Source organism: Eumetopias jubatus, unplaced genomic scaffold, assembly GCF_037043125.1.
Source record: "Eumetopias jubatus isolate StellerSeaLion01/CBP00866 unplaced genomic scaffold, mEumJub1_p1.0 scaffold_17, whole genome shotgun sequence".
In the NCBI taxonomy this organism is placed as follows: domain Eukaryota; kingdom Metazoa; phylum Chordata; class Mammalia; order Carnivora; family Otariidae; genus Eumetopias; species Eumetopias jubatus.
This window is the reverse complement of record NW_028274823.1, coordinates 667,645-778,273: the sequence shown is the minus strand read 5'-3', so window position 1 is coordinate 778,273 and position 110,629 is coordinate 667,645. Positions and strand designations below refer to the sequence as shown.

Below are 110,629 nucleotides of genomic sequence, written 5' to 3'. Positions count from 1 at the left end.
CTGGGTCACGGTGTGTTGAGTGGTAGGTGCCTGAGTCGCCATCGGCCGGGTATTTGTAGGCTGCATCGTGGGGGGCATACTCCGTATGCACTATTGTAAACCAGTGTTCCATCAGTGCACGGGACAGGAACTCGGGCACAATGCTGGTCCAGGGTCAGGGTCCCTGCTCTGACACGGGTGAGCTGCAGGCCCAAGCCCTGCACCAGGGGTCTGGAGCCTCAGGAGGACTGTTGGTTTGTCCCCAAGCAGGTATGTCCCGGGGGGTCAGTGTGGAGAGATGGTGTGCCCTCCACACAGCACCAGAGAGCCTGCCCCACCTCCCCAGCTGCCCGTGGGGATGGGAACCAGGCAGGGCTCAGGGCTCCAGGACACAGTTTGGCTCCCCCATACCCCAGCCCTTCTGGTCCATCAGCACCTCCAGCACCGGCTTCTCCATTTGACCTCAGCATGTTCAGAGGCCCGAACAAAACTCCATGGAGCCGTATATCTTCCCCTCAGTGAGGAAGAGTGCACGCTCTGCGCACTTGAAACTCAGACTTTAGAAGCAAATGCAGAAACTAATCTTCCTGATGCCAAGTTCAATTTAGTCCAAATTTAACCAGATTGAAAATTATCTAATAAGATTAAGAAAAAATCAGTTTCTGCACAATGAGTAACTTGGTGACCTTGGTAACTTGCCACAGGCCCCTGAATGCACTCAGGATTCTCTTGTGCTTGGAGGAGACAGGAGGCTGCAGAGCCCAGACCCAACCATGCACTGGTTCTGCACACCCTTGGACCCGGGGAGCCGGTGAGGACAGTGCCCTGGCGTCTAGCCGTGTCCTCCAGGGATGCCCCCATCCTCTGCCCCAGCTTCCTGCTCCAAGTGTGCAGGCGTCCTTCCCGACTCTCCCCACGCTGTGTCTTCCTTCAGCCCACCGGCTGCTCCCAAGCGACCCCCAACCCCACCAGGCAAACGGGATGGCCGTGCCCACCCTGGTGCTGGCCTCCTGGGGTAGCCATGCGCATTGTAAATATGTACGGCTCAGGAAATTTCAGTTCTACTTCAGTAAAGCCATAGAAACTATTTAATAGGCATTCAGCAAGAAACAAGGGAAAGGCGAGGGGGAGGGGGCCACACCGGGCCCTGCTGAGTTACTGCCTCAGCTGCCAGGACCAAGGACCAAGGACAGACAAGGTGAGGGTCATTGTGGACCGGAGGCCTGGGGCCACCCTGAGAATGGGTCCCCAGTGGGAAGTGAATCCAGATAAGCCTGGGACTGTGGTCTGTCTCCCGGGCCTCAGATGTGTTGGGGTCTCCTGCCGTTGGAGCTGGGGTGCACAGCGGCCTTCCTGCCTCCTGAATGCTGCGGCCCCTGGGCCTTCCAGCTTTTCCCATCTGGCCCCACACACTCTACCTGCCGATGGACCATCACCTTACACAACTTAAGACTCAGGTCCCCTGCCCTTCTCGGCTGGGGCACAGGACAGAGCAGTCACTATGGGGATCAGGTGAGAGGAGGCAGGCAGACCCTAGAGAAATGGGCCTCCTGCCTGGACCCAAGCCACTTGGCTCAAGCTCTGGTGAAGGATGGGAGGAGAAGGGGGGCAGGGCCAGCTCAGGCCAGGCCGCAACGGGTTGCCCTCATGGGAAAAAGTGGGTCCTGGAGTCAGTCTATGGCCCTCCTGGAAGGAAGGACAAAACACCAGAAGGTCCAGACCTGGGGGTGGGGGAGGGCAGTGTGGGCAGTGGGCGAGGCCCTGGGCTGGGTGCTCTGGGGCTCGCCTTCACCCTTCTGGCCTCCCTACTGTGTTCAGACAGAGATTAAGCTCGAGTCCCACTGCTGGTCAGGGACGGAGCCAGGACCTGTGAGCCGGAACCTGCCGGAGCTGACTCCACAGCCTTCTGGAGCACTTCAAATGCGGCATAGTGTTTGGGGGCCTCCCGGATCTCCACCCTGCTGCAGGGTAACCCAGACATCAATAAGGACACGGCTTCCTGGGCTGGTTTTTTGGAGGAAATGCGGGGCTAAAGCATGGCCTGGGGGTCAGTCAGGCCATTACAGGCCCCGCACACCCCAGGTGCCAGCCCAGGCTGAATGGTGGCCACTGCTAGGCCTGGTCCACTCCCCAAAAGTTCCAGCTCCACAGAGAGCCGGCTCAGGCCAGAGTCTGGACAGGAGACAGACACCGGGCCAGTTACAAAGCCGGAAGCCCCTGGCTGCACTCCACCACTCTCCTGGGGGCAGGGGTCCAGCCGGGCCCCCACAGGCTGTGTAATAGGAGGGCTCTGCAGACACATAGCAGGACAGTCTTCAGGTCACGGGGTGGGGTCACGAGCCCAGGGTGACCATCTGGCCCCAAGGGCCTGTCCTGGGTGAGGGGCCCTAGCAGGAGACCCCACTGGGCCCTGCAGATCCTGCCTGACTTCCTAGGGAGGGCCGAGCTGCTTGTCCTTTTATGTCCAGCACAATGTAAGTGGGGTACACAGTAGGAGCTCAGTAAATGCTTATGGAGTTGCAGTAGGGCCCACTCTGCCCAGGCCGATACCAACCACCCCGGCCCCCGGACAAGCACTACTAGCAGGAAGAGGCACTCACCCCACTCTGTCCCCAGACCTCAGGCTGCTACTCTCTCCTGGGCACCAAACACAGGGCTGAGGAGGGTGGCTGCCGAAGACATAGGGAAGCTGAGTCCCCTTGGGGCAGGGGCTGCCCCCTAGACTGGCTTGGAGCACATGTCCCATCTTTGGGCCTCTGGGGACCTGAGCACACGCCCCTTCCCTGGGAGCACTGGGGGCCCCTGGGAAGGAGGAATTATGTCATGACATTTGTTATAGAATGAAAGTCAGAATTTAATCAAGGGGGACAACGGTGGGGTCTTGCAGCAGGGGCAAGAGATGAGGCTCACCCCCCAGCGCAGCACAGGCAGAGGGGAACCTATGGCCAGAGAGCAGGGTGGGTCTGCCCAAGGTTCTCTGCTTGGCCAAACCCCAGGCAGGCTCCCGAACCTTCTCCTGGGCCCACACCCGCACTCACCAAAATAGAACCACCACCTGGCTAACCTGCTCCTTACCCAGAACTCGGGGTGAGAAGATGCAGTGGGCGGGAAAGGGCCCCCCACCCACTGCGATGCCCTGGAGGGCAGGAAGGGAGTGACAGCATAGGAGGCCCTGCTGGGAGACTCTGCCTCTTAGGAGGACCAGGGAGCATCTGCAGCTGCGGCACGTGACCGGGGAGGGCCCGGGGGAGGCGCTATGGGATCCAGGTCAGCACAAAATGTCAGGGCACCAAAAATTCCATCATCAAGACCGATGCACTATATTAAAAAACCTAAATTGTTGTAAAACATCCCTTATGAACGGCATCCGAATCTTCAGGAAAGACAGGCTCTTCCCCCACCTCAGGCTCCAGGGTGCTGCAGGGGGCGCTGGCCGACAGAGGGCAGCGCACCCCAGGGAGGGCAGCACAGGGCCGCACCAGCGTGGGAGCCACATGGGTCCAGGGGACAGGGGCGGCAAGAAGTGACCCAGCCTGAATGACGACATTCAGGGCCGACCGCGCCAAAACCACCCGCAAACAAAGAGCAGCTGGTGCCTCGCCTCCTGGCTGCAAACACACATTCCAGAGCCCCAGACTGGAAACTAGCAAACAGGAAAGTTCTAGCTGGAGGAGAGCCCCGCCAGAAGTTTCCATCATCCCTGTCCCAACCCTGGGGCCCAAGGGCCACACTTCACAGTTTACAAAGTGCTCCGTGGCTGTCCCTGCAGCCTGAGCTGGGACTCCAGGCAGCGAGGCACTGGGGGAGGGGTGACCCGCTGGGCATGCAGGAGACAGACTGAACCCACAGCAGACGGCCGGGAACCACACAGGGCACCACTCGCCCCCACAGCATCCACGGCAACCAGCTCAGTGACAGACTGCTTCCCTGATTCTGTCACCCTCCCACTGTCTTATAGCTCAGGACCAATGATGGGAAAAAGCCAAGCTCCCCAGCCCATCAGAGGACCCTGCCCCCAGCCTCCATCAGGCACCTGAGCCCCCTTCCCACTATGATGTCTCCCACTCCCCTGCCACACATACGTGTCATGGACCCCCAATTTGGTGCACTCTGAGGAATCAGCCTTGCTGTTCTCATCTGGGCGGGAGAGGGGGGCTTCCTTGATGTCCCCATGCCATGTGCCAAGCATATACTGAAGACGTGTGCAGGCCAGGTGCCTTGCACACATCACTTGTCAAATGCTGATGTCACACCCTGTGAGCAGACTCAGAGAGGTTGAGTGCCCTGCCCCAGATCACTCAGCCAGGACAAGCCAGAGCCAGAACATCCATGAACCACATGCCCTGGCATCTAACTCCCTCTGGCCTCTCTGAGGGAGCAGCACTGAGACTGGCACCCTCCGCGGGCCTAGCCGGCACCCCCAGCGGCACCTGCGTGAAGGAGGGACAGATTTCACACGAAGCACCTGTGGCCCTCTCCGCTGACTTCCTGCTGCGTGGGCCTCTCTCCCCTGTCTGTGTCTGCTCCCCACGGGATGCACACCCTCACATCCTGAGCAACGGGGGCCCCAGTGACCACCATCACCGGCAGACACACGGGTGTGGGCAGAATGATGTGGAGGGAAGTGGTATTAGTCACGTTCTTAAGGTAAAGCTCTTCCAATTCTCCAGACTGAGCTAAAGACGCCAGGATGAGCAAAGACAGAATTCTCTCACTTCCTACAGATGCACCAGGAATTGAGGCAGGTGAATATAAATGTCTGGACTGTTCATAAACACGTGGAATTCGTTCCAGAGCTGTATGAAAATGTCAGCCTCAGACCCGGGGTGGGGGCCAAGAGCACATCCCAGAAGAGGTGAATCGGCACATCACGGCCAACCGTCCTCAGATGAAGTCAAGGGAAAAGCCGACCTGGTATCTGGGGGTAAATGATAAGATGAACTCCTGGTAGAAAAGGAAAAGCCCGTTCCCAAGCCCGGCATTGAAAAACGCTGACTGTTGGTGGCTGAGTGGACCTCTGGGGAGGCCGCGGAGCTTGGCCTGGGTCCTGGGGCTCTGTGGAAAAGTCACCAGAGCCGTGGCCTGCGGAAGCTTTGGGAAAGCCGGAGAGGACACATCATCGGACGTCCACAAAAGGAAGACACCTGCGTGCAGTTTGGAGCAAAGAGGAGAGGGAGACGCCAGAATGGAAGGAATGCGCAAGCCCGGGGCTCCCGCCACCGCTGCAGGGCCCAGGGCTCCCAGGCTTCTGGACTGTTGCCTGTGCTCATCAGCGTCTGAGTCCCAAATCTTTTCATCTTTTTCTGAGAAACATTCCCCACTGAAGTGAGTGAAATGGAGTATTCTGCTAGTTTTTAAGAAGTAGAAGCAACTATCCAGGAAAGGTGACAGCATTTTAGCATTTTATTTATAGGGACCCACCATGTAAAATCAATTTTGCCCTTCACGCATTAGGGAACAGCATAGCCAATAAGCTCCTGGCAACGTCTCATTTAAACTGGGCTTAGTTGAATTTATTCTGGAACTTTGTTTTTAAAGATCAATGTTTGTTTATAACGGATTAGTGTTAGTCTACTAGCCAAGGAATCTCAAGGGGCCCTGCCTTGCGAAGGAATGAGCTAACCTTATGTTACAGAGTGGCCATTGCCCCCTCTCTGGGTTCAGAGGGTCCCAATAACCCATAAAAGCTCTGTTTGAAATTTGGTTCCATGAATAGAAACAAGGAAAAGAAGCTCTAGTTCCCAGGTGAGGGGCTCCCTACTTACACACCCAGGACAGAAGCTCTAGCCAGTTCCCAGCTGCAGAGAAGGGCTAATCCTCACAGGGACCCTCCAAATGCACCTCAAAGCCCACGCTAAGGAACTGAGGGCTTCTTAATTACAGAGAATCTTGAGCAATGGAGGAGGGGGAGACATGCCGACAGTAACTGTGTGGGGGAGGCACCTGGTGCCGCCACCCCCCCACCCCCCCCCCGCCCCGCGCAGGCAGTCCCCACCCCACCTGCCACCGTCTGGCGTTGGAATGTCAGAGTCAGGCCCTAAGCCGCCCACGCCTGCATTTGTCCTTGGCAGAAACCATCATGAATGGCACGCAGTGAAAACACAAGAAAACACGCTGCAGTGGATTGTGATCATTAAACCTGCAATTGGCACAGCAGTAGCCCAGCTGGGGAACCAGGCTGGGGCGGGGGTGGGGCGCGGGCTGCTGGGCCTTGGAGCTCCAGTCCACACCTGGGCTGTCACGGGAGCCAGCCCACACCCCACAGGACAGTCGTCCCGGCTGCTCATAACTGCACAAACCAGGACACTCACTGGCCAGGGTTCTCCCGCCCAGGGAATAAAAGCCCCCAGCCGTGGGCTACACACACTCCCCCAGGGGAGGGCCCCACCTGCCCCAGAAGGCTGCTTTCTGAAGCTTTCACAGCTCAATGGAAACACACACCTGCACAGCCCGCCCAGGCACTTGCCCAGAGCAGCACGGGGCAAGCCACGAGCCGGGGGCTGCGCCCCGCACTGCACTCCAGGGCATAGACTGTGCTGCTCTCAGCCCTCGCAGAGCTCCCAGTCCAGTAAACAGGCTTGCAGGGGTGCTAACGAGGTCTTTATGGTTACAGGGTCAGTTCTGAGGACGCTGTGGTGGGTAGAATTGTGTCCCCAAAATGACATGTTGAAGTGCTAACCCTGGGCACCTATGAGTGTGACCTTATTAGGAAATAAGTGCTTTGTAGCTATAACACAATATGACTTGTGTTTTTATGGAAAAGGGGACAGCCACAGGATGACAGCCACAGAGTGACAGCACAGAGTATTAGGAAGGCTCAGGCTCCCCCAACAGAAGCCACGTTAGTAATCCATGGTCCTTGGGTGTGTGTTCCCCAGAACAAATACGGTTGTTTACTTCAACAAAAGACTTCAAGACTGTAGAATAAGTCTTATGGTTCCTGGAAACAAACAAACAAACAAAAAAAAATTTAAATTTTCTTATTTATTGAATATTTGATTTCCTAAAACCTACATGTGTATTTGTTGCAAAGAAGTGTGATGGGGCATCTATGGAAACTTTCAAGCATGAAAAGATATCATAGTAGGATAAAATTCTGGCCAAAATTTGATGTCTATAATAAGTTTAAGGGAAAATGTTCTGATGAAGATTTTGGACTGGTAAAGAACATGTTTATGTGATTTTTTTTTAAATGACTGACCATGGGCATCAAAACCATTTTGGTTATTGGGGCGCCTGGCTGGCTCAGGTCTGTGGAGCACGCGACTCTTGATCTTGGGATGGTGAGTTTGAGCCCCACGCTGGGTGTAGGGCATACTTAAATGTAAAAAAAAAAAAAGCCCAACATTTTGGTAATTAGCTTCTTGGATACGTTGACAAGAATAACAGCTTTACTTCAAAATATCAGTATTTACCACACCAGAAATTCCATTCCTTGCAATTATTTACATTTGTGATTTCTTACAAAATTTAAATGTTGACTTCAAAATGTGCAAGCAGTTTGACAACTTTTCAAAATTCATTCAGGGAAAATGAGAGCCAAGACTCTGAAGACCCCCACTCCATTCACATCAGCCACAGACTGGTCAGGCTTAAGACAGGAGCGAGCCCCCCCCACAGAAGACGCGGGGCTCAGAAGAATGAAGCAAAGTCCTGCCAGTGTCTGAGAAGGACAAGGGTCCAGAGACAAGCATGGAACTTTGCAGGAGACAGTATCCGTCAGAGGTGTTCTGACCTGGCACTGATCAGGAGCAAGGTCTGTGGAGGGCAGGGGCCAGAGGCAGGGAGGGCAGCTCAGGCCAGGATCTACAGAATGGAGGGTCTTGCCGGGAAGTGAGGTGGGGCAGACAGGTGAGCAGAGTGTGCTCTGATGGGTCAGGGACCACTAAGAAGACTGGGGCACCACCACGTCATGGCCTCACTGTGGAGCAGGATTCCGACGTCACCCGAGGGTCCTCAGGAAGAAGGCGGGCTGGCTGGGCGTGTGCAGGACACACTGGTCTGGTGGGAGGGGCAGGCATGCAGGCCAACGCTAAGAGGCCATTCCAATGTCTGTTCATGAGGATTCTTGGCACGGTTTGAAACTGGGTTGGGAGTTAACTTTGAATGGACACCCAGGGGCTGCTTTGATGTCCTCACACATATGTGGGCTCATCAGCTCTGGAAGATCTGGAGTGCCTAATCAAGACTTGCTCTGATGTTAAGCATCATGCCTCATCCAACCACATTAATGAAGCCTCTACTTATGTTCAAGGCACCAGAACACAGGGCCAATACCAAATCCTTTCTTGGAGCAAAGCTTGCCACAAAAGCAAGTAAGTATGCAAACACTCAGACTAACAAAGCTTCCAGTGGAGATGACATCATGCCACTGAACAAGAAAGACCAAGGACCACAAACTTACAAACGAAAGCAGGGGGGTAAAAGAAGGACCTGTGGGGTGGCCCCATGGGCTCCCCCTTGGCCCTTCCGCACTGGCCCACGTTCCTGGTCCCTCTCCATGGAGCAACAGTCTGCCTGACCCAGGAGATGGGAACTGCCCACATCAACAGCCTGTTCTGCATTTTACCCAAATTGGATGCATCGTCAAATAGATGATGTGTCATTAGACCCAGAACACTTAAAATACGAATGCTCCTCAGAAGTGGGATTATCTTTGCCCCTCCCATTCAGTGCCTAAGCGCCCACCCTAAACCCTGCGCCCTCGGCCAGGTGCACACTGACCAGAGAACCAGGTGACAAAGCCCACCTCCATGAGGTCCCTGCAGCTCGGCCTTTGTGCCCCCAGAAGGGCACTTAGGCTGGGTGGTGAGTAAGGGCTGGCCACATCCAGGCCTCACCAGCTCGCCCCCCCCAACCCTGCAGCAGACGGACCCAGCAGCCGGGGTGCCCAGCTCTGTGGACTGGGTCTGAGGGGGGTGCTGCAGCCCAGGGCCCACCTGCCTCCCTCTGCATCCTTCTGAGGCCCTGTGTGGTGCCCACAGAGGCAGCTCACAGACAGCTGGCCCACACCCCACAGCTGTGAGGTGGCTTTTCTTCGGCTCCAGCTACCTCCACCCACCCAGCCCTGGCTGCTACTCTGAGCTTCTCAGCACCCCCAGAAGAGGAGAAACCGCACCCAATTTCGGCTTAGTTGACTCGGGTGGCCTCAAGGGCCAGCGTTTCGCACAAGATGAGGCTGACCACCCAGCTACCAGCTTGAGGACTATTTCTCCCACCACTTCCACGCCCCGCACATGCTTGGGCGTCACGTGCCGGGGCCCAGGGTCACAGTGACCTGACCCAAGCACAGGATATTGGGAATTAGTGTCCCAGTGGACGCTTGGACTTTGCATGCCTTGCCACAAGCCCTGGCTCATTCACACAAGGAGCATTTATGGAGCACCTGCTGTGTACCTGGCCAAGCAAGGCTGTGAGGATAGGGCTGGCTACATGTGGAAGCTGATAGCCTGGCCAATAGCATCTGCTACTGACTATGGGGCTCTGACCCAGAGCTCTGCTGGGAGCAGGGAAAGGACCATGCCCATCTCCTGTGGAAAGGCTGGTAGGGGTGCTATCTGGCCGTTTGCCAGGTTTGGGAGAGTATCTGGGATGTCCAGACAACCATGGGCCCCAGCTTGGGGCAAGGTCACCCAGGTGCTGGAGCAAGTCCAGCCCCTGGACCATAAATGGGGGAACGAAGGGGTTAATCAGGAGACAGCAGGACCGCTGAATTGTGGGGAGGGGTTGTCTGGTCTTTGGGGCTCCTCTGCCCCAAGGCTGGCTGGCAAGGTCGGAATGAAACCGTAATTGTGGCTCCCAGCACGGCATCCATGAGACCCTCGCTCAGGGGAGGAGGCAGACCAGACCCCAGCTGCTCAGACGGGCCCTGCCCGGTCTCCTGCCCCCTCTCTCCCCTCTCCGCTCCCCCACCCCCAACCGCGAGCCTCTGAGCCTCTGCAGCCGCCGCCCCCAACGAAGACTGCGGCAGCCCCGCCCCTGGGCGGCGGGGGAGGGACCCGAGGGCCCCCGCGGAGAGTCCACGACGCACCCAGAGCCCTCCTAGCAGTGGACCACGGCCCTAGATCTCCGGGGGCCCAGGTGGCAGCACACCAGTCAGCAGCCTGCGGGGGCGTCGCTCAGGACACCGGCCACACAAGGGGCCCCGCCTCAAACGGTGCCCGCCGCGCACAGGCCGAGCGGCCTGCAGAAGGCAGCCAACGTCCCCGAGGGACAGAGGCCCCAAGAGCGCGCAGCCCCAAGTCGTGCCCCAGCGCCCGCCAAAGTGAGCAGGGCCTTGCGAGTGCCAGGACCCCCGGTCCTCCCAGGCACCGGGTCCCCCGCTCGGGTGACACTGCGGCAGGCGCGCGGGCGGCACGCCGAGGGCGGGGCCGCGGGGGGGCGGGCGCGTTGCCATGGCGGCCGGGCGCGCGTAGCCGGAGCCGGAGCCCAAACCGGAGCCCGAGCCTGAGCGGCGCGCGGAGCGGGAGCCCGAGCCGGAGCCGAGCCCGAGCCCGAGCCGGAGCCCGAGCGGCGCGCGGAGCCGAGCGCAGGGCCCGCGGGAAGGCCGAGGCCCGGCGGGCGCGGCGGGCAGGGGCGCCGGCCGGAGCGCGAGGCCGCCGGCGCGCCCGCAGGATGCAGGCCGTGGACACGGCCACCGCGGATTCGTACGAGGAGGACGACAAGGACCTGGCGGGCTACGACTTCCAGCCGCTCCCCACTCTGCCGGAGGATGAGGTGAGCCCCGGCGCCCGCGGGGGGTCCTGCCTTCCCCCACCTTATAGGGAGCGTCCAGGGGAAGATGCCCCCGCCCCAGGCGTCCTGCCCCTGGCCCAGGTCTTGGCAGCCGCTCTCAGCAACCCCCCACCGTCCTTCAGCATCTTCGCTCAGAGAGGACAGGCCCCCTAGAATGCCACATGGGACAGCAGTGGATGGGTGGTCACTGAAGAGGTTGGTGCCCTGCGGCGTGGGGGGCTGGGGGGCTCCTGACTATAAATGTTGCGTGGATGAGTGTGGTTTGGGGCCTCGTGAGCGGGAGGAGGGGAAGGAGGCGGGTCGCTGTTTTCCTCCTTGCCAGTACCCGAGGAGGTCAGCCGGAGGCGCCAGCCAGCAGAGCCCAATCTGGCCAGCACGTTCAGGGGCTGGGGTGGAGGTCTGGGAAGCCCCCCCGAACAGAGGGCTGCTTCCTGCACGCAGAGGACAACAGGGGCCTCCACTCAGGATCCTGAGTCCTGAGGCATCCCCTACCCAAGGCTCAGAGGGACCAGCAGTCTCCATCACATGGAGCTTCTGGTCATTCAGTGGACAGGTGCCCACAGAACCAATTTGCCTGTAACTCTGGCTTCCCTAGCACACCCCACAGGCTGTGGCTTGGGGTCAAATGAACAAGTCAGGTCCCTCCATGGTGATAGGTGACCCCCAGAGGATGCAGCCACTCCCAGGAAAACCCAAAGCTATGGGGTCTGGGTGGATGAAGAACCTTCCAAGCCTCCAGCAGGCAAATGCCCCAGTCTCCGGGCTTCTGTGCTCACAGCTGAGGAATGCTGGCATCATGCAGCCATTCATGGGATGGGCTGTAACCAACATGGTGCTGATGAAGACCCTCCGATACCCACCTGGGCAAGGCTGGTGGCCAAGAGTTAGGCACGGCCACCATCCCCCTGGAGTATGTCAGGGGGTTCATAGGGGCCACAGCTGCAGTCGCCAGGGTCTTCCACCTCTGCCCCCCCCCGGTTTTGGGGGAGAGCTGGCTATAAGGACAGAGTTCATGCTGTGGAAGTACCATCTTGGGCAGCAGAGTCTGCCATAGGAAGCCAGGGGCTGGCCAGCCAAGAGCCACTGAGGCTGTACCTGAGGACTGGTGTTGCCTCCCCCCGCCCCCGCCCCACCACCGCCATGGTGGCCTCGATTTGGTGAGAGGCAAGGCTGCAGAGAGGAGAAGCAAGAGAATGAATAAGGCTTTGGGCATCTCCATGGCTTTGATGGAAAATGAAAGAGCACACCCAGCTCACATCCATCAGAGTATGCCCCCAGAGGACACATTTCAGCGTATCCGTTAGAAGACTCACCTCCAAAATCACCATCCAAAGCAGACATAGAACGTGGTTCTTCATACAGAACCTTGTGTCAGCCACCCCACACTTTGAGGGCCTCCTTTGTGCCCCGTGCAGAGTCAGTGGCTGGTGCCAAATAAACAGAACAGCAGGGCCGGGACTCAGACCCAAAGCTGGATCCCTGCCCATGGTCTACACTCCTGTGTGCACTGGCGCCTTCTCTGGGTGGGGTTCCCCCATGCCCCTCTGGGTCGGAGCAACCCCCCAGCTGTGCACAGTGCACAGGGCTGGGGGTTTCCATCGTCCCATGACCAAGGCCTCCAGGGGAAGTGGGATGCCACTGCATTAGTAGTGTCCACTGGGAAAGCGCAGATGGGCCCTTCGTACTTCTCCACCTTTTCTGGGAGACAGAGACACTGTCTTTGGGTATATGCTCCCATAAAACAGGAAGCCTGTCCAGGCTTGAGCCTTGGAGCCAGACCGATGTCCTGGACCTGCAAACACCCCTGGTCCAGACTTTATGCTTTCTGCACACACTCAGTTGGCGTTGAAGGTTTTAAATCTCCATCAGAGACACGTGACTGTGTCTGCTACAGCATTATAGAGTCAGGTTGCCTCTGAAAAGCCATCCTGTGTTAGATGAGGGGGGAGCCAGGCTGCATCATCAGCCAGGGTGGGCCATGCTGATGCAACCCCTGGAGAGAGCCAGGCCGGAGAAGACACAGGGCAGCTCCCGCCGAGGGACAGCGGGTGCCAGACCCAGGACATGGACAGCGGAGTTCACAGTTTGACAGCTGATCATAACAACAGCCTGTACAGCAAGGTCAAGGCACAGGACCCTATCCGCCCTGCCCAGGAGCCCCTTGGAATATTTCTCTGGTTGTAACCCTGGAGAAAATCCAGGTGGCCAATAAACATGAAAAATGCTCAACGTCATTATCATCAAGGAATGCAGAAGACACCCACCGTGAGGGCCTCTCCACAAGTGCCAGTTGGCAAGAATAAAAACTGGGCAGTGGCCGAGTCGGCAGGGCCTGGCGTGGCACCGGACACCCCCTTGCCGGAGTGAGTGTGCATGGAACAACCTCTCTGGAAAGCAGCTTGGCATCTGATAGTGACATGGAAGATGGCCGCTCCCTGTGTCCCAGCAGCTTCACCCTGGGTGCGTGCCCCGAGAAGTCTCTTAGCCGGAAACCCCCCGGGGCAGGTGGTGAGTGGGCCCCAGGTCCTGGAGGTTGTCACCCAGCCCAGTCTCTGGCTTCCTGCAGGTGATGAGGCTGCCCTGGTACCAGCAAAGGACATGGATGAGGGATCAGGAATAGCAGTGGCTGCAGGAGGGCTGGATGCCGGGCCTTCCGGAGGCCAGTGGTGCCACCCAAGGACAGGGGCAGGCTTGGAGATGAAGACGGTGCAACCGGTTTGGGCCTGGGGGCAGTGTGTCTCCTGGTCCCTAGACTCTCCTGAGTTTTAAGGAGGCTTCTCATCCCTTTCACATTCAGAGAGCACCTCCCCGGCATTTGTGGACTGGGTGCTGGGCTGGACCCAGGGATTTGTGAGGTGGGTGGGGTCCGTGTTGCCGCCGAGAGTAGCCCACGGCTCAGGGGTGCCCTGTGAGGAAGCAGATACTCCCACTGAGCCCTGCTGGGTCCATGTGAGGCTGCTACCCAAACAGCACTGAACCGCAGACAACTGGGAAGCCAAGGAGAGCTTCGTGGTGGGCGATAGTTATGAGTTGGAGGGGGGCACTTTAGGGCCGGGGGGAAGACCCCCAACAGGGTACTCTGCAGAGCCTCCCGGGCCTGGGGGTCTGGCAGGTTGGAGGAACCTGCCGGCGGGCCTGGAGATTGTCGACAACTGTTCTCAGCAGTAATCTGGGTTTCAGGTTGGCAGTTCCTGTTAGAATGCTCCAAGGTTGAAAACATTAATATCTAAGAGTACATTTGAAATCTGCAAGAGCGATCCATGGGTCCCCGTGGGTCCCCGTGTAACCCTGGCTCACACACTGTCTCTGAAGGAGGGCAGCGGGGTGTCTTCAAGGCACAGAATCTCCTGGATGGGCACCTTTTGCCATAACTGGACGAGGGTCCTCCGGTGGGAAGCCAGCCCTGCCCTCTGAGACCCAGAGACTGGCTGATGAGGGGCTGCCCTGGGGAGCCGCCCGCTCTGAGGGGTGCCCTTCCTCCCAGCCCACGCAGGGTAGAGCTTGCGCCTGCAGGATCCCTATGGAAGGACAGCTCCTTCCTGTCCTGCAAGGACCATGACTTAGGTGACCCTCACCCTCAGGCGTACCCCACATCCCACCCAGGCAGCGCCTTTCCGGGGAACGGAGAGCGGTGGGGCCCCAGGGCCCCGCACAGAAGGCTAGGTCGGTACTCGGGAGGTAGAACCACCAGGGGCTGCCCAGCAGTGACAAGGTCAGGCCGCATTGGCAGTGGCAGGGACAGCTGCCGTGTGGGAAGTCATGATGCCTCCGGCCTGCCAATGGGCCCTCACGGGTGCTGGGCGTGTGGGTGACCCAGAGGTGGGGCTACAGACAGGCGTCAGTGGGCGCTGGGGCCGGCTTTACTATTCATAGCATGTTACCTCCTTCTGAAATGTCTGCCTCAGCCTGTGATGCTCTTGTCCATCCTGCGCAGACCCTGTGGTGTCCCCGGGCCATGCAGGGCCGACCTGGCAGCAAGGCTCAGAGCCCCGGCATCCTGGAGATGAGCACCAACATGCAGGATGCCCACGTGGCTCCCGTCTGTTGGGGTGGCCCAGGGGGGTGGGGGTGTCCCTGGGATTCTGGATATGCCCTCATGGCTCCAGTCTGTCGGGGTGTCCCCTGGGATTCTGGTGGAGATGGACTGAGGAAGTCTGAGCAGCAGGTACAGGCTTCCCAGTCTCTCATCCTTGTTCCTGCTGGTCCACTAGCCAAGTCTCGTCCCGTCCGCCCTCCTTGGGCCACGGCTTCAGGCAAGGGAGGGTCATTCCTCCAGCCAGGGTGAACTGGAAGGGTGGGTATCAGGTCGCAGAGGACAGGTGACCATGGGGTCCATGGTTCAGGGTCCCCCAGCACTTGGTGAGACTCCCCCCAACCTTGGTGTGCCAGGAGAGCCAGCAGCAAACCTCAGCTCTGTCCTGGAACCATGCCAGCTGAATCCTGCCTTCCCGGCAGAACAGCTGGGTTTCAGAGGGGCTGAGAGCGTCTTGTCCGTGAACTGGGGCTGCAGCCATGCGCCGGAAGCAATGACTCAGGACCCACAGATTCGCTCTATGAAGTCATGCAGACAGTCCCCCCCATTTAGATGCTCCCACCATGAATAGGCACTGGGGCTCCCCCACACAGGGCATCTTCCACTGGACAGGGCGGTGGGGAGGGGCCTTGAACAGGAAGCCATGCCCTGTGAGATGCCCTGTGGGCACCCCTGGCCTGGGCTCCCTTCTCTTGGGGAACTCCCACAGAGGGGCAGCAGGTGCCAGACCCAGGTCATGGACAGAGAGTTCACAGGTGGACGGCTGATCATAACCACAGACAACCTCCAGGACCTGGGGCCACAGCTGCGTGAGCGGGCGCATGCGGCCGGGGGAGGCGGCCACCAGCAGGGCGTCAACAAGGCCCCTGCAGTGGAAGCTGGCTCAGACTCACAGTGTGGGCTAGCTTTCTTTTCCTAAATAGCACAAAGCCACAGGGTCTCTGGGTTGTTTATTACCATGTGCCTGTGTGCGCGTGTGTGCACGTGTGTGTGCATGCACGCACTGCCAAGACACGCCCCTTTAATGGGCCCCACAGGCACGTCCTGGGGAGTCCCAGGGTGGTGCACAGCAGCCCCTAGATTGAGCCAAATCAGAAAGACCTTTTATCGGTGACCCTCGGGAACACGGCAGGGAGATGGGGACATTGAGATTTCCGGGTTTGCTAGCCCCCTCCACACCCCAGTCTAATCCGCTTTACACTCTCATTCTCCTTTTAAAACTCCCAGACCACCTACCTTCCCCACAGGGGTGCACATATTTCTGGAAGCTGGTTGGCAGCCCTCTGCTCTTGCATCTGCATGAACCCCATGGCCCCTTCTTCCTGAAACAGCTTCCAAAGGGCTGTGCTTCCCTCATCCATCTACCCCACAGAAAGAGCTAGAAGGGCCTGGGGGTGATGTGCAGGTCCAGTCCCGGGGTCCCCCTCCCAATACTCCACCCTGCTGAGCCCAGAGGCTTAGGAAGATGCCCACGGGAGCCACTCCCTGATTTATTTTCTCTCTCTCTCTCTCTCTTTCCTTCCTTCCTTCCGCTCCTTGTCCCCTTTGCCTGCAGTTGTGGGTAACCCTTGCAATGCAGGTGGGGTAAATTCGAGGGCAGGAGCTAGGAGACTTTTCATGACCAGACAACTTGGCCGCACTCGGAGAACAGTCCTGTGTGCTGGGAGGGGTGGGGCGGCTGAGGCTGGAGACAGGAGGGAGCTCAGTCTTCTGCACCATCTCCCCTGCTCCCCCTGCTCCCCAACCCCTCTCCTGACCCCACCTGCGTGCTCCCTCCAGGCTCCGGCTCCCCCCGTGCGGGCCTGTGGAGCACGGACACATGGGCACAGAGAGGTGACTAGGGCGTCGAACAGCAGGCCAGCTTAGGGGCTGGAGATCCAAGGTGTCTGATGTGTGAGAATGTGTGTGTGCACAAACTCAGGCACATGTGTGCATGAGCGTATGGGCGTATATGTGTGAATACACGTGGGAGTGTGTATGAGTCAGTATGGGGGTGTGTGTGAGTGTGGGATTGCACAACTGTGCATTTAAGTGAAAGTGTGGGTAGTGAGTGTGTGTGTGCATGTGTGTGGGTTGTGTGGCTCGACCACGGAGGGTGCATGAACCCGTTGTACCAGTGTGTGTGGAGTGTGGACATGTGTGAGTTCAGGCCTCCGTGACCGTGTGAGAGTCATGTGTGTGAGTACACGTGTGTGCCAGGATGTGTGCATGCACAGGGGAGGTGTGTGCACGCACGATGATGCACCAGGGTGTGGGTGTCAGGTGCATGTGTGCGTGTTGGTGACACGGTCACCACAGAGCTTGGTCAGATCCCAAGGGGGAGCCCAGCACGGGGAGGTCTGGGATCTGGCTGTGCAGGAGGGACCACAGTGACTTTGGGTCCTCTGTGTGCACTGCCCGGAGCTCAGGTCTGGGCCGCGGCTCTGCCATCATGTCCGGCGTTACCGTGTGTCACGTGGTCCCGTGGTACGCTCACACCACATTTGCTCTGTTGCGGGCACCACGGTGCTTCTGTACATACTGACTCATCTCCACCAGTGCCTACACCTTGCTCATCTGTGTATGACCTAAAAAAGTGAAGGCCGTCAGCATGCCCACCGAGCCACGTGTGTGAGCCGGGGGGGTTGGGGTGCGGGGAACCCGGCTGGACCCGGGGGCTGTGGGAGGCCGTGATTTCTGGGACAAAGAACCAGGTCCCGGCCCCCCGGGGCCAACACCTGCTCCTAATAGCACGCTGGTCATTCTGCCAAATGCTCTGTGGCTTCTGGCATCCAGGGGACTGTGGGGCGGGTGACTTGCTGGGTGGTTTTTTTAAAGCCTTGCCCACAACCCCGTTTCTGACGTAAAGTGAAACACCGCCGCGCGTTGTCTGCTTCCCTTGAGTCAGTTTCGACGCCATGGCGCCAGGCCTTTCCCGGGGAGGAAGGCCTGCTGTGGCCCGGGTCTGTCCCCACACCTGCTTCAGCTGTGGCCTGTCTTGGCAGGAGAACGTGTCCCTGGCCGACATCCTGTCGCTGCGGGACAGTGGCCTCAGCGAGCAGGAGGCGTGGGCCGTGTGCCTGGAGTGCAGCCTGTCCATGAGGAGCATCGCCCACGCGGCCATCTTCCAGACCCTGTGCATCACGCCGGACACTCTGGCGTTCAACACCAGCGGGAACGTGTGCTTCATGGAGCAGCTCAGCGGTGAGCCTGGGGCGGCGGCAGGGGTGGCAAAAGGTGCCTTTGGGTCGAAGGTGGACACAGGGTCCCGCCCCAGGCCGCCCGATCGCAGCGGCTGCCCTGGTGGGATCTCCAGCCCCAAGAACTGCTGAGGGAGAAGGAGGTGGGAGGCTCCCGCAGGCTGTGTCACGGCTCCTGCAGGGGGCCCGCGTGGGGCCCGCCAGCCCTGGAGCCGCCGGCCCGCAGTGAATGGTTGTGGGCCGTGAGGCCGAGGGCGTGGTGGCCCGCGCAGGAGGCCTCCGCTGCCTGCCCAGCCTCCAGGGTTCCCGCAGCCCCTCCCCTGCTCCAGGGAGGGCCAGAGACGGCCCGACTTTCCCCAACCTGTGCCTTCAGTCCCCTTCTCTGGGAGGCCGGGAAAACCCTTCTCCTTCCTCCTTGGACGGCTCCCCCGGGCTTCCCGTGAAGAACGAGGTCTTCCTGTTCAAGCACTGTTTCCTCCGACCCGGTCCCCCGGGGACGCCGGGAAGGAAGGGGGTGGGGGCGGGAAGGGGCCCCTGGGGAGCGGGAGGCCACGGCTCCTGCCCGCCTGGCCGGCGGGCTTCCTCCTCACCTTTGGGCCTCGTGCACGTGTGATCAGAGGCCTTCTCTTTTCCTTCCCCAGATGACCCCGAGGGCGCCTTTGTGCCCCCCGAGTTCGATGTGACCGGGAACACCTTCGAGGTGGGTGGCAGCAGGCGGGGGCACCCACGTGCAGGGCACAGGCTGGGCTCGGGGGCCTGCCTTTGGGGCACCCCCACCTTTGTCAGACTCAGGGTCCCCGGCGGCACCGTCAGCTCCAGTGGCCGCTTGGTGTGTGGACGCGTGCTTGTCGTTATAGTTGTCGAGTATGCTTCCCGAGTGTGAACGTCACTGTATTTTACATGTTAGAGGGGCCTGAAGTTGCTGGTGGTGGCTGGTGGGGAAGCGCAGCGTCTCCGAGGGCAAGAGCGGGGCGGCGGGGTGGCAGCACCCGGCAGAGACACGTGGCCTGTGGGCGATAGCCCAAGGCAGCCACGCTACCTTGCTCTGGGCTCAGGTCACCAGCCCCCGGGCACCCCTGTGTGCATGCCAGGGAGCGTGGCTGGGGGGCACCAAGAATGGGCTGGAGGACCCCGCCCGGCCCGCCTCTCCCCTGAGCGCCGCGCTGGGCTCCCCCGGATCGCCGTTCACAGCTCCCACCTCCGTGGAGCCTGCAATCTGAGATGGGCGGAGAAAAATCGATCGTTAACGAGTAATTACAGATTCAAAAATTTCAGGGAAAACCTATTAGCTTAGTGACATTAGGTTAAATTTTAACCCCAAAATAAGAGTTTGGGGATTGGCTCCCCCTCTGCTCTATTTTACTTTACCTTAAACTAGCATGCAGCCCCTTGCCCTGAGAGGCCCTCGTCCACGCTCCGGTGGCAGGCAGGACCACAGGGCCCTGGGTCACTGGTGGATCGGGTCTCTCTGATTCCCTAGAGTTCGGGGGCCAGAACCAGAGCCCGGGTGGTCTTTGGCTTGGGGCAGCTCCCAGCCCTGGTCCGTGCACAGACTTCCTTAGTTTACCTGCATGTTTAGCACCAGAACTGACGTGAAACTAAAGCCCTGGAATAACGAACATCCTCCCAGTGCCGCCCGCCTCCGTGCCACCGGGCTGTTCCTAAAAGCAGTGTTGTTTGGTGTGTGTTGGTTTTCACATCTGAAGAAGAGTGTCCCTACACGTTATCTTCTGGAACTTTCTCTTACGTGTTTCTGGACGATGCGCCTGAACCCAGTAGGAGGTCACGTGTAGCCCAAGGCTCATGGGAGCATTGGTGCCACCCTGCACACCCTTGGTGGATCTGGGCAGGAGCTCCTCCCGGGTGTGGACCCGGCCATGGGACAGCCACACAGCGGGACAGGCGGTGTTCCACGGTCTCCAACGGTGGCTGCACCAGAGCGCGGTCCTGCCAGCAGGTGCCACAGACCCCCAGCTCCACGTGGCTGAGAAGGCCCGTTTTCCATGCAGTTGTTATGCTTTTCTTCATATATTTCCACTCATTTTGTCAGGATGGCAATGTCTCCTCTGCCATGTGTCTTCACGCTGTCCGTAAGACAGCGAGCGGTTCTCAGGACCCTTCACTCTCCTGAAAATGAGTAGTCAGAGAGCTGTCCGTGGTGCAGGTTACGCCTACCAGTGTGTTATAGATTAAACTGAGACACCTGCGAAATGCTTACCTTTGAGTTCATTTAAAAGCAATAATAAGCTGTTGCATGTTAACACACACAACATATTTTTATGAAAAATAACAGTATTTTCCCCAAAAACACAGTGAAAAGAGTAGGGCTGTTTCAAGTATCTGTCCGCCCTTTAATGTGGGGCTCCATGGAAGCCAGCTGGTTTTCAAGGCAGCTCCGCCCTTGGTGAGGTCCCCGTTGGGGTGTCCCTGGGGCAGAGCCTCTGGAAGGTCCGGGGTCCACTCGGCTGGAATGAGAGCGTTGCTCTGGCGTGCTGAGGGTCAGGAGGGCCACTCAAGGGCCTCCTACGAGGGAGGAGGTCTCTCCAGTTCAACGGAGTCAAGTTTATTCATGTTTTCTTAGTATTTTTTGTGCCTTAAGAGACCTTCCCAACTCCAAAGTCTAATGGAGGTTTGCTGATATCTTCTACTAGGAATTTAAAAATTTTGTTCTTCACATTCAAACTGCTTAAAGATGACTTTCCTCGGTAGTGTGAGGTAAGGACCGGGTTTCCTCCCTTTCCGCGTGGATACCCGTTCCCACGGATGCTGGCCCCAGGCGCACACACAGCAGGCCCAACAGCAGGGCGGCCCTGTCCTCTCGGGGAGGACGCCCGCTCCTGTCCTTCCTCAGAAGTGTTCTCACCCTTCTTGGCCCTCGGTTCTTACACATAAGCGTTAGAATGAGTTATCCAGCTCCATGAAAAGCTGTTGGCATTTTGACTAGAATGGCACTGAATCCATCGATCCCTTTGAGGAGGAGGCAATCTTTATAATATAGGGTCTTCTGCATAAACCCTTTTACCTCCTCACTTAGTCAACACCTCAGTAACATTGAGTACTGTTTACTGTAGGAGGGATACCCTTTATTAGTTGATTCTCAGGAATTTGGTATTTTCTGCTTACATTCTAACTTGGAGGTCATCTTTGTGATTGCATTTTTCTGCTTGTTTGTTGCTGGTCTACAGAACACAATTCACTTTAATATCTTAATCTTCTGTCCAGCCATAGTGCTGAATTCTTTTGTTATTTCCCATAACTTACAGGTTATTTAGTTTTTCTATCTAACTGACCAGATCACCAGCCCGGGCGAAGGTTTTGCGTCACATTTCCATTCCTTCTCTTGCTGTGTGTCACAAAGCCGCTCACGTCACCAGCCGCGAGGTGTGGCCAACGCACCTCCTGCTTGGGGACATGGGCTCTGAAAGCAATGTTTCTCTCCTCGCCCTCAGCTAGGACGGTATTTGCTACACAAGGCCCTCTGAGCCAGTCATCGTGCTCTACCGTGAACGTACCTTGGGTTTTATGAAAGTGCTTCTGCATCCTTTGAAATGACCATTAAGATGTTTAAGATTTACGTACTTATTTTCTAATGTTAATTCAGTCCTTCTTGCTTAGAAAACCTAAAGTGGCCAGGTGTCTTATCTTTTTAATACACTGTCACGTTCGATCTACAGATGACTACCTTGGCGTTTTGTGCTGTTTCTGACCATGTCAGGGGCAGGACCATCCCAGGCTGTGCGGGCGCCCCTTCCTCTGCCCGTGAGAGTTTATGTAACAACGGGGTGCTCCATGCCCAAGGTCCGGTCACACTTACTCATCAGAACACCTGTCTCCTTGGAGGGAAATCTTTTCTTTGCTGCTCAAGTTTTAATAGTTACAGGATTAATCTGTTTTGTATTTCTCATTGAAAGCTCTCTGGTAAACTATGTATTTCTGAAGTTTATCCATTTTTACTTTTTTTTTCAGTTGTTGGCAGTTGGTTGCGGTGTCCCTTGTTGGTCACGGCACTGTCTGTGGGACATCAGAGGACTTAAATTCTCTTTCCTTCACTTGTCAGTCTCACCAGTGGGTATTTATTTGGTTAGTTTTTTCAAAGACCCCACTTCGTACCACATGATCTTTCCTGATGTGTCTTTGTTTTCTTTTCCCACTGATTCTGCTGGTACTTTTCATTTTCTTTTCCTTGTTTTGAGTGTGGCAAGCGTTCCTTCTCTACTGTTCTACTGTGAATCGGAGCCTCAGCTTCCCTGTCTTCATTCTTTCTTCCTTTGTAACGTGAACATTTATATCCAAGGCCATGAATTTCCCTCGAAACACGGGTTTTGCTGCGCCCTGTGAGTTTCGCCACGTAGCAATTTGTAGTTCCCTCTTCCTCTAAGTATTTCTTTTATTCCCACTGGGGTTTCTTCTTAGCCTGAGTTGTTTAGCAACAAGAATGGGTTGAGTTTTTCCTGACTTTTTAATGAGATCTGATACACATACCAAGACACACACATGTCACAAGCATGCAGCTAGACAAGCTTTCACAGACTGAGCACCCCTAATCCAGCATCCAGATCAGGAAGCAGAGCATGTCAGCACCCTGCAGGGCACGGGGCCAGGCAGGGCCATGACGGGGTCCACACTCCAGCCCGTCCACAGCAGCAGATGGGGGCTCCCAAGTCTTTAATTCTTCACATCTCTGGAATTGTCCTACGATAAAGTCTTGTTTTCTGAGTTGCCTTAATTCCCAGTGGGTGATAGGTGATTTTCTCTGGTTTTCCACCCACAGAGCAAGCAAGTCCTTCTTACCTGACGCACGAGAAGGGCCTGCCGGTGTGCACTGCCGCCTTGGGCCCAGTGTTTGCATGCACCCCCATCGGGCCTGTGATTCCAGGGTCTCTGTTCTGCTCTTGGATGAGCTTCATTCCAGTGTCTGGTCCAGGGGCTGTGAGGACCCCCCGAAGTGCTGCATAGTGGAGACTACAGGAATAGTTGCACATGTCACGTGGACTTATGTCTCCTCAGGTGCCCTTTCCTGCCTGCAACCTGGAGCCACAACCCCTTGCCCATGAGGACCACAGTGGCAAATGCGCCTTCTTGGTGCCACTCCCAGCAGGGTCAGCCCCTGCTGCTGTCGACCAGGCCACCTCCGGCCCCAACCTCTGGGTCTCTGGACAGTGGCAAGGGTGCAGCATGTTGGGTCGTGCTTGTTGGCCATGTCGAGACTGAGCCCACACCCTTGCCCACTGTCCCCCCTACAGAGGGGGCAGAGATAGGGAGCAGTTTTCCTGAGCCCTCTAGTCCTCACACAGAATTCCCCCTTGTGACCCTGCCCCACCACCCCACCCACTGTTGGGATGATGTCTCAGCTCCCCAAATCCCCAGATGCATGGAAGCTGGCCCTCCTGGGACCATCCCCTGCACATCCCAACCCTTGCCCAGGAAACCCCAGAGATGGGCTAGTTTCCAAAAGCTAAAACTATGACCATGGCCAGCATTCAAGCCCTGCCCCAAGCAAACCCCAGACCCTCACAGGACTCTTCTCTGAACCTGGTCACCATGAGCATGTTCAGGCTCCAGTGGAGCCCAGCCAGGATGACCTCGACACCCACCACCCACCATTACTGTCCATTGTCACTTGTCCACAGACATGTGTGTCAGGCCTCACAGTAAACAGAGCAGATGGGCTCCTGCCTCATGGGGATCATGGTCTTCACAGGGGACAGACTTGGGATGTGGGCAGTGGACGGGGTCCTGAGAGAGGAGAATGGGGCCTTTCAAGGAGATGACAGGGTCCTCATTCAGCTCAAAATTCCCTGGAGGCCATTCTGAGAAAGTGATGTTCAGGTTAGAACCTAAAGTGTGAGTAGGGTTCACCAAATCAAGACCAGGCAGGACTTCCCAAGACATCCCAAGGGAATGTGCAAAGGCCTTGAGTGGCAAAGGTGCTGATACATCATGGCTAGCACACCATGAACGATATCATCCAACAACCAATGAGAAGTATATTTGTTGAGTTACTGTCAAACTAAAAGATGGAATGATGGATGTGTGGGTAGATGGATGGATGGATGGATGGAAGGATGTGTGGGTGGGTGGGTGGGTAGTTGCTTGGATGGATGCATGGATAGATGGATGGATGTGTGGGTGGGTGGGTGGGTCCATGGATGTGTGAGTGGGTAGATAGATGGATGACTAGATAGTCCGGTGATTGGGTAGATGGGTGCCATTGTTCCTGGAGGGAAATAAAAGGTGGTAGAGGGCAGAAGCAGATACCCTGACCTTGCCGGTATAGAGCCCAGTTTTTATTCCCAGGACTGTGATTGGGGGATAGGGCGGTGCTCACTGCAGACTCGCAGCTCATAGTCCTAACTGGAGCCCTACAGGTGGTGGCTCATAAGGTTTGCCTTTCCTTCCACCCCAAGCATCAGCAGCCAGCAGGATCCCTAAAACAAGGCATCTGCCCTGAGTCCATGCAGCAGCTTGACTTAAGTTTGGCCTCTTCAGGAAGCCGTGGATATTGGCTGTGTGGGGACCCAGGCAGGGGACCTGGGGTGTGATTGGCATGGTCAGTGTGAGAAGGGAGGGCAGGCTGCCCTCCACATGGAGACCAGGGCTGGGGGTTCCAGTGTCTTCTGTGAGAGGTGGGGTAGTGTCCCAGGGACCCAGCTTTGGGCATGGAGAGAGTGGATGGGTTCAGGGGTCACCAGTGCGGCTCAACCATGTATGTGGCCCACCAACACTGAGTGGTGTGTGAGGTCGGGTGGCAGGATTGCCTTGTCTGTGGATGACAAGCTTGTGGGCCTGAAATCTAAGAGAGAGACTTCAGAGGCCAGCTGAAAACAAGATATATCCCCCAAAAAAGTAGCTTCTTTTTGTGTTGGTAATTACTTGTTAGAGATGAAATGGAAAATGTTTCATTTATAATAGCAATAACTATGGAAAGTCTGGAGTAAATATAGCAGGAGGGCTAGAAATGTAAAGTGAACCACTTTTCTAAAGATGAGAAAACAAGATGCAAGAAGATGAGGAGACAGACCCGTCCCTGCACCTGAGCGTCACCCCACCTCTTCAGAGACGTAACTGACCTATCACATGGTGTGAGTTTGTGCACAAACTAATGATTGGATACGTTTGTGTTTTGCAGGATGATTCCCACTTCTAGTAGTGTCAGTTAACACCTCCATCGGGCAATCGCTATTTCTTTTGGTTGTGAGAACACTTAGGATCTCCTCTCTTAACAACCTCGAAGTATGTAATACATCGTCGCTAACCGTGTCACTGAGTCACACATTAGATGCCAGAAGCTCACTCATTTCATGACTGCAGCCCTGGGTCCTTCCTCCAGCATCTCCCTGTCTCCTCCACCCCCAGCCCTTGGCAACCTCCACTCCACAGTCTCCGAGCATTCAGCTTTTTTAGATTCCATGCAGAAGTAGTATCATACGGTATTTGTCTTTCTCTGTCAGACTTGTTTCACGCAGCATAATGCCCTCAAGGGCCCTCCTTTCTTGTGGCTGAATCGTACTCCATGGTATCTCTAGACCGCATTTCTTTACGGCATCATCCAAAGACAGACACTTAGGCTGCTTCCACATCTTGGCTTTCGTAAATAATGCTGCAGTGAACACGGGAGCGCACATATCTCTTTGAGATCCTGATTTTATTTCCTTTGGATATGTACCCAGAAGTGGAATTCCTGGATAATATGGTAATTCTATTTTTTATTTTTAAGATCCTCCGTGCTGTTTTCCAGAGTGGCTGCACCAGGTTGCATTCCCACCGACAGTGGAGGAGGGTTCCCGTTGCTCCACATCCTCACCATTATCTCATATTCTCACTTATTATCTCTTGTCTTTTTGATAACAGCCACTGACAGGTGTGAGGTGACATCTCATTGTGGTTTTGATTTGTATTTCCTTGATGATGAGTGATGCTGAGCATCTTTTCCTGTGTCTGGTTGGCCATCTGGATGTCTTCTTTGGGAAAATGTCTGTTCAGTTCCTCTGTGCATTTTTTAATCAGATCGTTTCTTTGCTCTTGAGTTGTAGGAGTTCCTTATATATTTTGGATATTAACTCCCTTTGAGACAGATGGTTTACAAATATTTTCTCCCGTTCTATAAGTTGCCTTTTCATTGTGTTGACTGTCTCCTCTGCTGTGCAGAGTTTGGCAGTTGATGTCATTCCCACTTACTTGTTTTTTCTTTTGTTGCTTGTGCTTTTGGTGTCACATCCAAAATATCACTGCTAATGTCTTAGAGCTTTTTCCTATGTTTTCTTCTAGGAGAGTTATGGTTTGGGGTCTTATGTTAAGTCTTTTGTCCATTTTGAGTTAATTTTTGTAAGTGGTGTAAGATAGTCCAATTTCATTCTTTTCCAGTTTTCCCAACACCATTTATTGAAGAGACTGTCCTTTCCTCATTGAGTATCACTGGCTCCTTTGTCAAATATTGGTTGATTGTATAGACATTAGTTTATTTCTGGGCTCTCAATTCTGTTCCGTTGGTCTATGTGTCTGTTTTTATTCTAGTACCATCTCTTCACATTATTATAGCTTTGAAATAGTTTGAAATCAGGATGTGTGGTGCCTCCAGCTTTGTTCTTCTTTCTCAGGATTGCTTTGGCTATTTAGGGGTCTTTTGTGGTTCCATATGAATTTTAGGATTGTTCTCTCTATTCCTGTGAAAAATGCCACAGGAATTTTGATAGGGATTGCATTCAATCTAGAGGTGACTTTGGGTGGTATGGACATTGTAACAACACTAATTCTTTTTTTTTAATAATTTTTTATTGTTATGTTAATCACCATACATTACATCATTAGTTTTTGGTGTAGTGTTCCATGATTCATTCTTTGTGCATAACCCCCAGTGCTCCACGCAGAACGTGCCCTCTTTAATACCCATCACCAGGCTAACCCATCCCCCCACCCTCCTCCCCTCTAGAACCCTCAGTTTGTTTTTCAGAGTCCATCGTCTCTCATGGTTCGTCTCCCCCTCTGACTTACTCCCCTTCATTCTTCCCCTCCTGCTATCTTCTTTTTTTTTTTTAACATATATTGCATGATTTGTTTCAGAAGTACAGATCTGTGATTCAACAGTCTTGCACAATTCACAGCACTCACCATAGCACATACCCTCCCCAATGTCTATCACGCAGCCACCCCATCCCTCCCACCCCCACCACTCCAGCAACCCTCAGCTTGTTTCCTGAGATGAAGAATTCCTCATATCAGTGAGGTCATATGATACATGTCTTTCTCTGATTGACTTATTTCACTCAGCATAACACCCTCCAGTTCCATTCACGTCGTTGCAAATGGCAAGATCTCATTCCTTTTGATGGCTGCATAATATTCCATTGTGTATATATACCACATCTTCTTGATCCATTCATCTGTCGATGGACATCTTGGCTCTTTCCACAGTTTGGCTATTGTGGACATTGCTGCTATAAACATCAGGGTGCACGTACCCCTTCGGGTCCCTACATTTGTATCTTTGGGGTAAATACCCAGTAGTGCAATTGCTGGATCGTATGGTAGCTCTATTTTCAACTGTGTGAGGAACCTCCATACTGTTTTCCAGAGGGGTTGCACCAGCTTGCATTCCCACCGACAGTGTAGGAGGGCTCCCCTTTCTCCGCATCCCCGCCAACATCTGTCGTTTCCTGACTTGTTAATTTTAGCCATTCTGACAGGTGTGAGGTGGTATCTCATTGAGGTTTCGATTTGGATGTCCCTGATGCCGAGCGATGTTGAGCACTTTTTCATGTGTCTGTTGGCCATTTGGATGTCTTCTTTGGAAAAATGTCTACAACACTAATTCTTCCAGTCCATGAGCACAGGGTATCTTCCCATGTATTTGTGTCTTCCTTAATTTCTTTCACCAGAGTCTTAAACTTTTCAATGTACAAAACTTCACTTCCTTGGTTACATTTATTCCTAATTATATTTTTTGTTTTTGATACTATTGTAAATGGGATTGTTTTCTTTACTTATTTTTCCTATATTTCATTGTTAGGGTACAGAGAGATAGCTGACTTCTTCATATTGCCCTTATGTCCTGCAACTTTACTGAATTTACTGATTGGTTCTAACAGAGTTTTGGTAGAGTCATTAGGATTTTCTATATGTAAGACCATATTTTCTGCAGATAGAGACAATTTTACTTCTTCCCTTCTGATGTGGATGTATTTTATTTCTTTTTCTTGCTTGATTGCTCTGGCTGGGACTTTCAGTGCTGTGTTGGATAGGAGAGGGGACAGTGGGCACCCCTGTCTCGTTCTGATCTTAGAGGAAAAGTTCTCACCTGGTCACCAATGAGTGTTATGTTGGCTGGAGGCTTGTCATATGTGGCCTTTGTTATGTTGAGATGTATTCCTTCTATACCCAATCTCTTGAGAGTTTTTATCATGAAAGATGTTGAATTTTGTCCAAAGCTTTTTCTGCATCTCTTGAGATGATTATATGATTTTTGTCCTTCATTCTACTAATGTAGTCATCACGTTGACTGATTTGCTGTTGTTGGATCACCCTTGCATCCCAGGGATAAATCCCACTTGACCATGGTGTATGATCCTTTTGATGTGATGTTAAATTCAGTTTGCTAATGTTTTATTGAGAACTTTTACATCTGTGATCGTCAGGGATATTGCTCTATAGTTTTCTTTTGGTTCCTTACCTAACTTTGGTATCAGGGTAATGCTAGGCTCACTAAATGAGTTCGCAAATGTTCCCTCCTCTTCAATTTTCTGGAAAGATTTAAGAAGGATTAGTATAAATTCTTTAAATGTTTGGTAGAATTCACTAGAGAAACCATCTGGTCCTCGGCTTTTCTTTGTTGCGAGGTCTTTGATTACTGATTCAATCTCCTTACTATTCATGGTCTGTTCAGATTTTCTACTTCTTCATGATTCAGTCTTGATAGGTTGTATGTTTCTAGGAATTTACCCATTTTTTTCTAGGTTATCCAATTTGTTGGTGTGCAATTATCCTTATTAGTCTCTTAAGATCCTGTGTATTTCTGTGGTGTTACTTGTAATGTCTCCTCTTTCACGTCTGAGTCTATTAATTTGAGTCCTTTTTTCATGGCTAGTCCAGCAGTAGGGTCCACAGCCAGGACAGAAGTCTGTCTGCCTGTTACCTGACACACAGGTGGGCGAGACTCCCACCAGGTCCCTTGACATGAGGCACTGGCTCCCACAGCCCCCACGGAGGTGCTCTTGGCTGTGGGTGGAGGTTGAATTGCTGTTGAGGGTCAGGTTCCGGGGGCATCCTGTTGGCCCATCTTGGTGACTTCCTAAGTATTTTATTTTGTAAGAAGTTGATCCTTCCCAAATTCTGCAGTGTCAATGCAATTACAATAAAATTGCAACCATTTTTGGTTTGTTTTGTGAATGGGAATGAGAGAACTTATATTTGTTTTTTAAAACCTGATAAATGTGAAAATGATCCAACTTTTGAGGGAAAAAAAGGGACAACTTGTCCTTGGGATATGAAAATACACTCTGACGCTACTATAATTAAAATAGCACAGTCTGGACAGGACAGACACATGGGCCAGCATTAGAGGAGGCGAGGCCAGCTGGAACCCAGGGTCCCAGGGGAGCCAGCAGGATGGGCAGCAGCAGAGAGTGGAACCTTTTCTAAATGCTGCTGGGGGTTGCTCTCCACTACGAGGGAAACAAACCCAGATCCCTACAGATTGCCAGCATGCTGACAAATTTCAAATGGATTAGAGCTGGCTGTGTAAAAATTATAAAAATATTGGAGGAAACAAAAGCAAGCTGTTTTTATCATCTTGGGGTAGGGGAGTTCCTCCTAAAAGGAGCTAAAGAAAAAAATGTCTGATTTCACAAAGTAAACATGAGAATTTTTGAATGTCAAAAGATGCATGAACTACGTCAAAAGCTAAGTGACAAATGGAAAGAACATATGTGTGGCACACAGACCGGCAGTCAGATCCTCAGTATGCCAGGGGTGCACCCCAAACAGGAAAGAGCGTGGTGATGTTGCAAAGCCCATGAATGGGCATAAAGAGGAAAAGTTAGAACCGTGAATAGCAATGAACAGATGCTCAGTCTCATTCATAATTAGAGAAATGCAGACTTAAAAAGAGAAGACTGCCCTTCAGAGACACGGCCGCCATCACAGGTGGGGATCCTAGCATCTGCACACCCTGGGTCAGGGCTGGGGTGAGCCGGAAGCCAGCGGGGAGGGCACTGGTCAGTGCAGAAAGGCCAGTGCAGACCTCCCACCCACAAGCATGGGGCCCCTGCCTTAGTGTCAGCACAGTCACTGTGCTGGGGGAGGCACTGCCTTGGCTGCCCCAGCACAGACTGTCAAGAGCAGGGGTCCCCAAAAACACGTGTTCCTGGCCAGAGGAGCAGAGACCGTGTGGGGAGAAGCCGTGCTCCAGGGCACTGACAGTCTTTTGGGTGCCACAGGCTCACATCTACTCTCTGGGGGCCACGCTAAAGGCAGCCCTTGAGTACGTGACTGAGCCCGAGCCGGAGCCCAGGCTGAGCCAAGACCTGGAGGCGCTGCTGAGCCAGATGCAGGCAGAAGACCCTAGGGACCGGCCTGACCTCGAGGTACAAAGTCACCCCCAAGGCGAAGACCTGAGACCCTCCCCACAGCCCCAGTGCCCCGGGCGCGCGCGCGCGCGCACACACACACGCACACACACACACGCACACGCGCACAGGACCCTCCTGCCCAACAGCTCTCCCCTCGGTCCCATGGGCTCTTCTTCACCTGGGATTTGGTGGCATTGCATTTTGCTTAAATAAGAACTTGACCTTTCATTATACATTGTTATGATGAAGAGGTTTGGCTTATAATTCTCATGGACTGAACAGAATCGCCTGGTTTTCTGTAATTGCAGGATACATTGCTTTTTTATGCCAGAAAATAGACATGGAGGGGGGTGGGCTCTCAGAGGGCAGGGCTTCCTCCGTGGTGAGCTTTCCCATCTGAGCTGCTCACACGTGTGTCTACAGAGCATCATAGCATTGTGTGAAGAGAAGATGCTCTTCACGTCCTCCTGCCGTCTGTGCCGGAGCCTCTCGGCCATCGGGAGGAGGGTGCTCTCCATTGAGTCCTTTGGAGCATTTCAAGGTAAGCACGTGCACACATGTGTGCTTGCACACATGCATGCACACACAGATAGTCACACACACATATACACATGTATGCACGTACCCACTCACGTGTGCATGTGAATGTACACAAATTTTAGCACAGATCAGACACACACATGTTCACGCCATTGTACTCACTGTGTAAACACCCACACTCACATGCACACGTGTGCAAACAGATCACGTGTGCCCCTACAGGCACGCATGTGTTTATACTAACTTGCTCATAGTCACAGAAGCATACATGAAAATGCAAGGTCATACACACCTACTTGTACACATGCACACTCATCACATGCATGCACACTTGTGCACAAACATAGCACTGTCCTGCACATACAAACCCATTTTGCAGCCATGCACAGACTGACACATTCACCCTCACTCTCAGTCACCTTGCACACACTTTGCAGACACCTGGGCCACTGCGGGGTGTTGGGAAGTGAGAAGTCTTAGACCTCTGGTCTCTGTCCGGGTCTGTGAGCAGGTCGGTGCATGGACATGGGGACACTGTGCAGTTCATTTCTGTTTGCTGACACCACGTGGTGTCTGGCAGGCCCATTCTTTCTCTGCCGGAGAAGCTGTTGCTGAAGCATCTGGGATTTTCCCGGCTCGCGTGGGACTCTGGCGTGGCCTCAGGTCACATTTTGAGCAAATGTCAGCATCTGCTCTGCACTGTGCCTGCAGCAAGGAGCCCGGAGGGCCCTCAGGGGCGGCCCGCATGAGCCTCTTATGGCAGCAGGGCCCGCCGGCACACCACCCTGGGGACCACAGGCCTGAGGCTCGGCTCCCGCCGTGCAGCAGAGAGCGATCACCGCAGGAGGGGCTGCAGGCCACAAGGAGGGGCCTCCACGGAGACCACAGACACCTGTGTGCGAGATTGTGCGCCAGGACGTGGCGGGAGGGACAGCCAGACTCAGTGTCTTCCTTCGGGGACATCATCTGTGTACTTGTACTAGAAAGCAAAGGCTCTTTGGACAAGCTGCTTGGATGACCTTAGGAAGACTCCGAGGGGGCCCGTGCAGGCTGTGGAGGGGGCCCAGGAGCCTTTGGAGCCTCAATAGTTAGAATCAGCCAGGTTATGCGATAAAGGAGGCAGATGAAGATGGTTCTGGGCCGACACCGGGGGGAGGAGAAGGGGACCGAGGAGTGCAGGAGAGGTGCCCGCATCCCCTCTGGTGACGGGTGGGGTTGCTAGGGATGCCCACCCCGGGCTCAGTTCCCTGGCCACTGCCCCTGCAGCAATCACCTTGCTTTTGCCCAGATGTCACCGAGAGCGGCTGGAGCGGGAGACCTACTGCAGGAAGCACAGGGCCCAGGAAACAGCCCGGGGGCCACGCCGCGGACCCAGAGGGCCTGCCCCAGCACCCTGCCCGTGAAGCCCATGGCAGCCCGGAGCAGCCTGCTACCCTGTCCTCCAAGCCCCTGCTGTCAGCCCCTGTGAGAAATGGAGAGCGGCTGGCCAGCCTCATCCTGGACACCCAGCGCCCCCTGGGTGACCTGGAGAGGAGCCGCCTGAGGAAGGTGCAGACGTTCCCCAGGCTCCTGCCCGATGGCGCTGAGGCCGGCACCCTCTGCCTGACGCTGACCCCCACCAAAAACCAGCCACCCAAATCTGAAGTCTTCCCTCCAGACCCCAGGAAGGCCTTTCTAGATGGGAAAAATGGCCTTTCCAGCTACAAGTCACAGCCCAAGTCCAGACTGTGGCCAGAGCGGGAGCCCGAGCTCCAGCAGGGAGGACCTGGAGACACCAGCCGAAGCGGGGACAGAGTATCTGGGGCACTGGGCTGGAGCCCTGTGGAGGAAAGCGCCCCATCTCTCTCCGAGGACCCCAGAGATGCAGGCCCAGAGCCTGGGACTTCCAGTGCTGATGAGGGGACTCCCGACAGAGCTGGGGAGCCGGCTAGCACAGCAGGAGAGCAGGTGGGTGATTGCAGTTTCCATCCCACGTGGCCAGGAAGGGGCCCTGCACACGCACACACAGTCCTGTCTGTGGTCTCACACGCAGTGCTGGTGGTTTACCGCAAGGAAGGGAGTCTCAGCCTTCACTCCTACTCAGTAATTGACAAGTTTTAAGCAAGCTGCCTGTTTCTGAAAGAAGCTGTGAGTACAGCTGCGGCCCCAGGTGTGGCCCCAGGCCAGAGCCTCTCCTGCAGCCTCCCTGGAGGTGGGGCATCCCAGAGAGCACCTCCACACACCCAGGTCTCTCCTGGCCTCACCGGCATGTAGCACCCCACGCATTCACTGAAGGAGGCACACCCCTGCTTCGGGGTTAATGTTCTTGCCAAACGATGCTGCGTGCAGGGAGCAGTCTTCCCAGGGGGAGGCCCGGCAGCCCCAGGCCAGCAGGGTTACCTCTGCGGCTCTGTTCCCCAGCCATCGTGCTCAGGGGCTGCAAGCGTCTTCTTCTGCTGATGATTTTAAAGGTCAGGAACTGGGGCACCTTAGTGGCACAGTTGGTTGAGCATCTGACTCTTGATCTGAGCTCAGGTCTTGGTCTCAAGGTCGTCAGTTCAGTCTCCGCATTGGGCTTCACGCTGGACGTGATGCCTGCTCCAAGCTGAGCAGGGAGCCTGACGCGGGGCTCGATCTCATGACCCTGGGATCGTGACCTGAGCCGAAATCAGGAGTCGGATGCTTGACCGACTGCACCACCCAGACATCCCAAAACTCTAATTACTTTAAAACAAATGTCTATCCTGAAGAGCCCAGTGCACACACATGTGTCTCCACCTCAGCTCACATGGTCTCCACTGGCCTCCTGGATCCATACTGGCTTGTGCGTAGAGAGGTCCCAGCCACTGAGGCAGGAAAACCTCACACACCCCAGCCCTGGACTGGGCTCACCTTCCCATACCCAACAGCCTCACAACAGCCCACTTTCCAGATGGGTAAACTGAGGCATGGAGTGGCTGTGCACTGTTGGAGGGTGGGCAGCCACTGAGGGGCAGAGCTGACCTGGAGCCCAGCTACTTAACCACCAGGCTCCCCTGCCCCAGAGGCCTCATGGGACCAGGGCCCACCCAGAGCCCCCCCACCCCAGGCACAGCCTGTTGGGGATCAGGTCCCCCAGGCCTCTGCTGCAGAGCATGTCCTGGTTTCAAAGCAGGCTGCTCCAACCCCACATGTAGCAGGAGGCTTGGGGACGGCTGGATCATGGGCCTCCAGCCAGGCTTGCTGCACCCCAGGCGTGAGGGGGGTCAAGGTGGAGACAGTGCCTTGGGAACCTTCCCTAAAGCATGCACTTGTATTCCCACGTGTGATGGCTGTGGTCCTAGCTCTTCCCGTGGCCTTTAAGTAGAGAACTACCTTCCAGCGGAGCGCGTTTTTTGACTCTGGGAAAGTTCTGTGTGTGGCGGTGAGGGTGAGGTAGAGTAAAATACACATCACATAAAATGAGCCCTCCCCCACCAAGCACCCAGCTCAGCGGCGTCCAGCACATTCCCCGTGTTGTGCAGCCAGCCCCACCCTCCAGCCCCGCGACTCTCATCCTCCCAGACGGAAGCTCGGTCCCCATCCCCTCCCCCGCCCTGGCGCCCACCGTCTCGTCTCCGTCTCTGACGGTGCCGCCCCGGGGACCTCACGAAGGTGGGGCACGCGGTGCTGGTCCTTCCGTGTCTGGCTTCTTTCACTCGGCGTCAGGCCCTCGGGCTCAGCCCAGAGGCAGGTCGCCCGATCATATGGTGATTCTCTGTTGAATTCCTGAAGAGCCTCCATGCTGCTATCCCCACATTTCTGCCAGGTGCACTGGGTTCTGGTTCCTTCCCGCCCCCCCCCAGCCCGTCGTGGCCACGTGAGGACTTTGCCAGCCCACATCCGCAGGAGTGTGCTGTGCGGGAGGCACATCCCACCCTTATTTGAAGTGGTTCCCGCCCTGTCACCTTCCCAGTGGGCTGGGCTGAGCTGACCCCAGGGACCATTCTCACTAGGATGTGACTTCTGCCTCCAGGGCGTCTCCCTGCAGGAGCTCCTGTACCAGCTGGGCCGGCCCTTCAAGGAGTATGAGCTCTGGGCTCTGTCCCACGCGTGTCTCACTGCTCTGCGCGCTCACAGCGAGCACCCAGGTGATGCTTTGTCCTGAAGTTCCATGTTCAGCCTGCCCCCCCCCCCCACCGTGTGTTCCAGGGCCAGGACCAACAGCCTCACGTGGCCTCCATCAGGCGCATGTGGGCCACGGGGACAGCCTGGGGCCAGGTGGCTGGGTCCCCACTGTGAGTGGCTGGGTCCCCACTGTGAGCGCCTGTGCCCTGGAGGTGTCTGCTCTGGTCTCAGGACCACAAAGGTCTGGGGGCAGCAGTGAGGGCAGGTGTTTGGAATGTGGGCCTTGAGGCAGACAACCCTGCTGTAGAGTGAAGTGGGAGCTGTGTGGATGGCCCACATCCCCTCAACGGGGATGACATCGTACCCAGGGAGGCAAAAGTGGCCGGGGGAGGATGGGATTTTGGATACTGCCCTGGTTTGCAGCTCCCTGGACAGTGTGACAGGCCCACAGCCCCTTGATGTGAGCACGTCCTGGGGAGGACGATGAGGAGACATGCTGCCATCTGACTGCCCCCACATGCCTCTGGGGTGCAGCCTCCTCTGGGACCCCTCAGAGGGGCAGCTCTCGCTGCTGGGCCGTGACCTCCATGCCCCTTCCTCTTCCTTCATCTCCTTTCCATTTCCAGCGTGTTGTGTGTCGCGGAGGGCCCCCCCCGCCCTGTCCACCTGGCACTGCGCCAGGACCTCTGAGAAGGAGAAGGCGCCGACTGGCCCCTGGCCCCTGGGCTTTGCTCCCTGGGGGTCTGTGGGCTGAGGGGAGGGGCTGCCCAACGCTGTAATTCCTGGGAGAAGAGGGTACCCCAGCGAGTCCCACTGCCCTGACCCTCATCTTCCTTTGCAGCCTACCTGTGCCTGGACTCTGTGCTGGTGGCCGAGGACGGGGCCGTGCTCTTCAGCCCACCCCCTGCCAATGGTGCGTACATGGAGTCACCCTTAGGAGCTGTGCTCCAGCACGGACACCCAAGGCTGAAAAGAGAACTCAGAACTTGGGCTTTTCTCTCTTAGGCACTTACGACACATTTTTTCTGGCTCCTGAGGTTGCAGAGCAAGAACTGGTGACTGAGAAGGTAACTGGCCCTCCCCATCCCTTCCTGCAGCTTCCTGCCCCCACATCCCCAGTGGGGCCCCCGCTTCTGCCCCGAGAGCCTGGGAGTGGGGAGAGAGGCAGAGTACCCTCCAGCAGAGCAGTGGTCACATCCAGAGCCCTGGCTCTCCTGGCCTGGGCAGCAACCCCCTAGCAGGTGCCTCCCCAGGAGGTGGCAGGGGCTTGGCTCTGGTGGTATCATCCCAGGATGGGTGGGACTTCTGCATGGACAGCTCTGGGCACACATGCCGGCTTGGGAGAGCCCAGGGCTAAACTTTCAAGAATATTTACAAGGCACTTGTTAAACACAGCCATTATTAAAAATTAAATTGTACAAACTTCTGGGGTGCCTAGCTGCCTCAGTCAGAGCGTGCAACTCTTGATCTCAGGGTCATGAGTTCAAGCCCCACACTGGGCATAGAGCTTACTTTAAAAAATAATAATAAAATAAAATAAAATTGCATGAACTTAAAATTAGGTAAATGATATTCAAAACCGAGGTAGAACTCCACTTCCCTACTTGCCCAATGTACATCTAGAAACCCCACATCCCTAACACAAGAATGAGAAGTCTGAGAGGTAGAGAGCAGAAGGCAGCCTGGCCGGGGCCTCAGGCCGAGGAAGGCACAGTAGCGAGGGCCCTGCTTCCTCCCTCTGCCTCAAAAATGGGGACACAGGAGCCACACTGTCAAGCCAGAAGACATGGTAAGGGAAGCGGTGGGCCCACCCAGGCCAGCAAAGACCCCGCCAGGTGCTGCCAGAGAAGGCTGAGTATCCCCACCAGGATGTAATGAGCACCCCTGCCCATGAGGCCAGTGGGGACCATGTGGGGAGCCGGGACCCACACCACGCCTCCCCCCGGCAGTAGCAAATGCCCCTCCCAGCCAGGTGTTGTCGGAGGAAGCCTCATGGAGAGCAGCAACCAGGCCACCCCCACCTCCTGCTGGGAACAGAGGCAGGGGAGGAGCAGAAAGGATGCACTCCTACACCCCCAGCCGGAGGCATGTCACAGGAGGCCCAGTGGAGGCCCAGTCTCCCACCCCCTGTCCAGCATGAGGAGGAGCCCCCTCCTCAGATGTCAATTGGAGCCAAATACAGAACTGCATTCTGCCCCCACCTGGCGATAAGGAGACGGCACCCCTCTTCCTGACAGGTTGAACAAGGTCGAGAGTCTGACAACATGGAAATGTCCAGGTCTCAACCAAAAACCACTTGCCATACGAGGAACCAGGAAGATTTCAAACCGAGTGAAAAAAAGACAATCAACAGAGGCCAGTGTTGGCACTGTGGGGCACAGCCAAAGCAGGCCCAAGAGAGAAATTCATAGCACTAGATGGCATATGTGAGAAAAGAGCAATACTTAGATTGCTCAGCTCAGCAATCTAAGCCACTGTCTCAAGAACCTACAAAAAGAAGAGCAACGTGGACCCAAAGCAGAAGGAAGTAATGAAGATGGGAGCAGAAATCAGTAAAAATAGAATAACAATAGAGAAAACCAGTAAAGTCAAGAGCTGGTTCTTGGAAAATACCAATAAAATTTTAAAACTTCCAGCAAAACTGACAAAGGAAGCAAGCAAGAAAGAAAGAAAAAAGAAGAAGAAAAAGAAAAAAAGACACAAATTACCAATATCAGGAATGACACAGGGGATATCCCTGTAAACCGTTTAGACATCAAATAATGGATGCCACAGACAACTCTTTAAATCTGACAACTTAGATGAAATGCACCAATTCTTCAGAAAACATGAACTACCACAACTCACCCAATATGAAATAGATCTTTGAATAGCTCTTGACTATTGAGGAAATTGAATTTATAATTTTAAAACTAAAAAACTAAATCTCTTGGTCCAGAGTTTCACTGGAGAGTTCTACTCAATGTTTACAGAAAAATCAATACCACTTCTACACAGTCTTTTGCAGAAGACAGAAGAGGAGAGAACACTTCCCAGTCTATTTTATTAAGCCAATACGTATACTGTCAATGTATACTGATAGATAGATGATAGACAGATAGAGGAATATATATACCAACATCCCTCACGAATATAAACGCAAAAATCCTTAACAAAATATGCAAATAGAATTCAACAATATATAAAACTATGCACCATGACATAGTGGAAGTTATTCTAAGGATACAAGGCTTGTTTAGTGTTTGAAAATCAATTAGTCCAACATATTAACCAGCTAAAAAAGAAAAACCCCATAATCACATTAATCGATGCAGAAAAACCATTTGGCAAAATTCAACACCCATTCATAATAAAAATTTTTCAGAAAAATACAAATAGAAGAAACTTTCTCAGTTTAATAAAGAGCATCTATGAACACACACACACACACACACACACACACACACACACACACACACACACCCTATAGCTAACATCATACTTAATGAGAAAAGATGATATGCTCTCCCCCAAGACTGGGAACAATGCAAGGGTGTGCACTATCACTACTTCTACTCAACATAGTGCTGGAAGTTCTAGCCACGACAATAATGTAAAAAAAAAAGCAAGTAAAAGGCATAAAGACCAGGAAGAAGAAATAATACTATTTGCAGAAGACATAACTGTCTATGTAGAAAATTCTAAGGAAGCCCATGGGATTAATAAGTGAGTTCTGAAAGGTCACAAGATATAAGATAAACATTCAAAAATCAATTGTATTTCTGTATGTTAGCAATGAACATGCAGACACCAAAATTTAAAATACAGTGCATTTGCTCTCAGCATTAGCACCATCTTGGAAACCTCCGGGCCATGAACCACATGGTAGAAGAAGCAAACGCACAAGGTGAAGTTGAGGCAAAGGTCCAAGTGAAGCGCTCGCTTATGCATCCATGAAGCCGCAGGAGCAGAAACAAGGAAAGCCAGAGGCCAGGGATGCTGTTACAAATTGTTGGACAGCACACCTACTTTCTAGAATTTTCTCAGTGGATCTAAAACATCCATTGCCATCTGATCACAATGACCACTTTTGAGAGACCCACCTGTTCATACCAAAACAGTCCCTTATGGTCCTTTGTCCTGAACCTGTGACTTTCAGGACTGATTCTGTTCTCAGTTGTGGCTGAATGTAATGTGCACAATAAATCATCTCTTCTGTTGTCTTAGCTAAAGAAAAAATTTAAAAATAAATATAAATTTAATTAAAATATAAAATGTAAACTTAATGAAAATGTACAATGACTCAAAAAAAAAATGAAATACTTACATGAAAATCTAACCAAGCATGCACAAGACTTACCTGCTAAAAACTACAAAATGCTGATGAAAGAAATCAAACAAAATCTCTGGGATAAAGGGCCAGGCAAAGAGTTCTTAGACTTGACACCAAAAGCAGCGTCCATAAATTTTTCCACAAAAGGAAAAGTGGGCAAAATGAACTTCATCAAAATTAAAAGCTGACCAAGTGGGATTTTTTCCACATATGGAAGGCTGACTCAACAATGGGAAAGCAATTAATCTAGCACATCACATCAATAGGCTAAAGAAAACAAATAATGTTTATGTCAACAGATGCTAAGCTATTGACAAAATCTGCCTTATATTCAGGATACAAATTCTCAGCAACCTAGGAATGGAGGGGAACTTCCTCAGCTTGATAAAGAATATCTACTAAAACCTACAGTTCACATAATTAATGGTGAGAAACTAGATGCTTTCCCTCTAAGATTGGGTAAAACTCGAGAATGTCCCTCTCACCACTCCTATTCAGCATCGTACTAGAAGTCCTAGCTAATGGAATAAGACAAGAAAAGAAAGGAAAATGTGTACAGATTGAGAAGGAAGAAATAAAACTCTCTCTGTTTACAAGTGACATGATTGTCCATGTCGAAAATCCCAAAGAATCAACAAAAAATCTCCTGGAACTAATAAGCAATTATAGCAAGATTTCAGGATAGCAGGTTAATATGCAAAAGCCAGTTGCTTTACTGTTTACCAGCAGTGCACAATTGGCATTTGGAGTTAAAAATACAATTTACATTCACACCAAAAAAATTACTCATATATAAATCTAACAAAATACATATAAGATCTATAAGGGAAACTACAAAACTCTGATTTAAAAAATCTAAATAAGGGGCACCTGGGCAGCTCAGTCAGTTAAGCAGCTGCCTTCGGCTCAGGTCATGATCCCGGGTCCTGGGATTGAGCCCTGCATCGGGCTCCCTGCTCGGCGGGAAGCCTGCTTCTCCCTCTGCCTGCCACTTCCCCTGCTTGTGCTCTCTCTCTCTTGTCAAATAAATAAATAAAAAATATTAAAAAATAAATAAATAAAAGATCTAAATAATAGAGAGATATTCCATGTTCATGAATAGGATTCAATGCTGTTAAGATATCAGTTCTTCCCAATGTGATGTATAGATTAAATGCAATTCCAATCAGAATCCCAGCAAGTTACTCATGGATGTCAGCAATCTGATTTTAAAGTATGTGTGGAAAGACAAAAGACCCAGAGTAGCCAACACAATATTGAAGAAGAGAGAAGTCAGAGGACTGACACTGCCCAGTTTTAAAATTTACTGTAAAGCAATAGTAATTGAGACTGTGTTGTTGGCAAAAGACAAATACACAAAACAGAACAGAAAACTCAGAAATAGACCCACACAAATATAGTCAACTGGTTTTAACAAAGGATCAAAGGCAATTCGGTGGAGAAAGGACAGTTCTCAACAAATGGTGCTGGAACAACTGGACGTCCACATGTTAAAAAAAAACATAACAAAAAGAAACGAATCTTAACAAAGACCTTGCACTTTTCACAAACATTAACTCAAAATGGATCATAGATCTAAATGTAAAATGCAAACCATAAAGCCCCTAGAAGGAATCTGGCAGTAACTTCTGGGCACAACACAAAAGCACGGTCCGGGAAAGAGACAGTCCATGTTAGACTCCATGACAACCTCAGACTTCTGCTCTGCAAAAGATACTTTAAGAGAGTGCAAAGATTGGCCACAGGCTGGCAGAAAATATTTTCAAAACACATCTGATAAAGCATCTATATTCCAAATATACAAAGAGTTCTTAAAAGTCAACAATAAAAAACTCAAATTAATTTAAAAACCAACCCAGTTAAAAAGTGGGCAGAAGATCTGCACAGACCCTCACAAAGATGTCATATGGTAAACAAGCATATGAAAGCCGTCCGACATCATGTGGCACTTGGGAATTGCACATTAAAACAAGGAGACACCACTCCCCGCCGATGAGAATGGCTAACACCCCAAACGCTGACCGCACCGGATGCTGGCGAGGACGTGGAGGAACAGGAGCTCCTGGTCACTGCTGGTGGGCACGCAAAAGGGCGCAGCCCTTTTGGCAGTTTCGTCAGAAACTCAACATGTAACTGCCCTGCAGCCCAGAAGCCGCATTCCCAGGCATTCATCCCGGAGAAATGAGACTTACATCTGCACAAAATCCTGCACATGAATGATTACAGCAGCTGCATTCAGAACAGCCCCAAACGGGACACAACCCAGATGTGTGGATGGTTGAACGTGCAGGGGTCCGTCCACACCATGGAATGCTACTGAGCAGTAAAAGGAACAGAGTGTTGATAAGGCAGCAACCTGGGTGCATCTCCATATAATTATGCTCACAGCAAAATGCCAATCCCAAAAGGTCACATATTGTATAATTCCTTTTATGTGAAATGGCACAACCATGGAAACGGACAACAGATTCGTAGTTGCCAGGGATTAAGAACATGGCTTCGGGCAACCGGACACATCCTGATGACGGAAACGTGCTGTATGGTGATGGTGTCAATCCAGCATCCGGTTGGGATGCCGCCCTACAGTTTTGCAAGATGTTACTGTTGTGGGGAACTGGGTACAGGGCACACGGGATCTCTTTGTATTATTTCTTACAACTATATGTAAATCTATAAATCATCTCAACATAAAGAGTTAAATTTTTTTAAAGGTCAGTAAATATCTAGAGCTAATAATTCCCTCATTATGTGACTGTCCTGCACGGTGATCTGTGCTCCTAGCTGGTGGGGCCACTCTCCCCACCCCCGTGCGCCCGCACCACCTGGGCAGCTTGGCGTTGGCCACGTGGGAGCATTCATGCCTCAGAGATCGGCACACGCGGAGACCAGGTTTTGTCACTTGTGTCGACCTCACAAAGTGATGAGGAAATGTTCACAGTGTGACTGAACGCAGAAGTGTGCCGTGTCTGTGGGACCCACCCGAGACCTTCAGCAGCCGTGGCCAGTGGCGGAGAGCCCACCCGCTCACCACAGCGAAGCTCCAACCAGGCCTTCCACATTCCACTTCCATCTCGCCTATCGAGTCAAATGAAAACACCAACCAGTAGGCGTGTGGCAGCCACCTGTCTGTCGCAGGCGGATTCGGATACAAGAACTGGGTAAAATCCATGAGCACATCCAGGGAGATCCCTTGGCTCTCCGGAACTTACTAAACAGAAGTGTGACACCTTTCCTTATTTCTAAACTGTGTTGCACCGGGGACATTTAGAATAAACAGATGTGTGTACGTAGAGGCAGGTATTTTTGTTTAGAAGCCTGGGGTCTACCATATAGCAGCAGCCCCACTGGTTCGGGGGCCCCTGACCTCAGACCCCCGAGCTGCGGCCTCCACCTGCCTGAGGACCCTGAAAGTGGGAGGGTCCCCGCTGAGGCCTCAAGTCATAGCTGTTCACACTTCAGGGTGAAGACCATGGGTATTTGGTAAACATGCAGGCCCCAGGCCAGGCCCCTGGGAGATCTGACTCGGGGTCTAGCTGGGGCCTCCAAGCTCCAAGGATGTGTGCGGCGGGGGTCCCCACAGGAGCAGCTGTCCTGCTAGTGCCCGGGGTGCCCCTGAGGGGAGCCCAGGGTAGGGAGGTGCTGCTGAGCGGGGCTGGGCTTTTCTCCACCCAGGCCTCCGTGTACTGTGTGGCCGCAGTCCTGTGGACAGCAGCCAAGTTCAGCATCCCCCGAGACCACAAGCTGGCCCTGCCACGCAGGCTCAAGACCCTCCTCTTGGACATGGCCAGACGCAGTGCCCAAGAGCGGCCGTGCACAGCTGAGGCCATCAAGGTAACCACACTGCCATTGGGACCCCAGGTCACCGTCCAGGGCCTGGGCGATAGCTGACAGAGTGCCCAGGTTCCTGCTCCCGGAAAAGTGGGCGTTGGACAGGGAGAGCCACGGGTTTCATTTGTGGACAGGTGGTGGACAGTGTCTGCTGCTCACTACCCTGGCCCCTGCCAGACCACCCGGGTGTCGCCAGTGCATTCGCCCGGCTGGAGTGGGCAGGGGATGTCCTGGGGCCAGCCTGACCCCTGCCCGTATGCTCTGCCAGCAGGGAGCAGAGTTCTCCCCAACAACCCAACCTCCCCCACGCCCTCTGAGGGCCCTCTCGCCTCCCCTTCCCTGACCCTCCCAAGAGCCGCACAAGTGTGGAGCGGTCCGCGATTGGTTCAGCGATCGCGGGAAGGCCACCCCCGGAGGGAGAAGCCCTGTGCGGCCTTCTCTGCCCTGGCTGCTCTGTGGCCTCAGGCAGGTTGCTTAACGGCTCTGGGCCTCTCTGACCTGCTCAGCCAGGTACGGGTGAGCTCTCCTCATCTCACCTTCTCAAGAGAAACTCCGCAGACGTTAGCTACAATGCTGAACCAGTTTACTGAGTAGCTACGACGGATGGACGGACGGCAACGGGAGGAGCTTCGCTCCACTCCAGATCTGCACGGAGGCGGCTGGGTGTTTTCAGGGAGAATGAGGGACGGGGGAGGGAAGTGGCCATGTCCTCGGTCCCACGGACACTGGGGGCCCGGGGCCCCACCCTTCCTGAAGATCGAGGTTCAGGGCATCAGGTACATCCTGGGTTGTAAGAGGCACAGACACCTCAGGGGCAGAGGAAGTTTCACGGTCGTGACCTTTGATAGTAAATGCTCTAAGGCGGGGAGGTCGCAGCCTGTGCCCGGAGTTGGCTGGAGCAAACAGCTTTCCAGACAGGAACCCAAGGGGTCTGGGCCGTCCCTACACTTGGGCCGCGCAGCCTCCGTGCAGAGCTTGGAGGGGGGCATTCTCTGCCGAGAGTTGTTTGTGGTTCTCACCAGCAGTTAGGAAACGGTAGAGGTGTCCATGGGGGGCGGGGGAGCCTTAAATGGTGGCTTAAGGGAAGAATCTTTATCTTCACATTCAGTGCATCCATAACCCCAAATGAAAAATAGAAATTCTCGTCGGTGACATTCTGTCCCCAAATATCAGAATGTCTGAGCTTGCAGAGGGTCAGTTTGTGGGGGTCAGCTGCATTTTCAGTGTCCACCCCTCACCCCAGAGCCGGCCAGCGAACAGCTCAACTGAGGGCACAGAAGGAACGGCAGACCGTGGGCCTCAAATCTGCCTAACGCCCCAGCACATGGCTCTGGGGCCACATCCACATTCACCCTGCAGGCAGCCACTGCCCTGTTGTCAAGGTCACAAAGGACCCAGGCAGCTGGGTCAAGTTGCAGTTAATCCTAATTGTCTCCAGAATTGTTCTCTTGCCTGTTTTTTAGGTTGCAGGCTGGGGGGCTGTTGTCTCGTCTGCGCATGGGGGGGCTGAGCGGTTCTGCCCTAATTCTGCTATGGGTCTTAACATCTCCCTTTCTTGGAGTTCTTAGACGGACCGGCTGGAAAGGTCATGTGCCCTTGTGCCCCTCCTCTCCAGCCCCGGGGCCCCCGCCCCCGGAGCCTGAGGCTCGCCCCTCGCCCCTCCATGCGGGTGGCTGTCAGCGTGGCAGGGGCCTGGGGAGGGGCTGTGGCCATTTCTGTTGGGTCTTTATCCCTTCCACGTGGGGCCTGCTTAGCTCTCCCCAGAGAGGGACGCCTGTGGGGTCCTCCTGTATAGGAAGCCCCCAGGCCCTCCTCCCTGCCACCGAGCACTCTCTGAAGGGCCCCAGCCTGAGGTGCACGCCCCTCCACATTTGGATGACACAGGGCCGCTGCCCAGCCTGCGGCATCGCAGAGCACTGGACACAGGGCCCACCCTTCTTGCAGATATGCAGCACTTACCTCCTCCAGCGGGGCATGGACAGCAGAAGGATCCTGGCTCACCTGAGGGCGTCCACCGGTAAGGTAAGTTGGGGGATTCCGGAGCAGGGGTGAAGACCCCTCCTCCTGCCCTGGGGCCCTGCAGAGATGAGGGTCCCTCCTTGCTTTTTGCTGTTCACTGTCCACGTGGAGTGAGTTTAGGAAAGAGGTGGTAACTTCTCCTTCGCTGTCAGAGGAGCTCCAGCTGGCAGCCCCGCCCTCTGCGGACGGCCTGGCGGTGTGTGGGGCGGGGGCCTATCCCTCAGAGTGGCCCCCAGGTAGCCAGCATGGTTTGTAAATGTGCCTGCTGGCCTCCTGGGCATACTGACCCAGGCGGGGCCCTTGGATGGCAGACGCACACACAGTCCCCCCGGCAACCTGTGGGAGTCTGAGTTCTGAGAAGCCCAGGGTCTCCGATGGTGCCATAACCCTCCCAGGCCCTAGAAACCTCCCAAAACCTTGTTGAATTGGGAAGCAGTATGCCCAGAGCCCAGCTGCGTGAGTCACTGTGGGCTGGGGGTGCCACTGAAGGGTCAGGGAGTGTGCCCAGTGTCCAGTCTGCACCTCTGGGACCCTGGTGTCACCTTGACTGGGGCGGTCCGTGTCCTTCTGCCTCAGGTTGACCAGGAGGAAGAGACCATCGGCCTCCAGAATGCTCTCTCGGTGGTTGATCTGAACCCCAGCGCCCCCAGTCCCCGCTCAGGTGGGCCGCCAGGGCCCAGCGTCTCCTGTCCCCCAGCCCCACAGCCGCTCCCACTGCTGACCCCCAGCCCTGAGTGGACACCCACAGGCAGGCACCACTGGGCCCCAGAGCAAGGTGTCCGGAACACGCTGGAGGCCTTGCTGCTCACTCTCCTCCCCTGTTCCAGCCGCCCAGTCACGCTCGTGTCACCAGCCTCCAGGGCAGGTGGTGTGACCCCAGCATCCCTCCACTCTCTTCTCATGCCCACACGCACGTCCTGCTGACCGGTTCCTGCCCTGTCTGGGCGGTAACCCCGTCCTGCAGCAGGAAGACGGCCCCCTGGTCCTGTCTGTGGCCTCCATCGCTCCTACCCTCCCCCACCCGGCCCCGCCCTCCCAGCGCCATCACCCTTGCCTCCGGCCCCCTCAGGGCTCTGGAAGTCCCCTTGGAGGCACGTGGGGGGGGCACAGCACCCGATGGGGGGTGGGGAGGAGCCACCACAGCTTTGTGGCAGAGGTGGGGGGTGCTCCGGGGGTCTGCAGGGCCGGCCCACACCGCCTGCACTCACGCAGAGTTTATCCCAGGTTTTGTTCGGGTTGGCGGCGACACCAGGCTGGTGGCGGTGCGGGGGCCTGTGCCCTCTCAACCCCCCTGCTGCGAAGGGGCCACGGTGCTGCCAGCCGCCTTCACCACCACAGCCACACACTTCCAGCCCATCGTGCTGGCCACAGATGCAGGTGACGCCAGGTGAGTGCCCCCGCCCCAGAGCTGGCAGGGTCCCTGAGCCACCCCCGAGTGCTCCCTCCTTCTCTCTCTGCTCTCAGGGACAGGGAGGGCGATGGGAAGCAGGCTCCCGAGGCCCATGGAGCCACCACCAGCCAGAAGATTCCTGACCAACCAGTACCTGCTGCTGGACCACAGGGAGCAGCTGCAGAACCGCTCAGGGAGTCAGTGCCGAGAGACGCAGCCCAGGGGGTCCCCTGCACCCCACCCCCTGGCCCTGGGGGGGCTTCACCAGCAGTGCCCGAGTCTTCTACAGCTGCCCCCCTCCTGAAGGCACAGGCACCTCCCGTGGAGCAAGGGCCAGACCAACCAGCCCCACCTAGAACCCCAGTGTCCAGTGCAGCCCACCACGACCCGAGTCACCCAGCCAAGCCACCCAGGACCAAGGCCACCGAGGGCACAGGCCGGAAGCCTCGGGGTCCCTCATCAGCCCCGTGGGACCCCTCCCTGGCCAAGGCAAGTCCAGACAGCCCCAAAGGCACCTCTGTCCCAGAACAGGATGGCCTGGCCCCAGACAGTCATCCCGAGCGGCCCCTGCCAGCAGACCACAAGCTCTGTCTGCCCGGTGTGGACGCCTCAGCCCTCCCGAAGAGGACAGCCTGCCCGTCGCTGCAGGAGGCCATGCGCCTCATCCAGGAGGAGTTTGCCTTCGACGGCTACTTGGACAACGGACTGGAGGCTCTGATCATGGGTATCATGGGGGGGTGGGCACAGGGTTCCCCAGAGAAGTCCCAGGACCAGGGAGAGGCTGGGGGGAACACAGTGCCCTGGGGGAGGATCAGTGTGAAGGGGGCCTGGGGCCCCCACTCATCCTTCTGCATGAAGAGCTCGGGGGGCAGGGCCGTGCCCCAGGGGGTCGGCCAGCAGCAGAGCCCCAGGCAGGAAGAGGGTCTCAGGGCCTGGTCCCACTGCCTCGGCTTCCCCCCCACCCCGATCCCCAGCTGTAGAGAGCAGGGAACCCAGAGGGGATGCTCACCCACATAGTGACTGGCCGCTACCGTTTTGCAAACCCAGGGGAATATATTTACGCCCTGAAAGACCTCACCTACGCCACTTTCTGTGGGGCCATATCAGAGAAGTTCTGTGACCTCTACTGGGGGGAGAAGTTGCTGCAGAGTCTTTTCAAAGTGGTGAACGGGAGGATGTCCCCCTCTGAGAAGTGAGTCCCCCTTGTCAGGCCCCAGGCTTCCCCCACCCTGGGGTCCCCTGCCAGGCCGGATGGCCCCGGTTCTGCCCCGTCTGGCCCCTGGCTGTGTTCCCTGCACAGCCTCCTGTGTCCCCTGAAGTCCAGCTCCCCACACTGGCCACCCACCCAGGTCCCGCTCACTGGGCCTGAAGCCCACCCTAACCCACAGCTCTCCCTTTGGGCACTGGGCTCCTTTGGGCAGGAAGAGAGGGCTGTGGGCTCAGAGGACGTGGGAGGCACATCCCCGCTCAGCTACCAGCTTGAGGAGGCAAAGGGACCGGGAGCCCAGAGGGGCGGAGGCCCCCACAGGGAACAGCATCTGCCCCCCACTCAGTCATCCAGGTCGGCGCTGGGTGACAGCTCCCCTCCTAACAGCCGACATGGGGTGATGGCCGCTGGAGGACAGGCGGCTTCCCCTTCCCGGGGGCGGGACTGTGCCTGGACCCCGATGTCTTGACACCAGGCACACCCACAGCCCTGTGTCTGCCTCCAGTGGCCACTCCGGCAGGTAGGACAGGGGGTCACTTAGCAGTTGCCGTGGGAGCTATTGGGGCACCTTGCTGTGCTCCCCTCCTGTGCAGACAAGTCAAGAGAGCACCAAGACGAGCACCCCACCCCTCCCGCACCCCCGTGTTCTTGTCGCATGGAGAAGGGCCATCCAGGGACCTCCAGAAATGAAGGCCCAGGAAGCCCTGTGCCAATGATTTGGGCCCCTTAATTACTGTGGAAGGACGGTGTTCTGTACCAGCCGGTGGCCTGTGGTCGGGTTGTCCTTGGGAAGCTTGGATGGGGCCTCTGTCAAGTGGTGTGGGTCCGGAGTGCCGGGGCGGGGTCACTGGAGGTCCCCACTGCAGCCTCAGTGGGGCTTCCGCTCATCCGCTGGAAGTTTCCTGTTGGAAGGCAGTAGAGGTGGGGGGGCCGGGGGGCACCTGCAATGTCCTTCCTTCTGACAACAGTGCTTCAGAGGAGGCTGGGCCACAGCCCAAGGGCGGCACGGCCAGCACTCCAAGTGGCTGCTCACTGTCCAGCAAAAGGCCATCACTGCACGGAGCAGGTAAGAGACGTGGACTCTGGGCACAAGGACTCTCCACGGCGGGGCCCGTGTTGACCCTCTTACAAGAGAGGCTCCCGTCTGCCCCTGGGGCCCCCCAGTGTCCCCTCAGAGACCCCAGAGTAGGGTTTGTGCTCCCCTGGGGGCTCTGTGCTGTGAACAGGGTTCTCCCAGGCCAGCAGGCGGGCGGCGAGGAGGAGCCCAGTGGGCGGGGGGCTGGGAGGGCGCTTCCGCTTCCTGGAATCACTGGCCAGCAGCTTGGTGATAGGGGACTCTTTGCATCCTTCCTAGAAACATGTGCCATTTAAGGACTCTGAGCCTTATTTTCCTGGAATGTTAGTGCAGGCTCCAAAATAACTGGTCTCTGTAGTTTCACAGAATTCCGTCTGAATGGGACATGGCTTTAGGAATCAGGCTGCATGACTATGATCACACATAATGGCCATTGGAGCAGGTGGACAGGCACCCTCCTCCCACCCTTTCCACCACGTGCACGCCCCAGGAAGTTTAGGAGCAAAGTGACCGTGCCCAGTGAGCCCCTCTGCCCCTCGGTCCAGCCTCGTTTGTGCTCCTCTCTGCACAAGCAGGTCACAAGCCCTGGGGTCTCCTCCCTGGACTCAGGCCCCACGGGACAGCCTGTGTTTGGGAGGGGATCTGAGGGACCCTCCTGGGACGCAGGACCACCGCCCTGAGCTCTGTTGGGCCCCTAGAGAAGCAGGGGGCACCCGGCCGTCTCGAGGGGCCTCGCGTCCCCAACTCAGCACGAGCAGCCTCTCCGTAAACAATTAGTGATGGACTCTGCCACACGAACTAGAGTTCCGAGCGAAATCCTCCTCCTCTGTGCAGGGAAGGAGAAACTGACCACCGCGCGGGTCAGCCGAGCCCCCTGCCCGTCCCCGGCGCTGTCCGATGTGGACGCGGACGAACTCTCACGGGGTAACTTTGAGGTGGGATTCCGGCCTCAGAAGTCGGTCAGAGGCGAGCGGGAACAGCAGCAGGAGGCCGGAGAGCACGGGCAGCAGGGAGGGGGCCCGGGGCCCGAGGCGGTGGCCCAGCTGGCCAGGCCCAAGAAGGGGGCCCCGGCTGTGCACTCGGGCCCGGCCGAGCTCCAGAGCTGCAGTCCCGGCTGGTGCAGCGCCTTCTACGAGGCAGACTGCTTCGGTGCCGACGTCTCCAGCTACGTGAAGGAGCTGGTGAGGCAGAGAGCCGGCAGGGCCACAGACACGGACGCCCAGAGCCCGGTGAGTCCCGGGCCGCTGCCCGCTGCTGGCCGTGTCGGGGAAGAGGGTGCCATGGCCGCAGAGGCGCCCCGGGCGGCAAGTCCCACATCACAACAGGAGCTCCCAGTCACTCAGGCAGTGGGGGGGTGCGTCCAGAGCCCCTCCCTGCGTCCCACGTCTGGGCCCCCACCCACCACCAGTGACCCCCGCGCCCGTCTGGGCACCCTCCATGGGAGTACTGTGCTCATCTGCGTGTGTCCTCCACATTTCGGGAAGGACATGGCCTTTCTCTCTGTTAGCTGGGCACATGGGCGCCAGGTGACTGTTGGCCTCAGGCCGTGTCTTGGGGCTGGGCAGGCAGGTGGAGCCCCCTCCTCCCAGGCAGTCTCCTGTTCCTCGTGCCTTGCCCGCGGCGGTGCGTTCTGGCCAGACCCCGGGGTCATCTGGCCTGGGCTTCTCTGGTGGTCAGCGTCCCTCCAGCTAGGGCAGCCTACGCTTCTTCCTGTTCAGCAGGGTGAAAGGAGCCCACAAACTTGAGGGTGGCCAGGCCAGGCAGCCCCTGGGTGAGGGCACCCCACAGAGCTCTGGACCCATGGTCGCTGCCCCTGCCATTGAGCCGCTGCCCCCCATACCCAGCGGCTCTGACCTGGGCTGCAGCCTTCCCCTGTGACCAGGAGCCCCCACTTGGGCCTTGGCGCACAAGGCCTGACCCTCCAGGACAAGTCGGGAAAGACTCCATCAGTGCTTAAGCACTTCTCCTGATGAGTCTACCTGCCCGGCATGACACTTCCTCTGGCCTCCAAGCAGAAGCCACAGGACTGCAGCATCTCCCCAGCCCTGACAGCACCGTCCGAACCTTCCCCCAGGGCCCCCCCCTTGTTCACTTCCTGCCACTGCCTGAACTTGGCGTCCCTGCTCAGTCCCAAGCTGGAAAAAGAGCAGGGCCTTGCCCCCGGCCTGCACATGTGAGGATGGGGGCCATGCCCTGGGGACCCACCCTGCCCCTCCTGGCTTCATGCTGTGATCCCCTGCATGTGCCATCATGGGCACCAAACTACGGGGCCTGGCAGGGACCTCCGGTGGGGCCCTGGCATGGAGGGGAGCCCCCATGTAGGCTGTCAGGGCAGGGAGCACAGAGCTCAGACCACAGGGCAGCTCCGTGCCACTGCATCAGAGTCCGGGGCTCCCAGCCCCTGACCGGCTCCTTCCTTCCGGGGGGGGCAGGGGACCTGCGGACCTCGCCCCCACTTCCTTTTCTGTAACGTGTATTTGCACACCATGAAGCTTACTCGGAGCTGCTAGATGTTCTCGCCCCAGCAGCTTTCTACCTGTGATGGCCTCTCCCAGCAGTGGAAAGTGAATAGCCTAAAAGAGGCAGAAAGCCACATCACACTCCCCATCGTGGGACCAGCGATGGGGCCGCAGCTCATGACAGCCCACCACACGCACGGGCCTCGTAAGCAGGAGTGGAACAGGTCCTCCACACCCTGGGCTGTCCTGGTGTTGGAGGGTCCTGAGGATCCTGACGTTCGTCACTGAGAAGGGCCCGTGGACAGTGAGTGCCATGACGCGGATTCTGAGGGGGCAGTGAGGAACTAAAATGCTTCCCTGAAATACGCACCGCGCGTTTCCTAGTTGTGTGGGCTGAGGGCCTGGAAGCAGAGACGGCCCGTGCCAGGGTCCTGGTTCCAGGGCCATCCTCCAGTCAGAGGGACCAGGGCTCCTGGGAGAAATCACGGACCCCGGGACTGGGGCAAAACCGGTGACAACGAGCTGGGGCCATCTTGGACCAGAAAGTGAGGAAATGATTAAGAACCCATGATGGGGGCATGTCGACGTTCAGAGGAGCCGGCTGAAGGGCCCCCAGCAGCCAGAGCAGTTTGAGAAGCAAAAGAAATAACACAGAACACTGTTCTAATTCAGAGTGTGAAACATCCGCACGTCCACACTCGTACAGATCCTGGAGCTGAAAAGAGCAATGACCCAATGACGGTTTTCCACTAAGTAGAAAAACTCATCCTAAAATTCATACAGACCCTCAAGGGACCTCAACTAGCCAAACAATCATGAAAAAGAAGAACAGAAGTGGGCAACTCACACTTCTGATTTCAAAACCTGCTACAGAGCTGCCATTGTCAACAGTGTGGTCCTGGCATGAGGACAGATGTACAGAACAGTAGGGTGGATAGGAGAGCCCGGAAATAAGCCCATAGTGAGATGATTTTTGAGAAACCGTCTGACCGGCCAGTGGGCCAAGGACAGTCTGCTGGGAAAACAGGGTGTCCCCCTGTGAAAAGATAAAGTTGGTCCTGTACCGCATGCCACTTCCAGAAATTAACTGAAATATCAGAGACCTAAACGTTAGAGCTAAAATTATAAAACTCATAGAAGAAAATGGGAGAAGCTTCATAACCCTGGACGTGGAAGTGATTTCTTGGATATAACACCAAAAGCACAGGCAACAAAAGTAAAAATAGAAAAACTGTACTCGGGGCACCTGGGTGGCTCAGTCGTTAAGCGTCTGCCTTCGGTTCAGGTCATGATCTCAGGGTCCTGGGATCGAGCCCCACATCGGGCTCCCTGCTCCGCGGGAAGCCTGCTTCTCCCTCTCCCGCTCCCCCTGCTTGTGTTCCCTCTCTCGCTGTGTCTCTCTGTCAAATAAATAAATAAGTTCCTTAAAAAAAAGAAAAGAAAAGAAAAATTGTACTCAATCAAAATGCAGACCTTTTGTGCATCAAAGGACGCCATCAACAGAGGGGAAAGGCAAGCCACAGAATGGCAGAAAACATTTGCAAATCATATATCTGAGAAAGGTTTAATCTCCAGAATGTATAGGGAACACAACAGCAACAACCCAAAAAGCCAGCTGAACAAGGAATGATGGACTTACATAGATGTCTCTCCAAAGAAGATACACAAATAGCCAAAAGCTCATGAATAGATGCTCAACATCACTGGTCATTAGGGAAAAGCAAATCAAACCCACAGTGAGACACCACCTCACACATGGTAGGATGTCTCTTACCAAAATTTTAAAAAGAAGAAAGAAAATATCATGTTGGGAGGATGTGGAGAAACTGGAACCCTCGTGCATGGCTGGTGGAAATGTAAAATGGCGCAGCCACTCTGGAGTTTCCTCCAAAAATTAAGCCTAGATTTACCATGTAAGTCAGCAAGTCCACCTCTGGGTGTCCACCCCGAAGAGCTGGGAGGAGGTCGTCCGAGAGCTGGTTCACAGCAGCCCAAGTGCCCATCAACGGATGGATGGATGGAGATGGAGAGTATGCATACGGTGGGACAGGCTGGCCCCTGCCACGTCACAGAGGAGCCCCGAGGGCCTGACGCTGAGTGAAAGCCAGACACCGAAAGACCAGGACTGTGTACCCCACCTCCATGAGGTCCCTGGAGTCACCGCGTTCACGGAGACCACACGGGGGCAGGGGATGGGGGCTGATCGGGACAGAGCTTCCCTCCTGTAAGATGGACATGGAGGGTGGGGATGGTTGTACAACGGGCTGAGTGTGCTTCATGCCACCGAACAGCACGATGAGAAATGGTTAGAATGGTAAATTTTATGTCTATTTTGTCACAAAAATTTTTTCAAAATAAAAATTTAAAAACTAGTTGAGAGCAGGGCACCTGGTGGTGCCGTCAGTTAAGCGTCCGACTCTCGGTTTCAGCTCAGGTGGTGATCTCAGGGTCGTGAGACCGAGCCCCACGTCGGGCTCCGCGCTCAGCAGGGAATCTGCTTGGGACTCTCTCTCCCTCTGCTTCCCCCCACTGTGCGCGCATGTTCTCTCTCTCAAATAAATAAATAAATCTTTTAGAAAAATAGTTGAAAACAAAACGAAGGAGAGGATGACCCTTGGCCTTGGGAACTTGAACCAATGCTTACAGATGTCATTCTAGTTGAATCCACGTGAACAGAGAAGAGACGGAGGCAGCATCCCCTCGGAGCTTCCTTTGCCCTCAATCCGTGCGCACCGCCCCACCAGCATCCTGTTACTCTAACCGCCAGCTGGACCAGGAGACAGGAGCCCCGCTGACCTGGGAACAGGGAGGCTGGGGGCGCCCACGCCCCAGTAACAGAGGACGTGGCCCTTTCAGAGGCAGAGCTCACTGTGTCCACACCGACTTCCCCAACAGCTTAATCCGAGAGTTGTGGGGAAGGGGGGTTGGTAAGAGTCCAGGTGTGTCCTCCAGTGTCATAGGTCATCCCCTGACCTCACAGGTCGCGCCTGCCGACTATAGTCACATCCTTAGGATGGACGGCTATGGACAGCCTGCCCTGTTGCCAGCCCCTTGTGTTCAGCAGAGGGTGGCTCTTGTGTGTGTGAGAGCCTGCTGTAGGCTGACGGGCCCTTTCCTCAGTCCTGTGCTCTCCTCAGGGTGGCGGCCCCTTGCGGGAAGATGCTCCCACTGGTGCGCCCGGGTCACCCCTGCACCAGACTCAGATTGTTCTTGAAAGTGGGCTCAGAGGCCAGCTCAGACCAGAAGAGTGCCGGCGGCCAGTGGCTGCCCTGGTGTGGACCATGACCCTGCGGTTGGGACGGGGTGCCCGGGGCCTCCCATCTCTGAAACAGGCTCGGTCCCACAGTCACTCTGCGGTCACTCTGCGGGGGGCACAGTCGGGAGGAGGCAGGCGGTTTGAGGGACGCTGTGGAGTGACCCGGAGTGACCCTGTTTCCCTTTTGTTCCTGCTCACCTGGGGAAGACGTCCCTCCTGGAACCGGAATGCAGACAGGTGAGTTTCCTGCGCCCTCGCCTGCATGGGGGGAGGGGGGGTGCGGCTGGACGAGGGCGCCGTAGTTTCGCGTTTCTCTTTGAGAACCCGCTGCGTCCATTTCGGGCAAACTCGAAAGGTGTAAAACAACTATTGGTCACACTTTCACACTCACTACCCAAACCGAGCGGGTGTGAGGCAGGCCCAGGCGCTGGGGTGGGCAGAGCGGCTGGGGGGCACCGGGTTCCCTCCATTGGTCACCGAGCACGTGCCCACATGCCCCGCGCACCCGCCGTGAGTGTGGGCTGGGTGCCCGCGTCTCCTCGTGCCGCACCCCAGGCGCCCGGGCTGTGAAGCTGCCCCGAGGGGTTTGGTTGCCCTTCACCGGCTGTTAAAACAGGCTTTGCTTTCAGTATTTAGGTGAGTGGTGCGGATTTTGGTTCCCCCCTCCTTTCTCTCTTTGTCTGTAAGTGCTGGCTTTCCCGCTTCCTTCCGACTGGGGTCCTCTTTGACCCCAGCGCTGGCCAGCTTTCAGGCCCGTGTCGACGGGGAGGGCCATGTGTGGTTGTGCCTCAGATCATTCACATTTACTTCTCTCCTAATTCTATGGGGGAAGTCCTTCGTTGGGTTAGGCCGGGGGAAGCACCTCAACGCAAATGATCCTAAGTATTTTATTTAGACCTCGCCAGTCCGAGTCAGCTGTGGTCGGGTTTGCTGTGCTTCTGCCAAGTATGGTCGTTGTGAAGCCCCGCTCGTGTGTGTCTTCTCCATTATCCCATCTTGTGTGGAGTTTAGTTCACATAGATTTAGTTTTAAAATCAGTCGAAACAGTCCTGGAGTCTGTGTGCGCCCTCCTTTCCGGCAGGAAGCAGGTGTGTCCCACGGGCCCTCTCTGGGGGGAGGGGTCTGGATCAGCATCTGGACAGTGTGCGAGGGGGCGACGGGGCTGGACAGAGCTTTGTGCAGGGTGGCCTCAGAGAGTGCCCTCTCCATGGCGGTCCTGAGCTGCACAAAAGGAGAGCCCTGGAACACAGGGCTCGGGGCCGTCCTTCCCCTCTTCAGGCTTTGGGGGACGTCAGCCAGGGTCATGGCGTCTTCAGAGAGCCAGGATTAGGGGCGCCTGGTGGCTCCATCGGTTAAGCGGCTGCCTTTGGCTCAGGTCATGATCTCAGGGTCCTGGGATGGAGCCCCGTGTCCAGCTCTCCGCTCAGTGGGGAGTCGGCTTCTCCCTCTCTCGGTGCTCTCTCTCTCAAATAAATAAATAAAATCTAAAGAAAAAAAGGAAGGGAGGGAGGGAGGGTCACAGAGAAGCATGCGTGGATGGGACTGGAGAGACCCTCAGCCTTGCTTGAACCAGAGGGCGGAGATGAGTCCACCTGTGAGCACAGCTCTGCGGGGCCACCTATGTGTGCCGGGGTCAGGGTTTGTGCCCTCCCACAGGACTGTCCTCAGTGATGACACACTCCAGATCCGTGCCACCCCCGGGTAGCCACCAGCCATGTGTGGTTGAGCACTCGAGGTGTGGCCTACAAGACAGAGGAATTGATATTTTCATGTCCTTTTAATACTACAGCCGCCACACACGGCCAGTGGCTCCCATGTCGGAGGCGCGTGTAGGTCCTGCACACACAGTTCTGCCCCACACACCCTGGGCGCTCATTCTGTCCCCCACCCTGACGACCAGCGACTGGGTCCTCGGGCCGACAAGCCGGGAAGGCAGATTTGGAGCCAGGGTGTGCAACGTCAGATCCTCACTCTCCTCACACACAGTCCCAGCCAAAAGATGTCTCAGCAGCTTTGGGGCAACACGAGCTGTGCTCAGCAGGCTTCCTCCCCAGACGTCTGCCTCACGTGGGGATCTCGCTGTGCTCAAAATCAGCATTCTCCACGCCTGTTTCCACGGAGAGAGACTGCCTGCCGTCCCAGCGTGTGACACCCCCACCCTCAGCAGCTTGCACGTGACCCAGCTGGAGAAGGACCTGGAGGCCTTGGGGGACCTGATTCAACAACAGAGACGTGGGAGAGGAAGGTGGTTCTGTGTTCAGTCTGCACCACGTCCCCCAAAACTGGCACAGCCCCTGCTCCACAGCTGCCCCAGGCCTGAGGTTCCTACCACCTGGCGTGACCATCTGCTTACCCCACTGTTAAAATAGAGGCATGAGGGGTGCCTGGGTGGCTCAGTTGGTTAAGCGACTGCCTTCGGCTCAGGTCATGATCCTGGGGTCCCGGGATCAAGTCCCGCATCGGGCTTCCTGCTCAGCGGGGAGTCTGCTTCTCCCTCTGACCCTCCCCCCTCTCATGCTCTCCCTCTCTCTCATTCTCTCTCAAATAAATAAATAAAATCTTTAAAAAATAAATAAAACAGAGGCATGAGGAAGAAGACAGCCACATGAACCACCTTTTCAGTAAAACCATCAGATAGAAGAGATTCCAATATTTAAATAAAAACACCACCTGCATTTTTAATTTCACAAAATTGTACAGAAATAAGTGCTCTACCAACAAAGCAAAGTCCCTTGTTGTAGTTAGAGGAGATCAGGGGAAAGCTTGTTTGGGTTTGAGCTGATTAGAAGTGCCCAAATGAAGACTGGAGTGTGTTTGGCTTTCAGATTAAGGCTCCTATCAGCGTGGCCATTTCAGGGCCCTGGGGCCACCTTGAGCCCTGCTACCAGGAAGTCATTTCCCTGGGAGTCTGAGAGGTCCCCGGGCCTCTGCCTCTTCCTCTGGCCCCTGGCCCTAGCCAGGTCCCTCACTGTGCCCACCCCACACCTACCCTCCTCCCCCAGGGACAGGCAACCTCACAGCCCCAGCTGAAGACCCGCAGGAGCTCCAGGCCCCCTCCCAGGGACCCAGCAGGCTTCCAGCGCCCTCACCGCTCCAGACTCACAGCCCTCCTCAGCCCTGGACCCTGCAGGGTTGGGAGCAGTAAGCCAGGCTGCATCTGTCTGCTCCTTCCGTCGAGGGAGGAGCCATGTCCGGGTTCTGGCATTTCTAACACTGGCTGCCCTGAGCCTGCCCTCCAGCCTCGAGGGTTTCCTGGTCCCTCTGGGTGAGAGAAGAGCCCAGACCCACCTCACTGGAGGACAGAGCTGGGGGAACTTCCCCCCACCCCAAGCAAGCTTGTGGACCCTCCTGGGAGATGCACATTCTCCAGGAAGGAGCTGGGGCCCCTGCTGCTGGGCACCCTCGCAGACCGTGACGCCGAGGAAGCCCTGCTGGCACCGCGGCTCTCTGGACTGCCCGCGAGCAGCAGGGGCCACGCGTCCTGGCCGCTGTCCCCGCGCAGCACCGCCAAGGGGCCCCGGTGGGAACAGGGGCTAGCCAGCCTGGGTCTGGGGCAGGGACTCCGCGCGGGGATCCCTCGGCGGGGGGCGGCCACGCAAGCCAGGCAGACAGGCAGCCGGGCAGCCGGGTAGCGGGCCTCACGTGGGATCCCCACCCTCGGGGGCCCAGGTGCGGGGACGCGGCGCCCCCGGCGGTCGCGTGGGGGTCCTGCAGGGGCCTCGAGGGGCAGCTAGGGCCTTCGGCTGGGAGGGGGGCCAGAGGGGGCCAGGGAGGCCAGAGGCGCGGGCCAGCCCCCCGTCCCCCCAACCAGGCAGAAGCGGTCCTGGACACCTCTCCAGAAGGGCAGCTCCTCGGTGGGCCAGGGCGGGGCCCAAGCCGCGGCCCCTGAACCCCAACCCCCTCCTCGTGCGGGGCCCTGGCTTTCCTGGGCTGGGGGACGGTCAAGAAGCCGGGACAGGCCACTAGCTGCCTCAACGGTTTTCTGCCCTCATTGTTTTAAGTGGCTCAATGGGATCTACTTTGCAAATACCAATTTACTGAGATACTATCTTTGCCCCCAGTTCTGTTGACCTTCATAATAAAACAGTTACTTTACCAGAAAAACAGTTTATTCAGGAAAGCGGAGAATTGCAACATACAAAAGCAAACTAGGGCAAAAACCACAGGCGAGACCTGGGAATAAAGAGGAGGCTCTTTTATAGGGGTAGTTGGGGCGCCTGTTGTAAACTAAAAGTCCATTGGAGTAAACTGGGGGCTGCATTGGCTGGGCCCTGAGCATCTCTCTGGCTGGGCCCTGAGCGTCTCTCATTGGCTGGGCTGTTGCGGGGGCCGGAGGAAACCTTCCTAGTCAATCCCCGGTAGTGTGTCCACCTGCCGGGTCCCTGCTGGGTCTGCCCTTCACCAAGAGTGGCGCTGCCGAGATGTCCCGCTAGCCTCCAACCCCCACTTCGGCGACATTTCCTAGTCCCCTCGTCGGAATTCACGTCCCCGTGGCGCACACAGACTGTTTCTGTGGCTGGATGACGACGGCGTCCCTGTGAGGTCCCGTGAGAACCCTGGTGTCCCCGCGTGGGACGTGTCCCGCACTGTGGTTCCGTGCGGGCCCTGCGGAAGGCCACCTTCTGCGACCACGCGGAAAAGCGCGGTGCGCGCGGGGGCGGGCGCTTGCAGGGCTCACGGGCTGTTTCGTGGCAGGAGCTAGAGCAGCAGCTCCTGATCGAGAAGAGGAACTACAGGAAGACGCTGAAGTTCTACCAGAAGCTCCTGCAGAAGGAGAAGCGCAGTAAAGGTAGCTCGGGGCCGGGCAGAGGCGCTCCGGGGGGCTGGGGCCCGCTTTGTGCCAACTCTGCCCGCCCCCAGGCTCCGAGGTGAAGACCATGTTGTCCAAACTGAGAGGGCAGCTGGAAGAAATGAAGTGCAAAGTGCAGTTCCTGGGACTGGTCAAGAAGTACCTGCAGGCAAGTCGGCCCGAATCCCTAACCCCCCTTGACCCCCCGCCCCCGCCCTGTCAGTAGCAGGGTGACCCAGTGCCCGCGTCCTGCCAGCACCTGGTGGCAGCAGGCCAACCAGACAGAGGCAGCTTGCTTCCCTGCACACACAGGTCATGTACGCAGAGCGGTGGGGCCTGGAGCCCTGCGCCCTGCCCGTGATCGTGAACATCTCCGCGGCCCACTGCGACACACTGGATTTCAGCCCCCTGGATGAGTCCTCGTCCCTCATCTTCTACAACGTCAGCAAGCACCCGCGTGGCGCCAAGCAGAGGAAGGCCCGCGTCCTGCAGGCCGGCACGCCTCTGGGGCTCATGGCATACCTCTACTCCAGGTGCGGGCTCCCATGCCCCAAGTGGGGAGGTGGGCCTGTGGGATTCCCTGGACCCCTTCATGCCTTTTGAAAGCAAAAGGGAGACAGAAAAAAAGAAACAGGCCCCCAGGAGGTGAGCAAGGTGAGAAGTCTCTGCCTTCCCTCATCTGAGATGGGTTTATACTTCTTTTAATTTAAAAATGTTTTCATCAGAACTTTAAGTGGCCTATGTCAGCTGCCATTTGTCCCCTTTGCCAAGCTCTTGGCTGGACCTGCACCTGGAATCTCAGGTGCGCCCCGGACAGGTGCCGGGAGGAGAGCCGGGGAATGTGGCCATGCACAATTAACAACCCAGGGTTCTTCTAAAATTAAACACACACAGGAGCCTCAGAAACATACCTGGATCCCAGCCACTTTGCCAGGTGAAAACACCCCACAATTAATCGTCTAGCTCCCCAGGGACCGCCAGGGAGGTTGGTCTCAGCACACTCATTGAATTACTTATGCAGCCACTGTCTCTGGGCATGAGCACAACGTTGTTTCATCGGATACCCTAACTGATGTGCAAGGTGTGCATGCTCACCCTGCAGCAGGGAGGGCCAGTCCCCTCACACCCAGGGTCACAGGCACCCTCAGGACACCCCCACCCTGTCCATCGGCACGGTCACATGTCCTGTGTGGATGGACCTCTAGTGTTCACCTGGTATGCAGGCACAGGACCTCCTGGCAGGTTCCCTTGACCCAATGGCCTGGCCCATTCCCAGGCACGGGGCCCAGCAGTTCAGGGTCGGGAACACACTACCTTCCCAGGCAGTAGTGGGAGGCCTCACCCAGTCTTGGCTTTGGGAGACCCATGACACACTTGGGAGCCCCTGAGGCCTTCTTTAAGCTGGAGGCTGTGGTGACCCCAGAACTGATGGTCAGGTGTCAGCAGGGAACACTGGGGGCTGTCGGGGAACAAGGGAAGTCCCTGAGAGCAGGGGCCTTCCAGGCCTCCCAGGACAGCAGCCTCTGCCCCTGTAGCCTGAACTCCTGAGGTGGACTGCACCTGGCTGTGCTGGGAGCCTTCCACTGGCCGGGGGCCCAGGTATACCCTTTGCAAGATGGGTATACCACACACACCGAGGGTTTGCTGTGTGATTACAGGAGACTTGTGTGTGCATGTGTGTGGGTGGGGTGTGTGTGTGCGTGGGGTGTGTGTGTGCGTGGGGGGGTGTGAGTGGGGTGTGTGCATATGTGCATGGGGTGTGTGTGTGTTGAGGGCTCTTGCATTGTGTGCTGTGTGTTTGTACACAGCACCTCCAACAAGGGGAAAGCCTTCACTCATGTGGTTTATCTTCACAGGCTGGGCCTGACCCCGGCCACAGCATCCCCAGCCCACAGAAGCCCCAGGGTGACTGGGTGGCTGACCTCCCTCATTCTTCAGACATCATGTCTGCACTCTGAAGCACCTTCCAGTGGCTGGGGAGGCAGCCTTGCCAGGACCCACGCACCTTTCTTGTTTCCGAGACTCAGTCACTGACCTGCATGGTGCCGCCCGACCTGGGGCTCTGTGGGGCATCCCTGAGGGTGGGGGATGCTCGGTGAAGCGTTAAGGACCCTCCTTCCCTCAACTACCTGGTTTTGCCATGAAGAAACTGAGAACTTTGGGGCACAAATTGCCACTCTCATTTCTAATGCAGTGAGTTCCAATTTGGGGGCTGGAGTTGCTGCCTATGCATAGAAGTTTTCTGAATAGGTTCTAGAAGCAGAGAGTGAGGGTGCCTTAAATGTCAGTGGCAAAGAAGATCCTCCCACCGGGTACGGTCGGGGGTCCCTGATGTTACCCACCCTCCACATGCACCTTTTACTCCAAGTGGTTTCTTGTCCGCCACCCTCCTGGCAAGGGCACACATGCGCACGCTCACACACAGAGAACACACACGCGTTCACGCTCATGCACATCACACGCTCTCTGTTTCACACATTTACCCCAGAACTGCTAAGGAAGGCTGCGGGGAGCCGGGCCTCCCCCACTTACCTGCAGCACAGGTAAGGTCTGGTGGGAGGAGAGGCCTGCCAGGGCTGCCAGGACTGGCTGCTCGGGTGTGGGGAGAACCTGCGAGCCGGGGGCCTGGCCCTGGGCCAGCAGGGCTGGAGGACGCGCTGCAGCCGTCCCTGTGGTCTGACCACTTCCTCTCGGCTCCAGTGACGCCTTCCTGGAGGGGTACGTACAGCAGTTCCTCTACACCTTCCGGTACTTCTGCACGCCCCAGGACTTCCTGCACTTCCTCCTGGACCGCATCAACAGCACCCTGTCCAGGTACGGCCACAGACCCAGGACCCCACAAGGGGTGACACAGCCACAGGGTGGACCCCATGGCACCTTGTTAGTGACTATGAAGGGCGAGGGGGTCCCTGGTGACCCTGACAAGGATGAGGGCAGAGCCTGGTGGGAGAAGGAAGAGCAAGGATAGGGGACACGGGGCCCCAGAGAAGGGAGCCAGCTGTGGCAGGAGGGGAGAGAGGCCAGAGAGAGGCCGCTGATGCTAATGGGGGAGGGGAGGTGGGGGCGGGGGCAGGTAGGAGACGGGTGAGTGCCAAGCCCGTCAGCTGGAGGAGGGCGGCCGAAGGGGATGAGGGTCTTGCCAGCCCTCAGCCTTCCTCTGCGACACATGGGCAGCCGAGGGTTGGGGTCAGTGGAGAGGCTAGATGGACGTGCTCTGGCCTGTTCTCTGAGCTGGCCTGGCAGCACCGACAGATTCCCTGTGCACTCCCTCCCTGGGGGCAGGGAATCACAGGAGAGACCTCCACCTGTGGAGCCAGGCTCCCACTCCACCTCCTCTGCAGCGCCTGCACGCTGCCTCCCAGACCCCTGGCATCTCGGGGCCTGGCTGCAGGGGGTGACAGGTGCTCCAGGACTGGGCGCCGGGCAAGGGTGGAGGAGAGGCAGCAGGCTCCTGTCCTGGTCACTGAGCCCGGGGCCCCGCTGGGCACCTCCTGGCTGTCTCTCCCATCCCCTGAGACAGGAGGGTAGGGCTGAAATCGTTCTCAAAGACAGAGCCACGCTCAGACCCCACTCACGCCCCCTTGCTTGGCAGTGTGCCCACAGGCAGCCGTCTGCCCGAGTGCGGCGTTGGGCGGCAGGTCTCACAGGGCCAGCAGGGGACCCTGCACGGCTTAGGTCTCCTCCTCTCTGCCTGCAGGGCCCACCAGGACCCCACCTCGACCTTCACCAAGATCTACAAGCGAAGCTTCTGCCTCCTGCAGGCCTGGCTGGAAGATTGCTATGCTGTGGACTTCACCCGGAACACCGGGCTCCTGGGCAGGCTTGAGGACTTCATCTCTTCCAAGGTGATCACAGGCGGAGCGCCTGAGCAGCCCCTCCTCCTCCGCGGGCAGCACTTGGGGTGAGAGCCACCACCCTCGTCTGGGTGGCAAGCGACTGCCTTGTGCTTCTGCCCAGATCCTGCCACTGGACGGCTCCGCGGAGCACCTGCTGGGCCTCCTGGAGGTGGGCACTGACCGGCGGGCCGAGGGCACCTCACGTGGCACAGACCTGGAGGACCCCAAGGGAGCCGAGGAGGACAGCAGACCCCTCAGTGCCCTCTGTAAGAGGCTCTCAGAAGACGGCGTCTCCCGGAAGGTGGGGGCCTTCCCCAGGGGAGGGCCTCCGGGGGCGGGCAGTGCAGCGCCCTGAGCCCAGAGAACACAGAGAGTGCGTGCACACGCACGAACACACGTACAGGCACACCGCCTGCATGTACCCACATGCTCCCCACGTTGCCAGTCGTAGGTACCAGCCCTGTAAGGCTGGCACCTCCTGCCCCTCACCCTGCTCAAGGACAGGACAGCCGGGGAGCCCAGGCCAGCTCCTCAGATGACCTAACATTCCTGACCCTCAGGCCAGAGGTCTGGGTGGGAGACACCATCATCAGGAAATGGCCTGGGATGGGGGCCAGGTCTGAAGGGGCCTGTCTGTACTATATGGGGACGGCCCCAAACTTCAGTGGCTCTGTCCATGGGGGACCTGCTGAAATGACCAGGACGGTGTCCTTGAGCCAACACGGCCACAGGCAGGAGGGATTTGCTCTGTGGCTCTAGCTGAGCCAGCCTGAAGAGTCCCAGGCCCAGAGCCAGCCTGGTCTTCCCCCTGCCCCACCCCCGCCAGGCTGCCCACCTGGAAAGGACCAGCTGTGCTGACGGCCCCTTTAGCACAGCCTGACCTTGCCCCACAGAGCTTCCCGTGGAGGCTGTCCCGGGGCAACGGGCTGGCACTGCCACACCACAAGGAGCGCCAGTACACCATTGCGTCTGCCCTGCCCAAGCCCTGCTTCTTCGAGGACTTCTACGGCCCCTATGCCAAGGCCAACGAGAAGGGCCCCTACTTCCTGACCGAGTACAGCACCCACCAGCTCTTCAGCCAGCTAACACTTCTGCAACAGGTGATGGGCCTGCACACAGCTCACCTGCAGGGGCGTCACGGGGAGGGACGCTCTGGTGCTCTGATGTGTGCTGGAGGGACACGTGGAGGGCCATGAATGGGGCCGGATGCACAGGCAGGGGGCGGGTGGGGACAGCGCTGGAGCATGGCTCTGGCGGCACACTGGCCACTCCCGCGGCCAACTTGCACCCCCGTCCCGGACACTCCCAGCTCGCAAGCGCTAGAGGGCGCCCTGCCGGCCTCCTCCCTCCTGGCGCCCCCGCTCCCACCCGAGCCCCGCCCCCAGGTGTCCCTTTCCCCACCATCCTGGGCCCTGCGTCGCTTGGCAGGCGACAGTAGTGATGGTGACTCCAGTCATCCTACCTGCTGTCATCACAGCCGGGCAGGTAGAGAATCCCCTAGAGATGCTGCCTTGTCCACAAGGCCCCTGGGAAAGGGCTGAACATCTGTGTCCTTGTCTCTGACAGGAATTATTTCAAAAGTGCCATCCCGTCCACTTCTTAAACTCACGGGCCCTGGGCGTCATGGACAAAAGTGTGGCCATCCCCAAGTGAGTGTTCACCTGTCGGGTGTCATCCCAGAGTCCTGGGACAGATGGCTGGTGGCAGGGTCTTGGGGGCTTCACCTGAGTGCCTCATGGACACTGGTGGCCAAAGGGAGACGCTGGTGTCATGAACAGCCTCGGAGCCAGGCCCTCCACTCTCCACAGAGCCCATCCTGCCGGCCCCACGTGGATCTGGAGAGCCCCCTGCAACCCCAGGGCTGGGCCGGGCCACCTCCACACGTCCTCGCTGTGATGTGCACCTGTGTCTCTTCCAGAGCCAGCTCCTCCGAGTCTCTGTCAGCCAAAACCTGCAGCTTATTTCTGCCCAATTACGTGCAGGACAAGTACCTATTACAGCTTTTGAGAAGTGCAGATGACGTCAGCACCTGGGTGGCAGCTGAAATTGTGACCAGCCACACCTCCAAGGTTGGTGCCTCGGCAGCTCCCATCTCAGAGAAGGGTTTGGGGTAGAGCCGCATGGACACGTGGTGCCTTCTGTGGAACCCCAGTCGAATGTTCTCCCAAGTGCTGGGAATCCAGACTCAACCCAAGGCAAAGCATAAAAGTAGTGTCACAGCTTTTGTTGGTGGTGACGTCAGACACCATCCAGCTCTCCAGTGTGTGCCGCCTGTCACACCCCCAGCCTGACGTGGCTCTTCACTTTATTGCAAATGCACACTGGCTCTGATCACCATGACAAGCCTCTCCTCCATGGAACTTTCACACATACGTGTGTGCACACAGAGTCACACGTGTGCATACACTCTGATACATGCACCCCTTACACAAATACACCCCTTCACACCCATACCCCCTCACACTCACACACTTCCTCACACTCACACTCCCTCTCACACACATACCCCCTCACATTCACACACGTGCTCCCTCTCACACATTCCCACACCCATACCCTCCTGACACACACTCCCTCTCACACACATACCCCCTCACATTCACACACGTGCTCCCTCTTACACTCACACCCTCCCTCTCACTCACACACACTATCGCTTTTACATACATTATCTCTCTGACACACAGAAACTCTCCTAAATAGTCCCTGTTACCCACATAGATTTTCTCACAGATTCCCTGACACACACTCCCTGTCACACACATGCCCTCTCTCTCCTGCAGTCGCACCATCCTGCTCACACGCAGCCCCTCACACACTCTCACGCTCACACTCAGGGTTCAGAGTGCACCCCTAGGGGGCTCCCTCCACACTCCTGCCTGAGCCAGGTCCCGGGGCTGGGAATTGTGACTCCCAAGTGTCCCACTAACCTGAACTCTCTGAGAGTGGGAACCAACTTAGTCACATTCCCCGTCACTGTCACATCCCCTGCAGGAGTACAGTGTGTGTTCTCAGCCGGTCTGTGGAATAAATGAAACACAGGTCAGCGGTCCAGTCAAGGTCAAGCTCTTGCTGTTCTCGGGCCTCTCTTGGCCTGGACTGTGGGTATCTCAGCCTGAACTCACTCACCTGCTTCAGGCAGGGTACTGGGCAGGCCAAGGACAGTCACCCGCCTCAAAGCCAGCGCCTCCTTCCAGGTTCCCACCCACTCAGGAGGGTTGAGGGAGGACAGAGCCCCCCAGTCCCTAGTGCACCTGCACCTCCACCCAGTCAACACCCTATGGCCAAGGCCTCCAGTTTCTTACTACCTGAGGCAAGCAGTGGGAGGGAGCATCACTGGAGTCCTGCCCACATGAAGAGGCCACACCGGCACACAGAGGAATGACGGTTGGGACCACGAGGGCTCCTCCTGTGTAACACAGCCCCTTCCCGTGGGGAGACACCCACCACTCCACAGGCGGCAGCTCCCTTAAAGCAAACTCTGGCCCAAATAACAGGTCTCCTCAAGCGTGATCCCCTCTGCTGCTGCCCCTGGGCAGAGCATCACAGGGGGCGCTCAGGGGTGGGAGGGCACCATTGTTCTGCCCCAGCTGCCCCAGAGGCCGCAGAGGCCACCACCTCCTCATCAGACAGCAAAGTGAAGATAAGTCTATTCCTGCATTAACAGCCTCTGCAATTTGTCTTTCTAATGTTCCCCCATGTTTCCGCTCACCCCAAACCCACAGGGCAACCCAAGGCCCATTAATATATGCAGAGTTTTCCACTTTTTCCCCCTTGGGGGAGAATTTTCAGGCTTTAGGGATTTGTTAGCCAACAGACTGACCCATCCTCATTTCTGCCAGGATGTGGGAACAGGGACCCTGGGCTTTACCCACTTTGTTCTAATCCACAACATTACAGATGTCATGAGTGACATCGAGATGTGGCTTCCCTAAATCAGGGTCTTCAAACAGGGGCTTGTGTGGTTGGGCTTCACAAGGACTTCCAATGAGAATTGACCAAGGACAGTCAACAGTCACTTCATGGACCTCAGCTTCCCAGGAGTATTCCTACATCGGAGCCCCCAAAAAGAGAGAGGGCAGGCCCCTTCCCAGCCCCAGAGAGAAGATGGGCTCCGTGTCCTGAGTCTGCATGTTCCCTGCCCAGCAGGTCAACACAGAGAGGCATGACACATTTACAGGCCTGCGTGGTCAGCACAGTGGAACAGATCAACAGATGCACACCCAGTTGTTGGCACCCAGCTTGGAAGGACTCATGGTGTCACCGGGGCAGAACTCCTTCCGTTGTCGTGAAAGGGCTCCCGCATCCCTGTAAGCAAAGGACAGAATTATTCAAATGAGCAACACACCCACATGTAGGAACCAACGGGAGAAAGAGTGGGAGCCGGGTTTCTAATGAAACTGCACGTGGACCTTGGACAAAGGTGTTTGTCACATTCCGATATGTTGTTTCACACATTGTGTGTTACTTACTGTAATGTCAGAACAATCCAGGAGACTTTCATTTTTGTACGCTGTTGTCAAGAAAATGGCTAAAATTCAAATTTTGAGCCAGAGAATACAATGGGCAGTCATTAAATGTCCTTGGTGGTAACCGTGCAGTCCATGGAGATGACACCCTTGGGGGCACAGAATGGAAAAACAGGTGAAGAAGAAAAAGAAACGGTGTGAAGCTTGTCACCTTAAAGAAAAGCTTGCTGACTTTTTTTTTAGATGAATAATGGTGGATTTGAAGGCAAAACTGGATTTCAGTTTAATCAGATAGTCTTTCAAGTGATAGAGCAGCTAGAAGAAAGAAGCAACCCAAATGTCCATCCACAGATAAATGGATAAACCAAATGGGGTTTGTCTGTACTGTGGAATCTCATTCAGCCTTAAAAAGGAATGAAGTCCTGATACAGGCCATAACGTGGATGAACCTAAAGGACATTACGCTCAGGGAAATAAGCCAGTCACAGAAAGACAAATACTGCTTGATTCCACTCTAGGAGGTCCCTGGAGTGGTTGAAATCACACAGCCAGAAAGTAGAAGGCTGGGCGCCAGAGGCTGGGGGGCGAGGGGTGGGGAGCAGGGGTTTGATGCTTGCAGTTTCAGTTTCACAAAACAGAGTTCTAAGCTGTGACACAAGCAGGAGAGTGTAGTTAACACTACTGAGCTATATTAAAAATGGTTCAAGAGTAGATTTTACATTACGCGTTTTTTACCACAAACATTTAAAAAAAAAAAAACAAAAACATGATGGAACAGTTTTATCTGAAAGTGCTGGAAAGTACATATTTTGCATCTGTTTAAATATATGAAGAAAAAATTGGGATGTCGACTTAAAAAGTATAAGCGAGCAAATGTTTTTCAAGATCCTCTAAGAGGCACGCAGCTGGACAATGGGAGGCCACCAGGGTGAATGAGCTTCCATCTGTGTGACCCTTGAGAGCATCGGAATCTGCGCAGACAAGGTCAAGCCCAGTGCAGAGGCACGTGGTTGGGACCCACAGGCACTGTCTCCACCTGAAGGGTGGCCCCCGGCCCGGGTGACAGTTCATAGGGTGAGGCAGCTCTGAAAGGGTGTGCCCCGTCAGGAATGAGAACCCTGTGGGGTGTTCCCGTCAAATCTGCTGACCCGTGGAACCAGACCCACCCCATCCCCACCCGTCAGGCTCTGAAAACTGGGGAGCAGTAGACTCCGCCAGGCAGAAAATGAGAAGCTGCCTGTTTGTTTCCCAATGGTCACCAGAGGCATCGGCTCCCTCTCCCCCAGCCGGGTGCCCTTCCGGTCCTGAAGCTGTGCCGCCTCCCCCGTTTGTCCTGCTCCTAGAGCAGAGGTTTGTCTTGGGAGTGACTTTGCTTTTGAAGAGTGAGGTTGACTTCTTTTCACATCTTTACGCTTATGGGGCACTTGCCTTGCTGTTTTGTGTTTTCAAGTCATGCCTGTCGTCCTGCCTCATCACGGCCACCGCCCCCAGACCTAAGCCCACTCACCACCTGCTTCCCACACAGGTGGCGGGGCCCTCACCGCCCGTGTGCCTGGCGCTGGGTTACTCTGACGGGTCCCCAGAGGCTCTCTACCAGCTTGTCTTAAATCCGAGGACCCTGAGTATGTCCTTCTCTGGTTTCAGTTGCAGGTGAATTTGCTGTCCAAATTTTTGCTGATTGCAAAATCTTCCTATGAGCAGAGGAACTTCGCGACAGCCATGCAGATTCTGGGAGGCCTGGAGCACCTGGCCGTGAGGCAGTCCCCTGTGAGTCACCCTGGAGAGCCACTGGCCACGGCGGGCATGTGGGCACTGTGGCCGCAGGGGGCTCACCTGTGCTTTAATTTCAGGCCTGGAGAATTTTACCCGCGAAGATAGCGGAGGTCATGGAAGAGCTGAAAGCCGTGGAGGTACTGGTGCTGTGCATGAGCTTCTGGCAGCTTGTGTCCACCTGGGGCGTTCCCTGCAGACATGCTCTGAGTATCTCTGGGGGGCTCACCAGGCAGAGCCTGCATCACGGCCCCCAGACCACACAGCCACCCACACCCCCCCCCAGCGCTGGCCCAGCCTTGCCCATCTCCCCACAGGGCACAGACTGTGGGGCCAGTGCACAGGGTACAGGTGCCCAGAGGACCAAACTGAGCTTGGCTGACCTGCTCGCCTCCTTGCAGCCTCCTGAGGTCACAAATGAGGAAACACTGGAAGGCTGGGCATTGCCCCGGAGGAGGCCCTAGGAGCAGACTGCAGCCAAGGCCCCAAACAGCTCTCCATGGGGTGGGAGGGCTGGCATGTGTCCTCAGTGGACACCAGAAACAGGTCCCTGAAGCCAGGCAGTCTGGGTCTTGGCCCCCTTGGGGCAGCTGGGTCACCCGGCTATTTTCTGGAGCCCAGAGAGAGTCAGTTAGGATACAAGTTTGCCATTTCTGGTGCCAGGAAGTGTGTAGCTTTCCAAGGGATGTCCGCGTTCCCCTGGTGTCTGCAGGCTTCAGACATCCAGACTTTTGACCCCGACCCAATCATCCAAGGCACAGTGAGGATCGGATGTAAATCATTGCTGTGTAGCCCCTTGCAGGGGGAGTACTAGCTCCAACCCAGACTGGCTGAGCTGAGTGCCCTGGGCTGACATCTCATCCGTCTCCCCCTCCCCACACCCCTGGCTGGGTCCTCAGGTCTTCCTGAAGAGTGACAGCCTGTGTCTGATGGAAGGACGGCGCTTCCGGGCCCAGCCCACGCTGCCCTCAGCCCGCCTCCTGGCCATGCACATCCAGCAGCTGGAGACAGGGGGCTTCACCATGACCAATGGGGCCCACAGGTGGAGCAAGCTCAGGTGAGGGGGCTATGCTCCCAACGACCCCATGGGCCCCTCGCCCTATAGCACTGTCTGCACAGCACCCGCGGCCAGTCTTCAGCCTGCTCCAGTGGTGCCACGATTCCCCTGCCCAGCACCCCTGTGGGCCCAGCACACCTGGGAGGTGCAGACTGGGGGCTGCTTGTGAAAACCACCTTGGTGACCCCTGACAAAGAGGGCCATGCTCATCTCTGCCTCGGAAGCCACAAGCTCCCTCCAGCCCTCCTCCACTGGGGGCTCCAGGCCTCATCGGAGATGCCCCCCCATATCTCACAGGCCTGGGCCAGCCCTTCTCCAGAGGCCTGCACCCCCACAGCCTGGGGCCACCTGCTCCCCTTCCACCTCTCTGCATCACCCACATGTACAGACGGGTGAGGCTGGTCAGGCCATGGTCCAGCTGCACGCCCCTTAGGGTCAAGGGCAGATCTCAGCAGGCACAGCCCAGGGGACCTGCAGCCCAGTGGCTCCAGCCTCCTTTTGGTCACCAACTTAAAAAGTTATTTAAGAGGCACACTGGTCCGTGTCAGCAAAATGGAAACTAACAAGAGGAGAGGCCACAATCCCGAAGGAGCGTGGGCAGAGGCCTAATGATGACTCTTCTTCACTCTGTTTTAGGTCTGGATATATATGCATGTTTGTCTTTATTTGAGGGAGAGAGATGGGCGGGGGGGGGGGCAGAGGGAGAGAGAATCCCAAGCAGGCTCCATGCCCAGCACAGAGCCCCCACGTGGCGCTCGACCTCAGGACCTGGAGATCATGACCTGAGCCCAAATCAGGAGTCGGGCGCGTAACCGACTGAGCCACCCAGGCGCCCCCGCGTGTTTGTCTTTTAATCACCAAAGTGCAGTCCTTCATTCTGGAGGTGCTGTCTCTTCATCCACAATCAGGATGAGAATGTGAAGTCCACGGCCTCCCTCAGGCAGAATTACCGACTTCTGCTTCGTGGTCCCCGCTTTCTTGGATGACACCCAGGGGTGTGTGGTCACCAACTTCCCGCTTTCCTGGGAAGTGAGTCCCGGTGCAAGCATTGGCCAATGCCCAGGGTGTAAATACTTTCGTGATGGTGGCTCTTGAGCCGTGATCATGATGTCCCTGAACACAGAGCTGGGGAGAAACATGTGCCCAGTGACCCCTGAGTACACCCTTAAGTGACCCTGCATCTATGTCCTCTACCTCCTCCATGGGCGCTCAGGGGCTGACACCGGGGTGTGTTCATGTCAGAACCCTCAGCACCAACCAGGCCCAACACAGATCTTCAGCACATGTTTATGGACTGAAGAGTGGCTGGATGGACCAACAGACAGAGGCACGAGCAGAGGGGTGGATGGGAGCGCGGGTGAGCAGACAGGCCTGGGTACTGAAATGAGGTTGGGCCTTGTGAATAAATACAGAAAACTCACCCCAGAGTTTGTACTGGGAGAGGTTTGGGTTAGACACTTCCCAGGATGCGCTGGGAATGCGCAAGCACAGGCTCGTGCAGACTAACAGTCCACATCTCCCCCCCCCACAGAAACATAGCCAAGGTGGTGAGCCAGGTGCGTGCGTTCCAGGAGAACCCCTACACGTTCGCGCCCGACCCCAAGCTGCAGTCCTACCTCAAGCAAAGAATCGCACGCTTCAGCGGGGCCGACATTTCCATTTTAGCGGCAGACAACAGGGCCTCCTTCCACCAGATCACCAGCGAAAAGCACTCCCGGAAGATCCAGGACAAGTTACGGAGGATGAAGGCCACGTTTCAGTGACGGGGACAGTGGGTGTGGTGGGGATTCCAAGGAGGCACCGCTTGCTGCCCCGGGCCCAGATGGTCCCAGCACACACCTGCCGCTGTAGACTAGGGAGCCCAACAGCACAGTGTGGGGCACGGGGCTCAGCCCGGGCAGCGGGGTACATGGCCGGGGGGCACCAGGAGGGGGAGGCTCAGGGCCTGGCTAAGCCGGAGAGGACAGGCTTCAGTGGAGGTCGGGGTGTTTCTGTTAGTGTAAAACTATATTTAAAGATTAAAACAGAAATAGAATAAGTAACCTCCCCAGGAGCCACATACCCATTTATACTTCTTAGAGATACACCGCTCTCCCCCAAGTCCCCAGGGATCCCGCCCCCCAAAAACCCACACCCACCCACCCTGACTCAGAGCAGTGTTTTCATGAGTCTGGCTTATGTCTGCCCAGCAACCAAGGACCAAAATGACCTCTGACCCCTATGCCAATCACAAGTTCCAAGGGTTTCCAAAACCTTCCACTGGGGCCCTGAGGCTTCCCAGTGGCCCAAGCCCCAACCTGAGTCCACACTCCCATGCCCGGACCTCCCCGCTTCCACTCAGACACCCCCAAACCTCCCCCCACACTCCTCAGACCTCTCCTCACACCCCAGACTTCCCCGCCACACTCCCCTGACCCCTCCTTCCAGACCCCCCTCTAGGGCCCCAGCTCAGCTCACCCCCATTCCAGCCCATGTGGGGGTGCCTGAGTTTTGTAGCCCTTGCCCCAGCAGGCCTGATGGGGTCTCTGTCCCGGCCCAGCTTCCTGCTGCTGGTGAGCACCTCACAGCTCCACACTGGCAGCCCCCAGTGCCCGTGGCCCCGTGTGCCCTCCACCGTTGCCAACCCCCACCACTTAGAACAGCTCCCGGTGAGGCCTGCAAGGCTCTGCTTCCTAGCAAAGCACACAGGTCACAAACAGCAGCTCCAGAGCAGGTTCAAGGCCTCAGGGGCCCTGAGAGCATCCCCCAGTCCCACCTGGGGGCCTGGGGGCCTCAGGCCTGGGGCCTGTGCCCCATCTGCCTCAGCAGCCATGCATGCGCTGCGCACACCTATGCCCAGGCTCCTGCCGCTTGCCTTCACTAGTGCTTTGTCCGAGCAGTGGAGGAGATGACGTGTGCTGCCTGGATGGTTCCAAGCTCTTCCCTGGGGCTCTGTTTCCAAACGGCCGGTGTTGGGCGTTTGCCCAGCAGGTGGAAGACACACTCGGCCAGATGTACTGGGACCAGGAAGGTGCAGTCGCATCCCTCACAACAGGGAGCTCAGACCCCTGGCACCATCCTGGGCACCAACGTTCTTACGCTGCAAATCACTGGGAGACCGGAGGTGGTTCTCTTGTTTCAGAATCAGTGATTCTTTAGAACAACCAGCTAGTGATATTTCTGGGAAAACTGTTACTTGTGATAGAATGCTGAGTCTGTAATGTCAAGATGGGTTTCCCACATAAACTCATCCAAGACATCCAGAACAGAAGAGGGACTCAGTGCCTCCCACCATGCAGATGCGGGGAGGGGGGGGGGTGGCTTTTGTATGAGGATTATGTTCTACTAAACACCTACATTCCCGGATTCTGAATTTAACAAAGGTAGTGTCACAGAGCCTGAAACTGAGTTAGAGTCTGGCGCAAATACACATTCCAGTCGTAACGATTTGTTCACGGGAAAGTGACTGGGCTTTCAGCTTAAGCACGACTGTCTGCATGTCGCCCGAATGTCACTGGCACAGATTTCTAAATAAAATCATTTCTACCACGACGGCTTCCATAGGCCTTATTTTGTTTGTCTCCAAAGTGACACTTGCTTTGGGGGGTCAGGGTGGGCTCCCCTCGTGGCCAGAGACAACTCCAGGGGTGCTCCTGAGGGCACAAGGAACAAGAAGTCCTAGCCACAGCCGTGTCCTTGGGCGGCATGGACAAGGGCCAGATCTGCCGATTCGCTTAATACAGGGCCCACCAGAACTGAACCCCGGAACCCCCGGGCCTGTGAGCAAGCAGACTCCTTCTGCTGCAGGAAACATCTACCTGCAAACCACCCAAAACCGCTGAGCCACCAAGGCCCCACCGCACCACAGCCCCAAAGCTACTCTGCCACAGACTCTGCCCAGCCTCAGCAGGGTCCCCCGTGGCAGGCCCCACGCCGCAGCAGGCCACCAACCTTACCCAGAGCCTCAGGGCAGGACAGCCAGCCCCTCCCTCCCCAGGGCAAGGCAAGGGTGTTCCTTGAGGCACCCACTGCGAAGGGTCCTGATAGAAGAGCTTAGGATTGGTGGGCACTGCAAAAGGAGAGGTGGAAGGCCAGGGGTTCAAAGAATTTGGGGACATAAATGGTTGATGTTTTCTGTGGCAGAATCATCTGGGAACATCCCTGTAATGAATGATGAAGCCCTCTGCGTGGCAGGAGAGTCCCAGAAGAGGAAAGTCACTGGACAGTAGCAGCCACCGTTAGGTGGTTCTGGTGTCCCCGTTGTGGGTGGGTGGGTGATTTCTGTCTTTACCCACCTTAAAATCACTAAACCCTGGTGTCTCTTCCTTCCTGAGAAAGGCCATAAGACCGGGGTCTCCCTCCACTTCACTGGTCCAATCAAATCAATGGGTTTTTCTTTAGGTGAATTGACAGCCCCTTAGGCCCCACAACGAGCCTTGTTTCCCAGGTTCCCCCCACCCACCCTGTGCAGTCCCTTCCTGCGCCAGATGGAGGCTGGCTCAGTGTACTGAGGCTCTGGGGGAAGCCCTCACTATGTGCGATGTTTGACTACCCCCAAGACCACCATGCTGGCACAAGCCCAAGGTAGCCCTAGTGGGCTGAATAGAGATGGAGAGAGAGAGATGTCTGGCCAGCCGGCCCATGAGCCGCCTTCTGGAGAAGGCCTGCGGAGCCCCGGGCAGCCAGGTCCTGGCCTGGGAAGTGGTGTCCAGTCAGGAGGGAGTGCCCAGCAGCCCACCTGCACCCTGGTGCCAGGTCTGACCACAGAATCACCAGCATAACCAAACAGCGTCAGCCCTGGCCACCACTCAGAGTGCTGGGTTATACTGTGCTAAACAACTCAGTGGTCCGTCCGTTCGTTGCGTGCTGTGGGGCGGATGCACTCCCTGCTCTGAGAGGGGCTTCTGGCCTGTGAAAGGGGACCCCGTCAGCTGGCCCCCCACCATGATGGCCCTGCAGACAGGGGTAGTTTGGGGTCGCTTCCTACGGCCGCTATTGCTGTTTAAAGCCTGCTCTACAGGTGGGGGGGGTCTCGGGGGCACGCTGTGGGAGGGGCTGCCCTGTCTCTTCACCCACCTCCCACCGCTTTAGGGGGCTGACCTACTTCACCATGGGAAACAGTTGGTTTGAAGGGAAAGGGCGAGGCCCAAGACCACATAAGGACTGCACTCCAGTCAGGGGACAGACTTCTCACCAGAGTCCAGATGAGCAATCCCAAAGCTACTTTCCTTACACACAAGGGCTCATCAATAAGTACGTCATAGATAAGGTTGCCGGCCTCCTGCTTGTCAGAGAACAAAGCTGCCGAAAAGCTGGTGGGGAGGCTAGGTGTGTGTGGACATGTGGGTTGGTACACACATGCGCTTCCTAGCACACCCTCCGCAGGGCCGCGTGGGGCTTAGCTCTCATCGGACCATCTCTGTGGGCGGCCCTGGGCACTGCAGGGGCAGCTCCCAGCACCTCTGTTCTCTACCCCCCGATGCCAGCAGCACCCCCAAGTTGTGACAACCAGTGTCTCCAGACATCACTCAATATGCCCGGGGGGGCAAACTATTACCCGAGAACCAGTGGCCTGGAAAGAGTGACACCCCAGTAGCATCAGGCACACCCCGTATCCAGATATTGGGTTGCAGATACCATTCTCCCAAAAAAAGGGACCAGAGATTTTTGGAGAAATGGCAGAATGGCTGATTCTAGGGCTGGAGTGGAGAAAGTACAAAGCAGAAGTATCTGGTAGTGCCACAAAGCAAAGACCTGTGGGGGTGGGGCATGTTGAAAGGACACAGGACAGAGGGAAAGGGGAAAGAGCTGGGGCGACCTGAGCCCCTAAACACGACAGCGTGGGCCTGCACCCTGGGAACAGAACACCCACGAGGCCACTGAACAGGAAGAATTACAGGAGAATCCCAAACAACACATGCAGGTGCCCCCCCGAAGGGTGGGGTGCACCCACTGACTGGCCCCGGCTGCAGGGCAGGGAGGGCAAGTGGAGAGATGGCGGGCACTGCTTGAACTCCTAGACCTTCCTCCCAAAAACCCATAACCAGGGTAATCATGAGAAGGCCCCTGACAAACCCAAGTAGAGGGACACCCACAAAACACCCAACAGTCTCCTCAAAGTGCCAAGAACAACAGTGAGAAACTGCCAGGGTCCAGACGGGACAAAGGAGGCACAGGACGACCAAACGCAGAGCAGTACCCTGGACCGGGTCCCGGGGCAGAAACCCCCGGGGGTTTTGCACATCGGTGCAAAACCTGGGGAAACCTGGAAAAACCCTATTACGCTCTGTGGCTCAGCCAGTGGTGGTGTGCCAACAGGAATTTCTCAGCTTTGACAAAGGTGCCACGGTCCCATGAGACGCTCAACTGAAGGGACACACAGGGGCACCAGCACCTTCTCTGCCACCTGGCTGTAAACCTAAAACTGTCCCAAACTAAAAAGTTGTAAAAACTACTAGACCTAGTATACAGAAATACAATTGATTTTTGTTTATTCCTATATTCAGTGACCTCGCTAAATTTACTTATTAATTCTAATAATGTGCTTGCAGACTATTTTGTATTTCCCATGTTTACAATCATATCACCTGCAAATAATGATGCTTTTACTTCTTCCTTACCCATCTTTATAAACCTTACTCCTTTTTCTTGTCTTATTGCTCTGGCTAGACTTATAGAATAACGTTCGATAGGATCAGTGATGCTGGGCACCACCCTAATTCCTAATCGCAGGGGGTAATGCTCAATATTCTATTAGTCATGACGTAAGCTGTAGGTACTCTTTATCAGAATAAAGCACTGTTTTCTGTGAAGTGTGTGTGAATTATGACACCAATTCTGAACACTGGCCGTAACTCAGCATGTCCTACCCTCAGCCGGCTGCGCGCAGCAGCGACCGAACCTCCCGCGCACACACCAGCACCGCCGCAGGGGGGGGCGGGGCTCGCACACCACCGCCTCTGCGAACCACAGGCCAGGAAGCACCTAAGGCAAAAGGGAGGGGCGCAGGGGGGGGGGGCCCTCCTGGAACTGGAATGTTCCACGGCTTGGTCTGCGCGGCGGTGAAAGGGGACTGCACATGCGTAAAAACGAATCGACCCTTGCGCGCCTGAGGCAAGCTGCCGGACCCGTTTGTACCTCAATGCAAAGACTTTTTAAAAAGTGCAACACTCTTGTTTAGCGGGTTGTTCCCGGTAAGGGCCCGGGCCGGCCCAAGTTGAAGTTGGCGGGCAGGGGGGGCGGGGCGGGGCGGGGCGCGCGGGGGCGCGCGGGGGCGGGCGGCGTAGACCCGCGCTGGCTCGGGCTCCCGCTCCTTCTACAGCGAGCTCGCACCCTCCGAGGGCGTGTGGGCGGCCTCTCTCGGGCCGCGGCCCCGACCCCGCGAGCCCCGCCGGCCCCCGGGATGCTGCTCCGGCCGAGGCGGCCGCCCCCGCCCGCACTCCCCGCGCCCGCATCGCCAGCCAGCCCGGACCCCGAGCTGCGGCCGGCCGGGGGCGCCCCGGGGACCCCGCCCGGGCGGCCCGCCTCGCCCGGCGCGCTGGCGGCGCCCGCGTCCCCCGCTTCCCCCGGACTCCCTGGCGCGCCCGTGTCCCCGGGCTCGGCGCAGCGCACGCCCTGGAGCGCCCGCGAGACGGAGCTGCTGCTGGGCACGCTGCTGCAGCCGGCCGTGTGGCGCGCGCTGCTGCTGGACCGCCGCCAGGCGCTCCCCACCTACCGCCGCGTGTCGGCCGCACTGGCCCGCCAGCAGGTGCGGCGCACGCCCGCGCAGTGCCGCCGCCGCTACAAGTTCCTTAAGGACAAGCTCCGCGACGCTCAGGGCCAGCCGCCCGGGCCCTTCGACGCGCAGATCCGCGAGCTCATGGGGCTGCTGGGCGACAACGGACACCGACGCGGCCGCCGCCGGTCCCCGGGGCCCGGGCGCCCCCCGCGCGGACGCCGCCCGGCCCCCGCCGCGCCCCTCTCGCCCGCCGAGCCAGGTAAGGGGGGCGGGGTCCCGGGACGCGAGAGGGCCGGGGGTTCCTTGGACGCCGTCCGTGGGGGGGGAAGGGGCGGATCGGAGCCCCGGGGGCGTGAGGGCGGCGGCGGGCGCTCCTCCAGAGCCTGGCCCGACGGCCCCGCCGCGTTCCAGACGTCCCGCCGCCGCCGGCCGCCCGCGACCACGACGCAGACCCGGCCTGGACGCTCAGGTTCAGCCCGACCCCACCCAAGTCTGCGGACATCCCCCGAGTTTCCGGCTCCCCGACGGCGCTCTCCACGGTCGCCCCCGCGCCGGGCCGCCCCGAAGACCACGCGCCTTTCCGCGCCCCGGGATCCCCGCCGTCACCGGCCCTGGACGCCGTCCGGGAGGACCCCGACTCTCCGCCCAGCCGCCCCGAGGACCACGCGTCCCCGCAGTCCGCGCCCCCGTCGCTGAACGCCGCCCTTCTGCAGACCCTGGGGCACCTGGGCGACATCGTGGCCATCCTGGGCCCGCTGCGCGACCAGCTGTTGACCCTGAACCAGCACGTGGAGCAGCTGCGGGGCTCCTTCGACCAGACCGTGTCCCTGGCGGTGGGCTTCATCTTAGGCAGCGCGGCCGCCGAGCGAGGCGTCCTGGCCGACCGGCGAGAGTGAGGCCTGGCCTGCCCCGGTCCCTTCTGAAGGACCGTGTTCCCTCTGCCCTGACCCCATCCTGCGACCCTCCCCAACTCCAAATCTAGGTACGTTTAATAAAAAGATTGTTTATTCCCGACTTAATTCTGTGAACGTGTGTATGTCGTGTGCTAGGTGGGACAGCCAGGGCTGCCTGGGCCCTGGGGTATGCTGGGATGCTGGCCAGGACCTACCCTAGGAGGCCAGTTTCCAAGAGCACGTGAAACCCAAAGTTGGGGTCCTTGTAACATGCTGGCCTTCCCAAGGTCTCCCAAACCCTGTGCGCCAGCCCTTGGTAGGTGACCATTCTCACCTTCCCTGGGAGCCCTGCTGAGCAGTTGTCAGGGGTCCCCTCTACTATGCCCCAGCCTGACCTGGGCTGCAGTTACGGTGTGCCCAGAGTGCCACCTCTGCCCCAGGCAGGCCGGAGCCTCTCTGCCGAGCTCTGTCCGGGAAATAGGACTCCTCAGGTGTGACTGCAACAGGAGAGGCAGGAGAACTAAGGCACACCAGGAAAGGGGCTCCTTCTGTCTGCCGGGAAGCGACTGCTCTAGGTGGGCCCGGGACAGCCAGATAGAGGCTCTGAGGCTTTCGACTTTGGTCAAGGACCAGGTCCCCGCAGTTGTGAGAGGACATGACCAAAACCGCCCTGGGAGCATTTTCCAAATAGTAATTGTGGCCCCACCCTCTCACCAGTGGCTCCAAAAGGACAACTGGGTGGGCCTGGGAGGTGCTCCCGCCCCCAGGGAAATAAGGAAGTAGCCCCAGGGCACCTGGCCAGCATAACAATACAGTTTCTCGAGTAGGGGCTCATTCAGAGACTCAGGTGGTTGCCCTGGGCCACAACGCTAAATGTGGGATGGGTGTTCTTGCTAGCCTTGTGTTAAAGGTTCCAGCAGTTCCTGGGGCTCTGGGGCAGGTGATGGAGCATTGCCCCCAGGTCCTTTTCTGGAGACAGAAGAGACCCCAGTTGGACCCTTGGCCTGCAGGGATCCCCAAGTGGGAGCAGGAGTGGTCTCCCCGACCCCAAAAGCTGTGCACTGATGGTAGGTCCTGGCAGCTCTGCGAGACCAAAACCACAGAAGTGACTGGATGTCACCTCACTTGAGACACACTTGCCTCTGCTTCGCGGTCCATGCTGTGGTCCCTGAGGGTCTCCAAGCTGCCAAAAACCTGCTACGGGGTGATTCCAGCCTGCAGACTTACCCACACACCCCCTGCTCCTAGGTCAGAGCCCCAGGATGGGGCACATATGCGTATCCCCCAGGGGTAGATATGATGCCATGAGGTGTGTGCATCACTCGGGTCACCAGAGACCCTCTGCCTTGGAGAAAGGCTGTCTTGTGACCGAGAAATCTATGGAAGTCATTGAGTTTGAGCTACCAAGAAAAAACCCTCTGCCTTGCTATGCACGTTGCCAGTGGGGTGCATCCCATGGCTGCCTCCTCAGGACCCTTATGTCGAAGTAAGGAATTTGAACGTTCCTTCTCTGCTCATCCTTAGTGTCTTCCAGGCTGGGGAGGGGAGGTGTTTTGGCTGTTCTGGGCCAGATAAAAATCTGCTGTTGCTAAAGCCCTGAAGATTCCCAAGTCCCTTCTTGCTGGCCTCCCCCTCGTCTGTGGCTCTCCTGTGGGTCAGTGGGGTGAGCCGTGTCTTCACCCTGTTCTGTGACGTGCGTGTCTTATGCTAGTGTCCTGGGTTTGGTTCTGGGTGTGTGGGATGAACACACCATGGTACGAATGGCCTCACTGACCATGAGCACAGGGCAGTGTCTCCCGCAGGGTCTCCTGGGACCGCTCCTCAGGTTAGGGCCCTCTCTCATCTCACCAGGGGCCCTTGGAAAACAGATTCATACCTTTTTAAGATTTTTTAAATTAAAATATACATTAAAAAATGAGCCCTCTCCCCCACCAAGCACCCAGCTCAGCGGCGTCCAGCACATTCCCCGTGTTGTGCAGCCAGCCCCACCCTCCAGCCCCGCGACTCTCATCCTCCCAGACGGAAGCTCGGTCCCCATCCCCTCCCCCGCCCTGGCGCCCACCGTCTCATCTCCGTCTCTGACGGTGCCGCCCCGGGGACCTCACGAAGGTGGGGCTCGCGGTGCTGGTCCTTCCGTGTCTGGCTTCTCTCACTCGGCATCAGGCCCTCGGGGCTGCTCCTCGCAGGGCTGAGACCCTCCTCCCTTCCTCCCTTCCTCCCTTCCTCCATGTGGACGCCCGGGCCCCTTCCAGCTGTGAACCATGCTGCTGGGAACACAGGGTGCAAACATTTGTTCCAGTCCCTGCGTTCAGTCCTTGGGGGTGTGTGCCCAGAGGTGGGATCGCTGGTAATTATGTTTTTAATTCTTTGAGGAAGCTCCATGCTGTTGTCCACTTAGCTGCACCATTTTACATTCCCGCCAACAGTACACAAGGGTTCCAGTTTGCATCCTTACCAACATGTATTTTCTTAGCTTTTTTTTTTTTGAAAAAAAAATGTAGCCATCCATGTCAGTGTGCAGCTCACACCTATTAATGACTGTTCTCACAGCACGCACTCTATGGCAATGCCACAGGGAGTCATGCCCTATTGTCGAATTGCCTGGTCAACCCGCCCAACTAGTATGAAGCTCACCTTCGTGCACATTCTGTTCGGTGCTGCACTGAGGGCCAGGAAGTGTCCACATCACCTGCGCCCCTCATCTGCTCAGCCTAGGAAGCTCTGTGGCCAAGGGTCCTCTCCTCCCTGCTGTGGGGCCTGCCCACCCAGCCCGGCACCTTTCCCTTCCCGAGTGAAGAGTGTGTTTTCACATTGTGCCGATCCATCAAGGACCGGTGCTGTCCAGGCCCTTGTGAAGTAACTTTCTGGTGATCAATACGTCGGTTTTAAGAGAACACCTCAATGTTAAGTGTATTTTCTCCAAATAGGCAAAGAACCCTATCAGTTTGGGTGCTGTTTCTATACTCCTCAATAGGTCTGCACTCGATAGATATCTCTCTGATGTCCAGTTGAGCCTAAAACTTAACAGAAGTAAACTTCCTTTGTGACTTCATTTGAAATTGCTGTCTTCTCAATTGTCATTGTTTATCTGTCCAAATTATCTTCTCTTCCATGTTTGTTCCTCTAATTACATCATCTATGTAATGCTCTACCGATAAACATTTTGGTGTTTGCAATGTTCTCAAACCCCTGCTGCTTTTGGACTCTGCTCTGAGTCAACCAGCCTCTGAAATCTGAAGTTTTCCAAGTCAAAGCAAACAGCTTAGTGTTCTTGACCTATTGTTTTTGCAAAGAACACATCCCTAAGATTTTGGTAAATTTATCTTTCATATGATTTGTAAGGAGATAGGACAGACTTCCTCTATATTCCTTCAGTTTTGCCAGAGGCCTGTGGTCTGCCTTGTTACCCCCTCCTTTCCAATTTCATGGTGTCTGTGATTTCTTCTGTTTTGTACCATGGAGGCCAACCACTCTGACTACATTACTGGTTCCTACTTGATCTCCCACACCAGTTCTGCAGCTAAATTTTCCTGTCTGTTGGAAAACATATTGCTCTATATTATGGACTGGATATTTGTGTCCTCCAAATTCATATATTGAAATCCTAACCCCCTGTGTGATGGTGTTAGGAGGTGGGGCCTTGGGACAGGCTTAGGCTCTGAGGGTGGAGCTTCATCACTGGGATTAGTGCTTTCTAAGAAGAGACAGGACAGCAAAGAAGTGACCAGCTGCTGGCCAGGAGGTGGCCCTCAGTGGAACCCCAGCACACCGGTACCCTGGTCTTGGACCTCCAGCCTCCAGACTTGGGAGAAAGAAGTATCTGGTTAAGTCCCCAGTCTGTGGTGCTCTGTTAGAGCCGCCAAGCGTCCAGACACTTGTCAAATATCACGCGAGCGCGTTTGGAATTCAATGCTGAGTCCACTCCAATGTTCCAGAAGTCTGCCCAGCCAGCCCCTCACTTTGTTTTCCGTGGTGCCCACCAGGGCTCATTCACGTGCTGCTGTCTCCCAGAATTGTCATTTCCGACAATTCTAGAGAAATCCTAACATTTTTTGTTCTTCCACTTTGTTCTGTCGGTGTGAGGCTCACCTCCTCCTGGCCTAGCCCAGATGCCAGCCTTGCTGAGTCCTTGGCTCTGTCCTGGTGCGCTTCCCAGGCCTCATACATGGATGCAGCCCCTCCTCTCCATCACCAGCAGGTGGGGAGTCTGTTTGGGGTCTGTCTGTTGACCCACAGGCAAGCCGTTCTGCCCATAGGGCGAGTCTGACTCTCACCTCCAAGACAGCCAGTGACCACTCCATTCCTTTCCTTATTTTCGGAGCCCTTGGTTCTGATACATTCCTTCAAGGGCCCTTCTGGCCTCCCCAAAAATGTCAGATCCCTGAAGGATCAGCAGTAGGTCTTACTCCCTGCTGTCCCAACGGAACCTGATTAACCCCGCCTGGTTTTCTGATTGCATCTTCTACCAAATAGCTACCTGTAGCAACGCTATGGTTCTCTCCCCAGGCCTGCCTCTGTAAACAGAGCTGGAAGGTCCTGTGTCCCTTGGCCCTGCCGCTGGTCTCCCTTCTCCATGGAGGGGGGCGTGGGAGGGGATGGAGGGTGCTCTGCCTCATCACACCTGCAGCCTGGAAAGCTGGCACGCCACCCAGCTGGGGTGGGGTCCTGTCCACCTTGTGCCACACTCATACCTAGGTTTTTTCCACCAGGAGCACAAACAGGAAGTTGGGGGGCTCCAACGGAGGAGGGGGAGGGAGTCCGGGGGAGGGGCGTGGAAGGACCGATGGGGAGTGTGAAGAGCAGGGGGCCCTGGAGCGAGGGCTAGGGGGCAAAGGCGGGGGAAGAAGGAAGGGGAGGAGCCGCCCGGTTGGGGATCCAAGGTCGTGGTGTGGCGGGCGGGGAGGGGTAGGGGAGCGCGCTGGGGGAGGGGCTGGCTGGCCGCACGGCCGTGGCTTTAATTTCTCCGGGAGCCTGGGGCGGCCACGCGGGGCTGGAGTGAATCAGGGCCGGAAGGACACTGGTGCGGCCGCACTGGATCAGCCTGCCCTTCCTAATGGGGGTGGGCGTGGAGACGGGCGTCTTGGGCGGGGCGGGCCTCCCTCGGAGGAGCGTCCGGGTTGGCCCTGGAGGCGCGCGGGGCGGGGCGGAGCGGAGGCGTCTGGGCGGCGGGACCCCCGGGACCTGGAGCGCAGGTGGAGGCCTTAGGTCCGGGAAGGTCCCGTGGAGGGAATGGGGGCTTTAGACATGAGTCGGGGGTGGGGCTGCCAGGGCCTCGGAGGGACAGACTGGACTCCGCGTGGGGAGCCCCCTCTCCGGGGCCAGCAGGTGCGGGATTCAGGGGCGAGGTCAGCAGTCAGAGCCAAGGCCACACTCGGAGGAAGGCGGCGGGAGCGACGGAGGGGCAGCAGCTCCGGGGTGCACGTCCCAGAACCAGGGCGGGGTCAGGGTCTGCAGCCCGAGTGAGGAAGCTGAGGGCCAGCGCGGACTCGAGCTGCGGGGGAGAGGGAGGGACCCAGACAGCAGCAGGGAGGGGAGGGGGCCCCCTGAGCCCAGGGCGGTGCTGAAGGGCGAGGTCCACCCCAGGCACTTTTGGCAGACGGGGTGGGGGGGCGGTTCGTGTAGGGGAGGGTGTAGGCAGGAGGGTCCCCTTAGGGAGGGCTCTCCCAGCAAGATGCGGGATGGGGCCCTGAAAGAAGTGAAGAGAGGATAAAACTGCGTTTGCAAAGGTGCGGCGCTGTGCGCGGCGGCAGCACTAATTTCTGCACTTCATCAGTGAGTGCTGCTGAGCTCACGACGCGCTCTTTCTCGACGAATGCTCCCCTCGAGGATGCTTCTGGGGCCGGCTCTGCGCGGCCGGATCGGTCGTGGGACGCCACTCCCCGGAGTCCGGCTGGTGTGGCGCCGCCCCCCACCCCACCTCCGTGGGTCGGGCAGGCCCCCACCAGCTGGGCCCTGTCGCCGCGGCGCTAGGAACCTGCCCCACAGGCGTCCTTAGAGCAGTCCCGAGGACCTCACTGTCCACACCAGCACACGCTGCTGGGACCCGCGGGGACCGGTGGACCAACTAGGGTGGCGCAGAGGCGTCGCGGTCCCTCCTCTGACCCTTCACGGGCCGGGGTCAGTGCCTGCCGGTTCCCGCTGTGCCCGCCGGAGTCGGCTCCCACATCACCCCCTGCCCGGCCCGAGAGGCTAGGAAGGCGGGGTTGGGGATGTTAATCCCGGCCAGGCCCGAGGGGCCTTTGATCCCGCTGCGCGGGGCGGGCACAGAGGCTGGCGGTCCCGCCCAGGCTGGCGCCGGCGCCCCCGGGAGTCGGGCGGTGGGCTGGGGCAACCACACCCGCTGGGGGGGGGGGTCGTCTGGACCCAGCACGCGCTGGTCCTCGGGGTCATGTCCTGGAGAAAGAGGTGGTGGCCACCTGAGGACGTGGGAGGGGTGCATGACCCCAAAGGGAGCCCGCAGCCTTCCCTGGAGCAGCGGTGTCCGGAGGCCTACACCCCTTGAACCTGGGGCTCCAGCGCCCCTGGTGGCTCTGGGCCCCTGCTGGCCACAGTGAGGGCAGCCTTGGGCAGGGGAGGACAGCGGCTCCTCGGTCCTTCCTGCTGGGGTCCTCTTGGGAGCGGCAGGGAGAAGTCCATACCCCCAGCGGGCAGACACCCCTCCCTCCTGTCACTGGAATCCGGCTCTATGGCACGAGAGAGAAGTGGAGGGTGATGGGGTTGTGGGGGGGACCACTGAGTATAATCTGAGAGGGAGGGGCCAGTTGGAGCCAGTGGGTCGTCCCTGTCTGCCTGGTTGCAATCCCCTTCCAGGAATGCCTGCCCTCTGTTCCTACCCTGCCAGACAGTAGTGGACACCTGCCCTGGGAGCCCCCTGTCCTAGGAACAATAATGCGGACTCCCCCTACTTGAAGCAGGTGTGCACACCTGTCACCTTTGGCACTGCAGATCCCCACGGGGCAGGAGACGAGGTGGCTCCGCACCCCCAAAGGACAAGTCTCCAGCATGGGTGCTAAACTAGGAGGGGGCCAGCCCTGGTGGGGGAGGGGGGAGATGAACGGATGTGACGAGTCCTCAACCAGCACATCTCCCTGACCGGTGGCCACAGCCCCGCCCCTCTCCAGACATCTTGGAGCCGGGGGAGGTGTGAATGGCCTCCTTTGTGCCTCTGAATTGAAGCAATTAGGTGCTACTTATCTGGGGGTGGGGGGAGGACTTAAGCCATCTACGCAAACCGGCCTCCCACTCCCTCCTCCTGAGCTTATAAACGCAGCCCAGCTCTGCTAAACCTGCGGAGGACCTCGTGCCTTACTCCCACAGTCTGTTCTGCGGAGGACCCTGTACCTAACTCCCACCATCTATCCTGTGAGCCCTGAGGCTGGCCCCACAGGCATGTCTCCCTCCTCTACCCTGCCCAGTGTCCGCCAGACATCCAGCTTTGGCTCAGTGGACTGGCTTTCCCAGAGCAGCCGTGTGGGGCCGTCACACACCTCCAGGCCCTCTGAAGTCTCTTGGAGGAGTCTCTCTGCTCCAGCCAGGGTGTCCGGCAGCAGGGAGCTCCCTCAGACCGTGGGCCTGGGGGAGAAGTCCTCAGAAGTGTCTTCGCCAGGGACGCCCACGGCTGGTAGGTCTGCGGATGGGTGGTGAGGATGCTCCCTTCCTTCCCAGACTGGGATGGGAGCCAGGGAGGGTTCAGTGGGGAGGTCTTACCTGGGGTTGGAGGTGGGGACATTCTTACAAGGGCTGGGGTTGGAGGTTTCACCTGACCCCTCTAGCAAGTAAACGCTTCCTCTCAGAAGCAAAAGCCAGCAGGGAAGTTTTCCCTCCTCAAGCCCCTTGGGGCTCCTCTTCCCTACCCACCTCCTGGGACGGCTGGCTCCTGGCCCTGGCCGGGCCACCTCTGGATTCCAAGAGTCAGCACCGCAGGCTTGCCCCAGCTCCTCACTGTGAGCCCTAACTCCGACATTCGCCCCTTGGTGCAACTGGCTTTCCAGTTCTGCAGTAAGTCCTTGGGGCCCATTTCCACAGGGGTCACAGGGCTCTGGACACAGGTCTGAAAGCTTGTGAAGCCTGCCTGGTTCAGGGGAGTGGTGTGGTTCTTCCCCCAAAGCTGGGCACCTTGGCACAGCATCCAGACTTCAGCCTGTTCACAGTGGACCTGGAGCCCTGTGGGTTTGGCTCAAGGGCAGCCCTGCTCTCCTGTGGTTAGGAATTCCCAATACCTTCTGTGCCTTGACTCTGGGAGGTACTGGTGGCTTCCTAAACTCTGTCTAACCCTTGTCGTTTGCTGACGAGAGTTTTCTCGGTCTGTCTTTACGTCTTTGGGATGTAATCATTACTTTTAGCTTTAAAGTCCTACGTAGTCAAAAGTGGGGTTGATTATTATCTGTTAAGTTTTCATTTTTGAAAAAGTTTAATCTTACGGAAAAAACTTACACTTCAATGAAGTAAAATTTTAAATTTATTCTCTGCAACCAGTGCCTCCCCCCTCAGAAACCCCAGCCAGGCATCCCTGCATCCAAACCCTTCCTGCTGACTATTACACCCTGCCCCCAACCCTGTCTGAAGCAAAGCCCCTCTTGCCCTCCCACACACTTCCAGGTAAGTGTTAAAGTTCATTTTGTACAACCTGCTTCCCCCACAAAGAGCTCATTGGCATTTTGGTCAGATGTGCGTCGAAGAAAGACCAGGTAGCACTCTCACCACAAGGTACTTAGTGCCTTCCGCCAGGGTACAGTTGCTTAAGTGTCTGACTCATGGTTCGGCTCAAGTTGTGACCTCAAGGTCGTGAGATCGAGCCCTGCATGGGGCTCCGTGCTCAGAGAGGGGTCTGCTTGAGATTCTCCCTCTGCCTCTGCCCCCACCCCTAAAATAAATCTTTAAAAGAGAAAAAGAGATTAGACACAGAGTTGCCACAGATTTGCACTTGGTGGCAGGGGAGCCTGGGGGCATCGTGATGAAGGCGCTGAGCCCTCCCGACCACCCCAGTGAGCGGGTTCCTTGTGTGCAGGCCAAAGAAACTGCTCTCTGGAAGCATGGGGGGGTGGTCCACATGCACTGGTGGAAGCTGAGGGGCTGCATTAGAACTATTCCATCTGGGGCGCCTGGGCGGCTCAGTCGTTAGGCGTCTGCCTTCGGCTCAGGTCAGGATCCCAGGGTCCTGGGATCGAGCCCCACGTCGGGCTCCCTGATCTGCGGGAAGCCTGCCTCTCCCTCTCCCACTCCCCCTGCTTGTGTTCCTTCTCTCGCTGTGTCTCTCTCTCTGTCAAATAAATAAATAAAATGTTTAAAAAAAAAAAACTACTCCATCTGCAGCCCTCTTTCTCCAATATTCGCGGCCCCGGACTCCACCCCACACCTGAGCTGGCAGGGGAGGAGGGGCTCTGCCTCCATCCACACTGTGCCCAGACCCGGTGGGACAGCAGAGCAGAGAGCCACTAGAAAGGGGAAGCCGGAGCCGGTGGCGCGGGGGTGGGGGGGGAGGGCATCTGCTCATGCGGAGGCCCCGGCCGTTCCTCTCGTCCCCGTGTCTGCGGCAGGCTGCAGAACTTGTGGCCTTGTATCCCGAGGAACTCAGTGCCCTTCTGTCCTTCCGCAGGGTGGAGCAAGGAGGCAGACACCCTGCGGGCTCCCCGCGTGCGCACGGCCTTCACCGCGGAGCAGGTCAGCACCCTGGAGAGCGCCTTCCAGCACCACCGCTACCTGGGCCCCCTGGAGCGCCGGAGGCTGGCCCGGGAGATGCGGCTCTCGGAGGTGCAGGTGAGGGGCCAGGCCGGGGTGGTGGCCGGGAGATGCGGCTGTTCTTGCCTCTGCTCTGATCGAGTTTTTCCCACAGATAAAAACCTGGTTTCAGAATCGCCGAATGAAACACAAACGCCAACTGCAGGACTCCCAGCTGAGCAGCCCCTTCTCTGGAGTGCTCTATCCACCGGTGGCTTTCTGCCCACCCCCCTCTGCCCTGGGCAGTGGCTTGCAGCTGCTTTGCCCTTGGGCATCCCCTCCTGGGCCTCCGGCACTGGGACAGGCCCCTGGCTCCTTTTGGGATCTCTGCCACGTGGAACAAGCCTCCCTGGCCTTGGTGTGGGCCTCGTGCAGCCAACAGCCTCTGATGTGCTGCCTCCGAGACCCTGGGGGCCAGGCGCACACACTGGGCCCGGCCTTGTCCAGGGGACCCTGGGACCTGTGTGCTCTGCCCCAGACCGGGGATGCCTTTTGAGGAGGTGTGATAAGCCGGAGGCCTGGGCTGGAGCAGGAGCATGTTAGACGCTGCCATTCCACGCAGAGCAGGTGCGCGCAGAGCTGTTCACCGTTCATTTCCATCCCAGCCACACCAGGTGTGAGCCGTGTGCCCATCCACAGGCAGGACCTGGAACCCTGACCCACCGTAGGATTCTGCAGGTTTTACAGTTGAAGACATTCTACAGCCACTCCCTCACTGAAAACTACTCCAGGCTTAGTTTAAGAACCAAATGACGGGTCAGTGAACAAAATCAAAAGCCAAAAGTGGACTTGCTGAGTGTTGGGCTTATAGCATGATTCAGTGGTAATTTATTCAGTATAAAGTGTTGGAAAAAATAAAAATGCAGGGGTGCCTGGCTGGGTGGAGCATGCGACTCTTGATCTCCGGGTTGTGAGTTCAAGCCCTGCGTTGGGCGTAGAGCTTACCCTAACATAAAATCTTAAAAAAAAAAAAAATTAAGTTGGAGACTTCCTTGTCCTCTGTGCTTAGAAGCTTTGAGTGTGAACGTGGAAACCATGAAGGGATCGAAGGAAGGGAAGTGTGTTTTTATCACCTCCGGGTTTGAGTCCCATGTTCACGATGACCCCAGATCAAGAACCAGAAAGGAACGCAGATAGTCCTGCCCTCTGAAACATTAGAAGCCAGTGGGGTTGGCAGCCTCCACTGCGGCCTTGTCTTCAGAGCCCATGCAAGCCAGGCACATGTCTGGGTGCTTCTCATGGCCCTTCTGCTTTTCACGTTGGCCAGAAAACCGTGGGGAGCCAACATCCAAACCTGTGTCTGGTCTGGCTCAAGGGCTCAGCCTTGCACCAGTCCCTCTGGCCAGGTCGTCCTGGCCACAGGGGGAGGCCGCCGTCTGGGCTCCTGGCCCGCGGGGCTCCGCTTGCTGTGAAGAGTAGCTGCTCCCAATTCCAGCAGCAGAAGTCTGGGTGTCAGAACAGCCCTGTCCAGGGGCAGCAAAGCCACAGGCCAGTTAGAGGCCAAGGCCTCAGCCCTCTTGCAGGGACGACTGCTACTCCATCCATTTGTGGTTATTTTGCCGTTCTGTCAGGCCATTTACTCAAGATTTCTTGTGCAGTCAGGATTTGCCTAAACACATACTGCTCAGCTTTGTGTTTTCGTTTGTTTTAATCTTTGGTTCAAGAACATGTAACTGGATTTTTTTCTTTCTACACCCCTAAGAACTCGAGCATCTAGTTACCTTTTACTCCAAGTTGCCTGGTCTCCAGGGGAAGCTGAGTACAGCACGGTGTATGTCCTGTGTCCTATGTCCTATGTGAACAGGGGTATCTGTTCCCAGGACCTACTCACCCGCCGCCTGGGGAGTCACTTGAAACATCAGCACCCTTTCAGGCATGGAAACCCCTTCACCTGGTCTTCTCTCTAACCAGAGTGGCCTTCCTGACCAGCAGTCGCCGTCGGGCTCGGCGGTGGGACTAACTGGTGGGACCGTGCTTCCTAAGCCCCTCCCCATGCTGGGCACCGAGTTACCCTTAACTGTGACCAGCACGGGATTGTGGGCCTCACCCCCTGCAGCTCAGCACACAGAAGCACCTGTGAAACAGTCTTGCCAAAAACCTAAATTCCAGTTTATAGAAAACAGGGACTTTACAGTGGACACCAGCTGGGGCTCCGCAAAAGTGACTTGTCAGAGGGGCAGGGCGCCCCAATGGCCGTGGTGACCCCTGGCTGGAACCACATGAGAGCCGCTGGAGACAAGGCCTCCCCCGCCTCCCTTGGTCGGGGACAAGACCGGGCACCGGATTCCCCACAGGGCCTCCTGTCTGAAACACACAAGGTTCAAAAGCAAGACAACAAAGCACCTACGGCACTCGCTGCAGAGTCAGGTGGTGGGTCCGTGGATGTTGAACTTCTCTGCCTGAAACCATAGCTCTGGCTGGACTGGAAGCACGCCCAGGTTGGACGCGGTGGGCCCCGGGGGTGGGGCCACCCCCACGACCCGCTAGCAGAGCAGAAGTCATGGGCTTGCAGAACAAATGCTGTCCCCGCTGGCCCCGGCTCCGGGGCATCCGGACTGACCCTGCACCCCACAACGGTGGAAATACGCAGCTCTTTGTGCCGTGGCACTGATGCTCTGCACACAGTCCGCTCCGTGGGCGCCCGGGGCGGGAGGGACAGCTGCCCCCGGGACCCCATCACTGTCCAGCAGCCATGGTCATGAGTGGTAGGATGAGGACCCCCCAGCAGCGGCCCTGGCCCGCGGGACCCTCACTCCCAGCTCAGGCAGTTAAATCTGCAAATGGCAAGGGAGCAGCCCACCCAGCTCCAAACAGTCAACAGGGACCCCACCCCCAGCGCTGGGACAAGGCATGTGACCCACAGTCAGCCAAGAACCCCGGGGGAAAGCCACGGCCATGCCGAGGGCCCGGGGCCCAGGAGCCAGGCCCTGCCTGGCACATCCACAGGGTGGTGGTGGGATGCCTGCTTCCCGACAGCATTCTCAAGGGTCCTGCGGGGAGCCCTACCCCCAAACCCACAAGGACAAGGTACTGGGAGGGTCTCCTGGGGGCTGCCCCACCCTGCTGCCCACCCAGCCCATCCCTTCCCCTCATCCCGGAGGCTCTGGTCCTTGGAGGGAGGAACGATCCAATGAGATTAGGGGACAGGCCAGCCCAGTGCTGCTGATAAAGGGGCCCCTGTAACTGCCCCATTTGCTGGGCCGATTAGCCGACAAAAGCCAACAATCATTGTTTAAGCTCTTGGTTCCTGAGGGCTTCTGTCCATTTTTCTATACCAGGAAGTTAAGACCACAGGCTCCTGGACGAGGGGCCCCCACCCTGACCCGCGGGGCTGGTGGCGGCAGATTCCTGGCCCACCCACCCCACCATCCGCTCCCAGGCACCCTGGGGACGCCCGCCCGAGGTGGCGCAGGCCCTGGCCGCCCTCCGTCCGCTCACGCACCCGGGAGCCAGGTCACCCCCTCACGTCCATGTCCACACGTTTCTTACTACGTTCCTCCGAGACGGTTCTTATGGGACTGCCCCCCCACCCCCCACGCACTGGTAGCGGCGAGAGAAAGCCCCGCATGACCGGGCAGCTTTGATTTAAACTGATCCTCAAAACATGATTACACTTAAGTTCACATCAAATTAGCTTTATTGACATTTCTGATCAGAAAATCAACTCACACTCACCATTACCAAAGTAGAATGAAAGTATAAAAAGCAGAAATCGCCACGACCCAGCCGCCATGACAGACCCTCGCCTGCCCCGCCTGCCCCTCCTGCCCCTGGAGCCCGGAGCCAGCCTCGTGGGGTCCTGCCGCGGGGTCCTGCCCCCCTGCCCACTGACAGCCGCCCGAGGTCCTGGTCCAGCAGCTTCTGCGGCTCTCGCCGGCGCCCAGCCCCTGGGAGGCAGAGGTCAGCGGGGGCAGGCCCCTTGGGCACACACAAAAGCCTGTGCTCGCAGTCCGTGGCCCACCCCCGCCGAAGGAGGGACGTGGGGCCGGCGGGAATGCCGGAGCGGCTCCGCGGGCGAGGAGGACCTCGTTGCCCCATTTTCCCATGCCTTACACCTCTTCAGGCCAGACCCTCAAAGAAGTATATGCATAGGAAAAAGGAACAACGAGCAGCTTCCGCAGTCCTGGTCCTGGGTGACGGTCCCTGTGCGCGGTCGGTCCCTGTGCGCGGTCGGCGGGCCGCGCGGTCTGGCGAGGAGCGGGGAGGCGGCGGCACGGGCAGCGGCGCTGGGAGCGCGGAGGAGAGCCCGGAGGAGAGCCCGGAGGCTGCCGGCAGACCTCTGCCTCTGCCGCTGCCGGCAGTCCGCCCCATTTATGGGCGGCCGCGACCTTGGGGCCCACAGAGTAGCCGCTGTCACATGTGGTTCCGGGCTGGGCCGTGCCAAGGACCCCGTCCACCCCACCCCCCACCTGCGAGATTGGGGCACAAAGACCTGCTCTGAGCACAGGGCTGAGCCTGGGCCCAGCGGGCGGGCGGTGAGGCCACGGGGCCTGGGGACTGCCGGCCAGGACCTGGGACCAGGCCAGCCCTGGCCAGCCTTATCTACCAAGGCGGCACTGCTTGTGTCAGGCCTGGGAAATGCACCTCTTTTCCCTTTCCCTCCCTTCCCCGCTCAAAGTCCCAGCCCCCCACCCTGGGGACACCCCCCGGGAGTCCCGAGGACCGGACGGGACGGCTCTCCTGGGCCCCACACACCCAGGGGACGCTGAGCAAGGACCCAAGACTGCCCACACAGAGCCGCACATGCCTGTGGTGCAGATACCACGGGAGCTGAGGGGAGAGCAGAGGGGGCTGCGGGGGCCGGACAGGCAGCGCCCCCAGGGAACCCAGGACACAGGTCGGGACCTGGAGACCCTCCTGGTTCAGACTCAGGCCCCCACCTCCGCCACTTCCCACAGCAGGAAGTTCTATGACCACCGTGGTAGACACTCCCCCTGGGGACCAGGTTGTCCCCCAACTTGGACAGGCACTGACCGGACACTGACCTCCGTATGGCAGGAGCTGAGCTTCCCTGCGTGCAACCCCTCCGCCTGGGGCACCTGCCGGGGGTGTGTGTGTGTGTGTGTGTGTGTGTGTGTGTGTGTGTGTGTGTCCGCGCACCCTCCCTGCAGCCCCTCAGCTCTCCCCACCCGTAGAGCTGGGGTGGATGCTCCTCCATCCAAATCTCTGACCTCGCCAGCCTCTAGGTGGGCAGAGGCAGGAGCCTGGGGGGGCACAGGCGGCCACATGAGGGAAGCCAGGAGCGAGCACAGCCATCAGCCCCCCAGGGACATGCGTGGGCCCTGCTGCCTGGCACCGCCGTGGCCCGGACCCCTGTTTGGAACAGAGCAGCTACGGGCCCGTGGCTTCTGCAGGGGACAGTCCCCCAGCGCTGGGCTCAGTTCTCTGCCTCGGGCCGATGGACACACAGGCGCAGAGACCAGCGGCTGGGTGGTCAGCGACAGATGCTCCCTGAGCCCATGGTGGAGGCATCCTCCGCTGGGAGCAGGGGTGCCCCAAACCTGCTCACACCTGCCCTCGCTCATGCTGGCTGGAGAGGGAGCTGCCTGCTGGGTGTCGGGCTGACAGGGGGACCCCCTTACGCTCCAGCCCTCCAGCCCAGTGCTGGCTCAGGGGCCATCTCTTCTGGCCACTGTACTCTGTAATACCACAGGGGTCCTGCTCAGTGACCCGAGGTCAAATTCCCCCTCAAACCCACCCCAGGGCTTCTGGGAAACACACTGTCACCCTTGACCTTGGGCTCCTTGAGGTGGGTCTTCGGGAGGGGAGGAGGCAAGAGTCAGGGGCCTAGACAGACAGACAGGCAGGGAGGCCGAGGGTGGTGGGGTGGGGACAGGCCCTGCCCCAGAGCTGTGGGATTTACTTCCTTACACTTGTTTCCTGATTTAAGTCAATGCCTGCTCATTATAAAGCACTTTCAAAGTCCAGAAAGGTATAAAGAGACACTGAAAGGCAAGGCCCCTAACCTGCCCACAGATGGGTGCCATGGGCCCCCTCCAGTCACCTCATAGTCCCCCTGGCCTGCCTTGCCCTTTGAAGTTGGAGGAGCCCAGGGTTTCGCCCTGGGGGTGGGGTGGCCAGTCTCCCACCAGCTAGGGGAAGGGGGCCAGACCACTGTGTGCGTTTCCCGAAAACCACAGAGAGCCAGCAGTCCAGGAGCCTCCCTCAGCTGCTCGGGGCGGGGGGGGCGGGGGGAGCAGCTGGTCAGAGGGAGGAGGTGGCTGAGAGGCTGGGCGCCCCGTGGGGGGTTCCAATCCCAGCCAGCCCACCTGGCTATGGGCCCTGGACAGCCCGACCCTCGGGGTGTCAGCCTCCTGCACATGTGAGTTTTGTGGATCCAGGAGGTGGAAGAATGCACCGAGGGGCAGCTTCGGCCTGGCCAAGCTGTCGGCAGAGTCCCCAGCTGGTGGATGCTGGGACTGCTCCCTGCCCAACAGGTGCGCCCTGACCACCACCCTGCTCTGAGCTGCTGTGTGGCCCCCTCCATGCTTTGAGTGAAACCCGAACAGGGAGCAGGAAGGCCAGGCCCCGGGCGGCCCCTCCCTGTCCATGTGACCACACAGCCTGGCTCCCACTTGTCCAGGGAGACCCCAGGGCAGACTTTTCGGCACGCCAGTACAGTGCCCCCCTCGGTGGGGAGGACAGTTCCCCTTGGGCAGACACTGAGGCTGGGGTCTTCGCAGCACTCCTGGGTCCTGTAGGCAGACCCCACCTTCAGGAAGTCTTCCCGTTGGTCAGCCCTTCGGGGTCCATGCAGGCCTGGGCACTGTGTCTTGGTCCCTGTCACCTGGGGCAGGGCCCCCCCTGCTAGGTCCAGTTAAACCTTGGGCACAGCGGACCCCAAGAGCGGCCCCTACAACTCCAAGCGCACTGGCCCCAGCCCCCCCTTTGCCTACAAGGCAGAAAATATCCTTGTTGGCCCTGGGAGGACGTGCTTGGCACTGAGTTGATGAGCGATAAGGGGTGGCCTTCAAGATGACTCGCTCCCTCTTTGTGCTCTCTTCTGGGTGGGGAGGGGCTGTCCCACAGCTGTCTGCTCAGCTCAGGCCTCAGCTTCCAGCCCCCAGAAGGTAGCCTGCTGTTAACCCTTGCTGAATTCTCCCAGTCTGTTCCCAGAGAGGGTACCCCACTAGTCTGTGGGGTACAGAGCCTTCAGTCTTGCCTGCCCACATCCCAATGTGCCCAGCACCCCGTGGCCTGCCCGCACCCCCAGCCTGCCCCACAGTTTCTTGGATTCACTGCAGTTACTGGCTATTCTCCACTGGTGCTCTGAAGCCAGGGTCAGGCAGGGTCGGCAGCCCCTCCACAAAGGAACAGCTGAGGCCTGGATTATGGCTCACCACGGCGGCACTGCATGGGCTGCCTTTCCTGGCCTCAGTTTCTCCACCCGTCAAAGGAGGTGTTGAAAATGGCCAGCCCCTCTGGAGGCATGAGGTTAAATGTTATGTGCCTGTGGCGTGGAAACACCGCCCCCCCGGGGCGTCTCCCCAGAGGAACGAGAGCCTTAGCCCCTACCGCTAGGACGCCCGTTCACAGAGGTGACACTAATCATTGATCTGGCTTGGAATTGAGCTGGGTGTCCTGAATTTTGACTTGCTAAATCTGGGGTCCTGACACCCTTGTCTGTGGCCAGAACGAGGGCTCAGAGGTGGGCTAACAGGAAACCAGTCTGGACCTCCATCCTCAGCACTGGGCTGGGAGAGGTGCCCGGGCAGAGATCCCCCCAGGCAGAGATTCCCCCCCACCCCGGGCAGAGAGTCCCCTCCCCCCGCCGCAGGCAGCGATTCCACCCCCCCCGCCCCACCCCGGCAAGCAGAGACACCCCTCACCACCGGGCAGAGATTCCCACCTCCCCCGCCCCCGGGGGCAGAGATCCCCTCCCAGTCAGAGATTTCCCCCCACCCCGGGCAGAGAATCCGCCCCCTGCCCCCAAGAGATCCCTGTGCTCCGGGGTTCCCCGAGCGGGAGGGCAGTACGGCCAGTGTGGCCTCAGTCGGACGGTCCTGTGGCACCCATTGGATGCCATGTGTGGGCGCCGGATCCCTGGGACCCGTGCTCCAGGTCAGCCCTGCGAGGCCCGTGGGGCCTGTGCCCAGAGGCTCTGAAGGAGGGCGGATGGGCCCATGGGAAGGGGCGTGAGGGGGAGGCAAAGGGTTAAGCCTGGCTTGGGAGGCCCGGCTTCTCTGCGTCAGGGTTTCAAGGCTGTGTCCTGTGACTCCCTCTCCCGGGGAGAGATAATCGTGGCTTCTTGATATTTTCTTTCTCCTCTCCCATGCCGTATCAGAACACTGGCCCGGCCATGGGAACTTTCCTCTGCCCTCCAAGGCCACTGTGCACACAGCCCCTCCCAGGGCACCCTTGGCCTTTCCAGGACCCCCCACCCATGGAAGAACTGTGGCCCTTTGTTGGGACTGCTGACCAGGCAGCCCCACCTCCAGCCCTTGGGAGCCCCTCTGAGCCCCTAGCCCAGAGCCTGGGCCTCTGGGCTTGTCCCACAGACGTGCACACACATTCATGCAAGTGCGTGCATGCACTCTCCACACACTCACGCTCACGTCTGCTCAGTCATACACGTGCCCGCACACGCTTGGCCCACCCCGTCCCACCCACTCCCCCTGGGTCTAGACAACAGGCTCGGCCCAGGTCCCCAGCTACTCACCTTGACCTCAGCTCAGTCACTACCATCCATGACCTGGCAGCCGGCGGTCTCTTTCCCACTGAGGAGGGGGCTCCACACCCCCAGGTTTGGGGAGGGGCCTGTCACCTTCTGGCTTCCCCATATAATGGCCACTGCCATTCCCTCATGTTCTCCTCGGGTCCTGGGCCAGCTGACCCTCACGCTCCAGTCTGGGGTCCCCACAGGTACCGCAGACGCCTTGGCAGAAGTCTAGGGGGTCGATTAGGAATTGGGAATGCAGCAGGATATGGGCAAGACTGCCCAGTCTTCGTCAGCTCTGGCTGGGCCTGTGGGGCTCTGGTCCTCGGCCTCACTTTGCTGAGGGGGAACTGAGGCCCAGATCAGCAAGGTGAGCCTAGCATCCAGGGACAAGGGCCAGTCAGGGTTAGAAACAAGTCTCCCAGCTCCAGAAGCTCCCTAGGAGGACCCCTTCCCACTCTCCTTGTAAACAGAGAAACTGCCTGGCTGGGTTGGTGGGGGCTGTAGGACACCCCCTGCCCTGGGTGGGAGCTGGGAAGGCTGAGTGGACCCTGGATCTGGGGTCAAGCTGTCCTGGCTATGGGGCTGAAGGCCACACAGGGGGAGCCCCGTGACGTGCTGCTCCGCGCAGCTCTGGGTCATGGAGAAGGGGACCAGTCCAGATGGTCAGGGCAGGAGACCGTGGGCGGTTCGAGCGAAGGAGGGCGCCCTGGGGGACCGAGTGTGTGCTTACACACGCGTGGGCATGCATGCGTGCGTGCACCTGGAGTGTGCAGGTGAGTGTATGTGAACACCTCTGGGTCTGGGACCCTGAGTGGGGAGGGATGGTGAAGGGCAAGTTGGGGCAGTGAGGACTGGGGTCAGAGGCCTCTGGGCCTGGAAATGCAAGTGAGCAGAGCCCCCACCTTCTCCCCCACAGGGGGAGTGAGGAGGACATGGTGAAGACGGAGTGACCGGCTGCCCAGGGCTGGGGGCCAACCGGGACATGGGTAGAAGGGTAAGGGAGAATTGGAAAGTTTGGGGCAGGGTGTGGGGAGGGTGAGCCCTTCCTGAGAGGCTGGCCCCACATGGGCCCTAGGAGTGGGAGACAGGCATGATGGTGGTCTTTCAGGAGGGACCAACCGACCCTTCACGCTCAGCCCTGCTTGGTCTTTCCTGGGGCCCAGGCTGGAAGGGTGGGCTTTCCTCTGGGAGCCCAGAGAGGGCTCAACACCCACCAGCCAGCTGTCCGGCATGGGCTGCACGCAGGGGGCAGGGTGGGCAAGCCGGTACAGTGCCAACCAAGGTCTGCCACTTCCAGGTGACTGCCACCTTGAGGGTGTCCAAGGGTGCCTCAGCCCCTACCCCGGCCCTACCCCGGCCCTGCAGCCTCTACTCCCCTACTCCGACCTGCTGTCCCCCACCCCTGTCCACCCTCCTTGACCTCTGAACCTACCCTCTGCCTAGACTCTAGCCACGAGGCCGGCCTAAGGGATGGAGTGAGGGGCATGGGGGGTAGGTACCGTTTTATTTCACTGTGTGGGGGAGGAGAGGAGACAAAGACCCTGTGAGAAGATGCGGGATGGCGTGGGGGGTGGTCAGAAGGGTCTGGACGTGGGGTCCCCACCCCTCCCCTTGGGCAGGGCCACCTTGCAGGATGCCCCAGCAACCACCTCCCGGCCCGAGGTTCTGTGTTTCCTGCTGGCGTGGGGCCCGGAAGCCGCAGGCCCATGCCTGAGCACTTTGCCCGGTGGGTCTTTGTCCTGTGTGCTTCGCAGAGTCTCTGAGAGACCAGGGGGAGGCGGCAGCAGGACTCTGCATCTCCCAGGCAAGCTGGGAAGAACCATCATTTTCCATTTCTTCCCAATTATAGAACAATATTGCTACTATGGAAATTGAGAGCAATACGGAAAAGAGATGTCCGCACACCACCCAAAAGCCATCACCGGTCATTGCGCTGGTTTTCTGTCCAGCCTGGATCCAGGCACCACTTCACCTCCTTGGGGCCACGTGTGTGTGCACCCCCTCCCAGTCTCGGGCACCTGTGGTGGGGGGTGGGGCTTCCCAGGCCCGGGCCGTCTGCAGGCACCCCCGCGGGGAGGGCAGCACTCTGCGCCCTGGAGGCTCTCCCTGGCCAGCAAGTTCTCTTCCTAAGTATTCATCCGTGGTTTCACTCCTAGTCTGCTCATTTACCACGCGCAGTCATTTAAAGCTTTGATCTAAACTTTATATTTTAAGTAAATTTCTAAAGTTTTACAAAAGCAGGATGCTCAACAGTGCATTTTTAATCTTCAGTTCACATTTTCACACCTTCTGTGCATCCCTGAGCTTTTCCCCCTTAAAAATGTTGAGTTAAAAAATAGGGGCACCTGATGCCTCAGATGGTGAAGCACCTGTCTTCCGCTCTGGTCATGATCCCAGGGTCCTGGGATGGAGCCCCTTGTTGGACTCCCTGCTTAACGGGGGGCCTGCTTCTCCCTCTGCCTCTGCTCCTCCCCCTGCTTGTGCTTGCTCTGTCTCGCTTCAAAAAAAAAAAAAGTTAAAATATGTGCAAAAAGATACGCGAAATACTAAGCTGAGCACCCAAGCTTTCCCAGCTCAGAAATACAACCTAAGGAGCGCATGCAATGTCTGAACCCCCAAGTGAACCCTGGACCTTGGGGTTTCGTTCCGCCTGGGAACAGCTTTACAGACAGCCCTTTTAGTAAAAGCCATCCTTTCCATGTTCTCTGGAATTCTGGACGTGTTTCATCAGTGATGCTGAGGACATTTGTGTGAAGGGTTCCTTCACAGCAAATCCAAAGGGCAGGACTTCTCAAACCTCTGCTGCTCCTTCCCAGGCCTCCTCCACCGGGCTTGTCTTGGCAGTGGGGGGGGGGTGTCTCCCAGCCCCCAGGCCCCAAACCACTGGGGTCACAAGGACCCTGGAGAACGCTGAGCCTCTCGCTTGTCCAGAAACTGCGAATGGCTCGCACCTTTCTCAGGGCAAAGTATCCCCATGCCAAGCCCCACTAGCCTGCAGGCCATAGGACAAGATCCCTCTGACCCCTGGCTCTCTGCCCCAGGGCCTTTGTCCCTGCTGCGCCTGAGTCATCAACCTCATTTTCTTTAAGTCATTTCCTCTTCCCTGTCCCCCCACTCTACAATGTCCGAGTGCATTTCCCTGTTCCCCGCTTCATTTCTGGCTGGTACCCCCACTCCCCATCCTGCCTGTGGTGCCATGAGGGTGGGGATGCTGTCACTCTGCTCGTCCCAGTGCTTGGGGACTGGAACCAGCAGAGAGAGGGTCCTCCTCACTCGCTTCCACACCACTGCCCCTGGCACTACACGCCCTGTGTGGAGTGACTTTTTGCCGGAACTTAAGCCATCAGGTGCTTGTGGGGCCCTGTGGGAGTGCTGGGCCGGCCTCAGCCTGGGCGCCCGCCTGCCCCCCTCCAGGTGTGTCCAGCTCAGACCTGCCCAGGGCTTCCCCAGACTCCTGTTCTCACTCAAAAACACAGCTGGGAATGGAAAAGTGGGAGCAAGAGGGTTAGAAAGTTGGATCCATTGTTTCGAAATTCATGAAAACAGACTCCTGAGCCAGGGAAAGGGCATCGAGTGGGCAGGGGCTCCCCACGGGGCGCAGACCATGCTGGTCCCTTGTGTCTCCGCCCAACCTGGGGAGGGGGGTGGTGCCCCGTTGCCCACTCCCCCACCCTCCAGCCGGCGGCAGCAACCTCACAGGTTTCCGGCTGGAGTGGGAATTCCCAGTCCTTCTGGGCAGGAAGGTAATGGGGAACCAGGCCTGCTGGTCATTAAAGCCCAAAGCTGCAATATTCACAAACCCCAGCAGTGTGTTGCCCGTTTCTGAGGGTCAAGAAGGCATGATGCCTGCACTGGCCACATGGGGTCACTCTCGGGCCAGGCCCCGAAGGGTCGGGGGGGGGGGCAGTGGGAGTGAGGCCCACGCTGCCCACTGGGAACTTCACTTCCCCATTTGGCAAATGAATGAGGAAGCAGATTTTCGGGGCCCAAGCCACCGCAGATCTTGGCTGACCCTGGGCGTGGGCAGGGCCAGGCGGCAAAGCCGTGAGGCCTGGCGAGGCCCGGCAAGGCGAGGGGCGCACTCAGCTGTCCCGGGCCCTGGGTTTCCAGTCCCCAGTTCACATCGACCCCTCTGTGCACCCTAGGGTTTTCCCTTAAAAAGTTTAAAAAACGAGGGGCGCCTGGGTGGCTCAGTCGTCAAGCGTCTGCCTTCGGCTCAGGTCCTGGGGTGGAGCCCCGCGTCGGGCTCCCTGCTCCGCGGGGGGCCTGCCTCTCCCTCCCCCACTCCCCCTGCTCGTGTTCCCTCTCTCGTTGTGTCTCTCTGTCCAATAAATAAATAAAATCTTTTTAAAAAATTTAAAAAATGAAATATTTAACACGTGCAGAAAGATCTGCCCACTGAAGGGCCTTGCTCCCCTGCACCCACCTCCTGCTGTCTGGCCTGGGGAGGGGCAGGGAGGGCGGGCTGGCACGGCTCCCATTAAACTTCTCGGGCGCCGGTTCTGCCGTGCTTGGGTCGCAGCAGGAGAAAGCTGGAGGGAGCTAACTCTAAACTAGGAATTGATTTGAGCCCGTGGCCGGCAACCGGGGGTCTGAGTGCGGGAGGCCCGCGTGTGTGGGAACGCCAGAGCTGGCCATGTCGGGAGCGGGTCAGTGGGGCTACTCCCGGCCTCCCAGAGCCTTGCTGCCCTGGGAGGAAGGCACCCGTCCCCGAGTGGGAAGACGCTGGGCATTTCTGCACTCAGACCCATCTTCGGCCCCTTTTGCTCTGCCGTCAGCTCTGGACACAGGGATGAAGGTATGTGTTACATTGGATCCCTTTTGGAGACATTCACTTGATTCTAGCACTTTCCGTGCACATGCATCGCAGGCAGGAACTGAGGACTGAGGTCAGCTGCTGTGTGGGCTGGGCGGAGGCGGCCTGCCCGCACTCTGCTTCAACAGAAAATTAAACCAGAACTAGAGAAAGAGCAGCTGCAGAGTGGGGTTGGCCTGGCTTCTGATTTTGTCCTGAATTTACCCCCAGGCTCGGTCCCTTGTAGGGTTACCTGGGAAACGGCACCTGGCTGGTGTCACTCACGGGTTTCCTGCCCAAGGAGGCCTGGCCAGCAGGGCAGCACGCCTCCACCTTGAGCAACTGCGAGCACACCGCACTGGGGCAACACCTCCACGTCCACTTCCTGGCAGGGCTGGAGACCCAGGCCCGAGCCCACAGCCCGGGCGTGCAGAGCACCGTGCCTTCCACCTTGCTAACCATCGGCAGGAGCCCCCCGAGGTGGGCGTGCGAGGCATCAGACCCTCAGCCTGCACCCCAGGTTCCAGGACCACCTGAGTCCTGAGAGCCCAGGGGCAGGTGGTCCCCTGGAGAGTACCCTGTGGCCTGGGGCAGGGACCCCCGGACCTGGGATGACGACCCTCCGAGGGAGTTTGTGGCACTGTCCTGGGTTCCACCTCCCCAGAGAGGGGTCCAGAAGCCTCTTGGGCCTGGGATTGTGCTGGCCTGACCATGAGGTTGCCCTAGGGGCCCAGGTAAACAGAATGGGGTGGGGGGACCCACAGCGGCGCCCCCATGGCTCGCTTGTCAACAGCTTCGTACAGGCCCCGAGGGACCCCAACTCCGCAGCCTGTGGCACACACCATCCCCTCCAGCACCTTGCTGGTGTTCTGAGTGGCACCCCAAGAGGCAGGCACACTGGGGGGGGCCTGAGGGAGTGCAAGTGGTCTGCTCTCTGCAGGGGGTTCCAAACCCACCCCACCTCCTGCCCTGGGGTCCCATGTGGAGTACCCCGGCCAGCACCCAGGCTTGACTGTCAGTCCCCAGCTCCGCAGAGGGGACACAAGCTGGCCGTGGGAAGTCCTGTGACATCACGGCCACCCAAGGTCATGGGTGCTGCCGGGCCAGAGGGAGCCCCCAAAGGAACCGTCATTGGGGTTTCAGTTTGGGGGTCTTTGCTGGGGAGGGGCTTCCTGCACAGAGGCTGGAGGGGCAAGTGCCAGCCCCAGGTCCGTCCTCCTACGGGGTGTGTGGTTTGGCAGCTTCTGCCATCACTGCCCGGGGGAGCCAGGCCTGAGTCAGCGCTGCCCACAGCCAAGAATTCCGAGCCCACCGCCCAGGCAGGGGTGAAGGGGGTGTCCCTCCAGGAGCTGGGCTGGTCAGAGGGGAGCCCCAGGCCCTTGAATCAGGCCCCCCAGAATCCCAGACACCCCCCCTTGGGCTGTTCCTCATTCCAGCTCGTGCCGGGGATGCAGAACCAGGTGTTCCTTCACAGGGTGGGGCTCCCACCCCCTCTCCCTGCTGTGTGCTCCCTGGCCCCTGGTCAGCTCCCTGCCTGTCCCCCTAGCCCTCCCCATCCCCAAAGAGGTCGCCCATGGGCCTATCTGTAGGTCAGCCAGCCGGGCCTGCGTTTGGAAGTGGCCCCTGCCTCCAGGCACCATCACCTGGGGCCACATTCCCCAAACTCCATCTTTTGTCTCTACCCCGAAACCCAGCCCTCAGGGCCACCTCTACTGGAAAGCACGTGGGCATGACCGTGCACACAGGCTGGCGCTCTCTCTCTCTCTCTCTCTCTCTCTCTCTCTCTCTCTCTCTCTCACACACACACACACACACAGCAGCCTCCTGTTTCGACAAGGGATCAACCAGCCTCAGGAGTGCGTGTGTGTGCGTACAGGTCTGGGCCCCGGAGCAGGCTGGCAGCCCCCTGCTGTACCACCGAAGCAACGGGAGAGTACGGGATGCCCCCACCACATCCTGACTCCTGCAGGGACTGGGCAGGTAGCCAGGGCCGGGGTCTAAAGCCCCCGGGGTCTGTCCTGACTCAGGCTCCGGGCCAGGCCCTTCCCCAGGCATTTCCCACCCCTCCCACAACTGCCAGGATGCTGCCTCGAGCTCTGGGCTCGGAGAGAGCCCCCATTTCTAGGCAGATTTTCCGGCTCCTGACACCAGGCGCAAGCACATTTGTAGCCCTGATGTCCGCAACTAGTGGGGCCTGGACCCCCACAAACCCTGTGGCTCCTCGTTCTCCAGGGGCAGGCTGTAGAGGAGACCTCCGAGACCACCCCTCCCGGGCCCACCAGGAAGGTACCTGAGCGCTCTTCCAGAATGGCTCCCCTCCTGGATGTCGCGCCCCCAAGCCCCATCCACCTTGGTGCCCTGGCTGCTGGCCAAACAGCCACCTGACGCATGAGTCTCCACGTGCCTCCTGGCTGGGTTGTGCTTCCCAGCAGCTTAGCCCCAGCTCTCTCTTGAGGGCCCTGGACCCACCCCCTGAGCCTCAAAGCCCTGACACATGCTTCAGGGGCCTAGAGACACACTGTCTGAGTCAGGGAGGACACGGGCTGTCTGACTCAGGGCTGGGGAGGACTCAGAAACCCTGGAGGCTGTTTGTGGCTCTGAGTCCCTGCGGGGGGCCAGGCTCAGGCCTCAGGAGGTAGGGGGTGAGCAATGAGGCAGTGGGAGGGGAGAGCAGAACCAAAGCTCCAGGGTGTCCTCCCAGCAGGGGGATGCAGGCCGACCACAGTGTCTGGGTGCATCCTGGCCACAGCAACGTACAGCCCTGAAGTCCCCGACCCAGGGATGGGGACTCCACGTGGCCACAGCAGCGCTGGGTCCAGCCCCTCCAGAGCAGACTGGAGGGCCCAGGCCATCCTGGGGGATTTTGCTGCAAGGCACCTAGAACCACTCATGGAGGGCGGCCGGTGCCTGCACAGCTTGCTCGGATGGCTCTTCCCAAAATTCACGTGCTCCCTTCATGCCCAAAGTGGAGCGACCCCAGGGACACACTTGCCAGTGTGTTGTTTCCACAGAATCCTCCACAGGACTTCAGTTCGGCTGACGAAGGACATGCTGGCCCAGCACCGCCCTAACCACCGTGTCAACGCAACACCCTACAGACAGGAACTTTGTGTTCACGGACACAGTGACGACAGCACAGCCCAGGGGCTCAGGGGAGCGAGACCAGAGTCTTCGCACCCAGGCGTGTCTCTGGGGTGGGCTGGAACCCCTGGCCTCCACACTCTGAACACCCACACACCGAGGCCCCTGCAGCACTTTGGACACCAGTGTCCTACTCTGAGCCTGCTGCAACGTGCAGTACGCCTGGTCTGGGGGCGTTCCGTGTAGGCTCAAGCTCAAGGTCTAGTGACCTTGGGAGGGGTGGGTCCTGGGCCTCTCGGAGGAACCTTTCTCACGGCCACTCTCGGTCACTGGGACTTGTCCCCAGGTCTCATCAGCTCTCCGATCTGCTGGTCCTTCAGCTTTACCAGGTGCTCCAGCCTGACCACCTTCATCTGCAAAATCTTCAGGAGAACATACATGACTGAAAGGCAGCACCCTGTCCACCTGCGGGAGGTCGGGCAGGGTCAGCCGCAGGCTGAGCGTCCAGCTAGCCCCACTGTGAGGGCCACATGGCTGGTGCTTAGATCAAAAGCCCTCAAGCGGCGCCCCAAGGGAAAGGTCCTGTCAGAAAGGAGCTCAGTGCGCCCGGAGTGACCATGCAGTTGGGGGTTCTGGGCAGCAGGAATAGTTGGGGAGGCAGGACGTGGGAGGAAGGGGGTGGTTATGGGAGCTGCTGGCTTTCCTCCCTCACCCCTTCTGGTGCATTCCTGGGTCCTGGCTGGCCAGAGCTGCCCAGACCTCGTGGAGCACCCCCAGCCTGCGCCCTCTGCAGCCCCACCCTGCTGGAAGAGCCCCGCCTGGTCCCCGGCAGGTTTGGGGGGCATGCTTGTGGTTGACTGAATGTAGGCGTTGCATTTGGGCAGCACGCGCACTCTTTACTCCTAAAAGTTAACAGCCAAGGAAACGTTCCCATGCTATGTCGGTGCACGAGGAACCGCCAGGCTCCACACCGCAGGCTGTCCGGCCCGGGGCACAGCTCCTGAGCCACATCACAAACCTTCCCTTACTGCAAGCACAGCCCCGGGCACACCACAGCAGGCGAGAAAAAGCTTGTCTGCCTCAAACACGGAGGTGAAGTCAATGGTGTGGCGGCCCACGCTCTAGCCACGGAGACAGCTCCAGTGGGTCCGGGCCTAGGGTCGGCATATCAGACAAACCCCTCCGTGAGCCCTGTCCAGCGTGGGCCAGCGTGACCCGGCACGCCCCCACCTCATGCGGCTGGCCACGCGCCCCCACGCCCACTCCCCAGTCCGAGCTGTGAAGACCCACGGCCGCACGCAGAGCTAGTGCTGTCCGCCCGGACGACCCACAGCTGCTGTTCCACAGGCAAACCAAGGAACGCACCCCCTCCCGGGGGGAGTCTGCCCTCTCCCCGGGGCGGCTCTCCCATCGGCGACGATCGCGGCAGCTCTGCGGTCACGTCGAGTGGCAGGTGGAGCTGTGCTCCCCTCCGGGTTTGGTGAAGCGAAACAGTTACGATGAGCTCTGCTGGCACGTGGCCCAGTGCCACAGGCGTGGGCATGACCATGACCTCAGCCCCATTGCTGCTTATCACTTCCTCTCTGCTGCCTTCAGCAAATCCCAACCACACGATGTTATCACTTTCCAGCTTCCTCAAGAAAACAGCTGATTAAGATTTGGGTATCCGCTAGGGAACTGTGCTCTTCTTACAGTTCTTGATGGCTCTTTGGCCCTGAAACCCGACCGGTGTGGCCTGCACACCCCCACCCTCCCTGCACTGTCTCAGGCCCAAACCTGCAGCCTGAGCTCCCACAGGGGTGGGGGTGGGCGTGGCCCCTCTCTATGTCAGTGAGGGACTGGAGCACTTCCTGAACCCAGGAACGCAGCAGACCCTTAGTGAAGGAGCAGAGGAAGAGCCATGCACCTGTGGAACCAGGCATGTGCCCTGGGGGGGTGTTTTCTGCTCCCTGACTCAGCCCCCAGCCCTTGGGCCTGTGATCCAGCACCTCTGGGTGGTGGCACCTGTGACTGTCTATAGTCCCCGTGGGCCCTGGGGTCTGGTAACTGCCGAGGCTGGGTGGTGGTGAGTCATGGGGGATGGAGGTCCACCATACTCTTCTCTGCTTCTGGGTACGTTTGGAACTTCCACAGGTAAGTTCTTTTCTAAATAGTCAAACTGACTGTGGGTTCTCCCTGGTCAGGGACCTTGCCTGCCCCACCTACTGCCATACCCACACTGGGTCCCAGCTTCTCGGAAGGGAAGGCAGCCCTCCTGCTTCCTGGAGGGTGTCTGGGCATTGAGGGGCACCCAGGTCACTGCACCTTGACCATCTCCGGCAGCACGGCCAGAGCCTGCTCTTTTTCCTCCAGTAGCTGCTGCAGCCCGGGGTCCAGGTGCTCCCAGCACCCACCGGCTGGGTCCCGACCGAAAGGCAAACACCCAGCCTTTAACCCAGAAGGCTGGTGGGGGTGGGCTGGAGTGGAGCGGCTGAGGTCAGGAGACAGGGGCCTGTCTTCTCTGGAGTCCTCGGACTCCGGAGGGTCTTTGCACTGGAGGGTGCCGTGGGGTGCAGCAGGTCTGTGAGACAAGGAGACGCAGGGGCTCAGGGAAGAGGCTGACGCAGCAACAGCACAGGGGGTAGGTGGGGGTGGGGCACGAAGCCCACAGAGGCACCACGCAGGCGCCCTCTGGCCCGACGCCATCCCGCAGTACAGCCCCTGGATGCTTCGGAACGGCTCCCACATGGACTGCGGACAGGGCCGTGGGCTCCCACTTGGGAAGCTGCAGCCTGGGTGGCCTTGGAGAAAGGACTCCCCTGACCAACCGCTCAGAGCAAGGACCTGCCCTCCTGGGGGTATGAACTCCAGAGAGCCACATGCCTCGTCTCACACTGCCCTTCGTGGGAGGCCCGAGGGGGTTGTGACGGGCCTCAGTTCCCCAAATCTGGGGATTTGGAAAGTACCGGTGTGTGCCAGGGTGGTGAGCTCTGCCCATGGCCTGTCAGCATTAGCACTGGTGGGTCCTGGGTCCTGTGAAGGTTTTGAAGGTTGTACAGTGAGGGCCGGCCGAGGAGGGGCTGCTCATCGTTCATGTTGCCGACATACCTGTTTCTAGGCACAGGTGGTGGGGGAGCAAACTGGAGAGGAGCCAGCATGGCCCGGGCTGGCCTGGGCACAGGGAGTTTTCGCCGTCCCGGGGCCAGTGGGTCAGGCCAGGAAAGGGCCAAGGGCCGGGGCTTCACTAGTCTGCCCCCCAGGGTCGCGGGTGTGCAGGGCCTTCTTCACCACATGGCCACATCCCAGCATGACAAACGCAGCAGGTCAAAGGCTGTACAATGGCCCTGACACGTAGGGCTGTGGAGAGAGGCTTGCTGGACAGCGCCATCCTTCACCTTTTCCCTCAGTGCACACAAGATGGGCTTGATGGCCCTGGGCGTGTTGGCCACCACCCTTCGGATTTCCGTTTCTGAGACCCACAAACGCAGCTGTGAAAGACTTTCCCGCAAAGAAAGTGGGGGGGGGGGACAGTCCTCAGAGCAGTGCACTTTGTGTGGCCAGGGGGTGGGTCTGGCTTTCCTTGGAGGAGAGGCTGGGACTCGTGCCTTCTTGGCCTGCAGCCACCCTGTTGCCAGCCGTCCCATCTGGGGCCAAGAGCAGTCAGCGCCCCGCACCTTCAGGCCGGCCTGTCCCAGCCTGGGCCTCTGTGCGAGAGCTCACCTTCTGGTGAGGAAGTCCTGCTGGCTCCCCTCCAAAGTGCTCAGAATCAGACTTCTCACCGTCCCTAGAGCCTCCCCCCTCACCCCTGGGGCTGAGCAGCGGCCTCCACCTCCCCCCAAGTCTCCTCTTCCCTCGCAGCTCTCTGAAATGAGTCCCACCCGAACCTGCCCAGGTCTCAACCCTGGAGTCCCTTCTGACCCCGTCAGGCTCGGAGCCAGGTCCTGACCATGGCCTCCAGGGGCCCCGCGCAGCTTCAGCTCCCCTGGCCATCCAGCTTCAGGAGCACAGGGACCCTGCTCCCTGCTCCCCAGGGCAGCCTCCGCTGCCCCCCTAGGTCAGCCACACCTCATTCTGCTGTCACTTCCTCAGGGCCCTTGTCCTTCCTATTACCCATCACAACTGATGCTGGTTACATCTGTTTTCCCAGTAGACGGAGCGGCAACCGCATGAAGGCAGGGGCCTGGAGCGGAGCCTGCCACCCAGAATTACTGCGAGTCAGTGAGTGAGAGGTGCGGTCAGCATGGGTTGAGCAGTCGGAGGGCAGGACTGATGTCCCTGTGGGTGGGTCTCAAGCTGACCGTGCTGTCCTCTTGGTGGCTGATGCTGAGACTCCCGTGGACAGGGGACACACACACTGACAAGGCTGTCAGGGAACAGCCCGAGAACGTGCCCGAGATGGGCGGGGTAGGGGGGAGCGGGGAGTGGGGCAGGGAGGCAAAGGCCTGCCTGCTGAGGACGCCCCGTCCGCGTTGCAGGCGGGGACGTAGTTGAGCAGATCCACAAGCCGCGGCAAAAGTGCTTCCGATCTCCGCCAGCATCACTGGAGGGGCGGTGGTGGGGGGGTGGTCAGCCCGATGAGCTTAGAAGCCCTGCTTTCCCTACACATCAGTCTCCCAGGGCCCCCGAGGTGGAGGAGGTCACACACCAGGCAGAACCAGGGCCAGTCCGAGTCCTGGGGGAGCGGCCACCGGGGCCAGCCTGCAGGTCCCCAGCCGCGTGCGGGTGCCCCCGGGGAGAGGGCTGGGAGAGCCGGCCTGGGGTCCGAGGAGCTGCAGCAGGAACCCTGAGGCTGCCCCTCCGCTCCAGGACATGCTGGGGGAGGGGAATTCCCCCCAACGGCAGCTGGACGCGGCAGGCGGCGCGTGTCCGCCACGTGGCTCCTCCTCCAGGGGCCGCATCTCGCCCCGTGTCTCCGTCCCGCCTGTCCCTTCCAGAGCGCCCCTCGCGCCCCTGCTCTGGGGTCTCCTGCACTTGCAGGGAGCCTGCGCGGCTGGGACGCTTCGCAGGCCCTGCGGCCCCCACCCTCCCCGGCCGGGCACCCCCAAGCCCTCGGTCCTCCCGCCAAGGACCCCAGCCTCGGCAGTCCCCGGCGCCTCCCCGCCCACCCGCCTTCACCGCGGTCGCCGAAGTCCCGGGCCAGGGGGCGCCTGGGGCGGCCGAGCGGGAGCCCGTGCAGCCAGGCGCAGAGGGCGTGTGGGGCGCCGGGCGCGAGCCGCCCAGCGCGGCGGCGGCGGGCCGGGCCGTTGGGG

At 57.8% G+C, this 110,629-nt stretch overlaps 3 protein-coding genes and 1 long non-coding RNA gene across 5 annotated transcripts; 3 read left to right on the top strand and 1 right to left on the bottom strand.

Moving 5' to 3' along the window:
• Window positions 1-10,593: 10,593 nt before the first annotated feature.
• Window positions 10,594-72,414, top strand: KNDC1 (kinase non-catalytic C-lobe domain containing 1). 2 transcript variants are annotated; one of them, XM_088019855.1, is made up of 31 exons: window positions 10,594-10,695; window positions 17,731-17,929; window positions 18,567-18,625; window positions 30,357-30,503; window positions 30,912-31,029; window positions 32,317-32,975; window positions 35,002-35,116; window positions 35,935-36,006; window positions 36,099-36,160; window positions 43,078-43,236; window positions 45,178-45,255; window positions 45,829-45,913; window positions 46,477-46,639; window positions 46,717-47,366; window positions 47,690-47,834; window positions 48,818-48,915; window positions 49,759-50,153; window positions 54,847-54,876; window positions 59,335-59,428; window positions 59,500-59,597; window positions 59,741-59,961; window positions 62,129-62,242; window positions 63,126-63,273; window positions 63,386-63,565; window positions 64,158-64,364; window positions 64,831-64,913; window positions 65,183-65,333; window positions 69,378-69,500; window positions 69,584-69,643; window positions 70,403-70,560; window positions 72,092-72,414. In XM_088019855.1, exons 1-31 carry the CDS (start codon window positions 10,594-10,596, stop codon window positions 72,321-72,323), a joined length of 5,205 nt encoding a protein of 1,734 aa, XP_087875981.1. In that variant the 3' UTR covers window positions 72,324-72,414. The 2 variants fall into 2 exon arrangements, with proteins under 2 accessions (XP_087875981.1, XP_087875980.1); XM_088019854.1 differs by having other exon boundaries at window positions 46,678-47,366.
• LOC148162130 (uncharacterized) lies at window positions 58,731-62,114 on the bottom strand. Its single transcript, XR_015767087.1, has 2 exons — window positions 61,961-62,114; window positions 58,731-59,540 (listed from the first exon to the last, which is right to left on the bottom strand). It is a non-coding gene; the product is annotated as an uncharacterized LOC148162130 (long non-coding RNA).
• A 5,527-nt stretch (window positions 72,415-77,941) lies between the features above and the next one.
• UTF1 (undifferentiated embryonic cell transcription factor 1) lies at window positions 77,942-79,152 on the top strand. Its single transcript, XM_028119905.2, has 2 exons — window positions 77,942-78,515; window positions 78,668-79,152. Exons 1-2 carry the CDS (start codon window positions 77,942-77,944, stop codon window positions 79,150-79,152), a joined length of 1,059 nt encoding a protein of 352 aa, XP_027975706.2.
• A 7,386-nt stretch (window positions 79,153-86,538) lies between these two features.
• VENTX (VENT homeobox) lies at window positions 86,539-89,362 on the top strand. The gene is made up of 3 exons (XM_028119947.1): window positions 86,539-86,770; window positions 88,745-88,905; window positions 88,982-89,362. Exons 1-3 carry the CDS (start codon window positions 86,539-86,541, stop codon window positions 89,360-89,362), a joined length of 774 nt encoding a protein of 257 aa, XP_027975748.1.
• Window positions 89,363-110,629: the final 21,267 nt, after the last annotated feature.

What these genes read in the sequence shown, in the direction of transcription:
- KNDC1 (XM_088019854.1), top strand. Translation starts at nt 10,594, where the DNA reads ATGCAGGCCGTGGACACGGCCACCGCGGATTCGTACGAGGAGGACGAC. An exon ending in CCACTCTGCCGGAGGATGAG is followed by an intron (nt 10,696 to 17,730) that starts GTGAGCCCCGGC and finishes CTGTCTTGGCAG; the next exon opens with GAGAACGTGTCCCTGGCCGA. An exon ending in TGAGGGCGTCCACCGGTAAG is followed by an intron (nt 45,256 to 45,828) that starts GTAAGTTGGGGG and finishes CTTCTGCCTCAG; the next exon opens with GTTGACCAGGAGGAAGAGAC.
- UTF1 (XM_028119905.2), top strand. Translation starts at nt 77,942, where the DNA reads ATGCTGCTCCGGCCGAGGCGGCCGCCCCCGCCCGCACTCCCCGCGCCC. An exon ending in CCTCTCGCCCGCCGAGCCAG is followed by an intron (nt 78,516 to 78,667) that starts GTAAGGGGGGCG and finishes GCCGCGTTCCAG; the next exon opens with ACGTCCCGCCGCCGCCGGCC.
- VENTX (XM_028119947.1), top strand. Translation starts at nt 86,539, where the DNA reads ATGTCTCCCTCCTCTACCCTGCCCAGTGTCCGCCAGACATCCAGCTTT. An exon ending in GCCAGGGACGCCCACGGCTG is followed by an intron (nt 86,771 to 88,744) that starts GTAGGTCTGCGG and finishes GTCCTTCCGCAG; the next exon opens with GGTGGAGCAAGGAGGCAGAC. An exon ending in TGCGGCTCTCGGAGGTGCAG is followed by an intron (nt 88,906 to 88,981) that starts GTGAGGGGCCAG and finishes TTTTTCCCACAG; the next exon opens with ATAAAAACCTGGTTTCAGAA.